General features: G+C 38.8%; 8 protein-coding genes and 4 long non-coding RNA genes across 19 annotated transcripts; 6 read left to right on the top strand and 6 right to left on the bottom strand.

Annotated features, from left to right (window-relative positions):
- Positions 1-26,535: 26,535 nt before the first annotated feature.
- Positions 26,536-32,076, top strand: LOC110893730 (mitochondrial carrier protein CoAc2). Its single transcript, XM_022140844.2, has 7 exons — positions 26,536-26,835; positions 27,929-28,011; positions 28,093-28,300; positions 29,236-29,362; positions 29,934-30,118; positions 30,763-30,885; positions 31,611-32,076. Exons 1-7 carry the CDS (start codon positions 26,710-26,712, stop codon positions 31,731-31,733), a joined length of 975 nt encoding a protein of 324 aa, XP_021996536.1. The 5' UTR covers positions 26,536-26,709; the 3' UTR covers positions 31,734-32,076.
- Positions 32,077-32,833: 757 nt separating this feature from the next.
- On the bottom strand, positions 32,834-34,452 carry LOC110893731 (pentatricopeptide repeat-containing protein At2g15690, mitochondrial). Its single transcript, XM_022140845.2, has one exon. The coding sequence runs from the start codon at positions 34,236-34,238 to the stop codon at positions 32,928-32,930; it is 1,311 nt and encodes a 436-aa protein (XP_021996537.1). The 5' UTR covers positions 34,239-34,452; the 3' UTR covers positions 32,834-32,927.
- Positions 34,453-39,264: 4,812 nt separating this feature from the next.
- On the bottom strand, positions 39,265-42,503 carry LOC118484751. Of its 5 annotated transcripts, none has more exons than XR_004874345.1 (4): positions 41,976-42,503; positions 40,926-41,015; positions 39,534-39,596; positions 39,265-39,440 (listed from the first exon to the last, which is right to left on the bottom strand). It is a non-coding gene; the product is annotated as an uncharacterized LOC118484751 (long non-coding RNA). The 5 variants fall into 5 exon arrangements; XR_004874346.1 differs by having other exon boundaries at positions 39,534-39,586; positions 41,976-42,502; XR_004874343.1 differs by having other exon boundaries at positions 39,265-39,596; positions 41,976-42,498.
- Positions 42,504-44,996: 2,493 nt separating this feature from the next.
- On the bottom strand, positions 44,997-48,193 carry LOC110893732. 2 transcript variants are annotated; one of them, XR_002565943.2, is made up of 4 exons: positions 47,765-48,193; positions 46,715-46,804; positions 45,266-45,318; positions 44,997-45,172 (listed from the first exon to the last, which is right to left on the bottom strand). It is a non-coding gene; the product is annotated as an uncharacterized LOC110893732 (long non-coding RNA). The 2 variants fall into 2 exon arrangements; XR_002565942.1 differs by lacking the exon at positions 45,266-45,318 and having other exon boundaries at positions 47,765-48,191.
- A 1,112-nt stretch (positions 48,194-49,305) lies between these two features.
- On the bottom strand, positions 49,306-53,447 carry LOC110893733 (serine acetyltransferase 5). The gene is made up of 2 exons (XM_022140846.2): positions 52,969-53,447; positions 49,306-49,955 (listed from the first exon to the last, which is right to left on the bottom strand). The coding sequence occupies exons 1-2, from the start codon at positions 53,350-53,352 to the stop codon at positions 49,467-49,469; spliced, it is 873 nt and encodes a 290-aa protein (XP_021996538.1). The 5' UTR covers positions 53,353-53,447; the 3' UTR covers positions 49,306-49,466.
- Positions 53,448-56,405: 2,958 nt separating this feature from the next.
- Positions 56,406-61,200, bottom strand: LOC110893734 (protein EFFECTOR OF TRANSCRIPTION 2). The gene is made up of 3 exons (XM_022140847.2): positions 61,034-61,200; positions 58,783-59,139; positions 56,406-57,437 (listed from the first exon to the last, which is right to left on the bottom strand). Exons 1-3 carry the CDS (start codon positions 61,130-61,132, stop codon positions 56,748-56,750), a joined length of 1,146 nt encoding a protein of 381 aa, XP_021996539.1. The 5' UTR covers positions 61,133-61,200; the 3' UTR covers positions 56,406-56,747.
- A 6,666-nt stretch (positions 61,201-67,866) lies between these two features.
- On the top strand, positions 67,867-73,961 carry LOC110893735 (inactive protein kinase SELMODRAFT_444075). Its single transcript, XM_022140848.2, has 9 exons — positions 67,867-68,581; positions 69,726-69,877; positions 69,956-70,050; positions 70,941-71,836; positions 72,597-72,757; positions 72,853-72,929; positions 73,077-73,224; positions 73,491-73,640; positions 73,749-73,961. Exons 1-9 carry the CDS (start codon positions 68,404-68,406, stop codon positions 73,782-73,784), a joined length of 1,893 nt encoding a protein of 630 aa, XP_021996540.1. The 5' UTR covers positions 67,867-68,403; the 3' UTR covers positions 73,785-73,961.
- Positions 73,962-78,834: 4,873 nt separating this feature from the next.
- On the bottom strand, positions 78,835-80,415 carry LOC110896262. Its single transcript, XR_002567791.2, has 3 exons — positions 80,202-80,415; positions 79,503-79,577; positions 78,835-79,030 (listed from the first exon to the last, which is right to left on the bottom strand). It is a non-coding gene; the product is annotated as an uncharacterized LOC110896262 (long non-coding RNA).
- Positions 80,416-83,086: 2,671 nt separating this feature from the next.
- LOC110893736 (probable acyl-[acyl-carrier-protein]--UDP-N-acetylglucosamine O-acyltransferase, mitochondrial) lies at positions 83,087-91,447 on the top strand. Of its 3 annotated transcripts, XM_022140850.2 has the most exons (10): positions 83,087-83,222; positions 83,300-83,388; positions 85,253-85,377; positions 85,463-85,571; positions 86,432-86,524; positions 86,645-86,761; positions 88,156-88,239; positions 89,524-89,628; positions 90,921-91,007; positions 91,130-91,447. In XM_022140850.2, the coding sequence occupies exons 1-10, from the start codon at positions 83,135-83,137 to the stop codon at positions 91,247-91,249; spliced, it is 1,017 nt and encodes a 338-aa protein (XP_021996542.1). In that variant the 5' UTR covers positions 83,087-83,134; the 3' UTR covers positions 91,250-91,447. The 3 variants fall into 3 exon arrangements, with proteins under 3 accessions (XP_021996542.1, XP_035836604.1, XP_021996543.1); XM_035980711.1 differs by lacking the exons at positions 90,921-91,007; positions 91,130-91,447 and adding an exon at positions 90,103-90,147; XM_022140851.2 differs by lacking the exon at positions 83,087-83,222 and having other exon boundaries at positions 83,300-83,383.
- A 6,622-nt stretch (positions 91,448-98,069) lies between these two features.
- Positions 98,070-99,602, top strand: LOC110893737 (transcription factor KUA1). The gene is made up of 3 exons (XM_022140852.2): positions 98,070-98,531; positions 98,689-98,885; positions 99,156-99,602. Exons 1-3 carry the CDS (start codon positions 98,201-98,203, stop codon positions 99,492-99,494), a joined length of 867 nt encoding a protein of 288 aa, XP_021996544.1. The 5' UTR covers positions 98,070-98,200; the 3' UTR covers positions 99,495-99,602.
- Positions 99,603-105,039: 5,437 nt separating this feature from the next.
- On the top strand, positions 105,040-106,639 carry LOC118484750. The gene is made up of 3 exons (XR_004874341.1): positions 105,040-105,512; positions 106,228-106,283; positions 106,362-106,639. It is a non-coding gene; the product is annotated as an uncharacterized LOC118484750 (long non-coding RNA).
- Positions 106,640-111,479: 4,840 nt separating this feature from the next.
- Positions 111,480-114,424, top strand: LOC110893738 (tetraspanin-2). Its single transcript, XM_022140853.2, has 2 exons — positions 111,480-112,034; positions 113,864-114,424. Exons 1-2 carry the CDS (start codon positions 111,537-111,539, stop codon positions 114,173-114,175), a joined length of 810 nt encoding a protein of 269 aa, XP_021996545.1. The 5' UTR covers positions 111,480-111,536; the 3' UTR covers positions 114,176-114,424.
- Positions 114,425-139,168: the final 24,744 nt, after the last annotated feature.

Below are 139,168 nucleotides of genomic sequence, written 5' to 3'. Positions count from 1 at the left end.
CAATTGAAATCAGCAGACCAAGCAAATAATTGTCCGCACCCAAAATGAGGTTCACATGCATCGACTTTTAACCGGTCCATATGTTCCAAAAAATCAAATATATTAGATAAGCACTACAACGACATACCAAACATAGGCCGGAAACAAAAAGCAAAATCCCCAAAAGAAGGCCAACATAAAACCCCAATGAAATTAGAAAGGCACCCAAATAACAATCAAGCAAACGCCAAAAAGATATTGAAAACCAGTAAACCTCAACTTCAATCGCAATTGTCGGATGATAGGAAAACTGAGAGGCAACCATGCGTGTAAGTATACAGATAAGACACGTGTGAAAGACCTAACCAACTTTGGTTTTTAGATATAGGATAACTAGGGGTGGGGGTTGTCACTAGTGATAGAATTCCATCATTCACAATATCCAATCATGTTCCGCCATGTCCGCAACCATTTTTCCATCACTCACAACCTTTTTTAGTGGCGGTGGTTATCACTCACCACCACACCCAACAATTTCCCCCCAACCAACAATTACCCTAAAAAAAAAAAAAAAAACCCATCACGCCGTGAAGAAAATAACGGAATCGGGTTTACGTTATTGTATCACGCGTTGAACAAAGAGTGGCGGTGGCATAATTCATTGTATAACGCGTTATGGAGCTTTATCACGGGAAAATAACGATGCGCCCCCACTCCTCCTAGAAAACCAATCATCATCATCATCACCATCATTATCACCAATAGCAAAGTTAAATTAGGGTCTGAGGAGGGTAAGATGTAGACAACCTTACCTCTAGGGGTAGAGAGGCTGCTTCCAATGAGACCCCCCGACCGGTTAGTAGTTTTTTATCAAGCCTTGGACACGAGGCACATGACACTTGGCAATCGGGACAAAGGCCGATTTGTGCATGTACCCTTTGTCTTTCGGCTATCAACGCCACCACATGATCCATGATTAGTCATCCGCCGCTTTTAACGTTATTTTCACGAAATCAGTAGAATAACGTTAAAATGGTGCAATTTTACTTCTGCCCCTGAGGACCCACACATATATACATTACATGCACACATATATACATTATAGGCCTCACCTGTGAGTACATGCACTAATTGGCCTTTGTCTTAATTGCCAAGTGTTATGTGCCTTATGTCTAAGGCTTGATGCAAAACTACTATTGAGTCGGGGTCTCATTGGAAGCAGCCTCTCTATTTCTACGGGGTAGAGGTAAGGCGGTCTACATCTTACCCTCCTCAGACTCTACCTTAGCTTTGCTATTGGTGGAATTTACATATGATAATGATGATGATGAGAAAACCAAGTTGGGTCTACCCGAATCAAAATCCGAAAGAAACCAAAATTCAATTTCGAACAAATTGAATTAGATGGTAAAAAGGTAAATTCGTTACTTGATTCTGATTTGATGGGATTCGAATTTCGGTTTGTTAGTGTGTATGATTCTACATCCACCTTCATCCTCACTAACAAAAAAAAAAGAGAGAGAGAGACTTCCCATATTAACTTTATTGATTCCTTTCACATTCGTCTACAACAGCAAACCAACCTTCATCCCTCTATCTAGAAATAATCGAAATCCTTTCATAACACATATTCCTACTTCTCAATTATATTCCATGATCAATACAATTGGTTGAATCCTATAAAATCATATCATAGAAGTTCACTGATAAATAATCTTCTTTAATTTTTGAATAATTCACATCACCTCTGCTTATACTGTCACAAAAGATTCCCAATTATGTTATGATTTTACATATGGACATTATTTATTAGTGTATAGTGTATATTCGGTTATGTTTGTTTGTGTTAGTTGAGTTAGTTAGATGATGTGGCAGTTAGTTAGGTGATGTGGCATTGGAGTTAGTTTGCCTTTATATACTTTGTACTCTCTTATTTGTAATCATCAACAGAAAACTACATCTTTTACATAACAGTTCAAATCTTCATGGTATCAGAGCTGATGATACCTGGAGTTCCGGCGTAACAAACTTTTCCGGTCGTCATTTCCGGCAAGATTCCGGCTTATTCTTCTGTTTTCTCTCCTCTCCTCAGCTCTTTTTCTTCTTCTCTGATTATCATCTCCTCTCTGATAATCAGTGTTTCTTCAAATCATCTTTTCTCCGATCACTGTTCTCTCTTCTAAGATCATACTTTCATGTCTACATCAGAATCTTCTCCCTCTGTCAGCAATTTATCAAGTTCAAGCAACACTTTACCTAATATCACTAGTTTCCTGTCAATAAAACTTGATGATCAGAATTTTCTCAACTGGAGACATCAAATAACAACAGTTTTGAAGACTTTAGGTCTTCTTCAATACCTGAATGCTGATACACCTGTTCCTGATGCAAATTCTACAACTTATGAGCAGTGGATGAAATCAGATGGATATGTAATGGCTTTAATCACAGCTACTCTTTCACCTTCGCTTATGCACATTGCTAGGAATGCCACATCAGCTTCTGCTCTCTGGAAATCCATTGATGAGTCATTTTTTCAACAAGTTTATGCTAAACAGTCCTGGTACATGACTCAATTTCACCTGTTAAAACAAGAATCAAAGTCAGTTGTTGACTATTTGAATAGTGCTAAAGAAATTGTTGATGTGTTGAATGCAATTGGCAATCCGATAAGTGATGACATGTTTGTGTTACAAATTCTACAAGGTCTTAATCCTGAATTTGAAAGTTTTGTGACAAATATTGAAAACTCAAATGATAAACCAAATTATGCCTTATTGAGATCAAAATTGCTTACATATGAAGCAAGAATGAAACAAAGACAAAGTATTCATACCGTTCCTCTTACGGCCATGAATGTTAGTGTATCTGGTCCTCCTCATCGATCTGAATCTGTATCCAGTGGTTCTGGTTCTGGATCTACACAAACACAGTGTCAGATCTGTTCGAAATATGGACATCTAGCAACAAATTGTTACTTTCGCTATTCAAATCCTTCACACAGTAGAAATAACAGTGGTGTTCGTGGAGGATTTAGAGGTCGTTCAGGAGGATTTCGAGGTAATTTTCGTGGTGGATTTCGTGGTGGTGCAAGAGTAGGTGGTCGGTTTCAGGCTAATCTTGCTGAATATGGTACTGGTAATCATGTAAGTTCAATATGGAACCCTAATTTTTCTTCAAACATGATGAATCCTAATGTTGGAACCAGTAATGAATTTGGGGGTTCTGGACATATGTTGTAGGAGACCGTTCACAAAATAAATAAAATAACAATTTTATTAATAAACATTATGATTATAATACATAAAGAAGAACATAACTAAACTGAAAGAAGGGTTGAGATCCTGTACAAACAGTGCTAATTATAAGAACCGTAAAAACAGATCTGAACCATTGATAATTTAAATTAAGAGTTGATATTGATTATAAATAAAACCCTTATAATTAAAAATTACTACTAACAAATTAGGGGTAATTTTATAAAATTGCTAGTCATTTGACTATTTTCCATTAAATACAAATTCCACCAAGGTTTTTTAAACTAAAATAACTTTTATATATTTCATTATTTTTTTTAAAAAAATATACCATAAAATCAAGTATTTTTTTATCTTTAATATGAGTACCATATTGCTATACCTTTTTTGTATTTATAAAAGTGATTTTTAAAAAAGTTAACAAAAGATGTTTTATAATTGTGCTGATAACGTGCTGATTATGTGTTAATTACAAAATAATACAAACAAACATCAAAAGTAGATATAATCAGCACATCTGGTGTGCTAATAATGGAGAACAATTGAGTATGTTGTGCTAATGTCGTTTATGTTGAAAATGGAGAACGACTGAGGACGATGTGCTAATAATGAAGAACGATTAAGGATGTTATGCTAATTATATAGTGTTGTGCTGATTATATTTTTTGTAATTATTTTTAATTAGCTATTATTAAATATGGTCAAAAGGTCTAAATTACCCCTAAACTAATTTTTTATTGATGGACATTTGTCAATTATGTGTTGGTTCTTACGGTTCTTACAAACTTAAGTGTTTGTATTTGATCCCATTCCACTGAAAGAAATTACAATACAAGAAATTTAAATTAAAGTAAGAACAGGTTACAAGGAAAATCAGGAAAACGAAAATCAATGGTGACTGAGGCACGTGAAGATCACGCTTCCCTTAAAACAGATTTCGGGCCACCCAGGTGAACCCGTCTGTTTCCCAGGGTACAACAGCCTAAGCAGATTGTACTGCCGGGATTAGCCTAGCACCTGAAAAGATACCTGAAACAAGAGTTCTTAGGGATTCGAAGTTTGGAAATTCTCTGTGTGTGCTATGAACCATACGAATTTCTGTATTTTCGTGTGTCTAAAACAAAGCACCAAGCTTTGTATATATCAACAACCAGAATTCGAATTGATTAGTTTCTATTGAATACACAATTCAATAAGACTTAATCATTTTTCCAGTTATGAATTTAAACAGTCTATATTGAATACAAAATTCAATAAAAATTAATTCTGATACTTAACTATTTTCAGTTACGAACTTGAATAGTCTCTAGTTGACCACAAGGCAAGACACATCTAAAAAATACTAAAGGCGGCTCCAAGCGGCTCGCGGCGATGCGAGCGTGCGAAGTGCAAAGTGCGCCATCAAAGCGCCACATTGCGCCCATCGCCCTCGTCCCGGTCCCGGTCCCGTGCCCGAGCCCGAGCCCGTGCCCGTGCCCGGGCGCGGGTCGGGTGCTTCGCACCCTCCTGGCTACCACTGGGTGTGAGTTGTCATGCAAGAATACATTCGTGTGGAGAATTCTAATTATAAATTCACAAAAAATTTATCTCTCCACCTATGTGGGACAAGCTCAATTTCCCACATGTTTATGGTTCCAACACACAAACTTAATGCACAAGATCTCTCATTCATCTTGGCTTAAATATTAATAATTAATTATATTAACTCATAATATAGTATTAATTATTAAATTTCCAACAATCCCCCACATGAATAGAGATCGTCCCATACACTCAAGTGTCATGATAAAATTTCAGCGGTTAAGTAATGCAGGATAGGTAGGTTTCCCTTTGAACCCTCCTTTGTGACATATACTTAGTCTCCTAGCGGTTAGTAGACGCGATGTCCTTGAACCAACCCCTTTTTACGTAGACGTTATTACACATCACACATTACTCTTCCTGGTCTGGCTAACCCCTCATAGTTGTGTCCGTTATGGTCATGGAACACCATCCTGGTTCTGCGAGAGCTCTAGGAATTGTGCCCCCAATTCCATTTGAAGCGACCCCACTTCTCTCTAACATAGGTGATTTACAAATCATTAAAAGCCATATGCTTAACCTCTCTTTATATCACTGATTTAATTAGGAATGGACTAGGAAGTTTGTAACTCCCTTTGTATGTTGAGGTTCTCCCCCACAGTGATCTCAGTTCGTACAGTTAGGTGGTCCTATTGAGCCTAGATCATGGGATCTCCAATCTTCTAGGATAGGTTTTCCGTTGTACAAATTTACTCCAAGGGCTTTAGACCCATTCCCATCGACGACTTATGTACTACCTCTTTGCTTAAGCCTTTTGTAAGCGGATCCGCAATGTTATCCTTTGACCTCACATAGTCAATCGTGATAACTCCAGTTGAGAGTAGTTGTCGTATCGTGTTATGCCGGCGTCGCATGTGCCTTGATCTGCCATTATACATTGCACTTTGAGCTCTACCAATAGCTGATTTGCAATCACAATGTATGCAAATAGCAGTCAAAGGCTTAGGCCATCTTGGAACATATTCCAAGAATTGACGCAACCATTCTGCCTCTTCTCCAGCTTTATCTAACGCGATAAACTCAGATTCCATCGTGGATCTAGCTATAAGAGTTTGTTTGGATGACTTCCAAGATATAGCCGCTCCTCCAAGGGTAAACACATAACCACTTGTAGATCTAGAATCTTTTGTATCAGATATCCAGTTGGCATCACTGAATCCTTCCACAACAGCTGGATTTTGGCCATAATGCAGTCCATAATTTCTCGTGTATCTCAAATACCTTAACAATCTTGTCATACCCTTCCAGTGATCTGAACTAGGATTACTAGTATATCTACTTAGCCTACTCACAGCATATGCTAAGTCTGGTCGAGTACATGACATGAGATACATAAGGCTGCCAATGATCCTTGAGTATTCCACTTGAGCAACACTCTCGCCTCTATTTTTTGACAAATGTTGAGAGGTATCAATTGGAGTTTGAGCTACACTCGTGTCCCCAGGATTGAACTTCTCAAGAATCTTATCCACATAATGAGATTGACTTAGCACCAAACCAGTTTGGGTTCTAATGATCTTTACTCCAAGAATCACATCAGCTAGACCCATATCTTTCATGTCAAATCTCGCTTTCAACATGTCTTTAGTAGATCTGATCATCTTATCATCACTCCCAATGATAAGCATATCATCTACATAAAGGCATAAAATCACATAACCCTTAGAAGTGTCTTTCACATAGACACATTTGTCGCATTCATTTATTTTGAAACCACTGTTAAGCATAACTTGGTCAAATTTTTGATGCCATTGTTTTGGAGCTTGCTTCAAGCCATATAATGACTTGACGAGTTTACACACTTTGCCCTCTTGGCCAGGAGCAGAAAAACCCTCTGGTTGCTCCATGTAAATCTCTTCCTCTAATTCCCCATTGAGAAATGCAGTTTTTACATCCATTTGATGTATTTCCAAATTTCTCAAAGCTGCAATTGCAAGCACAAATCTAATTGAGGTTATTCTGGTCACAGGCGAGTATGTGTCAAAATAGTCAAGACCTTCCTTTTGTCTAAACCCTTTGATCACAAGCCTTGCCTTGTACTTGTCGACAGAGCCATCAGCTTTCATCTTTTTCTTGAATATCCATCGATATCCAAGTGGCTTGCACCCTGGTGGAAGATCTACTAGCTCCCAAGTATGATTCTGCAAGATAGAATCAATTTCACTCTTGATGGCTTCTTTCCATTGAGGTCCATCTGAAGAGGTAACTGCTTCTCGATAGGTTTGAGGCTCACTCTCAACCATGAATGTAAGAAAGTCAGGCCCGAAGGATTTCTCAGTCCTTTGCCTTTTACTTCTTCTTGGCTCACCCTCTTCAACCTCTAATTGTTCTTGAGTTTCCTCTCGAACAGTCTCATCAACCATTGTTGATGAACTTGCATGATTGGTTGTTGAAGAACTCGCATGAGTTTGTACTAACATTGGAAACTCTTCTTCAAAGTATGTCACATTTCCTGGCCTTGTCTCTATGATAGAGTTCTTGTGCACATCAGGATTCTTGGATTCATATACAAGAAAACGATGTGAGGTACCATTGTTGGCATATCCAATGAAAATACAATCAACAGTTTTTGGCCCTATTCTAAGTGCCTTGGGGGGTGTAACAATCACCTTAGCCAGGCACCCCCACACTTTCAAGTATTTATAGGATGATTTCTGTCCCCACCACAACTCATGAGGTGTTATGTCCTTATTCTTGAAAGGTATTTTATTTAACAAAAAATTAGCCGACAAAATGGCCTCCCCCCACATGTCCTGGCTCATCCCAGAACTTATCAACATGGCATTCATCATTTCTTTTAGTGTACGATTCTTTCGCTCCGCGATGCCATTTGATTGGGGTGTATAAGGAGGGGTACATTCGTGTATTATGCCACTTTTTGCACATAATTCCCCAAATGGTGAAACATATTCACCTCCTCTATCACTTCTCACACGTTTTATTTTCTTGTTGAGTTGATTCTCAACTTCAGCTTTATACAAGATAAACTTGTCAATTGCTTCATCCTTACTCTTAAGTAAGTAAACATAACAATATCTTGTATTGTCATCGATAAAGGTAATAAAATATTTATTACCACCTCTGGTGGGAATTGATTTTAAGTCACACACATCAGTGTGAATCAGATCAAGGGGTTCAGTTATTCTTTCAACTGATTTGAAGGATGATCTTGTTTGTTTGGCTTCAACACAAGTTTTGCATTTTGTTTTAGAGTCAATAGCAAAGGTTGGTATGTAATCTAATTTAATTAAACGACGCATCGAATTAAAATTTACATGACCAAGACGTCCATGCCACACACTAGGAGACTCAACCAAGTAAGCAGAAGTACTAGCACTTTTATTCATGTTTTTCTTAACAGCAATTACATTTAGTTTAAACATGCCATTTTGGGCATAGCCCTTACCAACAAACATACCCCGCTTAGTCAAAACAAACTTATCACTCTCAAAAACCAAACGAAAACCATGCTTATTAAGCATCCAACCCGACACAAGACTCTTGCGCAGGTCTGGAACATAAAGCACATTCTTCAAAGTGAGCTCTTTCCCAGAAGTCCACTTCAAGATCACATCACCTTCTCCCTTGATATCAGCTGTAGCAGCATTTCCCATGTACAACTTTTCACCTGTCACCTCTTTAAACGTATTAAAGAGGGTCCTGTCTGGGCATACATGGCGGGTTGCCCCAGTATCAACCCACCACCCTTTTGGCTCGTTACCCACCAAATTTACCTCCTCCGCCATGGCAGTGAGGTCTGAAATCATGGCCACTAATGGCATACCATCATCATCAACCATAAGAGCCGCGTCACGTTTAGGCTCTTTGCATTGGTCAGCACGGTGACCAGTTTGACCACAGTTGTAACACTTCCCTTTAAAGGGACCAGCCTTCTTCTTCACACCACCTTTCTTTGGCCCAAGGTCAACACCTTTGTTCTTCCCTTTTCCATTGAACTTGTGGCCTTTGTTACCCTTGTGACCCCTTGAGGATTGACCATGTTCCACAAGGTTCGCTTTTGCAGAAGCTTCAACTTGACCTCCTTTGTGTGCTATTCTGTTGTCTTCTTCAATACGAAGACGAACCACAAGGTCTTCGATAGTCATTTCCTTTCGCTTATGCTTAAGGTAATTCTTGAAGTCCACCCAACTAGGAGGCAATTTTTCAACAATTGCTGCCACTTGGAATGTTTCACTCAGATTCATCCCTTCTGACAGAATATCACTAAGAATAATCTGCAGTTCTTGGACTTGACTCATCACTGTTTTTGAATCAATCATTTTATAGTCCAAAAACCTAGCCACAACATACTTTTTAGTACCCGCATCCTCAGTCTTGTATTTCCGTTCCAACGACTCCCATAACTCTTTGGCAGTTGGAACCTTGAGATACACGTTATACAAGGCGTCTGATAGGCCATTCAACACATAGTTGCGGCATAGGTACTCAGAGTGTTTCCAAGCATCAATAGCATTCACGGATTGGACATCAGATGTCCCTTCTGCGAGAACAGGAGGAGACTCTGTCAAAAACCTCGCAAGGTTTAGAGTGGTCAGATAGAACAACATCTTTTGTTGCCATCTCTTAAAATTCAAACCAGTAAACTTCTCTGGTTTTTCAGCATGGTTAGCAACTGCTTGAGCCGCTTGGGTACCAACTAATGGTCCCATGGTAGTGGATGTGGATCCAACGGTGGTTGATGTGGTTGCTGCGACAGTAGCCATTTCTGAAACAAGAATGAAAATTCAATCAGTTTATAGCAGAAACAGATTGGTTTACAGAAAACCAATACAAACTACAAAAGTTTGCTAATGAACAAAACAAACTGTTTATAAAATTTTTAAAAACCAAAGTAGTGAACGGGTTTTAAAATCTGTTTTAAGCTTGTAGGAGACCGTTCACAAAATAAATAAAATAACAATTTTATTAATAAACATTATGATTATAATACATAAAGAAGAACATAACTAAACTGAAAGAAATTACAATACAAGAAATTTAAATTAAAGTAAGAACAGGTTACAAGGAAAATCAGGAAAACGAAAATCAATGGTGACTGAGGCACGTGAAGATCACGCTTCCCTTAAAACAGATTTCGGGCCACCCAGGTGAACCCGTCTGTTTCCCAGGGTACAACAGCCTAAGCAGATTGTACTGCCGGGATTAGCCTAGCACCTGAAAAGATACCTGAAACAAGAGTTCTTAGGGATTCGAAGTTTGGAAATTCTCTGTGTGTGCTATGAACCATACGAATTTCTGTATTTTCGTGTGTCTAAAACAAAGCACCAAGCTTTGTATATATCAACAACCAGAATTCGAATTGATTAGTTTCTATTGAATACACAATTCAATAAGACTTAATCATTTTTCCAGTTATGAATTTAAACAGTCTATATTGAATACAAAATTCAATAAAAATTAATTCTGATACTTAACTATTTTCAGTTACGAACTTGAATAGTCTCTAGTTGACCACAAGCCAAGACACATCTAAAAAATACTAAAGGCGGCTCCAAGCGGCTCGCGGCGATGCGAGCGTGCGAAGTGCAAAGTGCGCCATCAAAGCGCCACATTGCGCCCATCGCCCTCGTCCCGGTCCCGGTCCCGGTCCCGTGCCCGAGCCCGAGCCCGAGCCCGTGCCCGTGCCCGGGCGCGGGTCGGGTGCTTCGCACCCTCCTGGCTACCACTGGGTGTGAGTTGTCATGCAAGAATACATTCGTGTGGAGAATTCTAATTATAAATTCACAAAAAAATTTATCTCTCCACCTATGTGGGACAAGCTCAATTTCCCACATGTTTATGGTTCCAACACACAAACTTAATGCACAAGATCTCTCATTCATCTTGGCTTAAATATTAATAATTAATTATATTAACTCATAATATAGTATTAATTATTAAATTTCCAACATATGTTTGGTAATGGAAGTGAATTTGGTGGTTTATTTAGAAATGGATCGGGTATTATTGGAAATGGATCGGGTATTACTGGAAATGGATCGGGTATTATTGGAAATGGATCGGGTTTAACCGGAAATGGATCGGGTTTAAACAACGCTGGACAGGGTATTTTAGGGGCTGGACCCACTGTTGGGCTTACTGTTGGGCCTGCTGTTTCACATGTCTCACATGGATCTACTGTTGGGCCTGATTATACTGCTGGGCCTGGTTTTGGACCTGGTCATTTCCAGCAATGGGCTGGAAAACAAAATAATAATAATGGTGGATCTCATTATGGGTTTCATGCCAATCTTTCGAGCGCGTGTCAACAAGTTGAGTCTTGGCTTCCCAACTCCGGTGCATCCGCTCATATGACTTCCGATCCGTCTATGGTTTTTGATGCTACACCCTACACGGGATCTGAGCCTGTTGTCATTGGTGATGGTACTCCCTTAACTATATCTCATATTGGTTTTGCCTTACTTCGTTTATCCACTTGCACTCTATTACTTCGGTATGTTTTAGTGGTTCCTGGCCTTGCCAAGAACCTACTTTCCATCACACAGCTTGTTATAGATCACCCGATTGCTGTTATATATTCTCACTTTGGATTGTCTTTTCAGACACTCACGGGACAGGTCCTCCACCACATGCGTGCTAGTCCTCATCAGCTCTACTCACTCTCTGCCACTTTCTCCGCATCTCGAGAGATTTGGCACTCTAGATTGGGCCATCCATCCGATGCCGTTTCATCTAGACTTTCATTTTTACCTTTGAAAACTAAAACAATGAATAATGTTTGTAATGCTTGTAGTACTTCTAAATCTACTCGATTACCTTTTACTACGATTGTATCACATTCTCTTGATCCATTACACATTATTCATTGTGATTTTGGGGACCAGCACCAGTTATGTCTCGTTCGGGTTATCGATATTTCATTACATTCATTGATGATTATAGTAGATTTACATGGATGTATCCATTGACGTGTCGTTCACAGGCCATTGATGCTTTTCGACATTTTCGTCCTTTTGTCGAAAAGTTATTTTCTTGTTCTATTTTGAGTCTTCAGTGTGCTGGTGCGCCTGAGCTCACTCGTGGTGATATGTCTCGATATCTTTCAGAGGCTGGTATCTCTTATCGTATTTCTTGCCCTTATACACCCCAACAAAATGGGGTGGCTGAGCGCAAGAATAGACATTTGTCTGAGGTTGCCCGTGCTTTGTTATTTCATGCTCGTCTACCAAAGCGATTTTGGTATGACGCCTTCGCTACTGCTTCCTATCTTATAAACCGGTTACCCACACCGGTTCTTCATCATTTCTCTCCATATGAGGTTGTATTTGGCTCACTGCCAGATTATTCCTCTCTTCGCACATTTGGGTGTTTGTGTTATCCTTTTCTTGGTGATACTCGACTGGATAAACTTTCACCCAAATCTACTCCTTGTATTTTCATTGGATATGCTCCTAGTCACAGTGGTTATCTTTGTTTTGATCCTCTTACTGATCGTACATATACCTCTCGTCATGTTGTTTTTCATGAGGAGATTTTTGATATTCCTGGCAGTTCATCTGCTTCTTCTCCTCCTGTTTCTGATTCTTTTCCGTTATTTTTTGTTCCTCCCCCGTCCTATACTTCTCCTTCTTCTTCTCCTTCTTCTCCTTCTTCATCATCTTCTTCTTCTCCTCCTCCCCCTCCTCCTCTTCCTCCACCTCCTCCTCCACCACCTCCTTCTTCTACTTCTACTCGTCATCCTATGGTTACTCGATCTCGTGATCATACTCGACATCCTCGACAGTTTCCCGATCATGTTGTTTTTCATGCTTCCACAGTTCCCACTACTGAGCCATCCACTTTTCATCAGGCTCAGCGTTTTTCTGTTTGGTGGGATGCGATGCGTGTTGAGATGGATGCTTTATCCGCCAACCAGACGTGGCGTCTGGTTCCGGCACCTATTGATACCAACATTGTTGGTTGCAAGTGGGTTTACAGGATTAAGCGTCATTCAGATGGGTCTGTTAGCCGATATAAAGCCCGGCTTGTCGCCAAGGGCTTTCATCAGACTGAGGGTATTGACTATACTGAGACTTTTAGTCCAGTAGTCAAACCTACTACTATTCGGCTTGTCCTCTCACTTGCTTTCTCTCGAGGATGGTCTATCCGACAGGTGGATGTCAACAATGCTTTTCTGCATGGTGACTTATCTGAGACGGTGTACATGTCTCAGCCACCTGGTTTTGTTGATTCCACTAGGTCAGATCATGTTTGTCTTCTGCAGAAGGCCTTATATGGCCTGAAGCAGGCACCTCGGGCTTGGTTTTCCAAGCTTTGTTCCGCTCTTACTGCTAGTGGTTTTACGCAGTGCATCTCAGATACATCTCTTTTCGTATATAGAGTTGATGCTACTGTTTGCTATGTGTTGATCTATGTGGATGATATTATTATCACTGGGAGTTCTCCTACATTTGTTACTACTTTGATTGCGCGATTACATTCACAGTTTGCACTCAAAGACCTAGGGGAGCTATCTTATTTTTTGGGGGTTCAGGCTACTTTCACCGATGATATTTTACATCTCTCTCAGCAGCGATATCTACTTGATCTACTTCATCGTACGGGTCTTTCTGAGTGTCGTCCTTTGTCTACTCCTGTTGCTTCTGGACGTCAGCTTTCTTGTTACACTGGTATTCCATTGTCCGATCCATCTTTGTATCGGAGTACTGTTGGGGCTTTACAGTATTTAGTCTTGACTCGCCCAGAGATAGCATATGCGGTCAGTAAAGTTTCTCAGTGTAACACCCCGTGTTTCCCAAAAGTCAAAGTCAAAGTCAAGAGTTGACTGTTATTGGAATTAAAGATCAATAAAGATTAATTTCATTTTAGTTTCATTTTGATTTTCATATTATTTGGAGTAAGTGCTGTATAATCAAACTAATCGACCGATAATCGAACTGTGAATCAACGATCGACTGTGAATGATAGGAAGTAACAATGCAATAAAGCTAGTCAATCAATAACCAAGGTGAATCGAATCAATCATCGAACTCAAGTGTGGGGATTTTAGTACTTTTATACGTGTGTGTGTGTGCCTTATGTGTTACTTGTGCATGTTTACCTTTATGTTAAAGTGTGTGGTGAATCAATCGAATCAATCAAGACTCAAAGGTGAATCAAACTCAATGGAAATCGAACCCGAAATGGTTGTAAGGATGCTTGTATGTTAGATATAGTAGTTGAGACTAAAAGTAATTTGATTAGGAATTCTATCATTCTCAAATCATCGTTCATCGAACTCGAAATATCAAAAATCGTCGCGAAACACTCAAAACCAGGCAAGCCGATCGAACAGGGCAACCTGATCGAACAGGCTAGCCGATCGAACAGGGCAACCTGATCGAACAGGCTAGCCGATCGAACAGGCTGTTCGATCGGACAGCTGCTCGATCAGGGATGCTGTTCGATCAGCTGACCCTTTCCTCTTTTGGAAGCCTATAAATAGGGCTGTCCTTGTCAAACTTTCCACTTTTGGAAAAGCTCTGACCGACCAGCCTCTTCTTCTCACTAAATCTCAGATTTCTCTCAAACCGGTAAGTATTTCGCTCTAATCCTTGTACGTTTTTGTTCATTAATCGATTCTCCATCTTTCTATCTTTCAAAACTTGGATTTCATCCATGAAATCACCAAGATCTAGGTGTTCTTGGGTGATGTCATCAAGTGTTCTTCAAGAACACTAAGTTTTGACATCATTCCACCATGAATAGCTTAGATCTAACCGATTTCCACATAAATAACCTAAAATCTTCCAAAGATCTTAACATTTCACGATGGAAAAGGATTGGAAGATGGGTTTTCATCTATCTTTCAACTCTTTTACACTCAAAAAGGTGAAAACGAGACTTGAACCGATTTACAAATCAATCTAAACAAACACATGGTTCAAGATTCGGGTTCCACCGAGAGATATACCGATTCCGGGTTAAACGTTAAACTTGGGTTCCAAACCGTCTCTGACCGAGTTTGGGTGATTCCTGCTCGAGTCAGTAGGCTAAGTGGGGACTTCAGTTTTGTGGTTCAACTCGTAGTCAAAATACCTCTAAAACATCAACAATTAACGGGAATAACCAAGTGTTTAGTGAAAGGTTAACCGAATCGAGAAGCTGGCCGAACGGCTAGGCTGTTCGATCGAACAGCCCAACCGAACGACTATGCCAGCCGATCGGCTAGGCTAACCGATCGACTAGCACTTAGTCCCACAAACTCACAAAAGTGTAGTATTGACGAGGTTCTGTTCGATCGATCGAGCCACTCGATTGTAAACATTACTGCTCGAATCATGAGATACTATACTTCAAAACACTTAGACTTTTCGAAACATTGGAATGTCACCCGATCGAACATGCCAACCGATCGAGTGACATACTTGCAAACAATGAAGTGCTAACCGATCGGTTGGGCTAACCGATCGAACAGCTGTTCGATCGGCCAACTTGAAAGGTAGTACAACCATCATACACAAACACATCCTTCTCATCAAAGGAAGAAACAATCCACTTGAAGGAACCAGCCGATCGAGCCAGCCGGCCGATCGAATGGATGTTCGAACGGAATTTCAGACCAATCGAACAGCCCACTCAATCGAACTGCTGTCCGATCGAATGGCCTACTCGATCCAAGTACATTGTTTACTTTTTCCGCATTACTCATCGTTGTGTTATCGAACTATTCAGGCTAACCTATTCTCTGTGCTCCCTTCAATCCACAATCAACCACTGTGAGTATACTCGACCCCTTTTTGCTTTCAGCACTTTTGGGTGTTACATACGTCATCTATCAAATTCACAAACAACACAAACTATTTGAACGCTAACCTACTTGCATGTATTACTTGTCTAAATGATTGCTGTTTATTATGTTTACACGTGGAGTGCTATCTACCTGCTTTAGCAACGTAGTACTATAGTTTGGACTCAGCACCCGTTCACACGGGGGTTGCTAAGGACAATTACCTGCATGGATTACAGTGGTAATCCTGTATTGCGAACTGTCACGGACAGTCAACCCGAAGTCGTTGGTATCGATGGTCCCATGTTGATAATTTACATGCATCGTTTGCCCTTGTGTACGTGCTTGGTTATGCGTAACTTTTTGAACTATATATGCTATATCAAACTTGTGTACTCACCTTTACATTATATGTATTGACTTTTATTTTAACGTATGTGACAGGTGTTTAAGCTACTAGCGTGCTAGGGAAGCGAGGCAATAATAAACTTCTAGGAGCCTATGACCTTAGGACAGTGTCCACGTACCTGCTCCAGGGCCATAATTATCTGTAGATCTTGTACTGGCACCTGTAGTCAGTAAGATCTATAGTTAGCCGTCTAGAAGTCTTAAAACAATATTACATTCGGTCTGTATTAATTAAGAATTTGAGTTGTCGGAACAGTTCCCATATTGTTTAGTTGATTTCTATGATAACTTGTTATTATTTGGAACACGGTATGGGACGTGTTATATAACTGAATTGTATGATAGTTGTTGTGGAAACTTCTGAACAATCTGTTTCGCCCAGTGCCGCGCCCCGATGATTCCGCCATCGGTTGGGGTGTGACAGATTGGTATCAGAGCCATAACTATAGGGAATTAGGTTAGACACGATCTAGTCCGGATCGCTGTCTTAGAGACCTAGACTATAGTTAGGAACCAAGAGACCAAGTCTATGTGCTTATTTTATGTTGTTTCCTTCTATTCTATCATTACATCCGAACTCCGAGCCAAATTTCGTAATTTGGACGGGATTAGGAGTGAAACCCGCAAATTCCTGCCTAAATTACAAATTTTGCCAATTATTTTGTGCGAGTTTCTATCAACAAACGGGGGAGAATTATACCAAATTAGGGCTGAAACCCATAATTTGACGAAAACTTTCCTCTAGATTTTCTTAAAACAAGGAAGAAATTGCTGAGCTAGGGGTGAAACCCTAACCTTGGCAGTTATTCCGACTTTATTTCATCTCGCCAAGGCAATTGACGGACTCCAACGACCTGAACTCACGAGTATGGCCTAGAATGCGCATGCATAATGCCCAAGAATCGAGGCAGAAACATGTCCCCTAAAGTCGAAAGTGACGACAAGTCAACTGTGAATAGTTAAATTGCCATGGTTAGTCAAAGTCTAGTAGCCGCAGACAATCCGTTTTCCGATTTTGAGTGTTGCTTTGTTGATTTTATATGATTTACCTGTTTATGTGTTTTAAGATTTGTTGGTTACTCCATTTGTTGTCAATCCGCGTGATTTTGTTACTATCCTATCTCGGTTCAAATCCCTGTTGATGTGATCTTAACGAAACCAGCGTGCTATGCTACGATATACGACTAAGTTAGACGATACAATGTGATGCTATCCGACACGCAAAACGAACGACACTCGACTTGTGGTTATAGGTTTCTGTTTTCTGACTACCTCTGTGATAAAATTTCGTACGTGTTTAGGGAATTAAGTGCTCTATTTGCTTAATTGCTTATGTGCTCTAATTGCTTCTGTGCTTATGTGCCTCTATGATTATGTGCTTATGTGTTTATATGTGTTACGTGACGTGAGATGCGACGTGATTCTAAGCTTTAGTAAACTAAGACGTGCGAAATTCGAATTCGTTGTGTTGAGCCCTATGGCGATGTCTATTGCAGACCATGTCGTCATCATCAAGGCCTCGCCAACCTCTTACCCGTCAGGAAAAGAGAGATCGACGTCTCGCCGCGATCATCTCAAGGTCTGTGGCAAAAGCCGTCAGTGATGTGTTCGAGAACGCAAGCAAGTCATCTGAGGAATCCCGAACTCTCACGCCCAAAGACTCCAACAAAGCTACTTTTAGCTTCAAACAATTCAAGGCATGTGGGCCAAAAGAGTTTACCGGTGAAGATGGCCCTACGGCTCTATTTCATTGGTTTGACTCGGTAGAAGTCACCCTTCGTCAAAGCGGATGCCCAGATCACCTCCGTACTCTCAATGCTACCGGTGTCTTTCAGTCGCGAGCTTTGGACTGGTGGACCGCAGAAAGGAACAAGCGCGGGAACGACGCTGCATACGAGCTGACGTGGAAAGAATTGAAAGCGATCATGATGGACGAGTTCTGTCCTCCCCACGAACGCCAAAAGTTGGAGGATGAGTTCTGGAGTATCAAGCAAAAGGAGGGAGACAATGCGGGTCTCACCGCCCGTTTCAAGCAATTGAGTATCATATGTCCCGACCAGGTCAAGACTTCTGACATGACCATCAAGAAATACATCCGTGCTCTTCCGGATTGTGTCGCAGATTTTGTTCACGCCGCCAAACCCGCAACGATCGAGGAAACCTACCTACTCGCTGCCGAGATTAATGACAAGCGAGTTAAGGCTGGTGTCTGGGATAAGCCATCCAAGTCGTTGCATCAAGTTACTACCGCATCAACCGACAACCCTACTGCTCAAGCCTCCAAGTCCTCGAGAAGAAGAAAGAAGAACAAGAATTGCGCCGCCGCAACCAATGCTGCTCCTCTTCAGTCAGTACCGCCACAACAGCAACAACCACAGCGCACTGCGCCAGTGATCAATGCGCCGCCGGCAAAGCGTGCGTACACCGGCCCCCACCCACTCTGTGCTACATGTTCTTATCATCACCCGGTGGGTGTGGCTTGCCGTTACTGCGCCCACTGCAACGTTTACGGGCATTCCACTGCGAATTGCCGCTGTGGTCCCCGTCAAACGCAAGCTCAAGCCGCTGTTAACCAAGCCCTGCTACCTGCTCCTCAAGCTCCTCAAGCTGCACAGGCCCCGGCAAACAATGTTCGGACCTGCTTTGCATGTGGTGACCCTAACCACTTCGCAAACCGGTGCCCGAACAGAGTGGTGAAACAAGAAGCTCAACAACCCCAGCAACAACAACAACAGCCTCAACAACAAGCCGCTCACGCCAGAACTTTCAACATCAACGCACGCCAGGCTCAAGCTGATAACAACGTGGTCAATGGTACGTTCCTTGTGAATGGTATATATGCATCATGTTTGTTTGATACTGGAGCCGATAACTGCTTTGTGTCATTTGAGTTTGAGAAACTTCTTAGACGTAAGCGCTCTTATCTTTCGTCACCCTTCGAAGTAGAAGTCGCTACCGGAAGAACCATTGCTGTCAATTCTGTGCTCCGTGATTGTACTCTCGAGCTCAACAATCATATATTCCCGATTAATCTCATTCCAATGCAGCTCGGAAGTTTCAATGTCATAGTAGGCATGGACTTTCTTCGTGAAAACCGTGCTGAAGTTGTGTGTTCCGATAAGATGATTCGTTTTGTGCTAGCTAGTGGTGATATTCTATGTGTTTATGGTGAAACTACTGCAAAAGATCTCAAGCTCATGTCCTGTCTTCAAGCTCGCAAATATCTCCGCAAGGAATATCGAGCCTTCTTGGCCAACATTGTTGTAGCAGAGACGGACAAGAAAAAGAAAGTTGAAGTCAAGGATGTCCCTGTTGTCCGAGAATTTCCTCAGGTGTTCCCTGATGATCTTCCTGGATTACCTCCAAGTCGTGATATCGACTTTCGAATCGACCTTATTCCAGGAGCCAACCCAGTGGCCAAAGCTCCGTATCGACTCGCTCCATCTGAGATGCGAGAACTCTCGAACCAACTCCAAGAGTTACTTGAAAAAGGCTTCATTCGCCCGAGCACTTCTCCATGGGGCGCACCAGTCCTTTTCGTCAAAAAGAAGGACGGGTCGTTCCGAATGTGCATCGACTACCGGGAATTGAACAAGCTGACCATCAAGAACCGATACCCCTTACCAAGAATCGATGATCTGTTTGACCAACTACAAGGTGCTCAGTGTTTCTCCAAGATTGATCTACGTTCAGGCTACCATCAGTTGCGGATTCAAGAGGAAGACATACCCAAAACCGCTTTTCGAACCCGATACGGCCACTACGAATTTGTTGTCATGCCTTTTGGTTTGACCAACGCACCCGCGGTCTTCATGGATCTGATGAATCGCGTGTGTAAACCGTTCTTAGATCGTTTCGTCATTGTATTTATCGACGATGTCCTGATCTATTCCAGATCGAGGGCCGAACATGCGCAGCATTTGCGATTGGTTCTCGAGTTGCTTCAGGGAAACCAACTTTACGCCAAGTTCTCCAAGTGTGAGTTCTGGTTGGAGGAGGTTCAATTTCTGGGTCACATTGTGAATAGTCGGGGTATACACGTTGATCCTGCAAAGATTGAGGCAGTCAAGGGATGGGTTACGCCAAAGAATCCGTCAGAAGTTCGCTCTTTTCTCGGATTAGCCGGTTACTACCGGCGATTCATCGAAGGATTCTCAAAGATTGCTGTACCGCTTACCTCCCTTACTCATAAAGACAAGCCTTTTGTGTGGGGAACCGCGCAGGAGAGTGCCTTTCAAACCCTCAAACACATGCTGTGCCATGCACCAGTTCTTACACTGCCGGACGGAAGCGATGACTTCGTTGTCTATTGTGATGCTTCAAACCTTGGACTTGGCTGTGTTCTCATGCAACGAGACAAGGTTATAGCTTACGCATCTCGACAGCTCAAGATCCACGAGAAGAACTATACAACCCATGACCTCGAGCTAGGCGCAGTTGTCTTTGCCTTAAAGATTTGGCGACACTACCTGTATGGTACAAAGTGCACGATCTTCACCGATCACAAGAGCCTACAACATATCTTTAACCAGAGAGAACTCAATATGCGTCAACGCCGATGGGTAGAACTTCTCAACGATTACGACTGTGAGATCCGTTATCACCCAGGCAAGGCGAATGTAGTTGCAGACGCCCTCAGCAGAAAGAATTACGTGATAGGTGTTCGAAACATCCAGGCTCAGTATAACCTCGAAGCTTTCATCCGCGAAGCACAACACGCTTGCTTTAACGAGCGTACGTTGAAGAAAGAACGAATCTATCACGATGGAACTCAGCTCGTGAGCAAAGCCAACGGGATATTCTATTATCTGGACCGAATCTGGGTTCCGAGGAGGACAGATTTGCGAAAGATTATCATGAACGAAGCCCACAAATCCCGATATTCCATTCATCCCGGTGCGGACAAAATGTACCAGGACCTTCGCTACAAGTACTGGTGGCCTGGGATGAAAAGGGATATTGCTCTTTATGTTGGTAGCTGTTTAACTTGTGCAAGAGTCAAGGCTGAACACCAAAGACCTTCAGGCTTACTCGAACAACCGCCGATACCCGTATGGAAGTGGGAAAGCATAGCTATGGATTTCATAACCAAGCTTCCGACCACGCCATCAGGTCACGACAGTATTTGGGTTATAGTCGACCGTCTAACCAAATCAGCCCACTTTTTGCCAATACGAGAAGACTATAAGGTGGCCAAGCTAGCCCAAATCTACACCGACGAGATCATTAAGAATCATGGTACGCCTCGAGACATCATTTCTGATCGCGATGCTCGGTTTACATCGAGATTGTGGGAAACTTTTCAAGCAGCTCTTGGTACGACACTGAATTTGAGTACCGCATTCCACCCGCAAACCGACGGACAGACTGAAAGAACGATTCGTACTATTGAAGACATGCTCCGTGCGTGTGTTATCGATTTTGGTGGTAGTTGGAGCAAACACCTACCGTTGGTCGAATTTTCGTACAATAATAGCTATCACTCCAGCATCGAAATGGCACCTTTCGAAGCCTTGTATGGTAGGAGATGTCGCTCGCCTATTGTATGGCACGAGGTCGGTCATTCACAATTGACTGGGCCCGAGATTCTGCAAGAAACGACTGACAAGATCCACCAGATAAGGGAAAACTTGGTAAAGGCCCGGGACAGACAAAAGATGTACGCCGATAAACGACGCAGGCCCCGCGAATTTGCAGTTGGCGACTACGTGCTCCTAAAGGTATCACCTTGGAAGGGAGTAGTCCGATTCGGCAAAAGAGGGAAACTTGCGCCTCGATTTGTTGGACCTTTTAAGATTCTGGAAAGAATCGGTAAAGTTGCCTACAAACTCGAATTACCGGAGGAACTCAGCAATGTCCACCCGACTTTCCATATTTCAAACCTTCGAAAGTGCGTAGCCGACCACGACGCAATAATACCACTCGACGATCTTCAGGTCAATGAGACGCTACATTTCGTGGAAAAGCCTGTCGAAATCATGGACCGACAGACCAAGCAACTCAGACGCTCTCGCATTCCTATTGTAAAAGTACGATGGGAAGGCAAACGAGGCGCGGAGTTCACTTGGGAACTCGAAAGTGACATGAAGGCCAAGTACCCGCAGTTGTTCAGATAGATCTGAAGCATCAAATTGGTAAAATCACACGGCGATGTACGGTTCTCGGCCTAATTTCGGGACGAAATTCCCTAAAGGAGGGGAGACTGTAACACCCCGTGTTTCCCAAAAGTCAAAGTCAAAGTCAAGAGTTGACTGTTATTGGAATTAAAGATCAATAAAGATTAATTTCATTTTAGTTTCATTTTGATTTTCATATTATTTGGAGTAAGTGCTGTATAATCAAACTAATCGACCGATAATCGAACTGTGAATCAACGATCGACTGTGAATGATAGGAAGTAACAATGCAATAAAGCTAGTCAATCAATAACCAAGGTGAATCGAATCAATCATCGAACTCAAGTGTGGGGATTTTAGTACTTTTATACGTGTGTGTGTGTGCCTTATGTGTTACTTGTGCATGTTTACCTTTATGTTAAAGTGTGTGGTGAATCAATCGAATCAATCAAGACTCAAAGGTGAATCAAACTCAATGGAAATCGAACCCGAAATGGTTGTAAGGATGCTTGTATGTTAGATATAGTAGTTGAGACTAAAAGTAATTTGATTAGGAATTCTATCATTCTCAAATCATCGTTCATCGAACTCGAAATATCAAAAATCGTCGCGAAACACTCAAAACCAGGCAAGCCGATCGAACAGGGCAACCTGATCGAACAGGCTAGCCGATCGAACAGGGCAACCTGATCGAACAGGCTAGCCGATCGAACAGGCTGTTCGATCGGACAGCTGCTCGATCAGGGATGCTGTTCGATCAGCTGACCCTTTCCTCTTTTGGAAGCCTATAAATAGGGCTGTCCTTGTCAAACTTTCCACTTTTGGAAAAGCTCTGACCGACCAGCCTCTTCTTCTCACTAAATCTCAGATTTCTCTCAAACCGGTAAGTATTTCGCTCTAATCCTTGTACGTTTTTGTTCATTAATCGATTCTCCATCTTTCTATCTTTCAAAACTTGGATTTCATCCATGAAATCACCAAGATCTAGGTGTTCTTGGGTGATGTCATCAAGTGTTCTTCAAGAACACTAAGTTTTGACATCATTCCACCATGAATAGCTTAGATCTAACCGATTTCCACATAAATAACCTAAAATCTTCCAAAGATCTTAACATTTCACGATGGAAAAGGATTGGAAGATGGGTTTTCATCTATCTTTCAACTCTTTTACACTCAAAAAGGTGAAAACGAGACTTGAACCGATTTACAAATCAATCTAAACAAACACATGGTTCAAGATTCGGGTTCCACCGAGAGATATACCGATTCCGGGTTAAACGTTAAACTTGGGTTCCAAACCGTCTCTGACCGAGTTTGGGTGATTCCTGCTCGAGTCAGTAGGCTAAGTGGGGACTTCAGTTTTGTGGTTCAACTCGTAGTCAAAATACCTCTAAAACATCAACAATTAACGGGAATAACCAAGTGTTTAGTGAAAGGTTAACCGAATCGAGAAGCTGGCCGAACGGCTAGGCTGTTCGATCGAACAGCCCAACCGAACGACTATGCCAGCCGATCGGCTAGGCTAACCGATCGACTAGCACTTAGTCCCACAAACTCACAAAAGTGTAGTATTGACGAGGTTCTGTTCGATCGATCGAGCCACTCGATTGTAAACATTACTGCTCGAATCATGAGATACTATACTTCAAAACACTTAGACTTTTCGAAACATTGGAATGTCACCCGATCGAACATGCCAACCGATCGAGTGACATACTTGCAAACAATGAAGTGCTAACCGATCGGTTGGGCTAACCGATCGAACAGCTGTTCGATCGGCCAACTTGAAAGGTAGTACAACCATCATACACAAACACATCCTTCTCATCAAAGGAAGAAACAATCCACTTGAAGGAACCAGCCGATCGAGCCAGCCGGCCGATCGAATGGATGTTCGAACGGAATTTCAGACCAATCGAACAGCCCACTCAATCGAACTGCTGTCCGATCGAATGGCCTACTCGATCCAAGTACATTGTTTACTTTTTCCGCATTACTCATCGTTGTGTTATCGAACTATTCAGGCTAACCTATTCTCTGTGCTCCCTTCAATCCACAATCAACCACTGTGAGTATACTCGACCCCTTTTTGCTTTCAGCACTTTTGGGTGTTACATACGTCATCTATCAAATTCACAAACAACACAAACTATTTGAACGCTAACCTACTTGCATGTATTACTTGTCTAAATGATTGCTGTTTATTATGTTTACACGTGGAGTGCTATCTACCTGCTTTAGCAACGTAGTACTATAGTTTGGACTCAGCACCCGTTCACACGGGGGTTGCTAAGGACAATTACCTGCATGGATTACAGTGGTAATCCTGTATTGCGAACTGTCACGGACAGTCAACCCGAAGTCGTTGGTATCGATGGTCCCATGTTGATAATTTACATGCATCGTTTGCCCTTGTGTACGTGCTTGGTTATGCGTAACTTTTTGAACTATATATGCTATATCAAACTTGTGTACTCACCTTTACATTATATGTATTGACTTTTATTTTAACGTATGTGACAGGTGTTTAAGCTACTAGCGTGCTAGGGAAGCGAGGCAATAATAAACTTCTAGGAGCCTATGACCTTAGGACAGTGTCCACGTACCTGCTCCAGGGCCATAATTATCTGTAGATCTTGTACTGGCACCTGTAGTCAGTAAGATCTATAGTTAGCCGTCTAGAAGTCTTAAAACAATATTTACATTCGGTCTGTATTAATTAAGAATTTGAGTTGTCGGAACAGTTCCCATATTGTTTAGTTGATTTCTATGATAACTTGTTATTATTTGGAACACGGTATGGGACGTGTTATATAACTGAATTGTATGATAGTTGTTGTGGAAACTTCTGAACAATCTGTTTCGCTCAGTGCCGCGCCCCGATGATTCCGCCATCGGTTGGGGTGTGACACTCAGTTTCTACAGACTCCTACTGACCGACATTGGGTAGCGGTCAAGAGGATCTTACGGTATCTTAGAGGCACGAGCTCTTTTGGATTGTGTATACGTCGATCTGCTAGACTTGACATTCATGCTTATTCTGATGCTGATTGGGCAGGTTGCCCTGATGATCGTAGGTCGACTACTGGGTATTGTGTTTTTCCTGGACCCAATCTTGTTAGTTGGAGTTCCAAAAAACAACACACTGTGGCTCGATCTAGTACTGAGGCAGAGTATCGTGCGATGGCTCATACAGCTGCTGAGATTCGATGGATTCTGTCATTGTTACATGAGTTGCATATTGATTTACCTTGTCCACCGACTTTGTGGTGTGACAATCTTGGGGCCACATATCTTGCGGTGAATCCTGTGTTTCATCAGCGTATGAAACACTTAGAGATTGATTTACATTTTATTCGTGACTTGGTATCATCAGAGGTTTTACGAGTTCGATATGTTTCCACCATGGATCAGATTGCTGATTTGCTGACTAAGGGGTTAGCTCATGATCGTTTTGATGTGTTGAGATCCAAGCTTCACGTGGATGATCCACGTTTAGCTTGAGGGGGCGTATTAGTGTATAGTGTATATTCGGTTATGTTTGTTTGTGTTAGTTGAGTTAGTTAGATGATGTGGCAGTTAGTTAGGTGATGTGGCATTGGAGTTAGTTTGCCTTTATATACTTTGTACTCTCTTATTTGTAATCATCAACAGAAAACTACATCTTTTACATAACAGTTCAAATATTCATTATTAATTTTTATTATCTCTGGACAGGATAAGCTCGGTACTAAAAATACTAGTACCAAAAATCTCAACAAATGATTACCGGTACCGAAAAAACCTGGTACAATACGGTTCGGTATTGGTACCAGTACCAGTACAGACCGGTATTTGAAGGTAAATACCAGTACCGAAAACATTAAATGTCGGTACCGAAAATTGAGTTGATTCGGGAAATTCGATGCCAAACCAGTATCCGGTATCATCTGCTACTGCATCTTAGGGTGTGCGGAGTGGGACGCGGCAAACCTCGGCAAACCTTTTTGCCGATCGGCAAACACCGCCGCCGAGGTTTTGCCGTTGCCGAACAACTCAAGAATCGGGGATGCCTTGCCGATGCGGGGAAAGTGATTGAGGAAGAGAGAGGGTATTGTGGGTGGGGTCCATTCCTATCTCAACCAATCACAACTTTTTCCTTTTTTTAAAAAAAATAGTTTACCACTTCACCAAGTGTCTAAACCATTGCCAACACTTTTCACAAAAGTTTAAACACTTTTGGCTGATTGACATGGCGCGCTCTGATTGGTCGGTTTTTTAGTTTGCCACTCCAAAGTGTTTAACCACTCCTTACACCCTTATAGCGTAATGGTTCAGTTGTCGACCTTGTGGTACTAGTTTTTGGCTAGCTTTTTACAAGATTTCGGCTCTACAAAAAAAAAAAAAAAAAAAAAAAAAAAAAATCAGAAACCCAACCCGATTAAAAATCGAACAAAGAAACCGTAGATTCGTAACTTGATTCGAATTTCCGTTCGTTAGCGTGTTTGTTGCATATTACCTCCACCTTCCCCCTTCCTCTTCCCGGAAACAAAAACGTCTTGTATTCATTCATTCCCCTTTCTTTCTTGATTCCTTCTCTATAACTGCTAACCAACCTTCCTCTCTCTCTCTAGATTCTAGAGAGAGAAAGGCGTCCGCCATGGATAGGGAAGGAGTTGTGGACGCTATTCCTCTCTTCGCTAAAGAATTGATCGCCGGCGGTGTTGCCGGAGGAGTTGCCAAGACGATTGTTGCTCCTCTTGAACGTCTCAAGATCTTGTTTCAGGTTTTTCATATCGTTTTCTTTATGAATTATGCTTCTTAATTGTGTTTGTGGCTTGTTGTGGTCCATAATTTTGTTAATTGTTTGATTTTGTTTTGTTTAAAGGTTCTAATTAGGTTATGGTTGAAATAGTTGTGGTTTTTGGGGTGAAATGTGTTTGAATTTTGTGGATGTAGGTTGTTAGAGCCCTGGATGAATATTATGAGGTGAATTGATGGTGGTTTCTTGAGTTTGATTGATTTCTTTGACAATGTGATGAATTAGGTTTTATTAGGTTACATATTTTCCCTCTAGTGGCTAGTTTTTCGCATCTCTTGACGTGAGTATTTAGGTTCACTTGTTGAGCATTTACGTTGTCTTTGTATGCGTAATATGTAGTCACTCAAACGACGATGTGATAATGAGCTTGTTGACCAAAAATCCCCAAAATGTGTTGCATAGGACGGTGCTTTTGGTGAGGAAAACATGAACTCATCATCATCATACTCAGTATATCCCACCAATAGCAAAGCTAAGGTAGGGTCTGAGGAGGGTAAGATGTAGACAGTAGACAACCTTACCTCTACCCCGTAGGAATAGAGAGGCCGCTTCCAGTGAGACCCATGGCTCGATGGTAGTTTTGCATCAAACCTTGGACATAAGGCACATAACACTCGGCAATTAAGACAAAGGCTAATTAGTGCATGTACTCCCTTGTCTTTCGGCTATCAACGCCACCACATGATGCATGATTAACCATCCCCCTCTTTTAACATTATTTTCACGAAATTAGTAAAATAACGTTAAAATTAGCGCACTTTCACTTTTGTCCCCCGCGTGCCCACACATATATACATTATATGAGGAAAACATGAACTGCTATAAGTAATTCATCATGCTATGGCGTCGGTACGATCTCATAGATGTCTTTATGGCTGTAACTCGTGATCCGCTAGTGGACCTTTATATGCTTCTAAAGCTTTTCTCAGACAATGATTGTAATATTTATATCCTCATTGTTATAAATGTTTGTCCCTGATAAATTATACTGAATTTTTCCAACATCCTCATATATTTCAACAAGTAACCATTGTGTTTCTTTATTTTTACATTACAGACTAGAAGTGAATTTCATAATATAGGATTATTAGCGTCTTTTAGAAGGATTGCAAAGACAGAAGGGATTCTAGGATTTTACAGGTGAGAGATGAAAACTTTTTCACTTTTTCTCTACATTGACATCTTTTTGAGTTTCTGACGCGTGAATGTAAATTATACCAGAGGAAACGGAGCTAGTGTTGCGAGGATTGTTCCTTACGCAGCATTGCATTATATGGCATATGAACAATACAGAAGACAAATTAGCTACAGCTTTCCTCGCATGGGAAATGGTTCAGTTGTTGATCTGTTAGCAGGATCGTTATCTGGAGGAACCGCTGTTCTTTTTACATATCCGCTTGATTTGGTTAGAACTAAATTGGCGTATCAGGTATACTTTTATTACTTGACAACATAATGTTAACATATTTCTCACTTTCACATTTCACACACAAATGTTTGTCTGCACGTCTATACGCACCCCGATACAATCTGATCAACATCGTCTAATGAGCCTAAAACCTTCTTGAGGATAAAAGTAGAGGTTGTAGTTTTGATTCATTTGGGCTATGTTTTATCTTCAGATTGCAAATAAAAGAGTAAAATGCCATTTTCGTCCCGCCTGGGGTTTGGCCAGATTTGCGACTTTTGTCCGAAGGTTTGTTTTTCCGCATCTGGATCCAAAAGGTTTGAAATCTTGCCATTTTCATTTGGCTCGTTAACGCCATCCATTTTTCTCCGTTAAGACAGGGGTATTTCCGTCTCTTTGGTTAACTTAAAGGGCGATTCGGTCTTTTCACTTTATGTAAAAAGACCGAATACCACTGGAAAAGACCGAATTGCTAATTAAGTTAATAAAAAAGCATAAGTACCCCTGATTTAACGGAGAAAAATGGATGGAGTTAACGAACCGGATGAAAATGGCAAGATTTCAAACCTTTTGGATCCAGATGCGAAAAAACAAACCTTTGGACAAAAGTCGCAAAACTGGCCAAACCTCAGGGAAAAAACAAACCTTTGGACAAAAGTCGCAAAACTGGCCAAACCTCAGGGACGATAATGCCATTTTACTCCAAATAAAATTATTGACTAAATGGGTCAAACCGGTGAAACACCAAGAGTATACTTTTAGGGCATAACACCAAGAGTATACTACTATTGAAATCATATTTGACAAACGATGACAAAAAGTGTTTCAGGTCAATTGGTCAGACCCGCCCGTTTGACCCATACTGAAGGCTGACTCGTTAGTCGTTACCCAACCTGTGTGGCCCACCCATTTTACCACTTCTAAGTTAACTGAGAATCAATCTCATCTGAGAGTAGGTTGTGGATGCTCCCAAATTGAACGTTAAAGGGGCCATGGGTAGCGAACGTGCATTCGGAGGAATAAGGGATTGTTTTTCGAGGACTTATAAAGAGGCTGGGATGAGAGGCCTTTACCGTGGTGTAGGTGTGTATGAATTCTGAGTCATTAACTACTTTGAATTATAAACATATTTTAAAATAAAATGCCATTTTCGTCCCTGAGGTTTGGCCAATTTTGCTACTTTCGTCCAAACGTTTGTTTTTCCACATATGGATCCAAAAGGTTTGAATTTTTTCCCTTTTCATCCGGCTCGTTAACTCCATCTATTTTTTCGTATATTCAGGGGTATTTTCGTCTTTTTTGTTAACTTAAAGGTTAAGTCGGTCTTTTTCACTTTATGTACACTATGCTAAATGGATGGATTTAACGAGCCAACTGAAAAAGACCGAATTGCCCTTTAAGTTAATAAAAAGGACGGAAATACCCCCGACTTAACGGAGAAAAATGGATGGAGTTAACGAGCCAAATGAAAATGGCAAGATTTCAAGCCTTTTGGATCCAGATGCAGAAAAACAAACCTTTGGACAGAAGTCGCAAAACTGGCCAAACCCCAGGGGACTAAAATAGCATTTTACTCCAGATTTTATTTTATTCACTATGGATGCTAGATATCACTTATTAATTTATTTTTCAACATTTTGGATCTTTATGTTAGCTCCATCACTCTATGGAATCTTTCCTTATGCTGGTTTAAAGTTTTACTTCTATGAGGAAATGAAAAGCAATGTTCCGGATAATTACAGAAAGCACATAATGGTCAAACTTGCTTGTGGATCTGTTGCTGGTTTACTCGGTCAAACTTTCACATATCCTTTGGATGTCGTGCGAAGGCAAATGCAGGTAATCTTTCAACTGTGGTTATGTCTATATACACATAGGCCTGTAAACGAACCAAACGAACACGAACATATAATCGAACAGTTTTTTTTGTTCGTGTTCGTTCATTAAGAAAATGGACATGTTCGTGTTCGTTCGTTTAAAACCTAAACAAACAGTTCACGAACTTAAGCGAACATAAACAAACAAACATAAAACGAACATAATTTAACAAGCATAAAACAATAAGGGTGAACATAAATGACCAAACAGAAACGGACATAAAGTAGCTTTTTTTTATATATATATTATTGATTAGTTACGATAAGTTCTATTGGAAAGACCATTTTTATTACTAGAAAGCCCAATTATCAATTAGTTATATGTATATATAAGTAGTTAGAATATTTATATAAATATAACTCCATATGTATTTATTAATATATAAACGAACAAACAACGTGTGTGTTCATGTTCATTCAAATAATTTTGTTCATGTTCATTCATTTATTAAATAAACGAACTTCCCGCCGAACAAGTTCACGAACAATTCATGAACGTTCGGTTCGTTTACAGGCCTATTAATACACACATGTGTGTATACTCATGCGTGCAATCAAAGTTCGGGATGCTTAAGAATCAAGATTCATGTTCTTTGACTATCACAGGTTCAGCGGTTACACGCTTCAAACGGTCCAGAGTTTAAAGGAACAATCGGAACTCTTGTTATGATTGTCCAAAAAGAAGGATGGAAGCAACTATTTTCAGGACTGAGCATCAACTATCTGAAGGTGAGATAATCTGATAAACCCATTCTATGCAGGCCCATTTTGACCCGAACCTGTTTTGACCCAAAGAAAATCCATACTCTTATAAAAATGACCCGTTTTGAACCAAGCCCAGGCTGCCCAGTTTGATCTTTTAGTTGACCCAACCCCCCTGCCAGTTTTGCTTGGCTTAATATACAACGAATGCATTTATGATGGTTAGAAAAACAACACTATTTTAATAACTCTAGTTTTTGAAAAAAAAAAAAAAAACTATATAGGAGGTTGTGTGCATCGTGCATTGAATAAAAATTAAAATGACTTCCAATTTGTTTGAACAAAGTACACAGATGGTCCATGTGGTTTACCAAAATTTTGGATTTGGTCTCTAGTTTTTTAAAAGTACACAAGTGGTCCCTATGGTTTGACATTTGTAACGCATTTAGTCCCCAGCTTTTTCCAAAATTACATGGATGGTCCCTGTGGTTTGCACTTTGTAACGCATTTAGTCCCTAACTTGGACAGTTGGACATGCTAAAACCTTTAGATTTTTGTTGGCTGGGGACTAAATGTGTTACAAAGTGCAAACCACAGGGACCATCCGTGTACTTTTTGGAAAGCTAGGGACCAAATCCAAAATTTTGGTAAGCCACAGGAACCATCCGTGTACTTTACTCTTTTTTATTTGGCCGATTTGAGATAAAAGTTAACCCAAATTGGACTCGTGCATGCAATCTGTCAATTTTCAGGTTGTACCGTCAGTTGCAATTGGTTTCACCGTCTATGACGTTATGAAAGCATACTTGAGAGTCCCGCCACGAGATAAAGCCATTGTTGAAGAGGCCACAAACAAAAGTGAGAGTCAAACATAAACCTTGACCTCATCACAATCTGCCTCTAAAACCTCCCAACATGATATTGTTTTTTGTTAGCGTTGAGGCCATTAACATTTGTACATTCGAGTCTTGTGTAACCTGAGCCTAGGTCTTACAGCAGTGGATAGTGTACAGATACAAGTATACCTCACCATAATTGCTTAGATAAAGAATAATGCAGTAGGGTATATGTTACATGTCCAGATCCAAACAATGTACATAACAATAAGATTTGCATGTAACATCTATTCATCAAGTGTACTTTGATTCCAGGAAACTAACCATAAACTCGTGTACTATTAATAGCTATCATTAGAAAAGGACGTTCGTTTATTTTGTACATCAACAACATTGCTGTACCTTTCCATCACACCTTGATACCGTTATGCTACAACTATACAAGCCCTTTTGGTATATATGTTCATGTTTGCTCGTTTATGTTTATATATATATATATATATATATATATATATGAGTAAACTTCCGTTTTGCTCCTTGTGGTTTGATCACTTTAACGGTTTTGCTCCAAACCTTTAAAAATAGCCATTTTACTCCCTGATGTTTCTGTTTTTTTGCCAGTTTGCTCCCCGCCTCTAACTCCATTCAAATTGTTTGTTTTTCCATTTTGCTCCCCGCAGGGAGCAAACTGGCAACAAAACCAAAACATCAGGGAGTAAAATGGCTATTTTTAAAGGTTTGGGGCAAAACCGTTAAAGTGACCAAACCACATGGAGCAAAACGGAAGTTTACTCTATATATATTTAAACCTCTTAAAACGATAAACAGTATAAACGAAATAAATTATGAAGTGGAGTAATTTAGAAAAATCAAGTTTATAGGTACTTATCTAAAATGATGTAGTTTTGACTGAAATTGAGGGGTTTGGCTTCCAAGATTAGGTGTGTGACAATACCATATTCATTATCCCATATATATGTTTGTGTTCGCTTAACGCATCAATGAACAAACATAAACTAACACGGACTTGATTTTCTCTTAAAAGTGAACTTGGTCGTTCATTTGTTCAGTTAAAAATTAAACGAACTTTGTTCAGTTTGTTTACAATCCCGCTACCATGGTTGTTTTCTAATCATTTATACAAGAACAAGATTGGTCATCTATTTATACAATTACACCTTTAATACAAGAACAAGATTGGTCATCTATTTATACAATTACACCTTTAAAAATTTACCAATAATCTCCACAAGAGCATTTGCCATCCTTAAAATGATGAAACCGCTTGTTGTCCCTCACAATGAGCTCTCTTCCAACAATCTTGGACATGATCTTGATAGCATTATGACAATCGCCACATATCCTAAGATTCTTGATGACCCTAAGAGTCGTTCTTGCAGGCGTACTAATCAAACCATACGCAATAGCTAACCGCTCGCTATGGTACATCAATGCTTGCTCTTTAGCTTCTTGATCAATGTCATGAAGCACATATCGTGTGTCGGGCACATACCCATAATCTCTCATTTGGCCATTTAACCCTTTAAGCTTCCCATATGCATCCTCCTTGTCGAAATCTGTGTTTCTATACTCATTCACCTTATTCTTCCCTTCAAGCATATTAACCAAAGATTGTTTCCCTTTTGGCAATGGAAGTTTATCAAGTGCCTCCATAGACGGATCCAAAAGCGCTCCAACACGATCTTCAAGCTCAATATCACCATGGATTCGCGCATAACTCATCAACGACTCCCATATTTCAACCGTGGGTTCACAATCCATTTCTTCAATAAACTCCATAGCTTCGTTTACATGCCCCGCTTTCCCCAAAACATCAATCACCCCTAAATAATGTTCAACTTCCGGAACTAAATCATACTCTTGCGTCATCGATTTAAAATGTTTCAAACAGTCTTGAACCGAATCACCACAAGCCGATAAAACCAATCTAAAAGTCTCCCCATTTGGAACCAATCCTAACTCTTTCATTTGATCATATAACAACAAACCCGCATCCGCTTCACCGTTATCTACATACCCTTTAATCATCAAATGCCATAACGTTAACTCTTTTCGTTCACGCATTCTGTCGAACACCCTGCGTGCATCCCTCATACTATTGCATTTCACATACATTTTCACCAACTTTGAGTTCAAATTCACATTACCGTAATAAGATGATCTAATAAGAAGCTGCTGAACCTTCTTCCCTAACTCAATTTCGGTACAAGAATCCAAAACAATCTCAAAAACATCGTACCCTGCAGGTACACCTTGTGACATTAACTCAATTGTTTGTTCAATTGAACCGTTTTTGCATAAGGTTATTAAGTTTGCATCCGGTGGTGGAGATTGGGTGGTGGGTTTTCGGTTTGTTGGTGGTTTTGGTGGTGGGGTACGGCGGCGATAGGTGGTGCGTGTGGTGGCGTTGTTGCGTGATGCGGTGCAGGATATGGGGAATGGGGAAAGGTGAGGTGGGTATTTGGGTTTGGGTTGTTTTGGAATGTGGAAGGTGAATTGGATAGATGAAAGAGATGACTCCATTGGAGAACCTCAACTCTGGTTTTTGGTGATGGGGAAGATGATAAAATGAGGACGGAATATCTTTCCCAACGACGTCGTTCTGTCTAAAATAAAAATTAGAGTTAATTACACTCAATCGAGAAAGAAAAAACCTTTAAATACCTCGAGAGAGGGTGGTGTGTTCAAGTCCTATAGACAACATAGAATAAAAGAAATTTGCCGTTCAAAAAAAAAGAAAAATTACACCGTTTCTGCGTTTCACGTTGGTATGTCCCTGTTCACGACTTTAATACGCATTTATTGAAAATTACGCCACCCACAAGTCCTAACCTCACTTACGGCCAAAGACCAATCATATTACGTTTATGCATAGTTTGGGACCAATGTTGTAGCTTCCGATACATATGCATTAACATCGTAATATTGACATAGTATATGGATTAACTGTGTAATTAACTCTAGTTAAGTGATTGTTTATTTTTATTGTACACGTGGCTCTAAAATCTACTCTTAAAATCCCCATGTTCCCGAATGATGGAACTTGCCCAGTCTGCCGTAAAGCATGCCTGGATAAATACGGTGAGCATGCGTTGCACTGTAGAGAGTTGTCGGGGTTTAAGTATCGCCATGACTTTGTTCGCGACACGTTAATGGATATTCTCAGACGAGCAGGGATCTCGGCAAAGAAAGAGGCACCGGTTAATTTCCTTACAGATCCGTCGGAAGGGAGGTCCACCCTACGCCCGGCTGACGTGCTAGTTTTTGGTTGGGAGGGCGGGAAACATGCTTGTGTCGATCTCACAGGTGTATCCCCCCTAGCCGGGTTCCGGGAAAATGGGTTTGTGGCGGGGCAAGCGGTCCTGAAAGCAGAGTCAAAGAAGGTGGAAAAGCACGCGAAAGCTTGTGAGGATAATCAGCATGCCTTTGTCCCCCTTGCGTTTGACACGTTCGGCTCCTTGGCGCCGGAGGCGGTTCGATTCTTGGCTAGAGTTCAGCGTGTTGTCCACAGCAACTTTTCGACCCCTCAGGGGCGGGGCTTTGTTTTTAGTAGATTAGGATTTTCTATTCAAAAGGGGATGGCGGCGCAGTTTGTTGCCCGTCTACCTGCTATCCTTATGTAAATTTGACTTGGTGATTGGAATGAAAATTATATTATTATTAAAAAAAAAAAAAAAAAAAACTTGTATCAAACTGACTTGGTTAATTATATGGATGCTTAGAGTGCTATGTTCATATCAAGTTTTGTCTCTTCCCACTTTCATAAGCCAATACTTCTTACGTGTAGACATTAGACCAATGCGATTTGGCTTGTTTTGAACTGCACACACTCCCTTAAAGGAGACTCCCTTAATTTTCTTTTAACAAAAATATGTTTTATGAATCTTCTTTTGTAATAATCATCCGTGATTAATCTTTCATGTTCACGTGCAGGGACGGACCTATAGCGTTACACTGTTACAAGGGGTAACTCCGTTGCCCCTTGACGCTCTGGTGACGCTCCAACGGTAGTGTAAATATTGGAACATTTTAACGTTTTTTCGATTTCATTACCTCTTTTTTGTTTAAACGTTACACTCCAATGCAGAGTTTCTAGATGCGCCACTGTTTACGCGATTATAATCTTCAGATGATATCATATACATTCCTCGTCATGTGGGTAGTTGATTTGTCATTGTTTGATATCATTGTTGTATTGTGTATTTGTTTCAAAAATGATACGCTCACGTTATGGTTTAACCGTGAAGGCAACCATGTTCTTGTCATCTCACATATTAAGCTTGACTAGGTTCGTAAGCTTAAACAAGCCTTTTATTTATAGATTTTTTTGCAGGTTTAGGTGGTTTGAGCTTCAAAAGAGTGTATGTAGGTGGCCAGAAAACTTGTTATCAGCATTAGGTAGGTCGAACATTCAAACAGCGACCTTCCTTCTCATTTCTGCAAAAAGTCAGCTTGTTCTGCAAAAGCTGTTGAACTTGTTGAAAGTTGCTGTTTCAATGTACAATGTTGCTGAAAGTCGCTGTTTCATGTAACAATCTTAATGAAGTCGCTGTTTCATAATACAATCTTCATAAAGATCGCTGTTTCATGTCACAATCTTCCATAAAGTCGCTGTTTTGAACTACCATCTTCCATAAAGTCGCTGTTTTGGTCTACCATCTTCCATAAGGTCGCTGTTTCATAGTACCATCTTATAAGAAGTCGCTATTTGATAAGGAAATCTTAATGAAGATTGTTGTTTCAAAGAAACATCTTCATTAAAGTCGCTTAATGACTGTGTCGTTTTGTAGCAGGAGTCACATGTGAGTTCTAATTTCAAATCGTGGCCATTAAAAAGACTGCCATATACAGTACTCTATGACATGCAAAATTAGAGCTCTCACCAATGCAAATGCATGCATTCTTATCTCACATGATATGACTACACAATGCAAACTTTAATTTCATTGTAATTTTTAAATCGGGTTGTGTAAGAATTCCACTATTGTGTAAGATTTCCACTGTTCTTCAGTATGGATTCTAAAATTAATACAGAGAAAGGGTGTAGTCAAATCTCTGTCATATATGCAGAGAAACGAGTCTTTAAAGATGAACATAAACCAAAGCACAAGCACCACATTTCGTTTCAAACACCTAACAAACCAAGCTTCAAACCTTGCTTTACCGATAAATTTTCTGTGAACTTTGATCTGAAGAAGATGAGTTCCGAATGTCATCCTAGTCCTCTTAATGCATCGGTGTTGTTTTTGAACAAGGATCGGCAGGCGTTTGAGGTTTTCAAAAATCCAGAAAATTACAGTAACCCGATAAATATTAAACGATCAGATGATCGTTCTGGAAGTATATAAAACAACATACGGTTGGTCCAAGGGTAGAAGCTTTAATACGTGCAACAGGATTCAGTGGGATACTGGACATTGGGTACCGGTATATAGACCACGCCTTAATAACTGCGTTGGTTGAGTGGTGGAGGCCAGAAACTCACACGTTTCACCTTCCTTTCGGCGAAACCACTATGACATTACAGGATGTCAACGTGCTGTGGGGGCTAGCAATAGATGGGGAGCCTATATCTGGGGCTGACACTGATATAACAGTGTATATTGCAAGATCCAAGTGTCAAGATCTGTTGGGGTTTACCCCTGAGGAAACTGAAGTGAACGGCAAAAGGGTTAAGTCGACGCGGGTTTTACAAGAAATAACGTCGGGTTTTTTTGAAAACCAAGCATCAGATCAAGACTGCCTTTTTCGTGCACGCTTAATAATATTTTATTTGATAGGGTGCACAGTCTTACCTGATAATGCAAACAACCTGATTTCTCTAAATTTTTTGGAGTTTCTTGAAGACTTACCCGCATGTTCGGGTTATAGTTGGGGCAGTGCTGTGTTATCCCACCTTTACAGAAACCTTTGTAACGCTGCAACACCTAATGCTATAGCCGTTACCCCAGTGTCGCTTCTACAAGTGTGGGCTTGGGAGAGGTTTCGTTGTTTTGCTCCTGCTATTGCCGAGTTCCACTACAATGCCCCGTTAGCTGCTCGGTAGACTAAATTGGAAAAAATTAAATTTATTTTTTGGTATGTATATAACACTATGTTAATTTATTATTTATCTTTGTAGCTGGAAGGGAAGCTTAACCTGTACAGAGGTTCCCACACATTGCCTGAGATCTCCGCTGCAATTTATGACTGAGGCAACGGTATGGTTGTTAGTTGTTGACATATAAAAGTTAAGTTTGTTTGAACACGTTTCTAAAGTTTGAATTTTTTTTTTGTTTCAGTTTAATTGGAGACCCTACGACGACATTGTGGGTAGACTCCCCAATATATGTCGGAGTGGTATGGGAATTTGGCTGAGTTGTTGCCCTCTGATATACTACTCGGTTATGGAGCATCACTATCCTCAACGAGTGATGAGACAGTTTGGCATGTTTCAGTATATACCTAACCCAATTGCCATAGATAATACTGAGCATGCCAGGCTTCATTCCATGAACCGGTGCGGGAAAAGCGGGTGGAACTGGAGATCTCGTCACAATCAGTATGTTCGTGGGTGGGAGACACATCATCGAAACTTGGTCACTGGGGAATTCATCACATCTGTTTCCGTTGCCAATGATTACATGGCGTGGTAAATGCAAGATACCGTGTTATATCTGACGAACCCACGGTTGCCACCTGGCCCTATGAGCGGTTTTCAAGACGAAGGAGCAAGGGTCCAAATGATGGTATATCTAAGTTTAAAATTATTCAAAGTTACCTTTATTATTGTTAGTATAAAAATTAATTATTAATTTTTTTTGCAGTCGGAGACGATGGGTCTAATTCACCGATCTCAAGATCTGGACTTTATTCAGGGTGAGGCGTATCGGGCCCTTGAGATGTCTAATGTTCCAGAATACACACAATATCCGACTCACCAGACACAGGAGCCAGTGGACCTTGTTTCATATCCTCGTACACAGAGGTTAGGGAGGCCACGACGTCGTGGTCGTGGTGGTAGAAACGTTCAATAGCCCGGGACATCAAATTGGGGCACAAACTTCGAAACAGTGGGGGATCAGGATCCGGTGTTAACGAAAATGAAAATTTTGCGGGAAACTTTGGTGGCCACAAAACGTTGGCACTATGTTTGCGGACGCTAATCTAGCCGCAAACAATGATAATACTGAGTCATGGCAGTCAATGTTGGCTACGGCATGCAACTCCGGCGGGTATGACATCGCCGACTTATTGGACCTCCAACAAAATGATATGGGTAACAACAATCAGTTTGTGGACCAAAACATAAGTCAGGCGGGGTTTCTTACCCCCTCGCCACAGATCATGGACCCCAACATAACTCAGGCAGGGTTTGTTACCCCCTCATCACAGATGATCACCTTTATGCCGGACAGCCAAACAGACTATCAGTACTGGGCCTATAACCAAAGTAACGGGGGTGATGATGACTGTTCGACAGGCTCATGTTACGCCCTAACTCGTAATTGACAAAAAGTCGCAGCGGAAGTTTAAGCCATAAAATTTCTTTCATTATAAATACCTTAACTTATTTAAAATTTCATTTTAACACAACTTTTTCACATGAAGTCATCAACCGACTCATTTACAATTAAATACATGACATGGGTTTTCTAAATTTCAACACCAACGTTCCCGTACAATCTGTCTTGTGACTCGGTCCTTGATCTCTATCCCTTGAAGATCCTTCGTATCTCGTACTACCTGCGCTCACCACATAAAATTCATAAACATCAGTACGCATCGTAAACATGTAAAATTCATTCACGTTTATTTTTCGTTCCGTTAACTCTTTACATTCCGGCTTTCCATCTGATCATACGACCCGCGGTGAGACTTCTCTGCTATTCCTGCGTTACACTTCCTTCACCATGGCACGCCATTAGTAACATGACCATTCAAATATGTTAGAGCCATATATAAGCATATATACAAGATCCTTTCTTTCATGCACAACAAATCCTACTTCATGGATAAGTACCTACACACGTATGTTCATACACATTTCATACCTACATACATACATGCATACATACTTATGTACATACATACATACATACATACATACATACATACATACATACATACATACATACATACATACATACAAGCTTTATTCCTTTGTGTACATTCAATCCCATTTAATACATATGTACCTACTTTCATATATGTATAGTCATACATCTATTTAAATACACCCGAAAACATACATGCAAACATAAACACATCTACACGTACATTCTTACATACTTACATATAGTTATATAATGCATATAACATATTTAGATAGCCTTCACACAAGTTTAGAGTTGAAGAATGCGAAAAATATGAAAGAACCAGCAATTGGCGCAAGAAGGAACCAATCTGGCGCAACCTTGTGCCAGTTCTGGCGCAATACAGATGACATCAGTCAGGGGCGCAACCTTGTGCCAGGGGGGCGCAACCTTGCGCCTGGTTCAGACCTGCAACTTTCAGCATGACGAATTTTTACAGTTTTGGTCATAACTTTCTCATTTCTTGTCCGTTTTACCCGATTCTTTTTCCTACGTGATCGTAATTTAATCCTCTATCATATGGACTTGAAATCCCACGTTCGGTTTAAGGAAATTCTTAACTTACGTGCGTTCGACATATTATCATTTTCTAACTATTTGACCCGTTCGTGCATTTATCAACATAATCAGTTTATTTAACCTCAATCTCATAAGAACTTTAATAATTTCATTGGCACCTATCATAAAAGATTAAATTCTCGGACGTCTTGCATCCTCTTAACCCATTTTCGCTCAAAAGCTTATTTTTGACCCGTTATGGGTATTTGCGCATTAAGTGGACTATAACATACCAAACCCTATACTTCGCTTTCATACTTGTCCAAGACATTACTCTAATCGAATAGCTCGTTTCCAAACGACTTCTAAGGTCGTTTGCCCGATATACCTATCAAGGGCATTTTAGTCAACTATGCTCTATCCTTAATAACAAAGGAATTCCTTACATAAGTAACCAATTCCACTACTTAGCTACAATTTCTTAATCACACCTACCTTGCTCGGATCAAAACTAAAATCCGTTTAATACTTCATTGACATCATACAATTCATTCCTATTCGACCTCAATTATCACATATAATTAAATTGCATATAACATTACATAAACAACTAAGAAGTGATTACGGAATCACTTACCTTGAGCGTCCATTTTCGCATTGGCTTCCTTGTCCCCTCTTGACCCGTTAGTCTTTCGTGCTTGAGTCCACTTCCACATGATCCCTAATGCTTTCGTGTTACCGCAATCACATCCTTGTTAGTGTACACGATTACACATATAAATGATCATATCAAAAGCATAACTCACATTTGACTTTCATGGTCAAGTCTAATAAACATAAAGCATACATCCAAAATCACATCTTTTTAGACTCATGAAATCCATCATGTTAACGCATAAAACACATATTAATTTAGCACATACCATTCGACACTATGTACATTTCGTACTTATGATGCTAAAGTACTTACAACCACATGATCACATAATCATACTCGCATACACATACTCGCATACACATTTGCTTACATATACTTTCACATATCATACACCTTCGCTCTTAATTACCATGATTCAAGCACATCTAATACAAGGCGAGCATTACACCATTCAAGCACAAGGTACAAGCTCCTAATGCATAATTTTACCAAACCATACATTCAATCCGAATTCTCATATGGACTCCACCTTAAGCACACTTAACATATTATTTTGCTAACGACTACACCATAAACACCTTCTATACATACTTACCCACAACTTTCATACGATTTCACAATTTTGTTTTCTTAGGCATTTCATCGAACACTTGGCGTGCGTACTAATATCTAAGCATAATGTACAAGCATTTTCATTCTTTTTCTTCCTAGTTATTTACTTTCAAACATTAGCAAAGCAAAATGCCAAATCAATTTCATACCATGCTCAATCTAACTAGCAAGATGGTCACATACAACATAACATATCTAGGATCGAACAAAGACTAGACATGGGTGACATACCCATGTCGCCATCTCCATCAACCTATGATGGGTTTCATCTCCAAACACCTAATTAATCAAAATTATGCATAGCACATGTTTCGTATGGTGATTCTAACACATAATAACGCTTAATTTCATACAAATTCGTGGATTGATCAAAAACCCACTTCTTACAAAATCACCAAATCACAAAATACAACTTACCATGTGTTTATCTTGTGTAGATGGTTGGGAATATAGCTCATGCATCCATCAAACCTTCATTTTTCTCTTCCAATTTGGGGAATTTTGTGGTTTTTAGGGTTTGTCTTCTCCCCTGCTCAATCCATCGCCCACACACACCTCTCTAATGTGTGTGTTTTATTTTTTTAAGTTTATGTAATTTCATCTTTCAAGTTGCCCAAGTTTGGCCCCTCAAGATTCACCATATTTCCATACTTGCCACAACTTCATTTCTTTAAATAAAACACTTTCTTATTTATCCTCTTTTAACCCTTGTAATTTGTTAATTGTTAGTCACAAATTTTTCCATCCCTTATATTTAACTTGTAACTATAACTAAGTTAACTAACTTAGTTACCATGTCACATCGTGTAAAACAAAACATGCTCGAAATTTAATAATTCGGTTTTTGGGGCGTTACAAGTCTACCCCCCTTAAAGAAGGTTTCGTCCCCGAAACCTTTCTCGTTCTTACTCTTACCTTTCTATTGTACTCATTCAAAGGGCACATTACAACATAAGTCATTCGGGGTCTTTGCAAAAGTCTTATTCATGAATAATTATGATCGTACGCATTGTCCTTATCTTCTTAAATTAGTAATTTACTTTCATAATCACACGAGGTCAGGGTCTGATCCAGAGCTCTTATTAGTGTCTTTCACTTTATATTGCTAGTTTCTAGTACATACTATCACTAGCATTTCATTCATTGAACTTATTCCAAATGTATACAATTATTACTCGTAAAGACCTAAGGTCACAACTTGTTTCTAGCTTCCTATTTAACCATATTACATTCATACATTTACTAATCAAAATAAATCGATTTATTCCATACTACTCATACATCATATGCTATCTTTTATTTGGTTCACTAAGAGCTATCCTAAACATTCCATTACTACCATTACCTCTGATTAGCTTTAAGCTCATAGGAAGGGTCGATATATTATCATACGCCTACTGCAATCATTCAAAGACTTATTATTATAACCAAATCACCCTTTTTACACCTACTTATCCGTACTTAACATGAAGACTAAGCATTATTTTCATGGTTACTATTGTTAGTTATGTCATGCATATCTTTTCTACAATGCCTTGTTCAAATGAACATGGCCAACAAGCCGAGCATCAAGGTTAGCATTTCTTATCGATACTTGTCGTTTCTTATATTCTATCAGAATTTCCACAGTTACGATCACTCAATTCAGTACCACCAGTTCGCATAGAAGTATTATTCAATATGTAACTTTCTATTTAACATCCACAAGTTAAACCATTTACTAACCTCGCTAATTTGGCACGAGCCAACGTGTAACAACCCGAGTTGACTTGCTCCTTCACGAACCCGTATCTTAACAGGGTTGATCTTGTCCATCTGGTAACATGAGCTTCCATTCATGAGCATTCTTTCACCGTCCTAGGTGGCTTTATTGCATCATGATTACTGTCAATCTCATTATAAATTTTGTGATTTACACATTTCATTCGATCTCATTCAGACACGTTGTTTATCACATCACCTCATTTATATGTCAATACTTTCTCAATTCCTTCTTAAGACATTAGTGTGTTAGACCTATTCATAAAGGGTCAATACATAGCCATTTCTTAATATATCGTTCTTATTATTTATATATACATACGTATCGAGGTACATGTTTTACTCCTTTTCAATTCAGACATGCTTACGATCTCATCGCTTCACTGTCCCAGTGTTTTCTTGCAAACACTTGCCCTTCCCGTTTTGAAAGTTAGTCATAATACTTATTTCGCTTACAATACTAACATTTTAGTTCCATTTGCTCATATACTTTCATTTCCTTTACACATTCGATTACCCAATTAAAGGGGTAATGGCATATACTCTCATAATGAGATTCAAGTACACCGCTTACGACCCGGTCACATCGGGTTAATTGCTTTCAACATAAATCTTTCGTTCTATCCGTATAACGGATTGAACTTCATACATTTGTTATTGCATTCACGACCACCCGTTCTAAACGGATGGTACCTTATCCTTACTCGACTTGTTCATCTTGAACCGGTCGACTTGCATAGCTTATTATAGCATTCGCTATATTAACCAAATCCGCAAGGGATTTGCATCATTCGTATCTTTCATTCCTTGAATCCGTTTCGCGGATTCAAGCATTGCATTCGCATATTTCATTCCTTGAATCCGTCTCGCGGATTCAAGCATTGCATTCGCATATTTCATTCCTCGAATCCGTCTCGCGGATTCAAGCATTGCATTCGCATATTTCATTCCTTGAATCCGTCTCGCGGATTCAAGTATTGCATTCACATCTTTCATTCCTACAAAGTACTCTCAATCCCCCAAGAGTCCTACTACCCATTTCACCCACACGCCTAGCTGCTACCAAACTCTATCGGACATACCTGTAATGATTATCACGGTCTCACGAACGTCATACGTTTCTTGTGTACTGGCCAGGTACACGTTCCACGTACTAGTTTCGTGTCTTCGCGTAATCGCCACCTTATGTCCGAAGAATTTAGTTTCGGCTCGTGTAACATTTTCAAAACTTATTTACCATGTCGTTATCATAATTTGTTCAATTTTTTTTTTCACTTGCTTAACCATACCATTTCATACGCCCATACGTTAGGTTTACGTACCTGGGGTCAATTCGTATCATTACTTGTCTCGATGCCGGTCCTAGACCGCATTCACGGATCATCTCTTCCAACAATTGCGCTTACCCTTCACAAAACATACTATTAGTTTCCTTCAAATACATAATCTAATACATACTTACATTCGCTTTTGCCTTTAGGCCTCGATCGAGTCTTGGATTGTACGGGTTCTTGGTCACGAGAGCACAACGGTTTGAGTTCAAGTATTTACCTCCTATTACTTGATTCTCTCAAACCAGGGCTCTGATACCAACTTGTTACGCCCTAACTCGTAATTGACAAAAAGTCGCAGCGGAAGTTTAAGCCATAAAATTTCTTTCATTATAAATACCTTAACTTATTTAAAATTTCATTTTAACACAACTTTTTCACATGAAGTCATCAACCGACTCATTTACAATTAAATACATGACATGGGTTTTCTAAATTTCAACACCAACGTTCCCGTACAATCTGTCTTGTGACTCGGTCCTTGATCTCTATCCCTTGAAGATCCTTCGTATCTCGTACTACCTGCACTCACCACATAAAATTCATAAACATCAGTACGCATCGTAAACATGTAAAATTCATTCACGTTTATTTTTCGTTCCGTTAACTCTTTACATTCCGGCTTTCCATCTGATCATACGACCCGCGGTGAGACTTCTCTGCTATTCCTGCGTTATTCCTGCGTTACACTTCCTTCACCATGGCACGCCATTAGTAACATGACCATTCAAATATGTTAGAGCCATATATATAAGCATATATACAAGATCCTTTCTTTCATGCACAACAAATCCTACTTCATGGATAAGTACCTACACACGTATGTTCATACACATTTCATACCTACATACATACATACATACATACATACATACATACATACATACATACATACATACATACATACATACATACATACATACATACATACATACATACATACATACATACATACATACATACATACATACATACATACATACAAGCTTTATTCCTTTGTGTACATTCAATCCCATTTAATACATATGTACCTACTTTCATATATGTATAGTCATACATCTATTTAAATACACCCGAAAACATACATGCAAACATAAACACATCTACACGTACATTCTTACATACTTACATATAGTTATATAATGCATATAACATATTTAGATAGCCTTCACACAAGTTTAGAGTTGAAGAATGCGAAAAATATGAAAGAACCAGCAATTGGCGCAAGAAGGAACCAATCTGGCGCAACCTTGTGCCAGTTCTGGCGCAATACAGATGACATCAGTCATGGGCGCAACCTTGTGCCAGGGGGGCGCAACCTTGCGCCTGGTTCAGACCTGCAACTTTCAGCATGACGAATTTTTACAGTTTTGGTCATAACTTTCTCATTTCTTGTCCGTTTTACCCGATTCTTTTTCCTACGTGATCGTAATTTAATCCTCTATCATATGGACTTGAAATCCCACGTTCGGTTTAAGGAAATTCTTAACTTACGTGCGTTCGACATATTATCATTTTCTAACTATTTGACCCGTTCGTGCATTTATCAACATAATCAGTTTATTTAACCTCAATCTCATAAGAACTTTAATAATTTCATTGGCACCTATCATAAAAGATTAAATTCTCGGACGTCTTGCATCCTCTTAACCCATTTTCGCTCAAAAGCTTATTTTTGACCCGTTATGGGTATTTGCGCATTAAGTGGACTATAACATACCAAACCCTATACTTCGCTTTCATACTTGTCCAAGACATTACTCTAATCGAATAGCTCGTTTCCAAACGACTTCTAAGGTCGTTTGCCCGATATACCTATCAAGGGCATTTTAGTCAACTATGCTCTATCCTTAATAACAAAGGAATTCCTTACATAAGTAACCAATTCCACTACTTAGCTACAATTTCTTAATCACACCTACCTTGCTCGGATCAAAACTAAAATCCGTTTAATACTTCATTGACATCATACAATTCATTCCTATTCGACCTCAATTATCACATATAATTAAATTGCATATAACATTACATAAACAACTAAGAAGTGATTACGGAATCACTTACCTTGAGCGTCCATTTTCGCATTGGCTTCCTTGTCCCCTCTTGACCCGTTAGTCTTTCGTGCTTGAGTCCACTTCCACATGATCCCTAATGCTTTCGTGTTACCGCAATCACATCCTTGTTAGTGTACACGATTACACATATAAATGATCATATCAAAAGCATAACTCACATTTGACTTTCATGGTCAAGTCTAATAAACATAAAGCATACATCCAAAATCACATCTTTTTAGACTCATGAAATCCATCATGTTAACGCATAAAACACATATTAATTTAGCACATACCATTCGACACTATGTACATTTCGTACTTATGATGCTAAAGTACTTACAACCACATGATCACATAATCATACTCGCATACACATACTCGCATACACATTTGCTTACATATACTTTCACATATCATACACCTTCGCTCTTAATTACCATGATTCAAGCACATCTAATACAAGGCGAGCATTACACCATTCAAGCACAAGGTACAAGCTCCTAATGCATAATTTTACCAAACCATACATTCAATCCGAATTCTCATATGGACTCCACCTTAAGCACACTTAACATATTATTTTGCTAACGACTACACCATAAACACCTTCTATACATACTTACCCACAACTTTCATACGATTTCACAATTTTGTTTTCTTAGGCATTTCATCGAACACTTGGCGTGCGTACTAATATCTAAGCATAATGTACAAGCATTTTCATTCTTTTTCTTCCTAGTTATTTACTTTCAAACATTAGCAAAGCAAAATGCCAAATCAATTTCATACCATGCTCAATCTAACTAGCAAGATGGTCACATACAACATAACATATCTAGGATCGAACAAAGACTAGACATGGGTGACATACCCATGTCGCCATCTCCATCAACCTATGATGGGTTTCATCTCCAAACACCTAATTAATCAAAATTATGCATAGCACATGTTTCGTATGGTGATTCTAACACATAATAACGCTTAATTTCATACAAATTCGTGGATTGATCAAAAACCCACTTCTTACAAAATCACCAAATCACAAAATACAACTTACCATGTGTTTATCTTGTGTAGATGGTTGGGAATATAGCTCATGCATCCATCAAACCTTCATTTTTCTCTTCCAATTTGGGGAATTTTGTGGTTTTTAGGGTTTGTCTTCTCCCCTGCTCAATCCATCGCCCACACACACCTCTCTAATGTGTGTGTTTTATTTTTTTAAGTTTATGTAATTTCATCTTTCAAGTTGCCCAAGTTTGGCCCCTCAAGATTCACCATATTTCCATACTTGCCACAACTTCATTTCTTTAAATAAAACACTTTCTTATTTATCCTCTTTTAACCCTTGTAATTTGTTAATTGTTAGTCACAAATTTTTCCATCCCTTATATTTAACTTGTAACTATAACTAAGTTAACTAACTTAGTTACCATGTCACATCGTGTAAAACAAAACATGCTCGAAATTTAATAATTCGGTTTTTGGGGCGTTACAGCTCATGCCCCCACCAGAAGTTGCAGAATAATTTACGGGAGGAGGTGTTAGATGAGAATAAACCGCCCAACAACCTGAGCGGCTGAATCTTCCACAAGACTCAATAGCAGCCGGTAGAAGCATCCACAACAGCAGTTGAGTCATTATCCTCGTACACCTTACGGGAGGAGATGGTAGATGAGAATGATCGTTCCCCTCCACACAAGAACTTCCCACTTGGTATACGAAAATTAAAATTGAGAAAAACATCATGATGAATGAGGTCCCGAATGATCCAAGAGCATCATACATTGACCAAATTTTCGTATCGCCAGAAATATCAAGCCCCGAACATCTTCTATAAAGAACATCATACAGACACAATTGCAAGATCAACATTATATTATTTTCAACAAGCAATTATTTTAACACACTCATTGTGTTACAGAAGAATTCTTGTGCATCAATCAGTTTGTATTATATATTTGGGTTATAAGGCAACATGCATACGTTGGTAATGTTTTAAACTTGCAAAATGAAACAGCAATATTTAATAAAATTGTAGTATCAAACAGCAATCTTTAACAAATTTGTAGTATCAAACAGCGATTTTTTAGAACATTGCAGATTAAAACAACAATCTTCATTAAGATGGAGGTATGAAATAACGACTTTCTTTAAGATTGCACAATGAAACAACGACTTTCTTTAAGATTGTAGTATGAAACAACAACCTTCGTTAAGATTGTTGTATGAAACAGCGACTTCAGCAACATTGCTGTTTGAAACAACGACTTTCAGCAACATTGGTGTTTGAAACAGTGACTTTCAGCAACTTGAACAGCTTTTGCAGAACAATCTGACTTTTTGCAGAAATGAGAAGGAAGGTCGTTGTTTGAATGTGCGACCTACCTATTTACCTAATGTTGATAACAAGTTTTATGGCCACCTACATACACTCTTTTGAAGCTTAAACCACCTAAACCTGCAAAAAATTCTTATTTATATTATTTATTTACTTTTTTAAATAAATATTACCTAATAACTATTATTATATACAAATTTCGATGAATGTCATATATAATTTCCTACAGAACCTTTTTATAAATTGATTACATCAAGGAAAAAAAAAGATTACGGCTGCATAAAGTAATAAATCAAAATAGAACAAAATGTAAGGTAGGATACATTTATGATTTATCCCCCAAACTTATTACTAAAACTACAATATTTTCAAAATGGAACACAACTTGAGGTACCATTTAATCTTAAGGCATGCTATCTCATATAGTGTAATCAGACCAATCTGATATGAATGAAGTATGATCCATAGACGTCCCCGGGCATTCTTCGACCTTCGATCCCTCTTTCTCTTCAACCAACCTCGCTGGATTCCCCACCGCGGTGGCTCGTGGCGGCACGTTGATCAAAACCACCGATCCCGCCCCGATCTTTGCTCCGGTGCCAATGCTTACATTGCCCAAAATAGTCGCGCCTGCACCAATCAACACACCGTCTCCGATCTTCGGGTGGCGGTCACCGCCAGCCTTGCCTGTCCCTCCTAGCGTCACGTGGTGGAGAATTGAAACATTGTTGCCGATAACTGCGGTCTCACCGACGACAACGCCTGTTGCGTGGTCGAATAGTATTCCCTTACCGAGTTTAGCACCTGGATGAATGTCGACAGCGAAGACGTCAGAGATTCGAGATTGTAGAGCCAGGGCTAGTGGTTTGCGGGATTGGGTCCATAGTTTATGAGCCACCCTATGAGCCTGGTCAAACCATATATCAAGTTATAACAAAAGTGTCAACATGATTATAGAAGTAATATCATTTCTAATGATTTAGGGAAGTAATTACTGTTTTCGTCCCTGTGGTTTGTCAAAAATCACCATTTCAGTCCATTTGTTTAAAAATTACGATTTCAGTCCCTGTGGTTTCACTTTCGTAACCATTTGAGTCCACCTCGTAACCATTTCAGTCCCTGTACTTAACAGAATAATGGATTGAAATGGTTACGAAAGTGAAACCACAGGGACTGAAATCGCAAATTTTAAACTAATGGACTGAAATAGTGATTTTTGACAAACCACAGGGACGAAAACAGTAATTAACTCTTCTTTTTATTTTACCCGTTCAATATAGAATGTAAATGAAATCAACTCATTCCATAAGAATGTGAAGATGAATCCTATAGCACTTTAACCATGGTTAAAAATCCCTCGATACAAAACTGTTATCGGTTAAAATCTTTACCCACAATCGCTAACAAGCAGAGTATCACAAAAATCTCACTTTAAGAATTCTAAAGGGAACATCTAATAGAAATACAATCAAACCTTCATAAAACAAATGAATTTATTAACCATAAAAATTATATTCTCCAGCCACAATGCTTTTTCATTCCAGAAATAGAATGAATTTTATTTGACTCTCTAAAGTGAACATTGTTGCTTTTCCTCATCAAGATTGATATAAGTTTACTTATATTGTGACCTCAACTGTGTTGGATATGCATCTAGTGATTATTGCATATAAAAAAATTCAAAATATTTGATCAAAACTGACTGTTGCTCTGATTTTATGGTTGCTGAAAATTTATAAAAAAAAATAAGATTTAACATTGTCTCACTAATTTCAATAAAATGAAGAATTATGACAACTGATTGTAATTCTTTAAAATGAATCCTAGAGTACTTAAAACATGGTTAAAACAAACCTTTACTTGTTAAAATCTTAACCCACAATCACCAACAAGGACAATATCACATAGACCTCACCTTTAAAAATTAAAACTCAAAAAAATTTAATAGCAACACTATCAAACCTCCCTAAAAAGAATGAATTTTTTTAACTATAAAAATTAAATAGAAGAGTTAATAGCCAAAATGGTCCCTGAGGTTTGCTCACTTTTGCCACTTTAGTCCAAAATCCAAAATTTTTAAATCTGGGTACCTGGGCTTTGCATTTTGTTGCCATTTTAGTCCAAATTTTAAAAACCCCCTTTTTTTGACTGTTGCAACCAGCCTATTTTGTCCTTTTGCGCAGGGGTATTCTAGGTTCTTGATCTGAGTTTGTTATAATAACTCATAAAAATGACCAAAATACCCCTGCACAAAAGGACAAAATAGGCTGGTTGCAACAATCAAAAAAGGGAGTTTTTGAAATTTGGACTAAAATGGCAATAAAATGCAAACCTCAGGGAGCAGATTTAAAAATTTTGGATTTTGGACTAAAGTGGCAAAAGTGAGCAAACCTCAGGGACCATTTTGGCTATTAACTCTAAATAGAATAACTATATTCCTCACCCACAATGCTTCTTCATTCCAAAAATACAATCAATTTTGTTTAACTCTCCAAAGTCAAAACTGTTGCTTTTCCTCATCAAGATTGCTATAACTTGCTTATATTATAACCTCAACTAGTCAACTGTGTTTGGATATGCATCTAAGGCTATCCATTACCAGATCACGCCCCCAGTGAGGTGGCGGTGATCTGGCATTAGGGGCGTCAAACACTGCCACTTGGGGCGTTAGTGAAGACGTTGGAGCCGGAGGCGTGAACTGCCTCAAGCTCGTGAGGAAGAAGATAAGCTGGGCCCATGTCTTTTCAACCAATTACATTCCATCTTTCCAATTTTTTTTTCTGTAATTATTACACACAAAGGTGAAAAAAGAAAGTGAGTGACAGCTCATACGGCGTGCCTAAGTGACACACGAGCAGTTACTTTTTGACGTGGCGGTTAAAAATTGTGAAATCATAACACATAGCCTAATCTAAAGTGATTATTCCATATCAAATCCTTTGATCAATACTAATCGTGCTTCTAATTTTAATCATTTTATAGTTCTTCATCATCATCATCATCATCATCATCATCATCATACTCGGTAAATCCCACCAATAGCTAGCAGGGGCGGATCCAGAGGTGTTTTGGAGGTTCCCGGGAACCCCCTTGGTTTGAAAAAAATGTAAAAAATTAGTGAAAACTTTATATGATTTGGAAAAAATTAGTGAGAATTTACCAAAAGGAACCCGGGGGAAAATATTCCTGGATCCGCCACTGAATTAGCAGGCTAAGGTATGGTTTGAGGAGGGTAAGATGTAGACAGCCATACCTCTACCCCTTTGGAATAGAGAGGCTACTTCCAGTAAACACCCCGGCTCGATAGTAGTTTTGCATCAAGCCTTGGACACAAGACACATAAAACTTAGCAATCACATGATGCATGATTAACCGCCCGCCGCTTTTAACGTTATTTTCTTGAAATTATTAAAACAACGTTAAAATAATTTCACTTTTGCCGCCGAAAGGCCCACACATATATATACATTATATGCGCACAACTCAACCGGGGCGTTTTTAATATTTTATAGTTGCTAAAACTATAAGACAACAAGATTCAAAATTCTCACCCTAATTTCAACATTTTTAGGTATCATGACACAACTGATCATAACTCTTTGATTCTAGGGACCCGACACGACCCGAGAACCGATCAAACATAAAATACAGAACCGATTCACTACCCTAAATATAGGGTCGGTTCCGGTCCATAGGTCCAAGTCGGGTTTCACCATGAAAAGAACCGAGAACCGACCCGACCCAATTTTGTATGAAAAATTGGAACCAATCTAAATACCTAGGTACTTGGGTTCGGGTTGGGTTGGGTATATTTTCGATTCGGTTCTCGGTTATTTTCGGCCCGGACCTAAACTTGCTCACCCCTATTTGATTCCAGATAACTCCAATCAAATTCACTAAACAAATACAAGAAAACTAACCTGACAAGCGAGAAACCCTTTGTAATTAAGCAAACAATGCGAAAACGAAACACAAGCAGGGTCACGCGACCTGGCGGCGCGTAGGTCAGCAACAGCGGCTGACCGGAGATCAGGGTCAACAGAAAACGTATTAAGAAACAGATCATAAAGCAGAGTTGACAGCAAAGTGGAAGAACAAAGCTTGTTTCCAAGATGAAACGCCAGTGAACGATCAAGAGTCGAGTGAGAGAGTATTGTTGAGTATAAGTAACTAGCCAACGCCGGCTCCGATTCGGCGTCGCGGCGCGCCTCGGCTTTGATTTCGTTCCAGACCCATGACGCCTCTTCGTCTGGGTCAGCCGCTTGCATCGGCGCCGATGAGTATCGGGAGTCACCTGCTGGCATTGGTTGGTGGGTTGGTTGATACGATACTGCTACTATACGGTGTCGTTTTTTTCCACGACTAATGTTGTTGAGGATAATATTATTTATTATTATTTTTGGCGTTCATAAATAGGGGGTTTCGGAGAAAAATAGGTGCCAAAATGGGATAGCGTGAATAAAGTTATGGGATTAGACTATGCCACGATAGTATTTTTTTTCTAAAGTGTGAATTTCAATATGTACATGGATCATTGGTCATCGAGTTTCTGTCAAGGACGGTTACCCATCAGCCCAGCATTCACAGACGCGATGTTCTATCAGGCCCCGGCTGCCGTTCTGACTGACCTTCGCCCGGAAACCATACTGCCCCCACACGAGAAACTCGCTGGGTAACAGCTGGGTAAAACCGGGTTGACCTCCGGATCGAACCATGCCTCGGTAGGAAACGATCCATCATTGGGACGTCCCGCACCTTTCGCCGCAGCCGGGAGTCGAACCGGCGTCTCCAAGGAGAACACAGACCCAACTAACCAACTGGGCTATGGTGGGGGATATGCCACGATAGTATCTAGACAATGGGATGTAAAAAGGTTGCTCCACACTGGCATTTGGTACTTAATACCGAATTTCTCATATTTATAATTTTCGATACTGAATTGGTATTCACTTTTTGACGTTTTCGATACCAGTACTTTCGGTTTGGTACTGTGCCGATATTTTACCGAATTTTACCCTTAAATACCAGTACTGAACCGTATCGTACCGGACATTTTCGTTACCGGTATCCATATTTAGCAAATTTCTATACAAGTATTTTCGGTACAGGTACTAGGCTCATCCGTACTCCACAGCTAAAAGTAGAGGTGTGCAAATTAGGTTTTTCTTCCGAAAAATCGGGTCGGGTTATAAATCAAACCGGGTTGGTGAAGAAAATAAAAGAAATGGTTTGTAAAATACCGGTCTGGGTTATAAACTGGGTTAGGAGGGAAAATGTTAGAACATATTAAATCAATTGGGGTTTGGTTCAAAGCGGTTTGGGAGAAAAAAACCAAGTATTTGACATGTTTTTCAAATTGGGTCGGTTCCAAACAGGTTTCAAGGAACGGGGCTACGAACTGGCCGGTTGGGTCTAGTCCAAATCGGTTTTTTGGTGAAGTGGTTTGGGTTATAAACCAGTTTAGCAGGCCCAAACCGTTTTTTAACACCTTTAGCTAAAATAGACAATCTGAATGGACCAAGATCGATTATATACCGTTCGGTTGGGCTTGGTTCTTGTTTCGGGTTTTTTTTTACTGGTTCGGTTTTAGTCTACAACTGAATAGTTTCCTTTATTTAACGAAAGTACGAAACAGACTCCATTTTGTAAACTCAGACTCGATTTGATAGCTTTACAAGCATTTGTGATACAAGCTCGAGCTCGATGGGATAACTCAACAAGCTTTTATAGTAGTTATGATATGAGGTGCAACACGATTTAATATATCTCAACAAGTATTTATGATATACCTCCAAAGATAGCTTGGCAAGCCTGTATGATGTAGCCTCAAACTCAATTTGTAAACACCAAATCACTTTGTACAACACATACCACAATACGCAACCCGAAGGTTTGGGTTGGGTTCATATAGATGAGTCCAGTTCTGTTTCGGTCAAAATCACCAACATATTTAGCTAAATGGGTCAGGTTCAAGTTGACCGGTAGGGTTGAGCCAATTTATTTTTACAACTTTAAGAAAAATATATGGGTTGTTTCATAACTTAAGCAGAATTGTCATTTTATGTCAAAATTAAAAAGATAAAAAGGTAAATGAGTAACAATTTTCGAATTAAATAGGTTAAAAGGGGAAATGAGTAACAATTTTTCGAATTAAATAGGTTGTGTTAGTGTCAATCCACGAATACCGTTGGTGTGTTTAGGTTCATGTGTTTGACACAGTTTTCCGGTTCATGTCAAACGCAACCCACCAACCAACGAACACGACCCATTAGCACCCCATTCCATAACAAGTTAAAGAGTGTGCGGTATGCAAAGTAATTTTGTATACAAATCATCTCGGTTAAACAATCAAAGGCAAGATAATAATATGAATCGAGTATCTATAAGCTAAGGTTCGACAGATTATATGTTTAGTCCTTGTTTTTCACCTCGAACTCGATTGAGTTGAACTTAAACAAGCTAACGTGAAGTTTTGTTACGTGAAGAATAATAGTTTAGGGGTATTTTACTAATTATTAGTAGTTTAGGGGTGTCTTATGTAAGTTGAACGAGAGATGCAATCTCTTCCATAGGGTCTTCAAACATTGCATCAGAAAAACGGGCAGAGATCGAACGAACATAGTCCGCCCATGGGACCTCGGCAACCGTGGCATTACGGGTATTCAAGTAGGCACGGTGCCATTGGAGGGCATCGCCTTCCAAGTGAACCGCAGCACAGCGTAATTTCGAGTCATCGGGGGTGTCATCCATTGAAAAAAAATGTTCGCAGCGATAGACCCACCCCTCAACATCGTCCCCCGAAAATTTAGGGAGGTCGATCTTACCGATACGGAATGGTTTGGATGTTCGTGAGTCACCATCTGGGCCGGAGAAGGACCCGAAGGAACTACCCGACGACTGCACGGCTTTGTCACGCACCGCCTTCAAAATCTCTTCCTACTGCTTTAAAGATTGTTCCTGTTGCTTCATCAAGGCCGCTAACGCAGCTTGGATGTCGCTGATTGCCTTACCATGGGACTTGAGGGTGTTGTCGATTTCATTATTGCGGGTGTTAGTCATGGCGGCGGCAAGGAATTCCGATGAGGAATCGGACTGGAGCTCTGATACCCTTGATAGGGTTAAAACCTTGGGGAGAAAGAAAACTAAGAGATAGAGAGATATTTGACTCAAATTATGCTTGATTTCATTCCATACGTAACATCCACATAAATAGATAGAAACTTACATAAGACACCCCTAAACTACTAATAATTAGTAAAATACCCCTAAATTATTATTCTTCACGTAACAAGTTTAAGCTAGAATATGTTTGGACCTCAACCATCCAATATGCATACTGTATATCATATGTTTCACATGGTATAAATGTATAACTATTATTTCATGAAAATGGTGTTACAAGACAGTGATGCGTGAACATCAATATAAAACCTAATGACATATTTTAAAATTAAAAGTTTACAAACCGACAACAAATCTATCTTATTGTAATGGGAAAGCTAAACAACACACCTTTCACCTCACACAACAAACAGTTACATTTTGTATATAAAAAAAATAAATCATATGGTTTGTATGTATACATACCTTCTGCAGGCTGACTTCCTCTGATGAATGAGATTCAATATGCTCTTCGAACAATTCTCGACCCATTTTTTGATGAACAAGAACTTTATAAGTTTATTTTTTATTTTTTAATTTAGTCACTAATCTTCGCCCGAATGGCCTCATGTTGCCAACAAAACTGGCTATTTTTACTCGGTTTTCTTCTACAACAGGAGCCATTAAGTGTAATAGCTACACAAGTCAATGAACCCACACCCGAGATTGTTGACATTTTCTCATTGACAATCATCCCCTCATGTTTTACTTCTTCACAGTCGTTTTGACTATCGCAAAACGTTCCAGTTTCTAAATCTGAATGAGGTCTTATGTATGCGTTGACTTTCATCCCTTTATGGTCAGCACATCTTTTTCTTCCTTCAACAGGCGGTCTTATACAAATAGACCCGTGACCTAAGGCTACGCCACATGTGCCGACATTATTGTTATTCATATTACCGTCTTTTGATACTAATGTAGGCCTTGATCTACCAAACTTGAAAATTTTAGCGAACGGATTTATATCATTTTGTTTGGTATAAAAGCTAGATCCGTTTTCTAAAACGGGCGGGTCACAACGTTTGATTCTAAGGCCAACTTCTTTTGGAGGGATGACACGAATGTTCTTGAATACCAAAAGTACCCTTTTAGGATGTAGTTCAGTATTATTGAGCTTTTTATGTATATCTTTAGGACGACGCTCCCCGTTCATACCTCGGTTCCATGCATAATCAAAGGTTTTTAAAAGTTGGGACTCGGTTTTCTCAGCGTCTTTTTTACTTTCCATCTGTAATAAATAAAATTTAAAGCATAAATGAATTTTCTTAAACAATCATGTAAGGTGATTTAATATCGTGAAGAATCACATAGTTTGAATACTCCGGTTGAGCAGGTCGCTAGCCTTAAACCTATTGGTGACACAATGGGCGGGTCGGACGGTTGGGTAACAAGGTTAAAATATGGCCTTTTAAGTAAAAAAAACTTTTAGCACACTTTAGAAACCTTTTACAAACTTTTAGTCTCTTTAGCTAGTTTTCTTAATTTGACTTGTTTAAAATAAAACATAACCCAAAACAACCCACTAATAAGTAATAAGTAGATAAGTTGTGGAAAACTGGATTTTAATAATCCCAACTTTAACATATTCGCCGACAACATTCCCATTTAAGGAAACGTTTTGTGACAATACTGTGGCGTGGACTGCTTATGTGGCAAAAAAATAAGTTTTGCTGACGGGGATTGCTTATGCGGCAAATAAGTCAATATTTTGATGACGTGGACTGCTTATGTGGCAAAGTTTTGATGACGGCTTGAGCAAAAACTAACTGGGTTAACTTTTAATTAGTATGGGATCGCTGAGGGAAAATAGGTTAAAAATTAGGACTGTCACAAAACATTTCTTTAGTTGGGACTATTGTTGGCCAATATGTCAAAGTTAGGATCATTAAAATCCAATTTTTCATAAGTTGAAAATGCAAGTCTACTTTAAACTTTTCATGGATGATAACTAAACTTGTTCTCATTCAAGATTTTGAGAAGATGCCTTCTTTTGGTTGCTTACTTAAACAACTTATCTAGCTTGAGATCGCTTATTTCAAACCGATTATTCCACAAGAACTCAAAATTACAAGTTTACTCTTAGGGTGAAATAAACTACTTTCAATAAGTTGATTATTTTTTTCTGCTTATAACTACAAACATATAACAATCCCATACACATACACTCCCTTAGCATCATGATATTGTATAAGAGTAAATTACGTTTTTGGCCCCTGTGGTTATATCACTTTTACTATATTAGCCCAAAATAAGAATTTTTAACATATCTGCCCCCATGGTTTCTATAACTAACTATTTTGGCTCCTAAGTCTAGAGATCATGGGGGCCAAAATGGTTAGTTATAGAGACCATGGGGGCTAAAATGGTTAGACTTAGTGGCCAAACTGGTTAGTTATAGAAACCATGGGGGCAGATATGTTAAAAATTCTTATTTTGGGCTAATATAGTAAAAGTGATATAACCATAGGGGCCAAAAACGTAATTTACTCATTGTATAATTATCAGAAACTTGTTTATTAGTGGTCTCCATCAAGCAATAAGAAAAAAAAATAGAATCAGAAAATGTTACTTACCGGAGCCCATCTAAACGCGATGGCAAATCCATACGAGAATACATCAGAAAACAATCCAAGTACTTTTCGATCATTTTGCTCGCCGTTTGACAAGCCATTTTCCAAATGAGCACCATCTCTACCATACTGCTGAAGTCTAGTCCTAACATTATCAGCTTGCCCAAGATAAACAGGAATTACATTTTTAGAATTAAGTTTGCTAACAATCTTTCCTTGTTTTCTTGTGACTGAAACAGCTATCCCTAGTTCATACAGCCCTGGACAAGAAGAACAATTTGGTAGGTTGTGAGTCCTGTATCGCTCTGCACCTTCCTTGTTCAACAAGTAATCCTCCCAATCACAAGCTCCAATAAGGATCTGGAAATTTACATACATACAATTTATCAAATTTAAAACACATTAAAGATTAAAATATGGATACAATTTATCAAGATTCCAGCCAGATTTCTACTATAATCTATGGAAAACTACTTTTCTACACTAATGCACTAATATATTAGAACTTTTGGTACTACTTAGATGATATTAAATGTTATATTATAGATTTTGTTTATTCTATTTGAGGGGATGGCGGCGTAGTTTGTTGGCCGTTTACCTGCTATCCTTATGTAATTTGCCCTATTATTAATTTAAATTATATACAACCAAAAAATAAATTTGAGGTATAGTATTATTTTTCTGATATATAATATTTTTTAAATTTGTTTTCATTGTGCGCTTTTTTTTTCTTAGACGCTTGCGTTTTTTACGCGTTGTGCCTAAGCCCCAGGCGAGACCTATTCGCATTGTGCGTGTTTGATAACTATGATTTAACCTCCAAATACCACCGTATGTTAGCGTAGGGTAGGTTAGCTTCAATTCAGAAGTTTGGAGTTAAATTGGGGACAGGATTAGAGAAAGAAACAGTTCAAATTTTGAAGTACATGAGCTTTGAATTCAAACCTAGAGGTGTTAGAATTAACTAAATCGAGCACACCACGAACAACCGGTTTTGTGGCTAAGGGGTTGTTTGTTTAGCTCTTAATGGTTCTGACCTCTTACTGGTTCAGCACTTAATGGTTCAGACTGTTTGTTTCGCGAACAAATGTTTGAATGGTTCAGACATTTGCCTCTGAATGGTTAAGCATTTAACTAAATCTGAATGGTTAAAACCTCTAATTTGAAATGGTCAGACATTTGCCTCTGAACGGTTAAGCATTATATTGGCTCTTAATGGTTCAGACCTCTTATTGATACAACACTAAGGCTGTTTGGTAGCCTCTGAATGGTCATTAAGAGGCTACCTCTTAATGGAATCATTAAGAATTTTACCAATGAAAAGGTAGAAGAATGTGACATGTGATGATTTACCATTCAGAGGTTACCTCTTAACCATTCAGACTTGAGGTTACCTCTTATTCATTCAGATGTTTTAAACCATTAAGAGGTAGCATCTGAATGGTCATTAAATAGTACAAATCTCTTACTGGTTCAGTACTTAACCATTCAGATGTTGCCAAACAGCCCCTAACTTTTGTCACAGACTCTTTTCTCTATATTATTATTAATCGAAAACCACACAAAAATACGTAACCATGCATCTCATCTATTTATACTAAACTTAAAAGAGAAGAAAAGTATAACTTAGACTCAGATACTTATTCCTAAAATAATCAAACTATTTTGTTACAGAACTCATAAGTAATTTTAATCAGCTTCAATCCCTAAGCATGAAACTCAAGATCTAATTAACTTTTCAGCTTAATTATCTCTATCAAGTTTCCATACTTAGCTTAACAACACCACAGCATTGAATACAATTAAACTAGTGTCTTAACATCTTCAGATCAAGTATATAGTAATCAAACGCATAAAAAAAAAAAAAAAAAAAAAAAAAAAAAAAAAAAAAAAAAAAAAAACCACTTCAGATCACTGTATCATTGTTATTCACATCCAAATCAACGACAATTATAGAAGCTTTGAACTATATTGAAGCTGATAACAAATTAACAATACTGACTGTACATAATTCAAATTCGAAATTAGAATTCAAATAAAAACAGTTACGAGGATCCAGATCTGTTTCAAAAGCAAATTATAAATTATAGAAGCTTTAAACTATGTTGAAGCTGATAACAAATTAACAATACTCACTGTACATAATTCAAATTCGAAATTAGAATTTAAATAAAAACAGTTACGAGAATCCAGATCTGTTTCAACAGCAAATTATAAGTTGTGAAGTAAACACTAAATAGAAAGCGAATATTACCTTCCAATCGGAGAAAGCGGAGTCGTGTTTCGTGCGTGAACAGTTTTCTCTCTTTAACGCCGGTGCGGTGGATACGGCGGTGTTGACGGTTCGTACCATCGTGTTCCGCCGTGACGTTTGCCCGTTACAGGAGATGAAACCGCTTTATTGGTGTAGAGGCGCGGTTATTTGTTTAAAGTGCGTGAATAGTCCTATAACTATTATGTTATTATCAGTTTGAACCTTTAAGTAATATTATTTGCTTTTTAGTCCTTAAATGGAAAACATTTTTATTAGAGCTGCAAACGAATCGAACGAACGCGAACACAGCCTTTGTTCATGTTCGTTTGTTAAGGAAATAAGGTGTTCACGAAGTGTTGATGACACTTGCCAGACAAGATTTTTTTGTTTGTGTTCGTTTGTTAAGGAAATGAACGTGTTCGTGTTCGTTGTGTTTGTTCGTTAAATTTAGGCACCAGATTAAAGCGAACACAAACGAACGTTTGTGAATACAGACGAACACAAATGAAGGCAAATAGACATAAACAAGTGTTCGTGAACATAAATGAGAACAAACCACCCCTTTCTTGTACCGAGAAAGATGGAGAACACTAGCGCTAGATAATTTATAACTAGAAATTTTGAAGTACTTAAATAAAAAATAAAAGTTAAAACCCCTAATAAATTGTCTAACATAGACGAACAAGTTACCAAACGTTCACAAACATAAATAAATGAACGTGACCTATGTTCATGTTCATTTGTTAAGCGAATGGAATTTCTTGTTCGTGTTCGTTCATTTATTAATCGAACGAACACAAATGAACTTCCCACTAAATGATTCACGAACTGTTCGACGAACGTTTGGTTCGTCTACATCCCTAATTTTCATAATTTAGTCCATTGCGTTTTTTTAACGGCAAATTTCTTTTAATACATGTCGTTTGTGGGACTTAGAACCCAAAACCTCCTCTTACCAAACTTAGGTTTTTAAGGTTTTCTCTTTACCAATAGATCATCACACCATTGATAGTTCATTACGTATTTAGGTATTTGTTTTCACTAATTTGTGAAATGTGTAAACTGTAAACTAATAATAAGTTAGACACATCCCAACAAGTATAATTTAATTAAAAAAGACAACTCATGCATGGAACACACCAACCATAATAAATCGCTATATTTTGTAGATGATGAATTCCTCTACCAAGAATAGTGTGGTATTGTGATTGAGCAGTTTAAACCTAGTCATATAGGGAAGAAGGTCTCTCTAAAAGTCAAAATTGTGTAGAACATAAGATTGTGAGAGCCATGTTATTCCTAAAACCAAAACGCTTGGTTTTGATTGTGTGATAACCTCTTATGCTTACCAGTATGGGGTAGCGCCCCATGATGCCCCCAATATCGTCGTGAGCAAGCCATTGGGGAGCGCCAACAAGTGTGATGCAATTATTTTTTTACCGTTAAGAAACGGTAATAATATATGAAAAAAATACTTTTTTTTTCTAATTTTATCCACATACTACCCCCTATATAGATCCCCAATCTTCACCATTTTTTTACCACAACTCACCACCATTCACACTACAATTTCAATAATCTATATCATATTTCAACCATTTTTATGGGGAATCGATGGATCGAGGAAGAAGACATCTCTTGGGCTACTTGGAACACAATTTTGACGCACTTTCATCAACGAGTTAGCGTAAATAATCGTAACTTCAATCACATTATTAGAAGGATTATTTTGATGCGAGCAACTTGCGGGCTTTTCGAGAGGCTCTTTTTCAATGCCATGAACCGCGAAGAGGGCATAACTGAAGAGCAAGCGATTGTGGTGGCCCGTGCCAAGTACCAACGACATCAGAACAGAACCTTCCGTCATCTTACAGCTTGGAGAATTTTGCGTGCCCATTTTAACATTTAAGTAGTTTGTTATAAATTTCTATGTATTGTTTTTAATTAAGCTGGGTTGTAATCTTTTTAATTCTAGTTTAATAAAACGTTTTATTTTTTATATTGTTTTGATACTTATTTTTTTATATAATGTTTATTAATTTAAAAATCTAAGTTTTTAAAAAATAATAATACTTGAGTAATGATGACAGGGGCTTATCCCGCTACAAGCCACTTAATAATGGAGCCTTCTGTCCAGTAGGCGCGTACGTAACGCGATAAAACCCTTAGGGACTTTATACCACATCATGTAACCTTAGGGTGAAGGGGGTGTTCCTAGTCGAAGCCACATGTACCCTCTTCGCCACTTGATAATATTGTGACAGATCACTTGAACTCATTTCAACCTTACTAGAAGAGGGCACTCCTAGTTGAACCCATAATATTATCCGTCTTCAAAATCCTCTCAAACATAACATCAAAGTTTGAGTTAAATCACGGTTCACGATTCATGAACCTTGACTTCAACCAGCCATAGGAATTTGCATGGGATGCGTTGCTCAACCCAGGCTAACCCCCTCAATTTTTTTCTTAGTACTAACCTTGAACCCGAATGCGCTTCTTCCATGTATGTTTTATAAAAAAGTCAAACGTTATAAGGGTTTACTTTCCCATCAAAATGATGACTTGGTTATTTCAGTAATTTAAGTGACCATCCCCAATAATGATAAATATGACAAGGATATGAAAGTTAATCTCTATATAAAATATAGAATATTAAAGTTTATCTCCGTATAAGTGTATACGGTGTGGTGGTGTGGGTGTCTCAACCACGTCGGGCATACCGCCCCGTATAGCCGTATAGGGGTGTGGGGCAGGGAATTCTTCACCGGCGTGGGGGCTCTTTTGGGAGGTGATATGGCACGCAATGAGTGATGGGTTGTGTTTAGAGGTTGTTTATTGGTGGATTATTTATTTATTAAATTTATTTTTGAGAAAAATGCCCGGATAGTCCCTGTGGTTTCGCATTTTTTCATCTATATTCCCCAACTTTCTAAAACTACCTGAATAGTCCCCAACTTTTCATTTTTTGTTCCCGGATAGTCCCTGGGTCTAACTTCAGTTTGTTTTCTCTGTTAAGTGGGTGTGAAATGACCAATTTACCCTTTCTTTTAAAAGACCTAACCACAGGGACTATCCGGGCATCTTCTTTATTTTTAGAGAAAAACCCCACCACCATACTTCATCTTCAACCTCCACCCACCCTCCACCGTCACCACCACAGTCACCTGAACTGCCATAATCCTACCATCAACAATATCGCCTGAAACATCACATCGGCTGAAACATCATCGTGTCCGGGGAACCAAGACCTGTTGTCCCATAGGTTGGCGCCGCTATCACCGTCGGTCACCAAAACCACCATCGTCTTCATCATCATACTGCCTGAACAAGCTCAACCCGGAAACCAAATCTGAGTCATCGGAGTTGACTTGTGTCCATGAAACAAACGAAAATCGGACCTGCACTGAGCTAGAGCCCGAATCAAAACTGGAACCTGAACCGCACTGGAATCGGGTCGAACCAAACTGAAATGAGGCGGGCACCACTGCCGCCGTTGTCGTCCGTGCGACCACCGTCGTTGCCGCCGCCGTGATTCCTTCTCTCTTCGCCATGTGTCTCTCTCTGCCTCGTGGCGCCGCCGCCGCCACCGGACAGTGGTGGTGGTCGGTCTTCCAGCAAATTCGAGGGAAAAGGGGGTGTGGCTGCGGGTGGTTAGGTCGTTGGAGTAACAGGGGTGCAGGGGTGTTTCGTCGGAGAATCCACCTGCATCGTCTCTGATTCCACCAGAGAGGGGAGGGGTTTGTCAGAGAAACTCGAGGGGAGCAGGTGTGTTTGGCTGAGTTGTGGTGTGTCTGTGGATGTATGTGTGTATTTAGATTAGGGTTAGAGAACTAAGGCCATTTGAAGAAGATGCCCGGATAGTCCCTGTGGTTTGGTCTTTTAAAGGAAAGGGTAAATTGGTCATTTCACACCCACTTAACAGAGAAAACAAACTGAAGTTAGACCCAGGGACTATCCGGGAACAAAAAATGAAAAGTTGGGGACTATTTAGGTAGTTTTAGAAAGTTGGGGACTATAGGTGAAAAAATGCGAAACCACAGAGACTATCCGGGCATTTTTCTCTTTATTTTTTTAAACAACAAACGAAAATGCGAGGCCCTTCTACGCCTCCCACCCCCTGCTTCTTGGGGCTTGAAAGGGAAATCCCTCTCTGCTGCCGTGCCTGTCATATGACGCTTTATATGATATTTTCAAGCCCTTTCACACCGAATAGTATAAACGACGGCAACAATATTACATGTTTTTCACGTTTTCCTAATATCCTCACTTTACAAATAAAATAAAACAATCTTTACAACTTTATTTGATTCCTTTAATTAATCTATCATACTTTCTTTTAACTAAATAATGATAATGTTGTGTAAGTTGTATTTATGTATCAAATAATTAGTTTGGATAAAAAAATAAAATCATCTTTCTGATAACGAAAATGGTCTCTATACATATTTGATCAAGTTAAGTCTATTTAAACTGGCAGGTTCACACATGACTGTGTAGCAACCCGTATTTACTACTACAAGTTCATACTTTCTTTATTTTACACTCAATATTTTGTTATAAAGCATTCGATTTTACTTTTAGCTTACTAATACAAATATAACATTTTTAAAATTTTATTATCCTTATATTAAATTTATTTTTCATAAAATATTGACTCGTTAGTGACATTTCGACATTTTATATTTAATCATCAGAAACATGGTAAATTTCTTATTAACTTATCAAACACTTTATTAAATCATATTACGTACTTTGTCTAATATTTAGACGGTAATTACTTTATTTTATTTGTTCTTTTTTTTTTTCAATTTTGACCATATAATAAAAAATAAAAACAAGTATAAGATTTAATATCTGTTTTTTAACGGAAAAGTGGGATCCAGTCCTCCAACGAATAATAATCGAAGTCCGTTAAATGGGCCATGTTTTTTTTTTAAAATGGGCCATGTTACTTTTGACCTTACAACCAGGTTATATATTAAATATTAATTAAATTAAAGTATATATATTGCATAATTTTTGGTAAAAAATTTAAATAATGTATTACTAAGCTGTTAAAATTTGTATTGCTTAAAAATCTATTATTACAATATCGATATATAACCAACCACAAGATCGGTGGCATGATAATCATGAGGATAAGGAAAAGGTAAGCAAGTTGGCACATTCTTTTGAAGGTGGGAGATTTGATGGATGAATAAGTGGCGTACGAGAAAAATTGTTTTCATTCGATAACTTTATACAAAATTAAAGTAGCAATATGTTCTTCAAGGAGAAAATCATAAAACTAATCATAACAGATTTTTATGATGCACCGTTTAAAAAAAAAGATAAATAGTTATACTAGTAATAAATATTTTTATAACAGGAGTTACATGATAACATACTCGCCTATCTACTTTAGCTCGTGTATCATACTATACACATCCACCTGTTCACGTACCACCTTCTGTTCTGTATGGCTTCTTCGTGCGAGACTGCAAAAGTGCGAATGAGGATTGACAATTATGTTGTGCGACATTTGGGTTTCAGACTTTGAGGACTTTCAATTGGCGCCCATACATGCCCATAATCAATGGATTATTTTATTTATTTGGGCTTAATTATCATGAAACTTATTACTTGGGCAATTATCATGAAACTTATTATTTGGGCTTAATTATTTAATAACTTTTGGGGTTAATAAATAATTTCAAGTGTCATATTTTTCTCTTAAGGGTATCCTCGTATATGTTTAGTAGTATCCGAATGACCGGAAACAAAAAAATACACTGCGAGTACGGGCTTGAGCCGTAGCCCGTGCTACGGCTAGTTCTTCATTAGTTCCGCCCCTAATTAAGGCATTTATGCATACACGAGTTTTGGTTCATATATTGGTTGGTGTCAACTCATGCATGGACGCTTAAGGTACGAATTAAAATCATAACTTCATAACACATTTGAAAACATAATATAAAGAGAGATCTTACTTATTGATGCCGAATTAAAGGAAGCAATCAAATGGCTATATAACTCAATGAGGCTATAGGGTGTGGTCATAACTCTCATGGTCACCATGATCCTCCACATCGACGTCATGTCACTAACTTCTAATCCATCATCCAAAACCACTACCCTAAGGGTGTGGTCATAACCCAAACCACTATTTTCTTATTTTAATTTATTTTTGTAGAAAAGGAAAATGAATTATTGAAAAAGGAAAGTAGGCTCATGGTTGCCATGGTTTAATCCATGCCAACCATGGTGAATGAAGCAAGGAGATGGTGTAGTAATTAATTAATGATCCTATGTGGCATTAATGACCCAACTCATGTACTAACGAAAATTCAAATAACTAAAGATAAATAACGGACATGTACTCTATGACTATAAGTCACCATTCGTAGTTCAGACGCTATCAACTTATTAAAAGTTGAAAGCATGACCGGTTAACAAATGACCATCTAAAAAGCCGATTTAGAGTATTAAATACTTAGTGTGTTACTTATCCCATCAAACAGTTCACGAACTATTCACCAAACATTCAGTTCGTTTACGGCCCTAATCATATTTCAAAGCATGTCCAAGATTCAAATCATAAGGCTCATTAATTGTGTGATACAAAGTCTTCTACTAGGGAATGAGGCTCATTAAATGTGTCATTAAACAATTATCATCAAATAGAGTAAACAAGATAGACGCCTCCAATCCTACCCATCATTGACTCAATAATTTTAGTAATTTTCAGAGACGTGGGACCCCCTTGTCGTTACTTTAAACACCATATGGCCGTTCAAGGTTTTGTTTTTGCTCTTTTTATTTCATTAATTTCCTCACTTCACTTCTGTTTTCTGACTTTTTTCTTCATTTTCCTTTTGGCTCTTCTTTCTTGTTCCTTTTTACACAGAATAACATAGCTCTATTTTGTCCAAAAAATGTGACCATATTTCTTTGTTTTCTTCTTTCTCTTTCCTCTTCTGCATTTCTTGTGAAATATTGACCAAAAGTGCTAGCAAGACACCTTTTCGGCACTGATTTTGGAAAAAAGTTTTCACCTTTTTATGTTTTTCTGCATTAAAAAACAAAATCTGTTGATGGGTATTTGATAATTTGATCAAACAGTCACATTTTCAAACTGGGTATCTTTCTTTTTGGTAAATCTTGATGCTTTTGGCCACTAACAAGTGAAAGTTAAAAGATTTTTTGTTATATTTGTGTGGGTTTCTTGAAAGATGATGAACAAGAGGGTATTCTTTGGTGGGTGTTCAATGATTTGAAGAAATAGTGGTTTGTTAATTTTGGGTAAATCTTGCTGTTTTGGGGCACACATAGTTAAAAGTGTAGTTTTTTTTTTTTTTTTTTTTTTTTTTTTTTTTTTTTTTGGAAAAATGATGAGAAGGCAAAAGAGTAGTAGAGTTAAAGATCATGTAGGAGAAAGAGTTGTGCTTATTGCTGTGAAAGCATCAAGAGAAATTTCAAGAAATGCGTTGACTTGGGCTTTGACCCATGTTGTTCAACCTGGTGATTGTTGTAAATTGTTGGTGGTCATCCCTGCTCCCACTTCAAGTAATCCATTTTAATCCCATTTATATGTTATTCTGTGTTTTTTTCAAGTTAGGGCTCATAAGTCATAAGTAGGCGTGCAAACGAGCCAAGCCCGAGCTCGACTAGGCTCTAGCTCGAGCTATGAAAGCTCAAGTTCGAGCTCGGGGCTCTACTCGTTTATTATTTATTAAATAGTTTATATTAATTATAATTATAATTATTGTTTTATATATAAGTTAGTTATTTTTTCATAATTTTATAAACACTGATTATTATTATTTAAAGAGTAAACTGCCATTTTGGTCCATGTGATTTGATCACTTTTGCCACTTTAGTCCAAAACTCAAACTTTTTGAATCTGGGTCCTGTGGTTTCAGTTTTATTGCCATTTTGGTCCAAAAATGAAATCAGGGCATATTTGTCTTATAAAATCCGGGCATATTTGTCTTATAAAATCCTGTTATTTTGTCCTTTTCCACAGGGGCAAAATGATCATTTCTTTTTTTATAAATAAATACCATATTTTATAAGACAAATATGACCTGATTTGCCCCTGAGGAAAATGACAAAATTGCAGGATTTTATAAGACAAATATGACCTGATTTCATTTTTGGATCAAAATGGCAATAAAACTGAAACCACAGGGACCCAGATGTAAAAGGTTTGAGTTTTGGACTAAAGTGGCAAAAGTGACCAAACCCCAGGGACTAAAATGGCAATTTACTCTTATTTAAATATATATTTACTATATTAATACTAATATAAATTAGATAAACAGTGGGCTCGTTTTGGCTCGTGAGCATGCTTGAGCTTGGGCTCGTTTACTAAATGAGCTTGTTTTTAGGCTCAGGCTTGAGCTCGTCTAAGCTTGGCTAGTTTTGAGACTAGCTTGAGTAACTCACGAGTAGCTCAACTCGTTTACTAAACGAGCTTGTTTTTAGGCTCAGGCTCGAGCTCGTCTAAGCTTGGCTTGTTTCGAGACGAGCTTGAGTAACTCGCGAGTAGCTCGGCTCGTTTACTAAACGAGCTTGTTTTTAGGCTCGGCTCGTTTACTAAACGAGCTTGTTTTTAGGCTCGGACTCGAGCTCGTCTAAGCTCGGCTCGAGACGAGCTTGAGTAACTCTTGATCTATGAACGAAATGCTATAATTCTTGATCTTTTCAGGTCACAAGTTATGGACATTTTCAAAATTCAACAGCGATTGCACAACGGGGCAATGGAAAAATCTTTCGGGCGACAGAGATCAGAAGGACGATATCACTGAAGCCTGCTCTCAAATGATGCTTCAGCTACATAATATATATGATCCTGACAAAGTATGTGTTTTTATGGTATTTTCGAGATTAATCTTTGCGATTTTCTAATAAGTTCATCTTGTTTGATTTTTTTGATAGATAAAGATGAAGATTAAGGTCATTTCTGGTACCCTATGTGGAGCAGTGGCTGCTGAAGCAAAGAAAACCCAAACACAATGGGTTGTTTTGGATAGGTGAGTGCATATACTTCTTTATAGCAAATTGATACATAAACACATGTTAAATGTAAGAGTAAATTACGATTTTGGCCCCTGTGGTTATATCACTTTTACCCTTTTAGCCCAAAAAAGATTATTTTTATCATCTGAGCCCCCAACGTCTTTTTTTCTAACCCTTTTGGGCCCCTAACACTAACCCATCCATTAAATGTTAGGGGTCAAAAGGGTTAGAAAAAAAGACGTTAGGGGCCAAAAGGGTTAGAAAAAAAGACGTTGGGGGCTCAGATGGTAAAAAAATCTTTTTTGGGCTAAAAGGGTAAAAGTGATATAACCACAGGGGCCAAAATCGTAATTTACTCTAAATATAACTATAAATAGTATCCCATTACAATAATAATTAATTTTAGAGTAAAGTACACAAATGGTCCTTGTGGTTGACCAAAATTTTGGAATTGATCTCTAGCTTTTCAAAAGTTCATAGATGGTCCATGTGGTTTGCACTTTGTAACGCAGTTAGTCCCAGCTTTTTTCCAAAAGTACATGGATGGTCCATGTGGTTTGCACTTTGTAACACATTTAGTCCCTAACTTGGACCTGCTGAAACCTTTAGATTTGTTAGTTGAGGACTAAATGCGTTACAAAGTGCAAACCACAGGGACCATCCGTGTACTTTTGAAAAGCTAGGGACCAAATCCAAAATTTTGATTAACCACAGGGACCATTCGTGTACTTTACTCTTCGTTTCATTAATAAAAGTAGTGTAACATTCAGAAATGACTCATAAGCAGGTCATATTCAAGTTGACACGTTTAACCCGTTTCATTAAACGGGTCATGTGCAGGTTAATACGTTCAACTCGTTTAATCAAACAACATGTTAAACCCATTTATTATAACTCGTTACAGGAACCTGAAAAAAGAGGCAAAAGTATGCATGGACGAGCTAGAATGCAACGTCGTCGTAATGAAAAAGACTCGACCACAAGTCCTTCGTTTAAATTTGATCGGATCACCAACCAAACAACCCGAAAACATCACTTCTTGTTCCGAAACTCCATCAGATTGTAGCAAACAACACGAACCTGTTTGGAACACAACAAAAGTCCCAAATGTAACCCCCGTAAGCAGCCCTGAACGCTCATCCGTCACCGCAAACGACCACAACACGTCTTCGTTATCAACTTCAGACCTCGGGTTATCCCCGTTTGTCGTAACGGATCATGACTGGTACACAAAAAAAGACCGGTTTATTCTTGACGAATATTCCGATTCTGATTCGGATACCGAAAACATAAGCTCGTCGCCTTCGACGAGCTTATTTTTGAGCTCATCAGACGAGTTCCCGAAATCTGACAACCCGGTTACAAACACACTACCTGTCAAAGTCTCCGAACTTAACTCAACCAAAATGGTTCCATTAACGAGACACCTGCCGTCGAAGTCTCCGTCGCTCTGTACAATATGTCGGCACAAGGCGCCTGTGTTCGGGAAACCACCGAAATGTTTTGGTTATATGGAGCTTGAAGAGGCTACGGATGGGTTTTCGGGGGCTAACTTTTTGGCGGAAGGTGGGTTCGGGTCTGTGCACCGAGGGGTGCTGAAAGATGGTAGAATGGTTGCGGTTAAACAGCATAAGATCGCTAGCTCGCAAGGTGATAACGAGTTTTTCTCGGAAGTTGATGTTTTGAGCTGCGCACAGCATCGGAATGTTGTGATGTTGATCGGGTTTTGTGTGGAGGGTGGTCGAAGGTTGCTTGTTTATGAGTATATTTGCAACGGTTCTTTAGATTCTCACCTTTACGGTACATATCCTCTATGTTTTTGTTTTGTTTTGTTTTGTTTAAACGTTTGAAACTATTCAGACGCATATAACCTCTTAAATATAATTATTTCAAGAAAAAATCAATGCTGCTAGAACTGGACCGGTTGGTGGGACTGATATCCGGACCTCTATTTGGTTCGGTTGGCGTTGGTTGTATCTGCACCGGTGGGTCCGCTCAGTGTTTGACGAGTGACAGTTGAACCGATAACCCGACTCATTGGTTGGACCTGTTTTGAGTAGAAAAATATTAACATTATAACATTTTAATTTGGATCTGGGGGGGGGGGGGGATAGTGCACGGCCCTCCCAACCACCGGAGTGATCTCACTCCGGGAGCCGCTACCCGACCAAGCTAGCTCCGCGGTGACTTCCCCATGCCGAGTTCTTACCCTAGGCGACATATGTCACTCCCAAGACTCGAACCCGGTACCTCTGGGAAGAGGTGGGTGTCGGTGGCCAACTGGGCTACCTCTTGAAAATATATATTAACATTATTTTTTACGGTGGGGCAGAATCACTAAAACATTGTCGCTACAGTGATTTATGCCACCGTAAATGATACTTACAGGTCGAGAAGAAACCGGCTCATAAACTTTTCCAACTTAATGTAATATAGATATATTTTTCAAATTACTTATGATTTTAGTTCCACTGGCTAGGCCAGTGAATCAGTAAAATGGTTCGTTCTGGTCCGGTTTTCAAAACATTAAGAAAATTGGACGTTGAATTTGGGTTTGTAGGGCGTGATCACGGGCTACTGGAATGGTCAGCGCGACAAAAGATTGCGATTGGAGCCGCTCGAGGGTTAAGATACCTTCATGAAGAATGCAGAGTAGGTTGTATCGTTCATCGTGATATGCGTCCAAATAATATCCTCCTAACTCATGATTTCGAAGCTTTGGTATGTGTATAATTGTTTAAATGTTACTAAGTTTTCTTAGATATACATTTTGACTTTTGAAGTCAACCCTGATCGAGTTGTCGTTTTGATCACAGGTCGGAGATTTTGGACTAGCCAGGTGGCAACCAGATGGTGAAACGGGCGTCGAAACTAGAATAATTGGAACGTTTGGGTAATTACATGAACTATAATTAGGTGCACAATAATAGTTGTATTGGCTGGGCTGGGTCGGGTCGGGTCGGGTCAGGTGACCCGTTAGCACTCGATGTTTGGACGTGATTAGAATTAAATGTTTTCTAATGCGGGTTTGTTTCTTTAGGTACTTGGCTCCGGAATACGCTCAAACCGGTGAAATTACCGAAAAGGCTGACGTGTATTCATTCGGGGTTGTGTTGGTTGAGCTCATTACAGGACGAAAAGCAGTTGATATAAACCTGCCAAAGGGCCAACAATATCTCACTGAATGGGTATGAGTTTTGCAACCCGTGTACTCTCGTTTTCATGTTTCGGTGGGTTTAGCATTCATTTTTGTCACATGTGACCAGTTTGACCCGTTTATGTGTAAACGGGTCAATTTGGTTTTATTTTGTTTATGATAGGTTTGATGGGTGTAGAACCGGTCACATGGGCTTTGGTTGGCCCAACGAGCACAACCGACACAAAAATATTATCCACTGATTTAAAACAAACCCTGCCCATTTTGCCTCTAATTGTTGTGTATTTTGATGAACAGGCTAGACCATTACTTGAAGAGGGTGCCATTACTGAGTTAATTGACCCGCGGCTCAGGGACAGTTACTCTGAGGCTGAGGTGCGATGCATGTCACATTGTGCTTCGTTGTGCATCAGGCGGGACCCACGTTCGAGACCTAGGATGTCTCAGGTATGAACACCAAACCCACCTTTTTGACGAAACTCATATTTTTAACAAATTTTTTTTTTGTATGACAATATGTATCTAGTGACCGTTTATGTGTTTTTCGAGTAACAGGTGCTATGGATGTTGGACAACGATGATATCAAGTGATCGACAACCATTTTTCGGTCCAGAAGGTTGTTAGAGGCTTAGAGCAATAGTTTTAGACTTTTAGCATGCATTATTTGCATTTGGTGGAATACATGTATAGTTGTGTGTGTGTATATATATTCTTATTATTTATTTTACAATGCAGATCTCATCTATGTTTTTCTTAAACAACATTAATCAAGTTGTTGATTTTTAGTTAAAAAAATATTCGTCTATAACAAATGAAATAATTTTGATATGGCGAGACGTTTTGGTGGAAATCGTGTCAGGTTATTTGACAAGTTTGGATTCGTTGTATGATAGGTTAAAATCGACGAACTTAAAGAGAATCCATATATCATATTCGTGTTAAGAATGACAAACCTAACACCAACGTACATAAAAACACGTAACATGGCCACGTAACTCATCTGGACAGGTCAAAACGTGCTAACCCGTTTGTAAAACTAGTAATTTATTTGTAATATACTAAAACAAGTCGTTGAACAACTTAAGGTAGTGTTTGGTATGCAGGAATGAGAGGTGGAATGGAATGGATGATTACGAGGGAATGAAGGAAAGGGTGTTTGGTTGGTCAATGGAATGGAATCACCCATTCCAAAATGCATTCCATTCCCTCAAAATCATTCCTTCCACCCCCCATGTTTTTTTTCCATTCCATCCCCTCTTGCATCATTCATCAACACCACAATCCACCACCTTCGCCACAACCCACCACCACCACCACCACCACCACCCACCACCGACGCCATCGCCGCCACCCGCCACCCCCTCACACCGACAGCCACCGCCGCCGCCGCCACCCATTCGCCACCGTTATCACCCACAGCTGCGACCAACCGCTAACGACACTCGCCGCCGCCACCCACCACCATCGTTGACGCCACCATCACCGCCACCACCAACCGCCGTTGCCGCCACCAACCGCCACCCCTGCTGCCACCCACCACCAACGACCACCTTGCCACCACCACCACTCGTCGTCGTCGCCGCACCGCCACTCTCCGCCACCACCACCACCCATCGCCGCCGCCGACACCCACCACCGCCACTTATAACCACCCACAATCACTCCCACCGACCACCACCACCACCACTACCACCACTCACCGCTGATTTTATTACTCCGTTTTTCTTGCCTACCGAACAATACACAATAATAACTCATTCCATTCACACATGGTAACCAAACAAGACATGAAATGGTAATGATCCATTGCATTTCGTCGTCCATTCCATTACCTCGTCCATTCCATTCCTTCGTCCATTCCATTACCTCATACCAAACAGACCCTAATAGTTAATATGTTGTAAACATGTTAGTGGTAAAGTTACAACTCTAGGTTAAACGTTTTATAACCTATAGTCGAATTCAAATGATAAATTATATATTTTTAATCTAATATTATATTATACATCATTAAAAAATAACTCTTCATTAATAGTTTCAACCACTAGATGTGGCATCCATTAGTTCTACTTATAACACTGGTGATTAAAGAGGAGAATCCAAACACTGGGCCGTAGGGGTATGAACGAATCGGGCCGAGCCCTAGCCTGACTAGGCTCGAGCTCGGCTTGTTATGTTTTTATGAGGTGTGAACTCGAGCTCAACTCGGTTCAACCCTACTTATTTGAGATTGAGCTCAGCTCACGAGTAAAACCCAAAGCTCGAGCTCGGCTTGGCTCGGGGTATTTTGAGAACAACCCCAACTTAGATAAAAGATCGGCTCGAGCTCGCTTCAATATCTCTTAAACAAGCTAAAGCTCAGCTCGAGCTCGGCTCGCAATGTTGTTATTATTATTGTAGTATATACAAAATAAAATAAAATTTATATATATATATGGAACCCATTAAGTGTAACCGCTTTCTAAATCGATATCCACCGTTAGATCATGCTGAGATGAAATCTCAGCCCTTTAAACTCCCAAAAATAACCGCTATGATGGCGGTTCGAGGCGGTTTTTTACGGTTTCCTTAGCAGGTGGTTACCTCCACCTTTTCCTGCCCATTATCTCCACTAGAGAACTGCCAGTTAATCAGAAAAAACTGTAATTTGGGTTGATCTCGACCACAATAACTATTTAGTTATTTTTAAGAATGAATCTCAGCCATTCAAATCCAAAAAAAATTGACAGTTTTTATTTTTTGAGTAAATTACAAGTTTTGTCCTTTATGTTTACATCAAATTTCAGGCGTTGTCCTTTTGGCCAAAAGTTTACAGGCGGTGTCCTTTACCTTTCAAAATCTTGCACGTTTTGTCATTTAGGCCAAACCCAGTTATATTTTTTGGTTAAATCTAGTCATGTGAATGGCACATGAAGGTACTATTGTAATTTCACCTTTCAAGGGGCTATTGTGTAACATAAATTATATGAAGGGGTTATTATGTAAAAATAGAAAATATATTAAAAAGGGCTGATTCTATACACACCCCCCTCCCTTCCTGATTATACCCCCCTTGTGAGAGGAAAACTGTCGGTCCCACACGGGCCCCACCTGTAAGTATGTGAGAGGAGGGGGGTGAAAAAAGTAATTAGGGGGGGTGTAGAAAGTAGCACCCTTAAAAAGACCTCTGCACACTCTCTCTTTCAACTCTCTCTCCCTCCCTCTTTCTTCTCTCTATCTCTAACACAAGCTCTGTCTAAAGGATGCGATGGTGATGATGGCAAGCTCTGTCTAAAGGATGTGATGGTGATGATGGGTGGCGGTGGTGGGAAGTGTATGGTGGTGGCTGCGATAGTGATGATGGGTGGCGGTGGTGGTGGGAGGTGTACGGTGGTGGGTTTTGGATGGTGAAGGTGGATGTGGTGGTGGGTTTTGGATGGTGAAGGTGGATGTGATGGTGGGTTGTAGTCTGTGAAGGCTGAAGGTTGGTTGTGGATGGTGAAGGTGTGTTTGCGGTGGTGGAGGTGGTTTTAGGGGCGGTTGCAGGTTTTGGTGGCCGGAGTGGTGGTGGCCGGTGTGGTGGTGGCTTGTGGATGGTGACCGATGATGCTATGATTAAAGGTAAAAAATCTTTTGTGAAATTGGGATTTAGTGATGATTCATTTTAATTTGGGGGTTCTAATTGTTTCTTTTTTTTTGGGACATTTGTTGTTTTGGTTTTGAATTTTATACATTACAGAGCTACTCAAAAGTTATACATTACAGAGCTACCCAAAAGTCATAGAAGGTGGGGGAAAGTTTATGCTGATTTACGTGAAAAATGTGCTTTAATCAGGTGGTTAAAGAAGGGTTTGTGGTGAATTCTTATGTGGAGTAATGGGTTTTAATTTAGTTTTTGATAAAGGGTCTGTGGTGAAGCAAATCAAGATAGTTTTTGCATTCATACCCTGTTTGGGACAAACGGTGGTAGTGGTGGCGGCGAAGGGTGGTGAAGGGTGGTGGAGGATGGTGGGGATAGGTGGTTGCTAATTCCAGAAATAAATATATATATATATGGTTACAAAAATAATATTTTAAATTATTTTGTTTTATTTTTATAATAATAGCCCCTTGATATAATTTATCTTATACAATAGCCCCTTAAGAGGTGAAATTACAATAGTACCCTCATGTGCCATGCACATGACTAGATTTAACCAAAATATATAACTGGGTTTGGCCTAAAGGACAAAACGTGCAAGATTTTGAAAGGTAAAGGACACCGCCTGTAAACTTTTGGCCAAAAGGACAGCGCCTGAAATTTGATGTAAACATAAAGGACAAAACTTGTAATTTACTCTTATTTTTTAATGCCAGTTTTCACCTCCTAATTTTATGCTTATATGCAGTTATGCCACTATCCATCGATTCCAGTGTCTCTCCCCCATAAAACTCCCTGTCATCGAACATCTTCACCAAACCTGTTCCCACTATTTTCCAAATCATCATCAACATATATCCTAGGTATTTCTTTCTTCGGTCACATCTCACCTTCAACCAGCAACCCCAACGAACCTACCACTACACCTTCGCCTCCTATCCCCTAATTTCTCATCAATATGAGTATCATCGACTCTTGGCGAGGTAATATCCGGAAGGCTCGTGGCGGAAATTAAAGTTTCTACCATTGCAGCAACCGTGATTTTGCAGCCATGCGGTTCACCCTATTCTACCGTTGTATCATCGACTCTTGTCTGCTCACTTCGGCCACCACCTATTCAACCTGCAAATTAGGGTTTCAAATTGTGGTTGATGATGTTCTGCAGCAGTGGCACTTCTCTCGCCTCCCAACCAACGATAAGGAACTATGTACTGGATGCGATTTGATTTGAATACAACAGTTGCAATTGACTGCATAAGAAAATGGTGCGATTCTTTCTATTTTTTATTATGGATTTTAGAAACAGTAGGTAGCGGAACATGGGATTATCTGTTAGTTTCTTGTCTTTTTTAATATGTTGATTCTACAATGTTCCATTAACAAGCTTTTTTTTCGTGATAATAGTGGGGGACATTGTTAGAGTTGGGAGACCTGTGTACGACGTCCGGTGGTAGGTTCTATATTGTTTTGACCATGGAAAAACGAGACTTGACACACGCCAAATGCTCTTACCAGGTTTGGTCCACTCGTGTTGACCCTCTTTATGTTGTATGTTCAAGTTGTGTACTAAAATTCTACTCTTGGGTTCACTCAGGTTAGTTGAAGGGGGAGGCCATGGATGTGGTTTCCACTTTCCACAAAGCATGCATTCTGTTGAAAGAGGGGGGGGGGGGGGAGTGTTCAGTGTTCACTAATCCCACTTTTCCGTTCTTTTCTTTTTTTTTTCTTTTTTTTTTTTTTTTGCTAATTTGAGAGTTATAACCTGTGCAAGTGAATGAGTGTATTTTCACAATGAATTGAGGAAAACGATGTGAGACGACTGGACCTTGAGTCTCTTATCCAGTTTAATAACCGCAAACTCGCAAAGTGATTCTTTATATCGATGAGACGAAAAAACCACCGGTCGGACAAGGCCTTAACAAGCCCGCTGAAGTATCACTTCTAAACATCAAGTGTTTTGATAAAAAGACGGGGTGCCAACTTGTAACGCCCTAAAACGTTTTAACCTAAGATTCGCAGCGGAAACTACATATCTAGAAATTTCCTTCATGATATTCTTTCTTTCATTTAAATACATTAATCTCTTTTATAATTTATTCCAAAAACTAACATACATGTCTCAATTAAGTGACTACGTATACACCCACATACAATCCGTGTCTTGACTCGGTCTTCAACCGCGTATGCTTCTAGATGAAACATCCAAACATGTATAGCCTGCAGTCACCACATTCAAACACATTATTAGCAACCGGTGACATAATACAAAAATCTTAGCACAAGCATAGTAGCGCGTCAACATTTCATCCTTTTTCTTATACTAGCCCCTTCATCCATCCACTCGATTACTCGCATCGGATTGTGGAGTCAACCTTCACGTCCTTTGTTACCATGCCTATACTTCACATTAATTCTCAATAGAAAAATGATTAGTACATTAGCTTCCATTTATATGATCATGTCCTCAAATATACATAACTCATCTTATTCATTCAAGCACAATTTCATTATGTAAGTTCTCTTTCTTACCCAAACCAAATCGAATCTCTTTCTTAACCACTTCCAACCCATTCCATTAAAACTTAACTTACTACTTGCATCAATCCATATCTTCTTACATTGCATTCAACAATTATCAAATATCATAAATACATTACCAAACTAAAGGGTAAGTTCGGAGTTCACTTACCTTGCGCGTCCGTATTCTCGTTCGCTTACTTGATTACCGTTAGCCTTCAAAGCTCCCATCCATCTTGACATGATTCTTATACACTCATGTCATTACATTCACATTCTTATTAGCATTTATGCTCATACATATGAACAACCATATCAAATTCACATCTAACATATGACCCACTTGAAGCATACTCCACATCATTAATTCATTTAAATAAGCATAAGGTATACTCGACATCATCCCTAGATAATCTTCACATGAACTATATCTATTTACCCATTACTTGCATACAATTTCACTTGTTATTGTCTTTTAGACATTTCATCAAACACTTGGTGTGCGTACTACTTCCTAAGCATAATGTACAAGTGCTTTAAGCATGTTCTTCCTTATTTCATTTTATGAACCATTACATTCAAGCAAAATCTCACAATCATAAATTCCACATCAAGTTTATTTATCTTAGCCTATGATACAACACCCTATACATTACAAGATCACACTATAACATCTTCAAATTCATCATAATCATCATCTTCACACTCATGCAATGGGTTTTTATTCTAAATCACCCAATTACCTGATTATTCATAACACAAGTTCTATTTGGTGTTTCTAACACCTCTACATGCTTAATTTCATACAAATTCATGGATTGATCATAACCCACTTCAAACAAGATCATCAAATCTGAATTTTAAGACATACCTTATGATCCCCTTGTGAAGGTGATCGTTAATTCATGTTCGGTTGTGAATTTGGACTTCATTCCACCCTTCAATTTGAGGATTTATCAAGAACAAGGGTTTGAACCCTTGTTCTTCTTCTTCCTGATCGCCCCACGCACACCAAGTGTGTGTGTGTGTGTTTTCCTTCATTTATTAAATCATGTTTCACTTTTAACGGTTTTGGTCCCTTCAATTTCGTTTCAATTAATAATGAGACTTACACTCATTATCTTGTTACTCATATACATGTCACCACTCGGTTAAATATTCCTAGTCAACTTTTATTTACGGTTTCGCTTTTACCCCAAACGGTATTTTACCCGATTCATTTATATTAACATAGTTTAAATTATTAAACCCATTTTGGGGTGTTACACAATTCATTGAAGGACCTAGAATTGTAGAATATAGGGCTAACTATTACTTTGTAAATACATATTTTAAAGTTGAAACTTAAAATTGTTGATGTTTTTTCTGAAAATCATTTGATCAAGTTCTTTTGGCAAGTCCATTTGATCAAGATGATAAGAAACTTAGGTTGTTAAAGCAAATACCTCTATACATCATCATTTTTTAACAAGTTGGCGTTGTTGAGGTTTCTAAGGAAATCGTTATTACACTTTTGGAAAGTCTTGGTTTTTGGATTACGGATTTTGATTTAAATTAAGGTTTATGTTGGTGGTTTAGGTTATTTATAACAGGGAGATTGATCAAAGTCGAGGCTTTGGGTTTGTAACAATGAGTACTGTAGAAGAAGCATAGAAGGCTATTGATATGTTCCATGGTTATGTAAGTTTCTTCATTGCTTTTGGCTTGTATAGTAATAACTTAGTCAAATCTTGCAACCGAAACCAATATTTTGAAAACCGGTCGGACTTTAAACCGTCACACTCTTAGATAACTGGAGGGACAATCGGTCAAGCTGAGAGGATGATGTCACAAATAATTTTTAAAATATTTATATATATTACCTTAAAATTTGAATAGTATATTGTTATATTTTTTTTATATTTAAAATAATAATAGAAGCATATTTTTTAGAAAGAAAAGAAAACGTGAAGAGGTTTTTGTTGAAATAAGAGTATTAATTTATCTACACCATATGAAACAAAGAAGAAAGTTACTGAAAATCAAAGTTCGTCCAGCCACTAAACCAGCTCACACACCACTCATAAAAAAGGGTCCAGTTTATAACAACATTGACCAAATTAAGCATAAATGAGCAAGGGATTATAACAACATTGACCAAATTAAGCATAAATGAGCAAGGGATTATAACAACATTGACCAAATTAAGCATAAATGAGCAAGGGATTGAGAACTTTTAAAGATGGAACTGTTTCATTTTGTTTGAATCAGGAATTAGGAGGCAGGATCTGAACTGTGAATAAAGGCTGCTACAAAAGGATCAAGACCCGGTGCACCCCAAACTTCCGGGCCTTCATACACAGTGTATGTCGGGAACCTACAGTGTACACAGATGGTGAGCGTCATGAGCAGATTTTCAGAGAACACAACACGAGAAGGTGGTCAATTCATGCATTGTTTCCGATAGGGAGAGTGGGGATCTCGTGGTTTTGGGTTTGTGTCAATGGCGTCCTGATATTGAAATGAATGATACTATTGAGAATCTTGATCGACAGGTGTTGCATTACTTTTTACCTTTTTGGAATATTCCATTTCGCCCTCGAAACTCGCATTGTAATACTATGTTTTAACACGGTGTGTATTTGTTGGTTGCATTTTCTGGGTGGGAGAGCGATTAGAGTGAATGTAGCAGAGAGACTAAGATGTGGTGGCTTTTGACTGACATGAACTTGATTAACATTTTTAAGAGTGGTAATTGTCTATTTGCAGGGTTTACATTGGGTAATAGTTGTGTAGGACATACAGAGTGTAGATGTCAAGATCTCTTAGCTCATATATTGTTTTTTTGTTGCGGCAGTAATGATATGGAGCTCTGGTCTAACCTATTACCCACCCGGAACCCACATTTAGCAATTAAAAACCACAGGCGAATTGAGCCAATGTATCCAGCTCTCTATTCATATCTTTTCTCTAAATATTGTCATGTAAATGTATACTGTAGATCTGTAGGGTGAACAGTGAACAACTATGCCCTTTTTGCTGTACTTGTAACTTGTAAGCTTTGTTCCACTTGAAATGGCATTCTATTTTTTTTTTCAATAAAATGACCTTTTTTATTTCAAACCACAAACATATTTCTAGCAATCAGAATAGCAGCATGTAATAACACTAAATGTGGTCATGTAAACTAATAATATAGGAGCCTGACATCGTCAAACTGCACTCAAGTTTACTGATGAAGCCATTCGCAGTTACGAAAATAATCAAGTTTTGGTAATTTTGATTGGTTGGAAGGTCTGCGACCGCATGTTTTCTCTAAAAAAAATTATACGTATGTTTTGCCTACCGTTTACTTTTGCATTAAAATGACACCATTTCATGTTTTAGTACTCTATCAGTTTTATTTTCGATCGTTTTGTGGTTGTAAGCTGTTGACGTTCGTTTTCCTGTTATAAATTAAAGAATGATTCTTTTGTTTGTAAAGTTGTTTAAATTTGTGTACACTTAATATAGGTTACCTTTGTTTGTTACGATGTTAACGTAACCCGTCCACCGGACGGGTATTAAACTAGTTATGTTTGGGCTCGTTTAGCCTCGTGAGCCTTAAAGAGCTTTGTATTTCAGGCTCGAGCTCGGGGCTAGATAAATAAACGAGCTCTATTTCATGCTCGAGCTTGTGGCTCGGCTCATTCGAGTTTTTAACAAAACTGATCACGAGTAGCTCTCGAGTATCTAGGCTTGTTTAGTGGCCGTATGATTATTTTAGGAAGGGTTAAACATATCATACTAAAACATACTGGGGCAAACGCAACTCACTTTCAAAAAATGGCAGTTTCACCCCTCAGACTCCGGCGGCAACTCGCTGTTCATCTTCTCCGGCCACTTTACGGTCACCGGCTCTCCACTCTCAGCCGTAAATCACCTTCTATACACATATTCCTTTATTATCTATACATTCATGTGAATTAACTTTTTGTAATTTATAAACAGATGCTTGTAAAGACGATAATGATGACGGAACAAACCCTAGCTTCATACACCCTACGTCTGTCGTTCATCCTGATGCTATTATAGGTCAGGTACGTTTATTAGATGTTTATGATGAAATGTTATTCTATGTGTTACTGTTACCTACTTGTTAATGACATTTTGGGGAACTTTCAGTAATTAGGGTTTAAGTTTGTGAGGAAGATTAATGACTGGGCTGTTTGTTTACCTCTTAATGAGGCTCTTAATAATTCACACCTTGGTTCAGCACTTAATGGTTCACACTGTTTGTTTCACTAGCAGATGTCTGAATGGTTCAGACATTTGCCTCTGAATTATACAAAGTCTGAATGGTTAAGACCTCTAATCTGATTTGGTCAGACATTTGCCTCTGAACAGTTAAGCATTATATATAAGCTCTTAATGGTTCAGACCTCTTACTGATTCAGCACTTAATGGTTCAGACCTCTTACTGGTTCAGCGCTTAACCATTCAGATGTTGCCAAACGGCCCCTGGAATGAGTTTTTGAAGTGGAGTATTGAGTAGAAAGTAGTGCATACTTTATATAAGATTTATTTGGATTTTGGAACTTTGCATTTGTGGTGTGTGTGTGTGTGTGTGTGTGTGATTAATTTAGAGAAGTTGATACAGCAAGTTAAAAAGCTTGGTTTTAAATCGCGCAATACACGATGCACTCTGATGCGTTTTGATCCTACAATCCGACGCGCGATGCGCTCAGATGCATGCAACATTGTTTCTTATGCTTTTTTACAGATTTTATGAATTGTGTTCGGTTTACTCCATCATTAACATCTTAGTATGCTTGATTTGAACCAAAAAGCACAACTCTTATCTTTTAATGACGTCATTTGTTTTACCTTAAGTATGTTTTTATAATTTTTATGTATAAATAATTTTTAAATATTTTTTTATAAAGAATGCATCACATCGCGCATCACGCATCGCGCATCAGATTTTTGGACTAAACGCATCGGAGCGCATCACGCAATTTAAAACCAAGGTGAGGCGTTTGTTATTTAAAAAAATATTTAGAGATAATATTTTAACTTGTTAACCTTTAAACACTACAATTTGTTTGTATATAGCTCTTATGTGTACAAGTAGTCTATGCAAAAGGCACAAGTACTCTACGTAGGTACTAGGTATTCACTTGACAACTACATCAGCTCATTGTACAAGCCTATTGAGCACATTGTACAGTTTTACTCTACAGTGGTCAATATCAAAAAAAAAAAAAAAAAAAAAAAAAATAATTGCACGCATCATGAGCGCATCATCCTGGCATCATGGAATTGCAGCGTATCGCACCACCTGATGCAATCTCATCAGTGCATTGCTCATGATGCACACATTTTTAAACCAAGTTATGTTTGAGATTACCTTAAACTATGTAGCACGGGGACTCCATTTATGTGGCCGTACCCGTCTCAGGTACTTGTCGGGGACGGAAACACCATGGGTACTCGTCGGGGACGTTTCCTAAACGTTTTCAATGTCGGGGACGTATCTGGTAGAAGTATCCAGCCCGTTTCCATTTATTTTTAGGGTTTTTACCCTTTCAAATTCCACAACCGGCCATTAAATAAATAGACCTATCATATTAGGCTTCTCTAATCTCTAAACTCTCAAGTCTCATCATCTCTAATTCTCTATCGATTGCCGATCTCTCCCTAGATGAACGGGAATTTGAAAATGATTTGATTATTGACAATTAATTACCTTTGGAAGATGTAGTATTTTTGAAATTTGTTTAATGTCTTTATATTTTTTATTGCCGTACCCGTATCTTGGAATTTTGAGTTTTGCCGTTCCTCGTTCCCGTATTGTCCCCGTACCCCGATCCCGTACCCGTTCCAGTGCTACTTAGACCTTAAATCATCTTGTGGTTAGATTGTCTTGTAAACACATAATGATACAATTCTTTTAGCTTGCAGGGTGTTTCTATTGGCCCCTTTTGTACTGTGGGATCTTCAGTAATGTTGGGTAACCATTGCAAACTACATCCTGGAAGTCACGTTTTTGGAAACACAAAATTGGGAGATAAATGCATCTTGATGAGGTTAATGCAGTTTGTTTAGTTATTGTTATTTCTAAAGACTATTCTTCTAGCCCTAGATTCTTATTTGTATCTTATTGTCAAACAGTGGGGCGGTTGTTGGAGATAACATTCCCGGGAAAACAATCATTGGTTGCAACAACGTTATTGGTCACCATGCTGTGGTTGGTATCAAATGCCAGGACATGAAGTATAAGGTTGTTGGATTGTAAATCATCTTGGTGCTCCTTCATTGATACATTTACGCGTCTTCTATATGATGTCGGGTGATGAAAATGACTTTAAAAATCGTGGAAACACAAAAATATCTTTGATGAGGTGTCGACATGTTATATGTTAAAACCGGTGTTTTTTTCCTTAAAAATTTACAAGGCATTTTCGTCATTCCTTGTTATCTTTTATCAAATTTCGTATAAATGAAACATGAGAAATACTTAGGTCATAGTTGTTAATAGCGATGATATGGCGAATAGCGTAGCATCGCTATCTGATATTTAGTGCTCAATAGTGTGAAATAGCGAGAATCAGATTTTTTTAATAAAATATTAAAAACCGAATTTTTAAATATGGCGAATAGCGTAGCATCGCTATCTGATGTTTAGTGCTCAATAGTGTGAAATAGCGAGAATCAGATTTTTTTAATAAAATATTAAAAACCGATTTTTTAAGCATTTTAATCGACCAAACAGCTGTAATCTTGACTAATTGCATCAAAAAGCCTTAAATTCGTGAATAAAAATGCTATTTAAAAAAAAAAATTCTAATACGTTTTCGCTAAACATCAAATAACGCTCGCTATCTCGTCGCTGCGTAGCGTATAGGTAGTTTGTCGCTATTTACCGCTATTCGCTACTAACACCTATGACTTTGGTGGCGTATTATGTAATGAAAAAAGTTGAATACTTAGATGATATCCACATACACTATCCCAAATAGGTAAAATATATTTAGATAATTTTTTTGAGTAATATGATATACGAAGCTTATTTGTTAAAATTAAATTTAATTCATCGTCAACTAGAGTCACAATGTATTGATTGCTCACTATTGTTCACAGTCAGGTAACGAATGCTTTCTTCAAGTTGGTGATAACAACGAGATTAGAGAACATGTTTCTATCCATCGATCTTCAAAACCTTGTGACAGAACAGTACGTGAATACTTTTTCCCAATTTATTCATAAACTTGAGTTAAGCTCCTTTTACCGCTATAAATTTTTTTCTTTTTTTCTTTTTTTCTTGTTCTTGATTTGAAGACTTGTATAATTTAGGTTATTGGTGATAACAATCTTATTATGGGATCTTGTCATATAGCCCATGATTGCAAAGTGGGTAGCAACAATATTTTTGCAAACAACACCCTTTTAGCAGGCCATGTATTGGTGGAGGTTAGTCCTTTGATCCTTTTGCTCCACTCTTGTATGTAGATGTCGTAAATTTGACTTTGGGTTATATTTTATATCTAGTGGGTCAAACAACAACAGCAGCAACAACCTTACCCAGTTTTTCCCACCTATAGCTATAAAGCTATTAGTAGGGTCTGGGGAGGGTGAGATGTAGGCACACCTTACCTCTATCTTAAGGGATAGAGAGGCTGCTTCCTGTGAGACCCCCGGCTACAAATACAAATCAAGGTGTAAGCGTCATAACAGTATACATATGCACGCATCTACGCATAAAAAGCAGAAAAACATACTTGGTTTAGAATCACACCCGGAAAAAAAAACGACTACAAAATCTAAAGCTCCTAAACCAAGAAAGCCCCCTACAAATCTTTAACCTTAATCCTACGTCTCCACAAACTCCTATCCTCGACCATGTCCTCAGAGAGGTGTAAGTCTAATAAATCCTTTCTAACTCGCTCTTCCCAAGTTAGTGGGTCAAACCGGTAGTTAAGAAAGGAACTGGTCAAACGGGTCAAAACTAGAAAGGAATCCAAAATGTACTTTAAATTAAAATGCTTAAAACATTTTATATCTTCTAATTCAAAAACCTTTGATTACTACATCACTTATCTACAAATTTAATGGAAAAAGAGTCAAAAGATTTCTGTGTAAACTTGACCCATTTTGACCGGTTATCCAACTCACCCTATCTGACCGTTTGTTACCTCTAGTTGTGCTGTTAATATCGGTTATCAGTCCCCATGTAAAATATCGGTGTCAAATATTGTCAGAATATCGGTACGGATATTATCGGCGATGTTGACCGATATTTGATCGATATTTGACCGATATATCACCGATATTCCTGATATCAGTACCTTTCTTCTTAGTTCTACCATTTGTCTTTCCTCTTATTGCTGCTATTAGTGTTCTAAGTCTTAATTGTTAATTGTTAATGTTAAATGTTGGTGTTTAAAATCTTAATAAGCTCCTACTTGTTACAATTATTAGTGTTTTGCAAGTTGCAAAAGGTTAATTTGTTAATGGTAGGAGAGTATACTGAATTGTTAGTGTTAAATTGCTATATATATAAATTCAGCATGATATTAAAATTACCGATATCCCACCGCGATTACCGATATCTCAAATATCGGTCCTTGACCGATGTCCGATTTTTTGCCACATTAACTGCATAGTTATTACATCAATTATCTACAGATTTCATGGAACAAGAGTCAAATGATTTCTGTGTTAACTTGACCCATTTTTGACCGGTTAGTTGGTTAGCCAACTCACCCTACCTGCTCGTCTGTCACCTCTAGTTGACGGTAGTTGCATGTGATCATTTTGGGTACCATGTGGTCAAATTGAAGTTTGGTTTACATGTCTTTTTGTAGGACCATGCGCACACTGCTGGGGCCATTGTTGTTCATCAGTTCTGCAATATTGGTTCTTTCTGTTTCATTGGTGGGGGTTCAGTGGTAAGATTCTTTCTCAACGATGCATCTTTTATATTATATGAAATTGCTATTTAACCTAGTAATTTGGTTTACATGGGTCTGGTCGGTTCAGATTTTGCCTAAAACTGAAACCAAATTGGAAAAGTTTGGTTTCGGTGACACTGAAAATGTTCGGTTTCAGCTTTTGGGCTTAAGCCATTTCAGCCCAATAAGCAACACCACAAACCATCAGATCAGCCCAACAAGCAACATTTTGATGCCATTTACATACATTCTCTTTCTTAGACCATCCGTAGTCATAAAGCCCCTTTGTGGGCGTTATGCGACACGTGTCGTGCCACGTCACACAGGGGCTTTATGGGGCGTTATATCACTAGAGCCCGTTGTCATAAAGCCCCTACCCATCATTACCTAATTATTAATTTTCAATTTTATTAATTAATTATAAAAACCCTATGCTCTTTCTTGATTGGACAAAGGTTGAAAACCAAACACATCATAGCGCCGCTATATGCATGGCGCCACCCACCAAAAAAGCCCCCATAACGCCGCCCGTCGTGGTGTTCGGGGCGTTATGGGGCGCTATGGATGAAAAAAAAACATTTATCACGCCCCACTACAGGGGGTCTTAGACTCGTACAAAACTACTACAACGAAATTTTCGGGTTTTTCTTGAAAAAGAAACGAGTAAAATGTCATTTTCGTCTCTGAGGTTTGGCCAGTTTTACAACTTTCGTCCGAAGGTTTGGTTTCACGCATCTGGATCCAAAAGGTTCGAAATCTTGCCTTTTCACCCGGCTCGTTAACTCCATCCACTTTTCTCCGTTACGTTAGGGGTATTTCCGTCTTTTTTGTTAACATAAAGGGCAATTTGGTCTTTCACTTTATGTACAACTGTACAAGCATTTAAAATGCCCCTGACCGAATCCGTTTGACCGAATTGCCCTTTAAATTAACAAAAAAGATTGAAATATCCTTGACTTAATGGTGAAAAATGGATGGAGTTAACGAGCCAGATGGAAATGACAAGATTTCAAACCTTTTGGATCCAGATGCAGAAAAACAAACCTTTGGACGAAAGTCGCAAAACTGGCCAAACCTTAGGGACGAAAATTGCATTTTACTCAAAAAGAAATTGTAAACCGTACCTATGGGTTTGCAAAACATCCCTCTTTTATTTGGTTTTGGGTTTCGGTCTGTTTGGTTTCAGGTCATATTGTTGAATTAATTTTTTACGCGAATCATCTGCTTGTATTTTGCTTAATAGAGGTTTAGAACTCTGATTTATTTATTCGTGTACATAAGGTTTCACAAGATGTCCCGAAGTACACAATGGTGGCTGGAGATAGAGCAGAGCTACGCGGTTTGAATCTAGAAGGTCTTCGAAGAAGTGGGTTCTCGGTTAGTGAGGTAAGTTTTTTTCAAGTAATCTGTGTGTCAAATATGATGAAAAAAAGTTATATTATCTCACTAATAATCTGATTTATAAAACAGTTTGTAAGTTGTATACTATAATAATACAATTTGGGATGCTTCAAGCTTTTTGACCTGTTCGACCCATTTGACCCGTTTCCTTTTTGGATAAACCTTTTGACTTTTCCAATCTAACCTGTTAGAGATAAAACATAAAACGCATCAGCCTTTTTAACTGTTCATCTATTCGATTTGAGCTACACCTATTGCCTATGCACTTAATGTGGTAAAAAAATCGCGTCGAATTGGAAATAAATAATCCCATCTAACTAAATTTGTCCGATAATAATCCCAAGTCAGTTATTGGCCGATAATAATCCGAACTTGTCAATTTTTTTTTTGTAAAATAGTTCGCCGTTAAAATAGCTTAACGGAGTTAAGTTTTTTCCGAATTACAAACCGATGTTTTAGGGCTTTTGATCAGAACGAGGATACAAGTCGATTGATGTAAAACTTACCTCGAAATTGTGCTCGAAATGGCTTGATTTTTGTTAATTGGAAGTTTAAACACCCGAATTGAAGCACCGTTTTCGTGGGTTGGGGCAGTATTTCGAGGTAAGTTTTACATCAATCGACTCGTATCCTCGTTCTGATCAAAAGCCCTAAACATCGGTTTGTAATTTGAAAAAAAAAAACTGAACTCCGTTAAGCTATTTTAACGGCGGACTATTTTTTTAAAAAAATTGACCAGTTCGGATTATTATCGGCCAATAACTGACTTGGGATTATTATCGGCCAAATTGAGTTAGGTGGGATTATTTATTTCCAATTTGCCAAAAATCGCATATCGGTCAAGGACCAATATTTGAGATATCAGTTATCGCAGTGGGATATCGGTAATCTAATATAATGCAGAATTTATATATATAGCAATTTAACACTAATGATTCAGTATACTCTCCTACCATTAACAAATTAACCTTTTGTAACTTGCAAAACACTAACAATTGTAGCAAGTAGGAACTAATTAAGACTTAAAACACTAACAATTAACAATTAAGACTTAAAACACTAATAGCAGCAATAAGAAGAAAGACGAATGGTAGAACTAAGAAGAAAGGTACTAATATCGGGAAAATCAGTGATATATCGGTCAATATCTCCGATAATATCGTTACCGATATTCTGACCAATATTTTACAAGGGGAATTAACAGATATATCACCGATGTTAAGTTGTTAACTGCATAGCCTATTGTAATGGAAACTCATTTTGCTGGTGAAATATAGATTAGGAGCCTGAGAGCTGCTTACAGGAAGATATTCATGCCTACTAATGCAAGCCTTGGGGGTATTGAAGACCGTCTTGCTGATGTGGTAATATAATAAACTTATTTATTTATTTATTTTGCAGCATTTCTCTAATATCTATGATGTTCGTTTAAATAACATAACCAGTTCTTTGGTACATTAGTAAATTCATATAAAAAATAATGCAGGAATGTCATAAAGACTTGTCACTTGTTCCTGCTGTGCTTTCCTTTGTGCAATCCATACGTGAATCTCTTAAAGAAGGTCGACGTGGAATATGCAAATTCAGATCTTGGAGTTTTTCTTGATTGTATATGTGTTAGTATCTCTGTAATCTTGTGTTAAGATATCTGTGAATATGTACTTAGAGGTTGTTTGGTATCGTGATTATATGGTATGAGATGTTAGCTGTAACCAAACTGGTTGCCGATGATAGTGTTTGGATATGCTTTTGCGGTTTGAAGCTGTGATAATGAGATGATCAATGATTTTCAGTGTTTAGAAAATTCCTAAATTTTAAGGATTTACATTTAACATAAGGAAAATTGGATTTTCATAATCCCACCTAGTGGTAGTTGGCCAATATTAGACCCGCTTTTGAATATTGTCACCGACAGTTTCACCTTTTAAATATTTTTTTTTCTCACTGCACCTTGTTAAGTACTTAACAAAGTTAAGTTTTTTTTTTTTTTTTTTTTTTTTTTTTTTTTTTTTTTTTTTCTGAATTTCTTATGTTGGGGGTTTTGATCAGAATGAGAATACGAGTCAGTTGATGTCAAACTTACATCGAAACCGTGCTCTAAACAGCTTGATTTTTGTTAATTGGAAGTTTAAACGCCTGAATTGTAGCATCATTTTCGTCGTTTGGAGCGCTGTTTCGGGGTAAGTTTTACATCAATCGACTCGTATCCTCGTTCTGATCAAAAGCCCTAAAACATTAGTTTGAAATTCGGAAAAAATGAAGGTGCAGTGATCAAAAAATATTTAAAAGGTGGGGCTGCTAGAGACAATATTCAAAAGTGGGTATAATATTGGCCAACCACCTCTAGGTGAGATTATTAAAATCCAATTTCCCTTAAAATGACCAGTATTGTTTTTGTAAGTATAATTTGACCCCTAGATAACCAGATTACCAAACATTAGAAGCTAACTTTTACTGCTAGCAACTTTATTTCCCAGTGTCTTGCAGATTTCTTTTGCCTCAACAATTGTCTCAAGCTGGTGTTCTTCATGTACATAAATTACTGTTTGCCAGTTCCGCAATTTTGCTTTAATGTTCTTAATTTGAGGTTGCACCATGAACATTTTGAAAGGTATACGCGCATGTAAAAGTTTTTGTTGGAAGTATGAAATGGTAAGTATTTAGGATTCATCTAGACAACTTACCAAAGTTTTCTTGTTGAATGCCAACTTGCTTTCTTTTTTTTATATGCAATTTTCTGCTAATGAAATATGATGTTATGATTTCCTTAGATATATAAAGTTGATGAATATTTCTTAGTTGTTCATGTTGTGACACTATATGTGAGCTAAACATACTATTTTAAAGACATTTTTAGTGTAGTTGTAGGTCACTAACCATGTCTACTATGGGATAAGCAAAATAATTTCATGTATCTACTTTATCTTTGTGTAATGTGTAACTCTGACCCGTTTTTTAAAAGAGTTATGTAGACACAACAAAAATTTCGCAATTGAATAGAAAAACTAAAAAAGCGGGCGAGGTTTGTACATTCCAATGCATTTCTTAAGTTAATATACCTAGAAAATAATTACTCATGATTTTCTTATAAGCATATATAAGGACGAGCTCAGTACTGGTACGAATACCTGTACCTGTACCGAAAGTACCGTTCCTGAAAGTCGCCAAAAATGGGTACCGGAATGGTACAATATTCGAAGATAAAAAGTGGGTAAATACCGTATTGTACCAAGCCGAAAGTTCTGATACCGAAAAACGTAAAATATTTGATACCGAAATTCGATCCGTACGGTTCGGTACCAATCTCAAATTGCTCATCCCTAAAAACATGTGGGGTAGCTGAATGGTAGTACTAACAACATACCCAGCAGAATCTCATTCAGGGGAGTGTAGGCAAGCCTTACCTCTATCCCGAAGAATAGAGAGGCTACACGTACACAAGTATCTAATTTGGTTTGGTACATGCGTAAACGCTCGTTTGTACTTGTTTAGAACTTTTGATTAGACTAAAGTACTTTGGTATTTAAAAAGTAAAAAGATTTGATCCTAGTAATCTAGTATTAGTGCTTTTCCACAACTGATATGCATGAAAACTCATACTATACTCAAATATAAATCTGGCTTAGGTTATGATAGAAATTAGTGCTAAAAGACTGTTGACCTTTTTCATATCTTAGGTTTATGATAGAAATTAGTGCTAAAAGACTGTTGACCTTTTTCATATTAAATAACATATTAGGATCAAAAGAACCTGATATGGAGAATCTGCTAAGAAATTTTAAAACTAATATTGGGATCAATACAAACCTATTAATATATCCCTTGCTTTAGGGGTGTTTGGGAATTGGGTGTTTTGAGCATCTAGATGAAAAAAATCACTTATCGTAGGGTGAAATATTAGTAAGCGGTTTGAGGTTGCTTATCGATTATCCTTTGGGGATTCACAATTACAACTTTATCCCACGGGCCACGGTGAACTAGGCTCGAGCTTGTTTCGGTTTGAGCCTACTTATTTGAGCTTGAGCCAGGCTCGCAAGTAAAACCTAAAGCTCGAGCTCGGCTCAAGCTATTTTGAGAATAACATCAAACGAGCTAAAAGCTCAGCTCGAACTCGTTTTAGTATCGCTTAAACGAGCCAAAGATCGGCTTGCCAATATTATCATCATTATTATTTTATTATATATAAAAAAAACTAAAACTTTGCTTGGGCTTATTTAGGCTCCCGAGCCTAAACGAGCTTTGTATATCAGGCTCAAGCTCGGGCTCGATAACTAAACGAGCTCGATAAGGCTCAACTCGTTTGAACTTTTAACCGAGCCGATAAAAAGTAGCTCTCAAACCTCTGGGCTTGTTTACACCCCTACTACCCATATGTATAGACTTTTGTTCTCTAGAAGGAAGCAAAGTTTTAGCTATATACAATAGTTGGCAAGTTGCCATAGGCCCATATTGTTGTTATTATTGTATGTTGTTATTATATGATTCCAACCTTAGTGGAGACCATCTTGTTTGGCCAAATATGATTCAGGTTTAGAATTATTATAAAGTTTGATGGACACTTAATTAAACAATGTATTCTCCACACACACATTGTGTGTATATACTAATTTCATATATACTTACACCTAGGGGTGTTCAGGATTCGTTTCGAATTCGAAAAATTCGAAATTCGTTTAAATTCGATTATCAAGAATTCGTTTCGATTATAAGAATTCGAATTCGATTCAATTCGAGTCAAGTAAATCAAATACGAATCGAATACGAATTTATAATTTCAAATTCGATTCGATTTGAAATTCGAATAAAAATTATACATTTTTATTTATTATTTTTATATATAATACATATATAACTTTTATTAAGCTATACTATAAATTATTTTCAAATTTTTTTCCAAGTATTAAAATTACCCATTATTCGAATTCGATTCAAATTCGAAACTTTAATCGAACACGAATCGAATACGAATTGGATTTTTTATTCGAATACGAATTCGAATCAAATTCGATAGGTTTTAATCGAATTCGAATCGAATACGAATTCAAGGAAAAATGAAAATTATTCGAACAATTCGATTCGAATAATTCGAAAATTCGATTCGATGAACACCCCTACTTACACCCATTGCTTTAATTGTGATATACAAAATAATATGGAGTAATTTGTCTTGAGAAAAAAAAAACGTAGTCAAGGAACGTTTATTGGTCTACATATATGGGTTTTTTTTAACGGTAAGGAACGACGTGTCAACCACCGTGACATCGGGCGTTGTGGCGAAGGTTGACAATTCGATCGCCGCCAGCCCCTTGGCTCTCCCAGATGCGCGGAAACCCGACCTCCACCCGCCCGAAGGCACGACAGTGGAATAATCAGTAAAACATCGCCTCCAATCCAAGACGAACCAGCGCCACCCGTATTCGCCCTTCACCTAGATACCACAGAAAATAATGGGGAGAGTGAGAGTCAAACCTGGGTCACAAGAAACACCAAGTCTTTCCCCAACCAATCCACCAGTAGATATATATGGTGTTGATAAAGATTCGTTCGTACAATAATGCCAATTGCCAGATGATTTCAAATAGATCAGCCAATGAAGTATATTTCTTTTTTTTGTATGTATGGATATATATTTGCTATTTGCACCTGAATGATTGGGGAAATTATTTGATAATGCAAGTGACCACACATGCTATTCAAATAGAAAGATGATTTGATTTGACAACTATTTTTGTATATTAGATCATAAAAAAATGATTTGAGTACATTAAACTAGTCCGCACGACTTGAAAATAGTCAGGGTTTGAAATGAATATAAGCGGGTTTAGGTCATAAACGGGTTGACACATTCCACTGTATTTGTATTCGTCTTGGGTTGCTAATAAAACAAGTCGGCCCAATTACTACTTATATCATGTTTACAACTTTATTATAACCTCAACAACCCGTTTAATCATTTATTACTTGTTTAAGTGTGTCTAATTAGAGCGTTAGAGTTGATGTTTTTGACATGTATACGAGGTGTGCCTGGGTTAGTTATGTTTCGATTTTAAATTTGTATAATTAAATCGATTAGAATTTCAGGTATTAAAATAGTCGGTTTGATTATGGGTAACCTCGGGTTCTAAGCATGGATTGATTTAAGCTTCTTTCGGTTAATGTAACCAACAGATTACGAGCATATATAAAAATCAGCACGTTGATTTATAAAAGCTTCTTTTTTTCCGTCAAAAAAGCATATAAGGGACAATTATTTATAAATATATTAGGATTTCCAGACTTATAATAAATTATTTAAAAAAAATAAAATATACAAGATGGTATTAACAACAGTTTGATCTCCTTATTTCTTACATATATAAAATCATATATGAAGTTTGATCTCCTTATTTTTTACATATATAAAATCATATATGAATCATACAACTTGATCACAAAAAATCATACTTAAATCTTGTATAGAAAAACATAATTATATAATAATCAGTTTTCGAATTAGTTGTTTTATTTGTTGTTATGATGGATTACCACTAGACAATGTTTATGATTGTCCCACACATACCTAATAGATGTGTGACATCATCGTTAGATATTAAAGATTTAAAAACGTATTACAAGTTTAAATCTGATAAGATTCTTTAAAAAAACCATATTTTAATTATTATAAAATCCAATATGATTTAATTGGTTGATTCGGCTGACCACTAATCTTGAAGAGATGTGTCTGGAGCTATCTTTTAAAAAAATACTTTGGAAAAAAAATATATAAAAACCCCAATGGTTGAAAAACTGTACATGGTGGTGACCTAGATAACTGCTTATTTGTTGACATATAAAGTGTCAAAATTGTTTAATGATATTTTATTATTTTTATAATTTTTTTTTCTGAAATTATTATTATTTTTATTTTGTTACTTCATTACTTTATTTTTTGAATAGAGACATTTAATTGATTAACACCCAGATAATACTTCTTTTCCATCACCACTTTGGTGGGGTGGTTATGAGTTTTCCCTAAAACCATGCGTAGTGGTAATGCCTTTATCCTTGGTCGTTTTACGCAATGTGGCAGCCCAGTTATCAATGGGACGTTTTCTAAAATGGGTGTAGTGGGGACATGAGACATTATGTTAAATGAGATGTAATATAATTAAATAAAACAAAAACCATCAAAAAATCTTATTGGACAAAGAATATGAAGATGAAGGCTCGTTGGACAAACAAATGGGAGCAAGGCGTGGAATATACAACTCTCCAACTGAATTTGGCCAAAAAATGCCCACAGGGGCAGCATCTTGGGTGTTGTCCGGCGTTTTCTACCAAAAAAGCCGTAAAACTCATCAAGTACGCACGGTCTCAAAGGTTTCTTCTGTGAGAGGTGCAGGGTTCGACTCTCACCCAGAGTAGTTTGTTCAAAATGGGGGGCTGGACCTTAGAGGAGCCCGGGGATCGAACTCAGGAGGTGGAGGTATTTCGTTAGGGGTGTGTTTCGTTGAGTCATTAAAAAAAAGATAATACGTCTTTAATGTAAATAAAAACGCAGATTAAACAAAGAAAAAGAACATCATTTCTAGTCAACATGTACGCATCTTTCAAACCCTTCTAACCATTACTTTTAAGATCAATGTGAATATATCATCATCTTTTCCCAAATATTCACATAATAAAACGTACTCAATAAAATCTCACTCATAACAAAGTTATTGAGGGTATCTTGTCGATGGTGGGATGAGAGCAAAAGTGAAAAAAATGTATAAGCTTTTTCATATAAAATGAGCTTGAAAAACAAATTATATTTTGATTTATTCGTACCAAACATTTCTATCTTTGGTAATCTACATTTTCTTGAAACTTATTTTGTACTATTTTAGAACTAGTACAACCTTTTATTTTATTTTTGTTCATGTTACATCACTAAACAACTTGGGTTTATATAGTATATATATTTTCTATCAAATTGAATCTTGCTGACCCCTATTGTATTGGCTTATGTTAAAATATCTCAGGCTAATCTTATCATGTTAAAGATAAATCAATTCCATTAAACGGTCAGCTCACATGGTAATACAACCAAACTGATTAGCCATGAACACAACTTGTTTTGATTAATTAGATTCCTTGTTAGTATCATGTGATGTGAACTCAAATCTTTTATATGATTAAAGAAGGGATTAATATCCCGGAATTCATAAAAAAAAAAAAGATTCAACTCAAAACAATTAAAACAAGACAAAAATATTTATTTTTTCATATATATCTTTTTTGAAGATAAGTGATTCTAGTGATATAATGTTATCCTAAAATAAATATAATGTTATCCATTTTCTTTTTAGGAAAGAACCCAAACTGTTAAAGGAATATCTATCCAATCATTCATTCTTAGGTTTACATCCATACATATATCATCATCATCATTATATCCCTTGGTTCCAAACATTACACCTCTCTCTCTCTCTCTCTCTCTCTCTCTCTCTCTCTCTCTCTCTCTCTCTCTCTCTCTCTCTCTAGGGGTGTTTATTGTGGAAACATAGGCACCTTTTTTTCAAAACTTTGAACAAAAATGGTGAGAAAATGCTCACATTGTGGAAACATAGGCCACAATTCAAGAACTTGCAATAGTTACAATAGAGGAAATGTGAAAAACACAATTTTGGCAGGAGGAGGTGGTTTAAGGCTATTTGGAGTTCAACTTGACTCACCACACTCTATGGTCATGAAGAAATGCCTTAGCATGGATTGTTTTCCATCTTCTTCGCCACTATCATCGGCTTCGCCTTCTTCTTCTTCTTTATCTTCCTCTCGGGTCTCAATCAATGACCTAACCGACAAGAACATCTCGGATGGTTATCTTTCAAATGGTCTCATCAACCGAACTCAAGAAAGGAAAAAGGGTATGCAAGAATAATTTATATCTACAATTCTATCTAGTTGTTACTCAAATCATGCATGAGTCCTTAAATGTCTATTAAAAGTTCTTTTTATGTTATGTTATCTTATGTTACATTATGTACGCATATATGTATGACATGCATGTGTTCCATTTTATAGGCCTCCCTTGGTCAGAAGACGAACACCGACTATTTCTAGTTGGACTCGAGAGGCTAGGAAAAGGTGACTGGAGAGGAATATCGATAAACTTTGTGACCACAAGGACGCCTACTCAAGTTGCAAGTCATGCTCAAAAGTACTTCCTTCGGCAGGCAAGTCTTGACAAGAAGAATCGTCGTTCAAGCCTCTTTGACTTGGTAGGTATTTTCACATATATGGCCACACATTGCAAGGTTGTACTTCGCTTTAGAAGGGTTGTACTACTAAATGCGTTACGGTTGCTTTATTAAACCATGCAATGCGCTAAACTTCAGAGCAAGGTACAACCCTTAATGCACAAGGTACAACCTTGTAATGCAAGAACCCGAAAGCCCGAATTTATGGGGATTTGAAAAATCCCAAAAGTCCCATGTTATCTTACTAAAGAAATGAAAAATGTGCTAAAAGTTACTTTCTTGGTTGCATAGGTGAGAGGCAATAGCATCAAGAATGCACTACAAAATCAAGAAAACAATTGTAGCATGAGTCAAACAAGCTCCTTTAATGAACATCAAGATTCCAATGACAATCTTTCTTTGATAGATTTCAGTTCTTTAAATCAAGAAAATGTTTACTACAATCCCATGGTCAAATTCTATGAAACAACATCAATATGTTCTCAGGTGCATGCTTCTCCAAGTGGTACTATTGGCTCAAAAAGTGGTACTCTTGACTTAGAACTTACTCTTGCTGCTCCAAACACAATGGACCAAAACAAGTCATCTACCACTTCCCTTCAACTTGGGCCCATTATTAGTGTTATTTAGTGCTAAATAGTTTGATCAAATGTTGTAGATATTTTCTTTAATTATGATAACTTTGACATGGGTCTGGTTACTTCTTTTAGATGATATTATATTTGTATGTGTAGGATATATATGTAGCGGATGGACTCGTTGAAAACCACTTAAGTTGAGAAAACTCGTGAAAAACCCAGTGTAACAATCAATTTTCTTTTTGAAACTTTTACCATGTCAAATGTATGTTGTTATTGTTATTAAAAAATATTTAAAAAAATAAAGTTGTAGGCACTTGTTACATATATGTAACACTTTGTTATTGTGGCACATGTGTAACACAAAACAAAGACATTTTTTTAACACATGTGTAACAATTGCGTACATTTTTTCTTAATTTTTTAATAACCATAGACCATATATTAGATACGGTAATTTTTTTACACTAGGTTTTCACGAGTTTTTTCAACTCAAATGAGTTTTCATTTTATCCTTTTTCCATGTGTATAACTATGTATATATGTATATTCGTGCATGTAAATATATGTATATGTGTGTATACATACATTTCACACTTGTGTATGTACCCTATCAACTTAGGGCTTAATTCTTGCTAGAATAAATTCTCTTATATCACTAACATTAGCATGCTTATATTGTTAATCATACAGAAATAGGAACCCGAATAATGATATATGTGATTATGATATAACAATGACGTGGTGGTAGGCCTAAAAGCTTTTTTTGCTAGATCATAAAATTTTAACTGCCGATAACTTAAGAGTCAAACTACAATCACATCTTTCGTCAGTTCGTGAAATACATGTACTAATAGATTATGTGGTCAAGGTCAACAAACCTAATGTGATTCCGCCGATATAATAACCATTATAACCTCACACTCTTAAAAAATACAATCTTTTATCTATATCTATATATATACCAGTATATAATTGATCCCTTTGGAATAGAATTGGAATTTCACATTAATTTTGAGATGCCGGTAACCACTTTATTTGCACTTTGTACAAGTATCCTATCAATATTTTCTAATTTGTTCTCACTTATTATTGATCTACATTAAATTCACTGAATTAAGTATTATCTTAATTATAAGATTTTAATTTACATTTACTATTTATATTTTTATAACTAAATACTATTTAAATTAAGTATTATCCTATTTTAATATCTAAGTATATAATTACTAAACATTTAGATAATAATAATAATAATAATAATAATAATAATAATAATAATAATAATAAATGTTTAAGACAAGTCGGGTTAAATTATGAATTCCAAAAAAGCCTTAATGACATCTGCCACATCGCACTCCAACCCACTATGGATTATTAAAAGTTGTTCATGAATCCTTGAATATGTGACAACGCTCAGATTAAATTACGTGTAATGTCCCGTTCTCACATAAAATGAATGACATAGTGGATGTTTTTAAGACAAAAGTTCGATACATGGATATTTTTTAACAGCGTTTGAAGTGATCCTCGATACCTGAGTGAGGGGCTGTTTGTTTACCTCTTAATAAGACTCTTAATGGTTCAGACCTCTTACTGGTTCAACACTTAATGTTCAGACTCTTTGTTTCGTGAGCAAATATCTGAATGGTTCAGACATTTTCCTCTGAATGATTAAGTATTATACAAAGTCTGAATGGTTAAGACCTCTAATCTGAATTGATCAGAAATTTGTCTTTGAAGGGTTAAGCATTATACTGGCTCTTAAGGGCTCAGAACTCTTACTGGTTCAGCACTTAATGGTTCAGACCTCTTACTGGTTCAACATTTAACCATTCAGAAGTTGCGAAACAGTCCATGAGTCTTTCTAAGACGGAATGTCAACCGTCCATACTGATTTTGACGCTACAGGCCTAACACACCCAAGAACACTATCAAAGAGAAAGCTCACCACTATGGAAAAACTTTTATTAAGTCAGGTTTTGAACTTGAGAACACTAGATCATAAACCTTAAGTATCACCCCCACGCGGAAGGCCCTTAGCATACATGGATATTTATTATCGATAACCTTTTTTAAGAATCTTAATTTTACAAAAGTATAAAGTGGGTAGTACTTTTGTACTTTACTGTATTTATGAAGATTCGTAGAAGTAAAATAGATACCTAAAGTTTGTTTGGATAGACATTTTTGTGTAAACCCAAGAAATAATCATATTTGTGATTTCTTTTCGAAAAATATGATACAACATTATTTGATGTATGGGATAAATAAGCAGTTTTACATTTTTAAATATTGACAATAATCTTTCACAATGCTATCCATATCATAAACACATTATTTTATTGTGCAAGGGGATCCCCGTCAATGTCAATACCTAATTACTCTCCCTAGATGAAACAAAGAGTTTCACTTTAAATTTGGCAAGATTTAGATCAATGCGAATCAAATAAAAGAAAAGAAATGTTAATTAATATTACTTAATTTGTTTATTTTTGTTTAATATGTTTTTTCCTCTTGAGAGGTTCTAATTTTCTCTTTATGTGATCTCTTATAAAATATTTAAAAACATTAGTGTTCAGCCCAAATTGGCAACCACCTTTAACTGTTTCAATTCTTAAGTGATCAACATTCTTAGCAACTTTTAAAGATCATTTGTTAACATCCCTGATCTACATCAAATCCAACATTTTTTGGGCGAAACCTCTTTTCTACATAGAGCTTTGAGAGAAATCCATACGTTGAGAGTTTGAACTTTATTTTTTCTACAACGAACACATAGTCCACACACACTCCCCTAAAACATACTCATAAAATCCACCTATTACTTACTTTATGAGACTTGCACTCACACACTTTGGTAAGGATAAACTCCTGAGGCCACTAAGCTAAGAGACCATGTGCATTAAGAGTTTGATGTTATTGAAAGACCTTTAATAGTGATGAAAAGCAATTTCTAGTTTTTATTTAATTATGGTTAATTACACACACGCACGCACACACACATGCAAAAAGCTGCTAGCTAAAACAAGATAAAAGTGTATATTTCTGATGTTTATACGTGATTAAGATTGACAATATCTTAGGTTTTTTTTTTCCTAAACCTGAAAAAAAAAACATTTTTAACGAGAAATTTTGATCACTAACAGACCACGAATTATCGTACCACCAGCAGAACCACCCGATCATATCCATCTCCATTAGGCAATAATACATATCCACCAATTCAGGAGAAAATCCAATAATTATAGGAAAAAAACCCCTTATGGAAATCGAACCCAAGACCTAATGGTCACTTATAAGCCTTATCTCACTTTTAAGATGCTACTAGGCTATAATGCTCTCCTGGCAAAAAAAAACATGAAAAGATGATACAATGTAAGAAATGTACTACCTTAAGAGTCGTCCTAGCTTGTTCATAGACCAAAACTGTGACGTCATTTGCTTACTCAAGAGAAATGGACCACGTACTTTAACAAGGATATGTACGTACCCTTTGTGTATGTATCAGGATTAATACTGCAACTAGAAGCTATGCATGTGGACCTTTCTACAGGATGAAGACAAGATGGAAAGATTCAATCAATCTGAGAAAAAAAGATTTTAGATTAGTCTAGACCTTCATGATGATCAAGCTTTTGTCTCCATGGATACTTGTCAAACTTACATTACATGCATCATGAACAAGAAAGATATATATTTTTTTGGAGGGGTTGAGGTGTCTGAAAATGATATGATAGATGCATCTAACATGGACAGCTTTCTTGATTTTGATTATACAAAAATCCAAGTCACTTGTAAATTAATTAAAGGTTTATTCAAGAAATCTTGATCAATCTAATCGAAGTATCGTCAGGTTGGATAACAGGTCAAATACGTTCGGGTAAAATCCTAGTAAACCCATTTATTGGATCGGCGTATTTTATTTATTTTGTGTTTATATTTTCGATCTTAGGTATCATCATTTAGGTTCACATGTTTGTGGAGCATACAAAACCACTAGAGTAAAGAAACTTGCAATCTATCATTTCTAGTCTTTCATATTTACCTAAGAGCTGGCAAAACAATAGATCGAACCCATTTTTTTTACCTTATTCCCATTAAATGTTCTTTACTTGATGTTTTACCTTGTTTACAAGCACGGTCGGAAGTTAAACTTAATTAGTTGAAGAACTAGGTTCGCGATAACTTATAAAGACATATCCATGATACTGCACAAATATGCATACATATATGGTGTATGTTATAGTGGAGGGTTTAAATGAGAAGAATTTTTTTGTAAGAAAAAAAAGAAGAAGTTTCAACCAATAAGAATGTTTCATTTTACTTCATTTAATATTTGCATTTAGTTTTAATATAAGTGTTCCATTTTACTTCATTTAATATTTGCATTTAGTTTTAATATAAGGGTATATTGGTAAACTTACAAAATTCATTAATTTGTATTCTTCCCCTTTAATAACTAACTAGATTAAATTTGTAACTCCTTTTCAACATATATACTTTTTCCAATTAAAAAAAACAACTTATTTTAAAATGTAGAATAAATTACTAGTTGTGTAGGATAAATTACGAGTTGTGTACGATATATTTCCACTGTGTAGGATAAAATTCTATAATGTGTAGGATATATGCAGGAAAATTTTGATATGTGTATGGTTTGTAGATTATATGTAGGATAATTAATAATTAGTTGACTAATTAATTAAAGAGTTAAAAATTAATGATATGAGTTATAAATGAAATAGTATTTTACTTATATGCCCTTTCTTCTTTTTCTTCTCACATTAAATTTCTTCTCAAATGAATCTTCCCCGTATGTTATATTCACACATTTGTTTAAAACCGTTAAATCAACCACACATTAGATTTGGAAGTGAGAAAAGGTAGTCTATCATTTAGTTACTATGGATTTATATGTTGGTATATTGTGTCCGATAGTGTCACTATCTATATCATCCAACTTATCCCTTTTTATCTTGAGAAGTACTGTTTACATAAATTCAAAAATAATCTTATCTTCTAAAATACAAGAAAGGTAGCCTATTATCACGACCCATCAACTCGTCAAGTATAAGGCATCATTCGTGGAGGCTATCGGGAGAAAGGTTATGTAGAGAAATCATGTTAAAATAGTGATGGAAAGTGAGGGATGCAAGTACATATTTAAGAGTAGATAACTATAACACCAAGGCTCCTGATAAATTTCTTTGATAAGAGGACTTGAATTACATGTCCTCTTCATTAAATTGTTAACATCAAACATTATTTTTCCATAAAGAGTTAGTAATGTACTCTTTTCATATGTAATCATGTGTTACTTCGTATTTTACCTTGTTTACAAGCATTTAGTTTTGGGCTATTGGATATTATCATTCTAAACTATTGGGTATTAGCGGTTGCCACACCCAACTATCACTTTGGCTTCCACCACTCCTAACTTAACACTTTGTGTGTTCTGTCAGTCAGGTTGAGTGGTTTTTGGCTCCCATTTTGTCTTTTAGGAGCAGATGCACCTATAGTCATTAGTAATTCACAAAGTGTTAGCCTAATATAGCCAATAACATAAGTCAAACACTATAGGTGTTGTTTGTTTTTTGTTAAAAGAGCTTCAGGACCTCTTTTGTCTTCACCAAGCAGACCACGCGCAGACATAAGGGTCTGCAGCTTGTTTGTTTTTCAGAAGACAATTCATTAAAAAACCTCTTCAATGGCTCTTCCTCGCGCAGATCATATCTTACCTCTTCACATACTTCTTCAACCTCTTCCAAACACAACTCTCTCAAAACCCTAGTTCCCTTCTCCATTCCACAGCCGACCTCCCCTGCTCCTCCACCTCCAGCCGCCGACCTCCCCTGCTCCTCCACTTCCCCTGCTCCTCCACCTCTCCCCGCAGTCGTTCTCCACCGCCGAGCACCACCCCCTTCCACAGCCGCAACCCCCGTCGTTCTCCACCCCATCTGAACCTCTCCAGCAGTCGTGCTCCACCCCCTGGTCCAGCGCAGCCGTCGATCTCCACCCCCTCCACCGCCGCAGACCTTGTATATCCACTCCTCCTCCAACATCTAAGGTAATTTCATTGTAATAGTTTGTGTAGTTTTATGACTGGTAATCGATAGTAATGGTAATTGGTGCTACTTATTTGACAGATAATCATGTCTTTATTCATGATTTTAGCTCTTGCCGTTAGTTTTTGTTATGTACCTACTTTAATAGTAATAGTAATGGTAATTGGTGCTACTTATTTAAACTATTTATGTTATGTAGAACTATAAGTTGATTGAAGAAATGGATGAACGCCTGTTTGTAACTGATGAACTAGTAATGGTAAATGTTAGTTTGAAAATATTAGTTCCTCAAACACATTTTGTAACTGATGAACACCTGTTTGTAAGTTCATTGAATGAATTAAGAGATTACTATTATATTTAAGAAATGGAACTATTAGAAGAGCTCTACAAATCAATTAAAATAGTTTTACTTTTGACTGTTTTGAATGTATGCAACCCCTAAACCATGTAAGATCATCTCACAGGCTTCGTGTTTTAAACGTTTAACATTAAACTTTATGGGTCACATTTATCATGCACCCGCTTCAATCTTGTTCCTTTTCATTTTTTGGGTTTCTTATAAATGAAAATATGAAATAAAAATGTGATTTTAAATTTCAAATGGGACCCGAAAATGGATATGAACTTGTTAAATTTTATGTTTAAGATTTACTGGCTCGTGCTCACACATTTTATAAGAAGTTCAATTTTGAATCTTTGATCTGTGACTTTTAGGAAACTGCCCATGAAAAGAACCAAAAGTACAAGGAGGGGAAATCAGACCTTGAACGGTTAGTATTTGACTAAACTTATGTGTTTGTGAACTTTAAACGAGCGAAGATTGATTTAAACGATCTTAAATTATGCAGGTTTAAGCTTTCGGGCCCGGATGGAAGCAGTTACTGGGTCAGTCATGAAGCACAAATCATTCGAAGTGAAAAGAAGAAGTTTGATGATTGATCTACATTTGAAACATGGAAATTGTAAATTGTAAATTCCCCACCCGCTTTCATTTCAATGTTATCAATGTTTAGAGGTTAAGGATCGGTTCGTTTGATGTGTCAAATATGAAATTATGAACTAATTGTTCTTGTCAATAAAATTCAAGCTGATTTGATCTCTGAATTTGATCATTGCATCTTGATCATCTTTTGTGCACTGATCTTACCCCAAGAAGTTATGGAAAATTTGTTGTCTTTGATCATTAATTATATCATATACTGCAAGTGAATAGTGTTCTTTTATTGGAAAGCATATCAACGAAACAATGATCGACTGGTTGTGTTAGTTCACATACACGATATATTGTTTTAGATTAAAATATATAAGGATTAAAAAATTGAAAGCTACCAGTTTGCATTACCATTGAGCTTTTGGAGAAAATAACCTATTATTTATGTTTGAATATTAAAAAACTCTTTTAATTTAAATAAAGTCAATTTATTTATATTTCAGTTTATTTCAGCAGCTTGCAGAAGTTAAAAAACAAACAGTCTTCTTCTCGCAGACTGCAGAGGTTTGGTCCACCTCTTCAGCTGCAGATGTCTGCAGATGTGGTCCGCAGACTGCAGACGTTTTATCTCTGAAAAAACAAACAGCACCTAAGAAATGTTCACCTACGGGGTGACACAACACATAAAGTGTTAAGTTGGAAGTGGTGGGAGTCAAATTGATAGATGTTAAGTTGCCAATAACATACCCAAAAGTTGAGAGTGATAAAATCCAATGACCCTTTAGTTTAGAACTAAATGCAAGTATGAGAACTGATATATATATGCATACATATATGTGTATATATACACACTTTGTTAGAAAATAACCACATAAGATTTGGTAGAGAAAGAAAAAGCAGGTAATATATCTTTTTGTTAGATAGATTTATATGTTGATATACGTTGTCCAATAGTGTCACCTTCAATCTCATCCAACACTCATCCCTTTTGTCATCATGATATACTGATAAATTGTTTACATAAATTTTTTATTAAAATTTTTTCGTGTTATGAATTTACATAATTTTATTTAAAAAAAAAAATTCTGTTCTTGCAGTTAAATTTCATTATTAACTATCAAAATGATACACTGTGTCAAGAACATGATTATAAAGTATACTCAAAGGGTACCATTATACAGTTAAACTCGACTCATATATAGTTAGTTTTTCTTTATCTACAAACCGTACCTTTTGTGTTTTCTATATCTCTCTGTGTTTTATTAGACCGTCTATAAACAAGCAAAATGAAAGACGTTGGTGGTGACGAAGTAAAGAAAGGTAAATGTTAGGGATTGCATTTCTTGGCATTAGTACAAGAAATATAACCACTAGATTGGTGGTCTAGTGACAATGTAAAACCTTTTAATACACTTAAATGTGAGATTTTAGATTCTCAAGTAAATAAGAAATTCATGAGAAAATATAATAAAATTCACCATATAATAATAGAAAGCTAGAGAATTTAAAGAAAGGGTACCTATGTCTTTTCCAAAATGGTCCTCACAACATTAAACATGATGCCCTTTGTCACATTTAAGGATATCCACTTTTTTCCACAGGAGACTTGAAAATTAGATCAGACAGGTCAATATATGAAATCAAAATAAAGATTAAAATTTTCAATAATCTTCTAATATAGATACACATACTAATATTGGGGTAGTGGGGTTGATGGTCTAATGACAAAACAAAGTCTTTTAAAATACTCAAATATAAAGTCTTAAATTCAAATATCACAATATATAAGAAATTTATCGTTAAAAAGAAAACAATTACACGTACAATAATTTATTAAGTTCCAATTATCATGTGTTATACTATAAATAACAATATAATAAATGTCTTTAATCAAATTGATTTAGTTAATTTTATTATTTTCAATAACTTACTTTCCTTAACTTTTGAATTAAAAAAAAAAAAAAAAAAAACAGAATACCCAACTGGGTTTAATTTTTTTCTTTCGACATTCTGGTATAAATTTTGGGAAAACAGAGTTGCATTGAAAATAGAGTATTTTTTAATATCGTAAGCTACATCAATTGTATGTACCATAATGAACCGAACCGATACCACGTAAGCTTTTTTTTTACTTTCATTATCACCACTTGTACTAAAAATCTAAAATTAATATACACCTTTAATCCCTTTATAATGTTTTTCTCTAATAACTTGTGTTCGTCAAATTTTTTTTCGAAAGGCTGAATACTTAGTTGTGTATAGTTTTTTTCTTGACATTCCGACATATTTAAAAAAAAAACAGTGTTGTATTCATACTAGAGTATTCTTTTGGTAACATAAGCTATAGCGATTTTCGGTACTGTATCGGTACTGTGACTAACCGAACTGATACTGACATCGATACTGGTAGCGGTATTATCAGAAACCAAACTGACAAACCAAACTCGTGTCGGTACCATTTTGGGCATATCACTTTTATTTTTGGGATTTTTCTTTCGCTTGCTACACCGAGTAATGGTGCACAAAATAACCGGTTTCGTACCCGACCCGGAACCGGTCCGGGTTCCTACCCAGTAGGAGGAGAAACTACTCCTTACCCTTTTATACCCTATTGGTCCTACCCGGTTCCACTTTTTTTTTTAAAGATCTGGTCCTACCTGATCTGGATTTACACGGGTAAAAACCGGTTCCAAGGGTAAAAAAAAATTGAAACCGAGTCCTTTACGTTTAAAAAACCTTTTTGATCGTGTTTTACTATTTTGACCGTTGGAACCGGTTCTTGGTCTTCCAAAACCATTATAAATAGTTTTGGGATGTATTGGTTGATTACCCCAACTCGAAAACGTATAAACGAACCCAAAAAACCGCAAAAATAAACACCTTATGAAAATGTCCCAAGTTGGAGTGACGATGAGGAGTACACGTTGGGTCTAGCTTTTGTACACGTTAGGACTGAAGACTTACAAGAAGATGGTACAACTTGTACCGTACAAGTAATGATTTTGGGAGTGGTTTTTGGTCTCGCATTAAGGATAGCTTTGACGAGGAAATGGGATTTCAAACCGACGTATATTACCATTAGGAACCAGTTTCTAATGGTAATAATTTAAAATTTCATGTATACCCGATTTGTGCCCAGTTCCGGGTTCACTCGTACCCGAACCGGTTCCACTGGGTTCTATTATAAATTCCCATACCCGGTTCTGGTTCGTAGCCGGTTCTTCCTAATACCCTCTACGATTATACCTAATTGGGCCTTATCCGGTTCCGGGTACGGCCCAAACCCATTTTATGCACTTCTAACACCGAGCTTTGATACTGTAATGAACCAATACTGACGAAATTCATGTCGCGTGAGAGAATTCCACTGGTTATATATACTTTTAAGTTGATTTTTTTTCAATGTGAAGTGTGAACGGGCTTTCCGCCATACTAGACTTTAAGGCCGCATTATATTGAGTTAGTGATATTAATAGTGGTGTACTAATGTTGAACAAATGGGCCGTATTAATAATGGGCAGTATGTAAGAAACCCTCGAGCAATAAGCCCATTTAGATTTTCAATTCACATGTCATGTTTTATGTTTTTTTTGTTGGTAACCCGATTTGAGATAGAGCCCATTTTAGACCAAAATAGATTTACTTCGTTTCGTTTGATTTTCAGTTTCAATAATTTTATATTCTTTGATATCAACCCGATAGCTTCTTGACCAAAGTGGTACAAATTAAAATATAACTAGTGGGATTCATCTGTACGATGCGTCCGAAATTCGATTTTGATTGATACTGGTCCAGCGTGTTTTAACACTGTTGTTACAGTACTGACACTCAATAAAGTTTATGATATCAAATTTAAATATAATATTGTTTTCAATAAATTTTATATCAGTATACAGTTGCATATTAAGAACTTCTCTCTAATACTCCCCCGTAGTTAGAGCGAGAGGAAATCAAACGCCTCAAACTGAATAAAAGAACAATGAAGCTATGTTCAACTTGTTTTAAGTTAAACCCAAATTTTGTTTAAGTTGGGCTCAAAATTGACTCGGTGATAATCTGGCTTAGGGATGAGCATATGATACTTGGTACTGATACAGAATTTTCTGTACCATTTTTTTCGGTACCGAAACGGTACCCACTTTTTGGCGTTTTCGGTACCAGTACTTTCAGGTATTTTTCCAAATTTTACCTTTAAATAGTTGTACCATACCTAACCGAACATTTTCGGTACCGTTACCCATATTTGGCGAAATTTGATACCGATACCAAGCTCACCCCTAATCTGGTTCATTCATTCGGGAGGAAACCTACAAGTAGAAAAGTCCATGACATAACTTGGAACAAAATTAGGTTTAAACAAGACTCCAACTCAAAGGCTTTTGTTTAAGAAAGTCATAAGAATACCACTTAAACAATTACGCTAAGACATCCTTTTAACAAGCTAATGATCTAAATCAAGTGGTGGAAGCTTTGCATTTCTCTTTTAGAAGACCTAGGAAAACTTGAGTTCGATTCTTAAGCCAAACGAGTTTTACAAGTAATTTCACTGTCGTGCCTACGAGCGGGTGAGTTACCAGGTTTTCCCCAGAATTAGTGGCGAACTCGGGTTACTCTCGAAGTACTCCGCTTGGTCCAGTAGGTGCCCCAAGAGTGCGCGAGATTGATTCTTTTTGCCGTTAAAAAAGACATGCTATTAATTAATTAAAAGATAATAAAGACCTGCTATTAATTATGCTTTTAACATAATACCCTTAGTTTTATACTTAAAGTTACCAAAATACCTTTTTAGTTAACAAACAATTTGGATGGAGTTAGAGGCAGAGAGCAAAATGAAAAAAAAAAAACATAGTAAACTATTGGAGAAAAATAACTGTTTTTAAATGATCAAAGCAAAACCGTTAAAACGATCAAATAATTGTTTTTAAATGATCGAGCATAACCGTTAAAATGATCAAACTACATGGAGTAAAACGGAAGTTTACAGTGTAATAAAATAATCAGCATACAAAAAGCAAAGAAGAATAAACTTGATGACACACCTACCATCTCCTCACTTTCTCTCCATTTTTTTCATAACCAAACCAAGCAACCCATGGCAGTGAGCAACAACATAATAGCAACACTCAACTTCATAGCCATCCTATGCTCCATCCCCATCATAACCGCCGGCATCTGGCTGTCCTCCAAACCAGACAACGAGTGCATCCGCTGGCTCCGTTGGCCGGTCCTCATCATCGGCATCCTCTTCCTCCTCTTAGCCTTAACCGGCTTCATCGGCGCCTACTACAACAAACAAGGCCTCTTAGCCTTCTACCTCTTCTGCAATGCCGCTCTTATTATCGCTGGGCTTGTTCTCCTTATACTAGCGTTTGTTGTTACGCGCCCCTCTGGCGCGTATGATGTTCCTGGCAGGAGTTATAAGGAGTACCGGTTGGGTGGGTATTCGAAGTGGTTGAGGGATCATGTTACGGGTGTGGATAGTTGGGGGAATATTAAGGTTTGTTTGAGTTCGTCTGATGTTTGTACGAAGATGACAAGGGATTCGTACTCTGCTGTTCAGTTTTTTGGGTCTGATATATCTCCTCTTCAGGTATGTACGAAATATTTATTTGATTGTTTGGTTTCAGTTGTTTTGATTTGATCAACCGCCATTGTTGTGTTGCAGAGGTTGTTTGTTTGGAGAAGGTTGTGATTTGTGCATGTGTGGTTGTACATTGTTCTGGTCTATCTCATTTATGATCTGTTAAGAACAATCTAGATATTTTTAGCAGTAGACATATCTAGAATTCGTACTCTGCTGCACCAGACTTATAACTTTTTAGTTTTTATACCGTACTTTCCGAATTGAAGGGTCTCGTTACCTTACTCTGGTCAAATTATGTTGTCTTAACCGAGCTATGCTGGTTTTAGATTTTGGCTTGGGCGTTCCCCCGACCATCTCGCCGGCTGCCACTTGACAGAGTTGTGTCATCACAAGAGTAGAACTCTCTGGTGTAACACACGGTGGGACGAAAACTCAGGTGGATTCGGGATTCGAACTGACAACCTCGCATAAAGCCTATCTCAAATCTTTCATTGCCTTAATACACAAGTACTTTTAAAAGCCTGGAATTTATTTATTTTATTTAAAAAATATGAGAGTAAAAAATTTGTTTCAATGTATAGGGGGAGGGGGCATTTAACTCACGTATCCTAAGTCCCGTCACTTAAACTATCTACTATCTTCTTTTACCTGATTTTCCACCGTCACTACCCTAAAATATAGACCCCACCATTTTACCCCACACACTCTCTCTCATCATACATAAGCGCACACACATCCAAGTGGCAACATCTTAACCCTTCCCTACCCGCAGTCTCTCTCTCTCTCATCATACTACCCACTGGAACGGCGGTGGAGTTTGGGTGCGGGTAGGGGGTCCTCGCTGGTGCCCCTCCTCCCCTAAGGTGATCGGGGAATTTCAGCTGGGGATCTGAATATAATGCGATTGTGGGGCAAAGGTATCAGTTTGAACCCCACCCCTAATCTTGGCTTTAGAACCGTGGGTCAGGTGAGGGTGTTGCAGGCCAGTTAGCGTGTCCGGTAAACTAGTTTTTTTTTATATATATAAGTTGAGATGTTAATACATGTTTGTGAAACAAATAAATATTGATTTTCGCACCTTTACAATAAAATCAACAGTTGTATTGGTATATTTCTTATTTCATACCCTTACAACATTATTAATCAGATAATTGCTTTGTGGGCCTACTTAATATGTGTATATTCTTTATTTATCAATCTTTTCCATATAAGGCTAAAGGGTGTGCGGGACATGGTTGGATCATTAATTGGCATGTAGGATCATTAATAAATTGTTACACCACCCCCTTGCTTCATCCACCATGGTTGGCATGGATTAAACCATGGCAACCATGACCCTCCTTTCCTTTTCTAATATTCTTTTTTCCTTTTTTACAAATAAATTAAAATAAGAAAATAGTGATTTGGGTCATGACCACACCCTTAGGGTAGTGGTTTTGAATGATGGATTAAAAGTAAGTGACATGGCGCTAATGTGGAGGGCCATGGAGACCATGAGGATCATGACCACACCCTAGCCTAATTGATGAGCTAAATGAGTGCTAAATTAGACCAAGTGTAGAATGTGTGAATTCTTTGCCTACTTCCATGTGGCAAAGATTTTAAAATTTGCACACAACCCATTAAGGTTGAATTTTTGGCCTCATTCAAGTAACTTCATAAAAGCATCACATGGCATCCAATTTTCTGTCTGTTTCAATAATTGGTCATTTGAGTGTGGTCATGATTAAAGCAATTTTATACTTCATTTTTTTACATGATACTAAAAATAAAAAAAAAGTTATATAATTTTGTTTATAATTTGCTAAAGACATTGTTTCTTGATGTTGTTTCAGTCAGGATGTTGTAAGCCTCCAACCGTGTGTGGATACCAGTACGTGAACCCTATTATGTGGATCAACCCGAGTAACCCAACCGGAGATATGGATTGTCCTATATGGAACAACGACCCGAACCAATTGTGCTATAACTGCGACTCGTGTAAAGCTGGTTTGTTAGGGAACCTAAGGAAAGAGTGGAGAACCGCGAATGTGATATTAATCGTAGCTGTGGTGGCTCTTATATGCCTTTATCTAATAGCTTGTAGCGCTTACAAAAACGCACAGACAGAAGAAATTTTCCGAAGGTATAAACAAGGTTGGACATGAAAACTTGTATCAAACAGACCCTAAAACTTGCTAGCTTGTTTGTTTACACACCCGACGGACTTCTTGTGGCGGCATATATTCAGTTTCTTTTAGGTGTTTAGTTTTGTTTTATTAAGTTATGGTCATTAATGTATTAGAATGATAGCTAGTGGTGTGTATTTTTCTCTTGGTGTTCTACTAGTATATGAAAGAATGCGAGTTAACAAAGGGTATGTTTTTATATAATTATATCATTTTTCACTTTCTTGATATTTATTTGTCTATTTCTTTCTCAAATAACTAGTTTCTAGTGTGCATTTCTTTTAAGAAAAAGAATTGGACAAATTTGATATTTAAGAATGACAAATTAGATTTTTATAATCAAAATTTAAACCCATTGACGTATAATAATTCATGCAGAGAGCGTGACTAATGACACTACTAACTTTCACTTTTTTTTGTTGTCAAGGGCAGTATTTCCAACCTAATTGAAAAGTAATTACATTTGCCCATAATGAGCAATTGTATGTTTTTATACCCCAATAAAGTTAGGGATGTCATTAATCACATATCAATATGGATTATTGTCAGCTAATGGATAATAGTTTGGACTATTAAAATCCAATTTGCATTAAAGAATAGTGTTTTTCGGTAAATTTAGATGCATACTTCTTGTATTCTGATCCGATCTATATAACTAATTCAATGTTCATAATTATTTAGATTTGATATTTCATGACGATGAAGCCGGACCAATTGGACATCTATAAAAAAAATTAGTTTTATTTATGGACAATCAAATAACGTTCTATGCCTTTTAACCGTCTAATAAACAAGCACACTAGGCTTTCTACTTCTAAGTAACTCAACCATGGCCTTTTTAACCGTCTAGTAAATAAGCACACTAGCCTTTCTACATTTAAACAACTCAACCGTTTTTGCTACGATTTAATCTGATAATTAAACTCCTTTCGTTCTGTATTGAAAAAAATTTATAGATCCATCACTACTTATCTGGTTCTTCATTTAAAAAAATTGAACTTTGAATAAAATATAAAATTATGCATTTTAATATAGAGGAACATGTCGGTGCTATGTCTGTTTTGGAGTTGTTGACCAAAGGTGCATTGATCTGTGATTCATTGTGGATGTTGCACAATATGCGATAATCGCACACCGACTTCATGAGACCAATGTTCTTTATGTCTCGATATTCATAAATAAATCCTCCTTGCTCCCTTTTTTCTAGTAATATTATTTTAACCATCGTACCCATACTATAAAATAATTAACATTTTAATATTAACATCTTTACAAACCCATGTTTTATATGACATTTTCTAGTATTGTTATAACATCTATAGTGATTGTAAGGACTCAATCTCTTGACTATTATTCACAATAAGGATACAATATATAAGAATACAAAGGCACCTATACTAGGAAAGTAAATATACACAAACAATACAATAATACTAATTGATTTGTAGTATCCTTTAATTATGTTACGCTATTACCCCCCCCCTCAATCGAACAGGTGGGGGACCAACACGGAGCATGGCGCGAAACTTCTCAAATAGCGGGCGAGGAAGACTCTTGGTGAAGATGTCCGCAACCTGGAGATTGGAAGGAACAAACTTTGTATGAAGACGACCAGAAGACACCAGTTCACGAACAAAATGATAATCAATATCGATATGTTTGGCGCGCTTGTGAGACACATGATTCTGACTGAGAAAAATGGCACTTTTGTTGTCACAAAGTAGGGTCGGACGAACCGAGGGAAGCGCATGAAGGTCGCTAAGTAAGTGAGTAAGCCAAATGATCTCAGCCGCAGTATTAGCCATGGCCCGATATTCAGATTCACAGCTAGAACGAGATACAGTAGGTTGTTTCTTAGCACTCCATGACACAAGGTTGTTGCCCAAATAAATTGAGTAACCATAAGTGGAGCGTCGAGTCTCAATGCAACGAGCCCAGTCAGCATCAGAGTAACCAAGAAGTGTAGTAGTGACAGGCTTGGAAAAATGTAGACCAAAATGAATGGTGCCTTTAACGTAACGTAAGATCCGTTTGACTGACTGAAAATGAGACTGCGTAGGAGATTGCAAATGTTGACTGGCCTGATTCACAGCATAGGAGAGATCAGGACGAGTGATAGTAAGATATTGCAGAGCCCCAACTAACGAGCGATAAAGCGTGGGATCATGAAAGGCAGCACCGGTGGTAAGAAAAACATCGGTAGACGCGAGTGGAGTGGCAACGGGTTTGGCATCCAAAAGACCAGCCTGAGCTAAAATATCATGGGCGTATTTGGCCTGACTGAGAAAAATACCTGTGTCAGAGTGAGAGACTTCAAGTCCCAAAAAATAACCAAGAGAGCCCAAATCTTTAACCGAAAATTCTTTATGCAAACGACTGACAAACGATTGTATGTAGGAGATATCATTGCCAGTGATGATTATGTCATCGACATAAACCAGAAGGTATAGAATAACGGTCCCTCGTTTGAAGACAAATAAGGATGTGTCAGCCTGACTGCAAAGAAACCCATTTGCAAGCAAGAAACTGCTGAGACGCTGAAACCAGGCACGGGGTGCCTGCTTGAGTCCATAGAGAGCCTTCTGTAACCGACATACATGATTTGGATACTGAGAATCAACAAAACCCATAGGTTGCTCCATGTAGACAGTCTCAGTGAGATTACCATTGAGAAAAGCATTTCGAACATCCAGCTGACGCAACGGCCATCCATAAATAGTGGCAAGAGCAAGTACAACCCGAACTGTAGAAGCTTTGACAACTGGACTGAATGTATGAGAAAAATCAAGTCCAGGAACTTGTGTAAAACCCTGCGCGACAAACCGAGCCTTATACCTATCAATGGAACCATCAGCTTTGAATTTGGTTCTGAAAATCCACTTGGAACCAACAATATTAGCATCTGAAGGACGTGGAACAAGTGTCCATGTATTGTTGGAGTGTAACGCCTGAATTTCCTCTTCCATAGCCTTAACCCATTTAGAATGCTTGGCCGCAGATTTGTAACCACGCGGGTCGTGTGCTGCAAGTAAAGCATGGTGTAATGAACCTGAAAACAAAGACAAGTTAGAAAAATATTTTGGTTTAAAAATGCCACTTTTTGATCGAGTCCTCATTGGATGAGATGGCATCGGTTCCACAGGAGGTCCCGGGGAAGGCGGAGTGGGAGGGAAGGCTGGGCCGGTGGGATTAGGTTGGAGAGGGCTGGTGGAATCAGGTTGGAGAGGGCCGGTGGGATCAGGTTGGAGAGGACTGGTGTGGTCAGTAGGAGACAAAGGGAAGGAGTGGGCAGTAGAAGACTGGTGGGCTAAGGAGTGAGGAGAGTGGGCGGAGGTAGTGTGGGCCGAGGTATTTTGGGCCGAGGGAGAAGAGGGAGACACGGGCGTTTGGGCCGAGAGAGATGGACTAGAGGGCGATTGAGAAGGGTTGTGCGAGGGGATGGGGTGGTGATTGTCACACCCCCAAAATCCCACATGCGGAGTACCACCGCTTGGAGGCGTGACTGACCAGGATCAAACCATCAATTATCTCAAACATAGCATTTAATAGTAATCATAAGTATAATTGATGTTCAAAACCAAACGTTATATATGTAGCGGAAGCATTAAATGTAAAACCCAAATCATAAGTATCAATGTGTGAATGTAAAAGTGTTTAATATGCATTCACATGTCCTTGTCCACAACGACCCGCTTCTCCTCTGGTGCAAGCTCCAAATATACCTAAGGTCCTGCAAGGCATGCAGCAAATAATCAACAAACTAGTTGAGCGAGTTCACAGAAAGTAAGGTTCTAACATGCATAAGTATAACTAGTGGGGGCTTCCCATACTAGTGTGTATTAAAGGTGGGGGCTTCCCATGTTCATCCTGGTTAATGAGGGCTTCTCATTAACGGTACTTACTAGACTAACTTCCGACCATGTGTTCTTCTTTACTGAGAACAGGAAAACGTACAGGGTCACGTAGGCTTTACGTGACGTGCCCTTCCCCGAGGACAGTGGTACGCGTGGGGGCCACGTAGGCTTTACGCAGCGTGGCCTTCCGACCATGGAAGCCAATGAATGGTATTGGGTTACGTAGGCTTTACGTAACGTGTCCTCCCGACCCGGGAGACATATGGCAAATATACTGGGTTACGTAGGCTTTACGTAACGTGTCCTGACTAACCTGAGGACGATGGTCTATAGTCTAGAGAATGCGTAAATACGAGTAATCATTCCATATTCAACATATCCAACCCAATTCCCAACCCGGGAATCCCATGCCTTGGCTGTGTGAACTCACCTTGGTTTGCTCGGCAGATACACAAGTGAACAGGTAACAAGTAATGGTCAATCACGTCCTATCATGGTATTATACAAGTCAGGTTCGATTCACGTATAGCACGTAGGGTTACACAGAGTTAACAAGCAAGCACACATCATTCATGGCCCAAACAAATCAATCGTGCGTGTGACGTTTCGTGCGAGTGGCTGTCCGTACGGTTTAGTCGTCCGTCCGGGTGGACAGTTCGTGCGAGTGACAATCCGTGCGGACTGTCAGCTCGTGCGGATGGTCTGTTCGTGCGGTTGTCAGTCCGGATGGCAGTTTAGTTCGAGCGGACGGTCAATTCGTCCGGTTTGCAATCCGTCCGGATTGACAGTTCGTCCGGATCGGAATTCGTGTGAATAGCATACTTTGTGCGATCAGTTTCATACAATCAGTTACAATTAAATAATGGTTTCCATACTTATCGTTTTATCGATTAACAAAATTCCAACCATTTAGCTAACACCAACAAGATCAAACCAGCAAAATTCACATGTTTATCAAGAACCCTAATTGAGCATATCCGAATTATCAACAATCTAACCTATTCGCAAACCAATTGATCAAGTTAACCATCCAATTACACAAGCATATCCGATTTATTTACATAACCCTAACAATATCCGATCGATTAACAATTAAGTCCGGCCGATCTACAGACATGTTCGGCCGGTTATCTCACGAATTGAATATCATCATTACGATCATGCAATTAATATCCGGTTCTAACAACATTCACGTCCGGCCGATCCAACAGGTCCGGCCGATCGAACAAAGCTTAATCAAACATGTTATCATCAAATCGTATTATCAATCACCCATTTAACAAACATCAATTCAGCCGATTAACAACCAATTGCAACATTGAACATGAAATCATTTAATCAATCAAAACAATACAATCTAAACACTAACCGATCGGTCGAGGGTGATCCGATTTGATAAGGGATCCGAGGTACGGCCGCCTTTGATTCGCGAATGAGAGGGAGAAAAGAGCTAGGTTTCTTGTGTGTGATAGGGTTTTGGTAACAAATCAGAAAACTAACCAAGTCCCTAAAGTTATTTGCGCATAGAAGGAATGGGCCGAGCCCATTCGATCGGGCTGCCCTTGGGCCGTGTATGTTGTGCGATCGGTTGTGGGAGTTGTGTGTTGTGCGTTCGGGTTTCATTCAATATGTATTTCTCACATTCATAAAACTCATAAATCATGAAGTTCACATAATCACACGTCAATATATCTTTCACATAATCATTCAAGTTCATCAGGTCGAATCATGCTAACAAACGTTACACAAGACTAGGTCTAAAGTCCGAGTTGTCACATTATCCCCAACTAATTGGAAATTTCGTCCCGAAATTTGGTATGCACTCACTGAGGAAGCTAGGTAAGTTATAGCGTTCACTGGTTTTCCTGGGGTGTCACATCCTCCCCCCGTTGATCTGGAATTTCGTCCCGAAATTCCGAAGTAGTAGCTTCAGTCTCAGCAGTGGGTGTACTGTTTGCGAACAATTGGGGGTACTTTTCTGTCATCCTGTCTTCGCGTTCCCAGGTGTACTCTGGGCCACGTTTGGAGTTCCAACGAACTCGAACAAGAGGGATTCTCTTGTGTTTGAGGACCTTCACATCCCGGTCCGTGATTTCAACTGGCTCCTCGACGAACTGCAACCGCTCGTCGATAGTGAGTTTCTTAAAAGGAATGATGAGATTTTCATCTGATAGGCACTTCTTTAAGTTCGATACATGAAAGACATTGTGAACTGCCCCGAGTTCAGCTGGTAGGTTCAACTTGTAGGCTACCTTGCCAATCTTTTCTATGATTTCGAATGGTCCGACGTACCGCGGATTCAGTTTACCCCGTTTGCCAAAACGAACCACACCCTTCCAGGGTGAAACTTTCAATAAAACCCGGTCCCCGACCTCGAATTCCAATGGCTTTCTACGCTTGTCCGCGTAGGCTTTCTGACGGTCGCGTGCTGCCGCCATGCGTTGTCGTATCTGTGCAATCTTTTCTGTGGCGTCCACTACAATCTCTGGACCCGTAATTTGACTATCCCCCACCTCTGCCCAGCAGAGGGGTGACCGGCATTTACGCCCGTACAATGCCTCGAATGGAGCGGCTTGAATGCTGGTGTGATAGCTATTATTATACGAGAACTCCACCAAAGGGAGATGCTTTTCCCAGCCGTTGCCGAAATCGATAACGCATGCCCGAAGCATGTCTTCGAGAGTTTGGATCGTTCGCTCAGACTGCCCATCCGTCTGAGGATGATATGCCGTGCTCATGTCTAACCGTGAGCCGAAAGATTTGTGCATCGCTTGCCAAAGTTCTGACGTAAATCGTGCATCGCGATCCGAAATGATGGATGTGGGCACTCCGTGCCTCGAAACAACTTCTTTAAGATAGACGTCTGCGAGAGTGGAGAACTTGTCCGTTTCCTTAATCGGCAGGAAGTGTGCAGACTTGGTGAGTCGATCCACGATCACCCATATCGTATCGTTCCCACGCTGGGATCTAGGTAGGCCTGTAACGAAATCCATGGAAATTCCCTCCCATTTCCATTGCGGTATCTTAGGCTGCTGAAGTAGGCCAGCTGGTTTCTGATATTCGACCTTGACTCTTGCACAGGTCAAGCATTTTCCAACATACGTAGCGATGTGGGCCTTCATGCTAGGCCACCAATAGGTAGTGCTGATGTCGTGGTACATTTTATCCGACCCTGGATGTACCGAATAGCGAGACTTGTGAGCTTCATCCATCACAAGTTCGCGTAGACCGCCATAAAGAGGGACCCAAATCCGGCCCGTTACATAGTAGGCGCCGTCTTCCTTTTGTTCCATTTGCTGTCGTGAGCCACGTAAGGCTTCAGCCTTGACGTTTTCGGGCTTCAGTGCTTCTATCTGAGCAGCTCGTATCTGAGCAGGAAGGCTAGACTGAATCGTAAGCTGTAGCGCTCGCACACGCCGTGGTAGAGTGTCTTTCCGACTGAGGGCATCAGCCACAACATTGGCTTTGCCTGGATGATACTTGATAGCGCATTCGTAGTCGTTAAGTAACTCGACCCATCTTCGTTGACGCATGTTCAAATCCTTCTGCTTAAGGATATGCTCGAGACTCCTGTGATCGGTGTAAATCGTGCATCTGGTACCGTACAGGTAGTGTCGCCATATCTTAAGCGCGAAAACGACAGCTCCCAGCTCTAAATCGTGCGTCGTGTAGTTGCGTTCATGAACCTTTAGCTGACGAGAGGCGTAGGCAATAACTTTATCTCTCTGCATCAATACGCAACCCAGACCCTGTATTGATGCGTCACAATATACTACGAAGTCATCTGTGCCCTCTGGCAATGAAAGAATAGGTGCGCTGCAAAGCCTATCCTTCAGATACTGAAAAGCAGTTTCCTGCGTGTTGCCCCAACGGTAGGTGACACCCTTCTGTGTCAGTAGCGTAAGCGGCTGAGCAATCTTCGAAAAGTCTCTAATAAACCGTCTGTAGTAACCTGCCAGACCCAAGAATTGGCGTATTTCTGTCGGCGTACGCGGTGCAGGCCAGTTTCTAATCGAATCTACCTTTGATGGATCGACATGGATCCCATCCCTGTTCACCACATGGCCTAAGAAGTGGACTTCACGAAGCCAGAAGTCGCATTTAGAAAGTTTGGCGTACAGCTGTTCCTTCCGAAGGAGTTCCAAAATAAGGCGAAGATGCTGTTCGTGTTCCTCCTGACTCTTGGAGTAAATCAGAATGTCGTCGATGAATACTATGACGAACTTGTCAAGATAGGGTTTGCACACCCTGTTCATAAGATCCATAAATACAGCAGGCGCGTTCGTTAACCCGAATGGCATGACAAGAAACTCGTAGTGACCATAACGAGTTCTGAAGGCTGTCTTGGAGACGTCCTCATCCCGGACTCTCAGCTGATGGTACCCCGACCTCAAGTCTATCTTCGAATAGTAACACGACCCTTGCAACTGGTCGAATAAGTCGTCGATGCGCGGAAGAGGATAACGGTTCTTCACCGTCACCTTGTTGAGTTCACGGTAGTCGATGCACATCCTGAACGTACCGTCCTTCTTTTTCACGAAGAGTACTGGAGCTCCCCAAGGCGAAGAGCTTGGACGTATGAAACCCTTTTCCAAGAGTTCTTGCAGTTGCTTTGACAATTCCTCCAATTCCGATGGAGCTAGACGATATGGTGCGCGAGCTATGGGTGCTGCTCCTGGAGCGAGCTCGATCTGAAATTCGACCTGACGATGAGGCGGTAAGCCAGGTAAGTCTTCAGGAAACACCTGAGGGTAATCACGTACAACTGGTATATCTTCCAGTTTCCTTTCCTTTGCTGAAGCGTCTGTAACGAGTGCCAGAATGGCAGTGTGACCCTTACGTAAGCATTTCTGCGCTTTCAAGAAAGAGATGATGCCTACCACTGCACCACTCTTGTCGCCTTGAACTTCGAGAGGTTCCTGACCCGAACGAGGAATATGAATGATCTTTTCACTGCATAAGATCTCTGCCTGGTGTTGGGACAACCAATCCATCCCAATCACAACATCGAAACTACCCAAAACTATGGGAATGAGGTCTATAGAGAAAGCTTGACCAGCTAGGATAAGATTACAACCCTGAACTACGTGCGTGGCTTCTAAACTTTTACCGTTAGCTAACTCTACTACGTGTTTGGTGGGTAAAAGTGTTGGTGCACGTTTTAGCAGTTGACACATTTTCACAGACATATAGCTTGTATCCGCACCCGAATCAAACAAAACAGTAACGTAAATATTGTCGAGGAGAAACTTACCCATAACAACGTTGGGATCGTTCACCGCGTCTCCTCTTCCCAAAACGAAAGCTCGACCTCTTGCCTCGTTACCATTATTGTTGTTGTTCCCGCCGTTGTTGTTGCCGTTGCCCTGGTTGTTATTGTTGTTGTTGCGGTTCTGGTTTAATTGAGGGCAATCGCGTTTGAAGTGACCTTCAGCCCCACACTGGAAACATCCCCGGTTTCCACGCTGTGGCTGCTGCTGCTGCTGCTGGTTCTGTGGAGCTGGTTGCTGAGGCTGCTGATTCTGATTCGCAGGCCGTGGACTCCTACAGTCTTTGGCCTCGTGCCCCATCTTAAGACACCTTTGACAACGACCCTTGTTACATGGGCCGTGGTGATGCCTGTTGCAGTTGTGGCACCTAGGTTGACTACCCTGATATCTCCTCTGTCTGTGACTACCAGAGGATTGCTGACTGGGACTCTGATACTGGTCAGTCTTCTGCTGCTGGGCTTGAGACTGAACGGATGCTGAACCTTTACTCGAATCTCCATCCCATTTCCTTTTACTGTCACCGGATGTAGCAGGAGTAACTGAGGTGGTGACATTAGCAGTAGCATTAACACGCTTGGGCAGTTTATTCTGATCCACTGCCTGATCAGTGATGCGATGAGCGAGGCGCTGGATTTCCTGGATGTTTTCGAGGTTAGCCGACGTCACGTGGCTCTGAATTTCTGGCGCCAATCCCTTGAGATACAACTCAATGCGCTTGTATGGAGGGTCCACCATAGTTGGACACAGAACGGCCAGCTCATTCGATCGTTTGGTATATGCTTCGATTTCTGACCCAACCATCTTCAGATTATACAGCTCGTCTTCCAACTTGTGAATATCTTCACGTGTACAGTACTCACGCTTGATGAGTTCCTTGAAATCGTTCCATGGGGTGGCGTTAGCAGCTGCCAACCCTAAAATCTGGACTTGGGCGTTCCACCAAGTCAGTGCTATCCCTTCCAAAGTGCCGGTGGCAAACTTGACCTTGCGGGCTTCAGGGCACTCGCACATTTCAAAGACTGATTCTAGCTTCTCGAACCAGTGGAGTAGTCCCACTGCTCCTTCCGTGCCGCTGAAGGTGTTTGGACGACAGTCCATGAAATTCTTAAATGTGCAGACAGGCTGTTGCGCGTGTTGACCTATTGTGTACGAGTAGGGCAAAGTTTAAATACAAAAGCTAGTTTAGGAGTGTAGGATCTAAAGATCCTAGCGTAAGTTATGACTACAGGTTATCCTACCTGCTTGAGCAGCCGCAAGTGCCGCTGTGACTTGGGCTTGAACGAGAGCCTCTAGCTGGGCTTGTGTCATGTTGATTCTTCCAGACATGATCTTCATTGTAACAAGTAGCATAGGTAAGAATGGTTCGCGAATAGGGCGATGACAGAAAAGTGTAGGCATATAGGTGTTCTCATGTAATTAAAGCATGTGTATCTAAGCGTAATGCGAGCAAAGTTCTATGCAATTCTAGCAAACAGGCAATAAACATAACCTTATTACCTAGGATGTCGAGTCTTGCACGTGGAGCGAAGCGTCGTTGTGGATCGTTGAGAGCACTGTTCTGGTTATAGTCCGGTTTTAATAAAAACGTTTTCCCATATTAAAACCAAGTTCTCTATAACCAATGGCTCTGATACCAATCTGTCACACCCCCAAAATCCCACATGCGGAGTACCACCGCTTGGAGGCGTGACTGACCAGGATCAAACCATCAATTATCTCAAACATAGCATTTAATAGTAATCATAAGTATAATTGATGTTCAAAACCAAACGTTATATATGTAGCGGAAGCATTAAATGTAAAACCCAAATCATAAGTATCAATGTGTGAATGTAAAAGTGTTTAATATGCATTCACATGTCCTTGTCCACAACGACCCGCTTCTCCTCTGGTGCAAGCTCCAAATATACCTAAGGTCCTGCAAGGCATGCAGCAAATAATCAACAAACTAGTTGAGCGAGTTCACAGAAAGTAAGGTTCTAACATGCATAAGTATAACTAGTGGGGGCTTCCCATACTAGTGTGTATTAAAGGTGGGGGCTTCCCATGTTCATCCTGGTTAATGAGGGCTTCTCATTAACGGTACTTACTAGACTAACTTCCGACCATGTGTTCTTCTTTACTGAGAACAGGAAAACGTACAGGGTCACGTAGGCTTTACGTGACGTGCCCTTCCCCGAGGACAGTGGTACGCGTGGGGGCCACGTAGGCTTTACGCAGCGTGGCCTTCCGACCATGGAAGCCAATGAATGGTATTGGGTTACGTAGGCTTTACGTAACGTGTCCTCCCGACCCGGGAGACATATGGCAAATATACTGGGTTACGTAGGCTTTACGTAACGTGTCCTGACTAACCTGAGGACGATGGTCTATAGTCTAGAGAATGCGTAAATACGAGTAATCATTCCATATTCAACATATCCAACCCAATTCCCAACCCGGGAATCCCATGCCTTGGCTGTGTGAACTCACCTTGGTTTGCTCGGCAGATACACAAGTGAACAGGTAACAAGTAATGGTCAATCACGTCCTATCATGGTATTATACAAGTCAGGTTCGATTCACGTATAGCACGTAGGGTTACACAGAGTTAACAAGCAAGCACACATCATTCATGGCCCAAACAAATCAATCGTGCGTGTGACGTTTCGTGCGAGTGGCTGTCCGTACGGTTTAGTCGTCCGTCTGGGTGGACAGTTCGTGCGAGTGACAATCCGTGCGGACTGTCAGCTCGTGCGGATGGTCTGTTCGTGCGGTTGTCAGTCCGGATGGCAGTTTAGTTCGAGCGGACGGTCAATTCGTCCGGTTTGCAATCCGTCCGGATTGACAGTTCGTCCGGATCGGAATTCGTGTGAATAGCATACTTTGTGCGATCAGTTTCATACAATCAGTTACAATTAAATAATGGTTTCCATACTTATCGTTTTATCGATTAACAAAATTCCAACCATTTAGCTAACACCAACAAGATCAAACCAGCAAAATTCACATGTTTATCAAGAACCCTAATTGAGCATATCCGAATTATCAACAATCTAACCTATTCGCAAACCAATTGATCAAGTTAACCATCCGATTACACAAGCATATCCGATTTATTTACATAACCCTAACAATATCCGATCGATTAACAATTAAGTCCGGCCGATCTACAGACATGTTCGGCCGGTTATCTCACGAATTGAATATCATCATTACGATCATGCAATTAATATCCGGTTCTAACAACATTCACGTCCGGCCGATCCAACAGGTCCGGCCGATCGAACAAAGCTTAATCAAACATGTTATCATCAAATCGTATTATCAATCACCCATTTAACAAACATCAATTCAGCCGATTAACAACCAATTGCAACATTGAACATGAAATCATTTAATCAATCAAAACAATACAATCTAAACACTAACCGATCGGTCGAGGGTGATCCGATTTGATAAGGGATCCGAGGTACGGCCGCCTTTGATTCGCGAATGAGAGGGAGAAAAGAGCTAGGTTTCTTGTGTGTGATAGGGTTTTGGTAACAAATCAGAAAACTAACCAAGTCCCTAAAGTTATTTGCGCATAGAAGGAATGGGCCGAGCCCATTCGATCGGGCTGCCCTTGGGCCGTGTATGTTGTGCGATCGGTTGTGGGAGTTGTGTGTTGTGCGTTCGGGTTTCATTCAATATGTATTTCTCACATTCATAAAACTCATAAATCATGAAGTTCACATAATCACACGTCAATATATCTTTCACATAATCATTCAAGTTCATCAGGTCGAATCATGCTAACAAACGTTACACAAGACTAGGTCTAAAGTCCGAGTTGTCACAGTGATGAGGGCATAGAGAACATGATGGAGATGTGTGAGTAGAAGAGGCCGATAAGTCTGAAGCGGGAACAGGAGAAGTATCAAGAACAGGAGGCGGGTCGGGAAGGGAAGCTGGGGGTAAAGACTCATCAAAGTTGGAAAAAATTAAGGCGGCTTCGTTGACAGGTTTGGCGAGACCAGTGAAAGGGTAGGTGTCCTCATCAAACTGTGCATGGCGAGTGACGTACACACGTTGTGTTTTGGGTTCTAGGCAACGATAGCCTTTATAGTTAGCATCATAACCAATGAACACACACTCCGCACTACGAGGAGACAACTTGTGTTTCGCATAGTCCCGAAGATACGGAAATACACGACACCCAAAAACACGAAAATTGGAGTATGTAGGAGCCTGGCCATACAAAAGTTCAAACGGAGATTTGTAATTGAGTAAGGCAGTGGGAAGACGGTTGATAATAAAGGTGGCAGAAGAAAAGGCATCGACCCACAAGTTGGCGGGGGCGTGTGAGTGAAAAAGCATGGCGAGACCCGTTTCGGTGATATGTCGATGTTTGCGCTCAGCACGACCATTCTGTTGAGGCGTGTGAGGACAAGAGAGGCGATGATGAATACCACGCTCATGAAAGAAAGTTTGAACACGATGATTAGTAAATTCAGTTCCCCCATCACTTTGGAAAATTTTTATTTTACACGATAATTGATTTTGAACAAATGGGACAAATATCAATAATGCTTCATAGAAGTCAGATTTATGTTTAAGTGGATAAAACCACGTGAAGCGCGAATAATCATCTATGAAAATAGCATAAAAACGACAACCACTAGACGATGTAATTGGCGAAGGCCCCCATAAATCACAATGAACTAAATCCAAAGCATGCATAGATCGTTTAACATTTAAATCAAAAGGCAAACGATGTGATTTAGACAACTGACAAGGAGAACAAAGACCAGGTTTTGGTAATAAAGACGTAACAAACAAAGAACCATGTTTATGTAATCTAGAAACAATATCAAAGGAGACATGTCCAAGGCGACTATGCCACCGTTCAAAAGAGGCCTTGAGATGAGGAGTGGAATAGGAGGCGACAAAAGCATGGTTTCCTTCACGAAGGATATAGAGACCATTCTCACAAGTTCCCTTTGCCAGGATTTCCTTGGTCTTTCGATCCTGTATGTGAAAAAAATTATTAGAAAATAGAACATCAACAGGAGAATCATGAGTGAGCCGACTAATTGAAAGAAGGCGTTTGGTAAGATGTGGAACAACCAAAACATTTTTTAAAGGAAGATTATTAGCAAGGGAGGCTGTTCCAACATTTGTTACCGGTAAGATTTGACCGTTTCCGAACCGAACAAAATCCTTTCCGGATGAGCCGTATGTAGTGACAAGGTCACTCTCAGACGGGGTCATATGGGCAGACTGTTGATGCAGATTTTGTGTCCGATGCTTGTCGAATAGATTAGTTATTATTTTACGCTGAATTTGTAATAGTTAGTGAAACGGTCTATCGAACGTGTATAGACCCGCTCGTTTGAAGTGGTCAAACGAGAGGGTTATTCGGTTGACCGTGTGTGTTTGCTAGACAGTTTATGGTTGTTTAATGTTGGTGTCGAAGGATAAGGCATCGAAGGATTGTGTATCCTTCGATGAGCTCGAAAGATATCCATCGAAGGTTGAAGATGGACCTCGAAGGATATGGCATCCTTCGAGGTATGTGTGTATCTTTCGAAAGCTGGATGGTCGACAGATGATCTATCGACCAGTCAGTTTAATCCTTCGACCGTGCAACCTGTGTTTGGTATAAATACCAACACCTTGTCATTTGCAACATAAGAGTGAGAGCACAAGTGTGTGCAAGAGAGTGAGTGGAGGTTTGAGACCTCACCGGGAGAAATCACCACTTGGTTTCTCCCCGGATGTATACTTCTTTGGTATTAGTTCGGTTATCATGTAATCGGGCCGACTTGTAATGTTTACTACCGGATTAATACAAAGTTTGTTTGTTTATCCTCTCTTATCTCTTCCGTCTTTGAACAAAACCATGAAAATCACGGAATCGATCCCGAAACACGGACCTACAATTGGTATCAGAGCCATGGTGCCCGATTTAGTAAAACTAACCGTTTACTAAGTCACATGTGCTCTAGATCTGTGATTTTTGTGGGTTTTTGTTCAAGATGTAAAAATGGTGAAAATGAGAAAAACTCAGATCTGGACCCGAATATCCAGATCTGTGATAAAACGAGTGTTGGGTTTTATGTTTTTCTCTAAGATACTCAGGTTTTCTTCATCAAAAATCGTGTACAAAGGTTTTCATCGAATCTGCAGATTTACCCAGGTTTCTGTGTTCTTGATGTTCTTCACATATTCATAATTTGAAAGATGTAAAGAACATCGAAGGATCAACTTCCACCCACAACAACTTCGAAAGGTCAAAACAATTATTCGAAGGGTCACCATTCATTTTCGAAGGGTCAGATCAAACTTTGAAAGATCAAAAGGAGTTCGAAGGGTCAACCCAATTTTTTCTCGAAAGATCACCTACTCTGTCTTGAAAGATCATCTTTATCCCTCACAGTTTCGAAGGGTCAGTTATCTTTTCGAAGGGTCAGATCTTCATACTTCAACAGATCAACCTTACCAAACAACTTCGAAAGGTCACTCACAACCTTGAAAGATCAGCAAATCCGAAGGATAACAACAATTTCGTAGCATCATCCTTGTTTCACTTCGATAGATCATCTGTGTATTGTCGAAAGATCATTAACATTAATATGTTCGAAGGATCTGTGTTTGTCTTTCGATTGATCCAGATTTCGAAGGATCCAGATGTGATGAAATTAGGCGATGGTGGCTGCTGTTGTTTATCGAAGAAAGAGAAAAATCTGACATTAAGATGTTGATGTCGGCTGGTTGTTGACTTTTGAGGAGAGAGAGACTGTGAAAGGGAATGTTGGATGCTTGTTGTGTATCGAGGAAAGTGAAAAATGGATAATGACAAAGTGAATTTATTGGCTGAAGTTTTGAAAGTAGGGTTGTTGGCTTTTGGGTGAATAAAATATAATCTATGGGCTGTGAATGCACAACAGAAATTTTATATGGGCTTGGGTTTTTGGTAAAAGAATTGGGCTAAAGACAAATTGCCATCATATAAAGTGGTCTGTGTATGCATATTGGTCTTTGGATTTTTATTTGTGGCCCACTAGTAATTTACTAGCTACCATTATCATTATGGGCTCACATGATGGTTTCTGCAAATTACTAGTGGGAGTGGGGTCGGGTATTTGCGGAGTTGATCTGAATCGCGCTCCTAATATCAAGGTCAAAATTCGTATGGGTTTTGGGAGCGCGCGGGATGATTCGGAACGATGAAAACAAGAGATAATGGAAACTTGATGTTTGAAAAATTGTGGGGTAGTCACGGTTACCGATGCAATGGCAAAAATGGTAACGCGACTATTATGGGCCAAAAACAACACGGTATGTTCGCTTCCGCTCGTCATTCAATGAAGATTGACGACAGTTCCGCTCAGTGGAGGGAATTGGTGAACATTTGACGACAGTTTCTTTGAAGTGGAAAGATTCTGTTAAGGTTTAGAGATTTTACCAAAGAAATGGGGGATAAAAATTTTTCATATGTTGAATTTCTTCGGTAAATTTCTAAACGCAATCATAGGTATGCTTAAAGATCAAGACTTGATGCAGTTGTTATAGAATGGAACCCTTATCAAATGCCGGTTGGAGTATTGGAAGATCAGCGGAAGATCGGTCAATTGAGCCTTTTGAGGAAATTGCACAACACTCGACTTGGATACGCGTACTTTGAGGGGGAAGTTTTATACAATGAGCATCAAGATACTACTTACCTGGATCATTGGTCAAGGGGGAATTTGTTTACACAGAGAAGATGATTACTTGACTGAAGATCGATGATTGCAGTTGCATTTTCAGCATTCGACAGCAACGGACAAGGGGGAATTTGTTGATGCAGATTTTGTGTCCGATGCTTGTCGAATAGATTAGTTATTATTTTACGCTGAATTTGTAATAGTTAGTGAAACGGTCTATCGAACGTGTATAGACCCGCTCGTTTGAAGTGGTCAAACGAGAGGGTTATTCGGTTGACCGTGTGTGTTTGCTAGACAGTTTATGGTTGTTTAATGTTGGTGTCGAAGGATAAGGCATCGAAGGATTGTGTATCCTTCGATGAGCTCGAAAGATATCCATCGAAGGTTGAAGATGGACCTCGAAGGATATGGCATCCTTCGAGGTATGTGTGTATCTTTCGAAAGCTGGATGGTCGACAGATGATCTATCGACCAGTCAGTTTAATCCTTCGACCGTGCAACCTGTGTTTGGTATAAATACCAACACCTTGTCATTTTCAACATAAGAGTGAGAGCACAAGTGTGTGCAAGAGAGTGAGTGGAGGTTTGAGACCTCACCGGGAGAAATCACCACTTGGTTTCTCCCCGGATGTATACTTCTTTGGTATTAGTTCGGTTATCATGTAATCGGGCCGACTTGTAATGTTTACTACCGGATTAATACAAAGTTTGTTTGTTTATCCTCTCTTATCTCTTCCGTCTTTGAACAAAACCATGAAAATCACGGAATCGATCCCGAAACACGGACCTACAATTGGTATCAGAGCCATGGTGCCCGATTTAGTAAAACTAACCGTTTACTAAGTCACATGTGCTCTAGATCTGTGATTTTTGTGGGTTTTTGTTCAAGATGTAAAAATGGTGAAAATGAGAAAAACTCAGATCTGGACCCGAATATCCAGATCTGTGATAAAACGAGTGTTGGGTTTTATGTTTTTCTCTAAGATACTCAGGTTTTCTTCATCAAAAATCGTGTACAAAGGTTTTCATCGAATCTGCAAATTTACCCAGGTTTCTGTGTTCTTGATGTTCTTCACATCTTCATAATTTGAAAGATGTAAAGAACATCGAAGGATCAACTTCCACCCACAACAACTTCGAAAGGTCAAAACAATTATTCGAAGGGTCACCATTCATTTTCGAAGGGTCAGATCAATGATCTTTATATTCTCGACATGAGCCAAGCGATTACAACATCTGCACAAGTCACTTGCTTTGTCTCAAAAGCCACGGAAAAGGAGTCTATATCTTGGCACAGAAGAATGGGACACATTCACTTGAGAAAGATGAACCATTTGGTGAAAAATAATCTTGTGAATGGTGTGCCTGTGAGAAGTTTTCATTTACAAGACATCTGTGTCTCGTGCCAAAAGGGGAAGCAAACGAAGAAGTCTCACCCTTTGAAGAAAATCAACACTGTCAGCATGCCTCTCGAACGTCTTCTTATGGACCTTTTTGGACCTATGAAGCACAAAACAACGTTCGGTGATGCCTATTGTTTAGTAGTTACTGATGATTACTCTAGATTTTCTTGGGTATCCTTCATGGCACACAAGAGTGCAACTCCTGGCATCCTCAAGGATCTTCTTACAATGTTGGAGAATCTCTATTCGTTGAAAGTAAAAAGGATCCGAAGCGACAATGGTACTGAATTCAAGAATCAAGTTATGGATGAGTTTTGTACTTCTAAAGGCATTCTTCATGAGTACAGTTCTCGATATACTCCACAACAAAATGGTGTCGCGGAGAGGAAGAATCGAACGATTATCGAAACTGCAAGAACAATGTTAGTAGAGTCGGAACTCCCTATTCAATTCTGGGGGGAGGCTGTATCGGCTGCATGCTACACGTTAAACAGAGTTCTTACAGTAAAGAGACATGGCAAAACTTGTTTCGAACTCCTTCAGAAAAGGAAACCGGATCTTTCTTACCTTGAACCGTTTGGTGCTCCATGTACTATGATTGAGCCGGATGGAAAGTTTGGTGCAAGAGCTATCGAGGGTTTCTTCCTTGGATATGCTACTCCGAATTTTCGTGTTTGGAATCTAGCTACCAAAAAGATTGAGCTTTGGAGCGAAGTTAGGGTTCAAAGGTACACGAGTCCTGTTAGGGCTCTGGGTGATCCGTGGATGTTCGATTATGATGGGCTATTTGACTCCTTCAATCTGCCAACCTTTGACGAAGAATCAGCAGCGGCTAGGATGTTGTTGGAAGGTGACAACGCTGCTGTCTCGCCATTGGTTAGACCTATTGTTGTTGACCCTCAAGCTTCATCGTCAGTCAACAATATGGTTCACAATGAGGTTTATGAAGATGCTGCTGATTATAATGATTCTTCTGAAGATGATGAATATCATGATGCAGCTGAAGGATCTTCAGCTCCAGCTGCTCCTGTTCAAGGTGCCTCTGGTGATACACCTCATACAGAGAATATAGATACTGCAGAAGGGAATGCATCCACCTCTACCCACATTCCTGGTGTGGAGTTGGTTGTTGATCTTAATCTTACCAATTTGGGTATCAATGCTCGTGTACCAGATAATCCTGAAATGAGGATTCACGATACCCATCCCCAGCAGAATATCATAGGAGATGTCCATCGCGGCGTGCAGACGCGTAATCAGCTGAGAAACAACCGAAATGCTGGTTTGTATTCAGCTATAAGAGAATCTGGCCAACAAAATGACTGGTCCTTCGCGTGTTACGTGTCACAAGAAGAACCAAAGTCGTGGAAAGAAGCGTTGAAAGACAGTGCTTGGGTTGAAGCCATGCAGGAAGAATTACAGCAATTTCACAAGCTTGGTGTTTGGAAGCTTGTTGAAAAGCCTGAGAACTACAAGAAGATTGGCACTCGATGGGTCTTCAAATGCAAGAAAGACGACCGTGGAGTGGTTATTCGGAACAAAGCTCGTTTAGTCGTTCAAGGTTTTCGTCAGATAGAAGGGATCGACTACAACGAAGTCTATGCACCTGTTGCACGTCTGGAAGCTATTCGGATCTTTCTGGCTTATGCCTCATTCAAAGGATTCAAGGTTTACCAGATGGACGTCAAAAGTGCATTTCTACATGGTGTGGTTGAAGAAGAGGTATATGTCGAACAGCCTCCAGGTTTTGAAGATCCTGTCCATCCTGATCGGGTTTGGTTGCTCAACAAAGCTCTCTATGGTCTTCATCAAGCGCCACGAGCTTGGTATGCAACCTTATCTACATATCTGCTGGAGAACGGTTTTCGAAGAGGTCTTATCGATTGTACTCTCTTCATCAAAGAACAAGATGGGGATCTTCTTCTGGTACATGTATATGTTGATGATATTATTTTTTGTTCTACTAATGATGTTTTGTGTAGGAATTTCGAGCGCATCATGCAGGATAAGTTCGAGATGAGTGCTATGGGGGAAATGAATTTCTTCTTGGGCCTACAAGTGCAACAAACGGAGTCTGGGATATTCATCCATCAGACTAAATATGTTGGTGACATCTTGAGCCGGTTCCTGATGTCAGATGCAACGCCCATTGGTACCCCATTGCCAACTAATCACGGAATTACTCTTGACTTGAAGGGTGAACCTGTTAGCCCCTCATACTATCGCGCAATGATCGGATCTCTTATGTACCTCACAGCATCAAGGCCAGACATAATGTACCCAACGTGCCTGCTTGCCAGATATCAAGTTAATCCGAAGGCCTCACATCTTGCAGCTGTCAAAAGGATTTTTCGTTATTTGAAGGCTTACCCCGACACCGGTCTGTGGTATCCTAGGGATAATAACTTTGACTTAGTCGCATTCAGTGATTCTGATTTTGGCGGATGCAAAATCGACGGCAAATCCACAACGGCTGGATGTCAGTTTTTAGGAAATCGCCTAGTCACATGGCAGTGCAAGAAGCAGACATGCGTCGCTACATCAACATGCGAAGCTGAATACATTGCTGCCTCAAGTTGTTGCTCCCAAGTTCTTTGGATCCAACAACAATTGCGGGACTACGGTTTTGAATTCCTAACTACTCCTATTTACGTTGATAATTCTGCTGCTTTAGATATCACTAAAAATCCTGTGCAGCATTCAAAGACCAAACACATCGAAATCAAATATCACTTCATACGTGATTGCTTTGAGAAAAGGCTAATCGATGTTGTTAAGGTCCACACCGATGACCAACGTGCCGACTTATTTACCAAAGCTTTTGACAAATCTAGATTTGACTTCTTATTATTGGTAAACGGCATTAAGGTCAAGCAAGAGTAATACCAACATCGGAAAATCATTTTTGTAAATATCTTTGTGTGTTTCAAATTTGTCTTAGTTTATTGATTTTAGGGGGAGTAAATCCAAAAATCTGAAAATCCAAAAACATCGTAAAATTTCAAAAACACAAAAACAATAGAAAAACAAAAATGAGTTTCCTGGCGAGCAAAAGAGAAAATGATAGTACATCAGTGGTCTATCCAAACCTCTTTAAACCTTAAATGAAAAACGATAAGCAGCTCTATATAAGATGTATCGGTAGGCTCACAATCATTTTAAAGTGTGCAGGGTGATATAAATCTTAATCGACTGAAGACCAGGTGGGAACCATTCATTGGCATATGGTCTTAGTACCGAAATTTCGTTTGATAGATTGCCGAGGTTCTGAGATATTCGGTCTTTATGCTGCTTATCATCTGGGTATCATGGTTGTATCTTTTACCGGAAAATAACGGGGACGCAAGTCTAGATCTTCCATGATACTATACATACGTGTACATAATACATACTGCATTCGACCTCAATAAGTGATAAACAATCACATGTCCAAATCAAATAAGTGATAAAATACCACATTTATCCGGGTGTCAAGTTCGTCTCTCTGCTGTACGGAAGTACTGACCTGTTCACGGACTTGCACCTGTGCCCTCATGCATATGAAAATCAAGTTCCTCATCAATAAGTGATTATATCACATAGGGCTTGTTTTCAAATCAAAATAAGTGAGTACCTCACATTTTATACGGTCAAACAGATGATAATCGGTATACTCACCGGTAAGATGAACTCTCGTGCATACCTTGATACGGGAATGTGTCGTGATGTGGATGAACACCGGTCGGTAAGTATAAATCATACCTTAACGTATCCCCTCGCCATGATTACATCTGATAAGTTGAGCTTAAGTGGACAACAATACCGATAATTGTTATAGGATGCTTATCTTAATATTAACTAACTGAACAACAAGAGTGTTTTGGCATGACCGTACACTGATATGATTCTCTTACCCTCGAAACTCGCAAAAAGAATGTTTGTGTATATTTATCTATTTACTGCGTAACTTTTATTGTTTTCTTTTAAAACAGTTTCGTCGTTTGGTGCATATCAGCACGACATTAGCGGTGATGTCGTTTGATAACACTCAAAGGATTTTAAATTGTTGTCTTTTAATTTCAAAAATACCAAAAAGATTTTAGGCGTGTTTTAATAGAAACTTTATAAAAGCCAAAAAGATTTTCTTTCTACTTTATTTTCGATCGTACGATGTTGGAGCTCGAGTCTTCGTTACCTGAAATCTGAACGAAAACCGAATTGACTAAATCTTCATAAACGGTCGAAATTTGCATGTTTTGAAAGTTAAAGACTAAAATTGACAAATTTATTAAACTTTCAAACTGTCGGACGGTGTTTGATTATGACATGGTCATTCGTGTGTCATTTGTTTATGATTAACTATATTCCAAGCAGTTGTTCTCATTACGCGTTTAGATTTCTTGCATGTGCAGATTCTAAAGGCAAGGAGAACATGGTCGATGACAAGCTTTGGAATGAAGACACGACGAGAAGGCGCTCAAAAGATGAAGATGATCGAGTTGCCGCTGGCCATCATCAACACCACAAGGATCTCACTTCATAAAAATCAAGTTATTCACGAGCATAACTCAAGAGGGAGCTTATGTTAAGGGGGAGTTTGTCAACACACTTCCTACATGATACGGGTAGTTTGTTGATACACTCTCTGCTTTCAAGACGTGAAGACTTTGAAGATCCTCCGACTTTGAAGACTTGAAAGGACATCAGAGTTTTGAGAACTCGAAGACCAAAGACCATCGAAGTCCGAGACGAGTCTACAACTATAGAAGATAAAGACAAAGCTACAGCCAAGGGGGAGTTTGTTGGTGCACTTGTGTCTGTACTTTGTCTATATTCGGTCACGATGTAAACGATGTCCGTGTCGGTCCTGTAAGTTGACCAAGTCAACCGTCCTCCTGGTTTGACTTAGTCAACAGTTAGAAAGATGGTAGTCTGTCTCGAAGGATAAGAGATCGAAGGATAATGTGGATCCTTCGATCTCCTCGAAAGATATGCTTCGATAGATAGACCTCGAAAGACAATCTTTCGAGGTCCTTGCTGATCCTTCGAAAGCATCATATTCGAAAGATGATCCTTCGGACCATCTATCGGATCCTTCGGTCAGACCTGCTGTGTATGGGTATATATATACCCATGCAGTGTGTAGTGTTTCACTTAGACACTTAGAAAGACAGACAGAAAGATAGAGCTGAGAGCATTCTGTCCGAAACACACACACACATAGTGAGAGTTTGCAAGTTAGATTTGTAAACATTGTGCTTGTAACCGAAACCTTCATACGTATTAATACAGTGGTGTTAATCGGTGAACTCTTGTGTGTTTGTTTCTCTACTTGCTTCATCCCGGTTTGCTTACTAGCTTGGATTCCGCACTCGCTAGTAGGTTTGTATAACAAGGTTTAGGTTCGTCATCCTCCGGAAAGGGACCTACACAGACGCACCTGTGTCACCTGTCCAGTCAGGATATTCTTCAGCAAGATGGCACTGGGCCTGAAAAGCCTGCGCCAAGTTGGCATCTAATGGGGCAGCCTGTTGGGCAAAGGACGCAAGATTTGGGCAGGTATTTGCATAGTGACCGTCTTTCCTGCAAAGCTGACAGTGTGGAGGTCGCCTACCACGTCCACGACCGGTACTACGGCCACGACCTGCACCACGACCCTTATTAGTATAAGATGAACCAGAAGAGGTGCGATTGGAGTTACCGGAACGAGATGACTGAGCCACGAAGGCAGCTTGAGGTGACGGTTGGCCATGAAGAGAGGTCATAAATGTTTCCTGGTTTTCGGCTTTGGCAAGAAGGTCTCGAAACGACTCGGTGCGGAGAGCCCGATGAGTGGTGGAGAAGTGTTCGAAGGAGGTACCCAACCCACAAAGAAACCAATGACATTTGTCACGTTCATCGACCGGGTGACCGATGGCCGAAAGTTGATCACATAAGGACTTGAACTTTCGACCAAATTCCGCAACGGTTGAGGAACCTTTTTGAAGGGAGCGAAGACTGTCGCGAAGAGTGTGCATACGATCGACCGAGCGATGGCTGTAAGCCGTTTCTAAGGCTGTCCAGATTTGACGAGCATTAGTGAGACCTATGATTTCGGACATGGCCTCATCAGATAAGGAGGATTGAATGAGAAGGCGCACAGACTGATCATGAAGGAGCCAAGTTACACGATCAGGATTAAGGACAGTTTTGTCATCGGTTTTGTCAGGATTGGGGATGGTTTCGGTGGGAATGGGGGTGGTGCCATCAATATGACCAAGGAGATTTTGAAGGGAGAGAACAAGAGATACTTGCTGACTCCAGGCTAGGTAGTTTGTAGAATTAAGTTTTAGGGGTATGAAGTGAAGAAGCGAATGGAGAGGTATGGTGGTGATAGAGTCGGAACTGGAGGAAGCGGCGGTAGACATGGGAACGAATTAGGGTTAACGAAAAAGAAGAAGAAGATGGGAAGAGGGGATCGCCTGTTTGGCTGATACCATGTAAGGACTCAATCTGTTGACTATTATTCACAATAAGGATACAATATATAAGAATACAAAGGCACCTATACTAGGAAAGTAAATATACACAAACAATACAATAATACTAATTGATTTGTAGTATCCTTTAATTATGTTACGCTATTAGTGATGCCATTAATTAATTCTAAAAAAACTTAAACATGAATATTTAATCATACTTAATACATTGTTGATAGATGCGTAAGGTCTGGTGTAACTATGAACTCTCGTACAATCATACTAATTGTTAGTTGATGTGGAATTAGAGCTATTAAACTTGTGTGTTGCGGCAGGAA

This window comes from Helianthus annuus, chromosome 12, assembly GCF_002127325.2.
Source record: "Helianthus annuus cultivar XRQ/B chromosome 12, HanXRQr2.0-SUNRISE, whole genome shotgun sequence".
In the NCBI taxonomy this organism is placed as follows: domain Eukaryota; kingdom Viridiplantae; phylum Streptophyta; class Magnoliopsida; order Asterales; family Asteraceae; genus Helianthus; species Helianthus annuus.
The sequence above is the reverse complement of the archived record's forward strand: the minus strand, read 5'-3'. Positions and strand labels throughout refer to the sequence as shown.

What these genes read in the sequence shown, in the direction of transcription:
- LOC110893737 (XM_022140852.2), top strand. Translation starts at nt 98,201, where the DNA reads ATGGTGAGAAAATGCTCACATTGTGGAAACATAGGCCACAATTCAAGA. An exon ending in AACTCAAGAAAGGAAAAAGG is followed by an intron (nt 98,532 to 98,688) that starts GTATGCAAGAAT and finishes TCCATTTTATAG; the next exon opens with GCCTCCCTTGGTCAGAAGAC. An exon ending in GTTCAAGCCTCTTTGACTTG is followed by an intron (nt 98,886 to 99,155) that starts GTAGGTATTTTC and finishes TTGGTTGCATAG; the next exon opens with GTGAGAGGCAATAGCATCAA.
- LOC110893730 (XM_022140844.2), top strand. Translation starts at nt 26,710, where the DNA reads ATGGATAGGGAAGGAGTTGTGGACGCTATTCCTCTCTTCGCTAAAGAA. An exon ending in TCGTGCGAAGGCAAATGCAG is followed by an intron (nt 30,119 to 30,762) that starts GTAATCTTTCAA and finishes TGACTATCACAG; the next exon opens with GTTCAGCGGTTACACGCTTC. An exon ending in TGAGCATCAACTATCTGAAG is followed by an intron (nt 30,886 to 31,610) that starts GTGAGATAATCT and finishes GTCAATTTTCAG; the next exon opens with GTTGTACCGTCAGTTGCAAT.
- LOC110893736 (XM_022140850.2), top strand. Translation starts at nt 83,135, where the DNA reads ATGGCAGTTTCACCCCTCAGACTCCGGCGGCAACTCGCTGTTCATCTT. An exon ending in GATAAATGCATCTTGATGAG is followed by an intron (nt 85,378 to 85,462) that starts GTTAATGCAGTT and finishes ATTGTCAAACAG; the next exon opens with TGGGGCGGTTGTTGGAGATA. An exon ending in CAAAACCTTGTGACAGAACA is followed by an intron (nt 86,525 to 86,644) that starts GTACGTGAATAC and finishes TGTATAATTTAG; the next exon opens with GTTATTGGTGATAACAATCT.
- LOC110893734 (XM_022140847.2), bottom strand. Translation starts at nt 61,132, where the DNA reads ATGGTACGAACCGTCAACACCGCCGTATCCACCGCACCGGCGTTAAAG. An exon ending in CCGCTTTCTCCGATTGGAAG is followed by an intron (nt 59,140 to 61,033) that starts GTAATATTCGCT and finishes GTAAATTTCCAG; the next exon opens with ATCCTTATTGGAGCTTGTGA. An exon ending in TCGCGTTTAGATGGGCTCCG is followed by an intron (nt 57,438 to 58,782) that starts GTAAGTAACATT and finishes TATTTATTACAG; the next exon opens with ATGGAAAGTAAAAAAGACGC.
- LOC110893733 (XM_022140846.2), bottom strand. Translation starts at nt 53,352, where the DNA reads ATGCCAGCAGGTGACTCCCGATACTCATCGGCGCCGATGCAAGCGGCT. An exon ending in AAGGGTTTCTCGCTTGTCAG is followed by an intron (nt 49,956 to 52,968) that starts GTTAGTTTTCTT and finishes TGGTTTGACCAG; the next exon opens with GCTCATAGGGTGGCTCATAA.
- LOC110893735 (XM_022140848.2), top strand. Translation starts at nt 68,404, where the DNA reads ATGATGAGAAGGCAAAAGAGTAGTAGAGTTAAAGATCATGTAGGAGAA. An exon ending in CATCCCTGCTCCCACTTCAA is followed by an intron (nt 68,582 to 69,725) that starts GTAATCCATTTT and finishes TGATCTTTTCAG; the next exon opens with GTCACAAGTTATGGACATTT. An exon ending in CTCATGATTTCGAAGCTTTG is followed by an intron (nt 72,758 to 72,852) that starts GTATGTGTATAA and finishes TTTTGATCACAG; the next exon opens with GTCGGAGATTTTGGACTAGC.
- LOC110893731 (XM_022140845.2), bottom strand. Translation starts at nt 34,238, where the DNA reads ATGGAGTCATCTCTTTCATCTATCCAATTCACCTTCCACATTCCAAAA.
- LOC110893738 (XM_022140853.2), top strand. Translation starts at nt 111,537, where the DNA reads ATGGCAGTGAGCAACAACATAATAGCAACACTCAACTTCATAGCCATC. An exon ending in CTGATATATCTCCTCTTCAG is followed by an intron (nt 112,035 to 113,863) that starts GTATGTACGAAA and finishes ATGTTGTTTCAG; the next exon opens with TCAGGATGTTGTAAGCCTCC.